Source organism: Juglans regia, chromosome 11 (genome assembly GCF_001411555.2).
Source record: "Juglans regia cultivar Chandler chromosome 11, Walnut 2.0, whole genome shotgun sequence".
Taxonomy (NCBI): domain Eukaryota; kingdom Viridiplantae; phylum Streptophyta; class Magnoliopsida; order Fagales; family Juglandaceae; genus Juglans; species Juglans regia.
In genome coordinates, this window is record NC_049911.1 from 30517077 (window position 1) to 30629685 (window position 112609).

The window sequence follows — 112609 nt, forward strand, 5'->3', positions numbered from 1 at the left end:
TATTCAGCCTCATGCATTGTGGTGGATCTTATTTGTTTTCAAACCTAGTTAGTTTCGGGTTGCCCTTCACCACCCATATAAGTGATGTGTTACAAAAATACCCTTTCCAAGTTAGTGTTGATCATAGAATAATTTAGTATTTATGGTTTATTATTTCCTTTTATAAATCAGGAGATTAGATGGTTGGGGTGGATAATATTTTAGAGTTTAAATGATTAATAGGAGAAAGTACGTGAAAATCAAAGTATTTGGAGTCATGACGTTTTTGGGCTATGATTATAGGCTAATGAAGTTTAGGTTAAGTATTTTGGGTTTAATTAGAAAATTGTGCTTAATTAAATAGTTATGTAATATTGGAAATTTACGCAAATTATCTGATTATTTTATTGAAAATTGAATTTCTTTCTAAAACGATTGTAGAAAAATTCAGAAAAATTAAAAGTCGAGATAAGCGGATTTCTTATACTAGACTTTGTATAAAAGAAATGAACTGAGATTGATTTTGAAAAATATGCATGTTTTGTTTGAAAAGAAATTTGAAACAACCTCAGTTATTTATCCTACATTACTCGTAAAATTTGTATAAAAGATAAAAGTATTTTTGTCATGACTGGTGTAGACATAAGTAAATTTTTGACATTCTGTTTATGAATTGTGCAAAAAGAGCGAATATGAAATCTGAAAATTTGTGTATGTGATGTGAAGATGTTTTGAATCTATTTTTGAAATATGTGAAATGATCTAAGTCTGTTCAGTACTTTGTTTTGATATGATGTGGCATATGAAAACCTTTAGCATGACTTTCTCATTTTGTATATGTATCTAATTTTGTTACGTTTTTTATCTATTTCATTTAGGCATTGTCACGGGTATAATAGTGGTATACGACCTTGCCATAAGTGATAATAGTGGTATACAACCCAGCCACAGGTGATAATAATGGTATACAGTTCTGCCACTGGTATAATAGTGGTATACGGCCATGCCACGGATATGATAGTGGTATACGACCCCGCTACGAGTATAATGGCTGTTTATAACCCTATCACGAGGGTTAAATATGGTCTCTGTTCCAAAGTGATGCTTTGATATGTTATGGAGATGATGTCTCAAATTATGCTATGTCGAATGATTGTTTAATAAGAATGTTTCTACAGGTTTCGCTCTAATATTTTAATAGCATGTTTTGATTTTACATTATGAAAGTAAATGTTATGATTCTACAATCTGAAAGTAAATATTTTGTTCTGTATTTTGATCTCTGTAAATGCTTATGTTTATATACTAGTATATGTTCTATAGTTACTGAGTTGTTGACAACTCATCCCTTATCTCTACAATATTTTTTAGATAATTTGAATATTTCAACTAAAGATCAAAATTATGAAACATGAGTAAAATTTAAGTATAGTAGATTAAGCATATAAGGTTTTTACGAGTATAATGGCTGTTTATAACCCTATCACGAGGGTTAAATATGGTCTCTGTTCCAAAGTGATGCTTTGATATGTTATGGAGATGATGTCTCAAATTATGCTATGTCGAAGGATTGTTTAATAAGAATGTTTCTACAGGTTTTGCTCTAATATTTTGATAACATGTTTTGATTTTATATTATGAAAGCAAATGTTCTGATTCTACAATCTGAAAGTAAATATTTTGTTCTGTATTTTGATCTCTGTAAATGCTCATATTTATATACTAGTATATATTCTATAGTTACTGAATTGTTGACAACTCATCCCTTATCTCTACAATATTTTTCAGATAATTTGAATATTTCAACTAAAGATCAAGATTATGGAACATGAGTGTGAAATTTAAGTATAGTAGATTAAGCGTATAAGGTTTTTATGAATATTGGCAAATTTTATTAAATAATTTTGTTGTGTTATGATGACTTGATATTTTAGGAGGTTGATTGTATTGAGGTAATTGATTTGAAACAATAATTTTTATATGACATTGTGAATTTAAAACCTATAAATATATTGTTAAAATGTGAGTTAAAATGACATAGAGTAACTCTCCAACCCATCCAGGACCAGGCCGTTACAACTAGCCAGCTGCTTCAGTAGTTAAATGACGCAAGTCACAAAAAAATGGTTATATCTGATTCCGTTAAATAGAGCAAGGTACAAGAGTTATATTACATGCAATACCTTCTAAACTGTTATTTACCACTCATTAACTAGATGTATTATAACCAGATGTTTAATCTGTTCTTTCCCTCGTTGATTTTCTAAAAGATATGCCTGAGTTTACATCGTGGAATGGGTTAGATCCTAATCTCTCTGAGTCGCTCTTCCTACAGCTACTACTACTACTACTAGTCACTAACTTTCTACAATTTCTAGTCGTATCCGAATGCAAAAACTGAACATTTCCCTCGGCTGGAGACCCATGGGTGGCAGACTGCTCCGAATAAGAAGGGGGTGAATGACTCCATGGAGAGGGAGAGGGAGAGGGAGAGGAAGAAGTAGATGAAGTATCAGAATCCGAAGGACTGTTCCATCTCTGTCCTGAATCACCAAATATGAAGTCAGATAATTCGTCGGTGCTGGTAGAATCGCGGGTGCTATCAGTGCTGCAGGAACCTTCATCGGAGTTGCTGCTGATAAGGGAAGAATTATCACTTGATGAGTCCTCTTCTAGTATTCTTTGCAGCCGGAGGAACCTCGAGTAAAAAGATCCAAAGCTGGTGGAACTGTCTGGAGGAATCGAACCGGGAAAAATCTGGGCAGCCCTTGGTTTGGATATAGTGTTTTTCCCATTGATCCAGGAAGGGATGGCCTTATGTCTGGGGTCAGAAGATGTCATTCTATTCCTTATTAACCGTGGAGCCCTTGGTGAGCACCTGTGAGGCAGTTGAACTAGTCAAGCAACAATTCAATGGCTACAGATATCTTATATTTTAAACTTAATAAAAAATAAAAATTCAGCTCCTTAGATCTCTATTACCTGGCATATAGAAGCATGTATGCCCCTTTTGTCAAGACCCTTTCAAGTTCCACAGGCGTTACCTACAAGCCCACATGATGGTTACAAGTACTGGAATTGGTGTAAAATATAATTCAATGTTTCTATAGCGCATAATATTAATAAAACAAGCAATTGCGAGTATAAAAAGTATTAGATAACCCCAATTCAAAGAAACCAATCCTTAAAGGCCGTAAAATGTTTGAAACTTGTTTAAGAAATGCAGTTTAATAGAATTTGAGTGGCTTACAGTGCTATCGTCAATCTTGAACCACTTGTTTTGGACATTCTTAACATAGCACACATAATGACCAGAAAAGGATGCATTCATAATGTCCAGATGGACCACCACTCCATAAAGCCTATATATCGGTGATTTATCACTTGTCCCACTAATAAACGGTGCCAAGTCCAGGATCTCAGGATATCGAATTGGCTTATTGAGCTTCCCAAATTTACCTGACTGTAAAAGCATCATTGGTAAATAAAACAAAACCGTAAAGCAAAATGTCATCCTTAATGAGAGTACCATAAAAATTACCTGAAAGCGCTTCAGCGCAATTGTAAGGATATTCGGAGCCTCCATTATTGTTAGTTTCTTCTTTGCCCTCTCATAAGATTTGCATCTGAGCAAATAAGATAATAAATAAGTAGAAAAAGGTGGCCATCATTTATAAAGCCAAGATTTTCAACACAATTATTTATCTATTTTTTATATAAGTGAACGAAAACTTTATCGATGAATAGGCCCAGCCAATGTACACGGGATGTATACAAACTAAATACAGGCCAAAGAATAGATCAACGAGAGACTATCCAAAGGCAGGTAACAAATGATACTAAAAAACAAAAACAAACTACAAAAAGAGAAGATACTACTTCAACATAAGCCAAAATGAGAGGATCCAATATTTTACAATTTTAAAAACAACAATTAAATTTCATAGGTCAGCTAACATGCACCCTACCCAACTACCTTCTCCAAAAAAAAAAAACAAAAATTGGTTAATCGTGTTAACAAATAAATTAAATAACTAATAATATAGAACTTCTTTTTGTCTACTACAGGGCTTCCCAAACGCATCAAAGTAAAAGCTGATCCTTGGAATGCACATAATCATCCAGGAACTATCAACTTTACGTCAAGCAGATACACCAATTCCACGTAATTGTTTTACACGTGGTCGAACAGATCTCTTTTGTACAAACAGCTATAGTTTCAGTGCAGATTTTCTGTCAAATTCAATCATTGCCATAAAGAGACACAAAAGTGAATATACAAAAAAGCTAATTTGTTCTGACTATACGCATTGAACATCCTTGTACCAGACCACAAGAGAAAATTATAATAAAAAGATTTCTCTCATATTTTATAGCAGAGATGGCAGAAAAGGAAAAATGAAAAAATTGAAGTCATGTATCCAATGTCCACCAAGTTGTAAAAATTTAGGTCAACAAAAAAATCAATTAACAACTTCATTTTAGCAACAAAATTACCAGATGATGGTATACCATAGAGCTTATTGCAAGAGACTCAAAAAACTAAGTAATGCAAACCAACCTGCTACATTGGTACTTGTTTTCACCATCCAAAACCTCAGTACCCGTGAATTGATGAAGGGCCTCTTCCAGGGTTTCTATATCTCCTTCTATCTCGACGGTGAGATCCATCATCCTTTCCTGCCGCTCGGACTTGCCTTGGCACTTCGTGCATTTAATCTGCAGGCAACAGTATCAAATTTATATGCATCACTTACATTTCAGAGGAAAAATCTTATCTCAGCATGCCGGAAGAACCGGAACTGGAAAATTATAAATTTTCCAATTGCAAGACATGTAAACATGCATGGGTTGGACATATAGGATTTTACTTTAAAATATCAATGTAAAGACCATGCAATACCTTGGATCGGAGGTAACCTCCAAATGCAAGGCCTATAAGAGTGGTTTCTTCTTCCTGAGAGCCTGATGCATCTAGCCCAGCTTCCTTGAGGCAAACAGATTGCATTGTATCAATGGCATACCTGTTTTTTAAAAGTTGTAGTTAACTAATCATTACTCTTTAAAACTTGATCCATTGACACTTGGGTAAAGCAAAAACTCATTTATTTAATTCAAATAATTTGAAAGCACACCTCAGGAATTCATGGGCGTCTTCTTCTCTCCCATGACCAAGCTGACTTCCAATATTTTGTAGTTGTGAAAGTATCCCAATAGGAGAGAGTGGAGAATTCCCCTCCTTTGCCTTTAATATTAAACTTTCAAACTCACAGGTGAAACACCCTTCTTTCTTCACACCTGATATATAAAAGAATTAATAAATAGCAAATAAACTTAGATCCTATACAAGAGTCACCTTGGATAATTACACAAGTAGTCAAATGAGTCCATGATGGAGACTGATAATAAACATACATGCTTTTGAATGAAGCCCCTGAAGAAAATAAGCAGTTAGAGGAGGGGTAAATGCCAAGCACTGGAGCACAGCATTAGCATAACAGCTGCAAGGGGGAAAAGGGATTAAGCTAAATGAGAAAATTCCTTCTAAGAAAGACAATACAAACAAAAAGATAAGACAGATGGCAATCTTTCAGAATCTGCAAATTTTAGTTGATACTCAGCCATGGAAATGGAGAAATAAAATATCTCTATTCCTGCAATAGTAAGATCTCATTACACCACATGGAAACGAACCACTACCAAATGTAAGCCATCTAGCAAGTTGCAACTCACAAGCCAACATACCAAATTTATAAAACGCCAAGACACGGGTGTATGCCCAACTACTGATCCTAGAGAACATAGGGATGCCTGTGCATGGACAATCACAAGCAAATCTAGCAAAAGGTAGGGTATCTGTTTGTCCATATGTGAATATTTATGCACAGAGCTATAGCAAATTAGCAAATAATATGAAAGTTACCTCATACTCACATTCACTAACAAAATGAAATTAACATGTTTTCATTACATTCCCCAAGGAAAGAACTCAGTTTTTGTCAACTTTCAAAACATCCATGTTTAAAACCACAGAATAATTTTTCATCTTCCCAAGAGAAAATTCATCAGACATTAGTGACATGAACTTTCATGAATTTAATAGCATACTTTTTAATTGATTTTAATGGCATGAACTTTCACGAGTTTCTTGTATATTGATCAATAAAAAATGTTTTACCAATAAATAAAATTAGTGGACCCCATAAATTTTACAAAAAACCCAAAAATAGCAAAACCATTTCGTGCTAAAACCACTCTCACCAAACTTTTACACTTAAGTGTGCCCCGCTGCTTTCACAAATGCAAACAGAGAGTAATTATTAGGTACTCCCGGAGTATGGAAGCGTGGTACTCCCATCCAATCATAGGTTGCCATGTCAATTGAAATTGATGCATACATAAACAATTTTTATTAGATGGCATGTTGTGATAGGATGGGAATACCAATGCTGGGAGTACCTAATAATTTTCCAAACAGAAAACATCTCAGAAATCTTTCTCAAAATTCACAATTTCTGATGCAAACATGCCCTTTATGTCTTGGGGGAGCATTTCTGCAATACAATGAAGTGTAGAATGTGCAATTGCAATGTCACCTATCGTGCATGTCATATTGGCAGAAGCTCTCCAAATTATGAAGTGCAACAATTATAGAACATTCATATATTACAAAAATTATGTCATCAGTATATAAAATAAAAATTATCTGGATTCACCATATTTCAAATGTCATTTACATCAACATGATTTTATATACAAATACATAGAAATATATAAACATATATATATATATATATTTTTTATAAGTTAAAATATTTTATATATATATATATATATATCAACAGTTCTTCTACGTACAACCGCGGTGGGGAACCGCGGTGTAATTGGCTAATGCCACGTAGAGGCTATATTAAAAAAAAAATGAAGAAGAAGAAAACGGACGAAAAGAAATAGACGAAAGGAGAGAAACCAACGGATGCCCAAACTTTGTTAGGAGAAAAAGCAGAGCAGAGGGGTTGTCTTCTACAACTCAAATCTGTGGTCGTCTTCGTGGGCAGGAGAAAAAGCAGAGATTGCTTGTTCATCTTCAATCTTAGATCTGCCAGAAGCTTTCGAATGATGGGTCGGTTGTGGATTTGGGTAAAGTTTGGTTTGATTTTGAATGATGGACTGGTTTGATTGTCTTCGTGTGCAAGAGAAAAAATAGAGAAAGTGGTCGTCGGCATGGGTAGGAGAAAAGAAGCAGAGAGAGGCCTACAGAAACTGAAGCAGAGAGAGGTCTGTGGGACTCGTCGTGGGTAGGAGAAATTTGAACATCTGCAGATTTGCTATCCAGGATGCATCCCATCTAGAGCTGTGAAATAAATGCCTATTTTTTTTTTTTTTGGGTTGGTGATATCTTTGGTATTTTTATAGAGGAAGTCGTTGATCGGGTTCGATTAATCATTTCCAACAATTTTCTGCAAATCCAAGGTATCCAATCATTCACGTCTGGTCTGAAAGAAAAACTCTGCGATTTTGGGACTGGAAGGGGACTGATCGGGACAATGCATGGCTTTAGTTGGTGACTCTTTTGAAGAACATTTTTTTTTTGATAAGTAATAAGTTATTTCATTAATAAAAGTAGGCATAGCCCAAGTACACTAGAAGTATACATGTGATTACACCTATTTAAGCACTAGGAACAGTTACAAGGAAATCATGGAAGCTGCGACCATTCCAATCAATAGCAATGGCCCACAAAAACAAAGTCTTCCAGAAAAAATTCCTAAACTCTTCCAAGGAACGTTCATGGTCCTCAAAGAGTCTCTCGTTTCTTTCATTCCAAATACACCAGAAAATACATATAGGAACCATCTTCCACACGGCTGCAATCTGTAGTGTCCCTGTGATCCCTCTCCAGCTTGCTAACAAATCAACCACCCTACCCGGCATCACCCATGCTATACCCATTCTACTAAGAAAATAAGTCCAAATATCTTGGGCAAACTCACAATGTAGTAGTAAATGGTCCACCGATTCACCACTATTTCTGCACAAACAACACCAGTTCGTAATAATAAGGCCGCGTCTTCTAAGATTCTCAATGGTCAAGATCTTCCCTAGAGCTGCCGTCCAGACAAAAAATGCAGCCTTTGTGGGTGCTTTAGTCCTCCATATATTCTTCCAAGGAAAATTGTGCCTTTGATGCATAGTAATAGAGTCATAAAAAGAGCATACTGAGAATTTCCCTTTTCTAGAATGTCGCCATTCCATCATATCTTCCATTGTGACAGCAACAGGGATGTTGTACAGCAAATTCAGAAATTCCATCAGCACCGTCACTTCCCAGTCATGTGCATCTCGAGTAAGGCTGATGTTCCACTCCTGTGAACCTTGATTAATAACCCGCAAATCTGCCACCATAGCTTCCTTTTCCCGTGCAATTCTAAAAATCATAGGATAAGCATCCTTCAAGGCCGTGTCTCTCAACCACACATCTTGCCAGAAATTAATCCTACTACCATCTCCCAAACGTAGCCGAGTATTACTAACAAAGGAGCACCAACCTTTTCGTATATACTTCCATAGCCCCACACCATACGTCCCCCTCCCTTCTTTAGAGCACCAACCCCCCCTTTCCCTACCATACTTCATATCAACCACCCCTTTCCATAAAGTTCCCCTCTCATGGTTGTAACGCCACAACCATTTACCTAATAGTGCCTTATTGAACGCCCTCACATTTCGAACCCCCAATCCACCATCTCTCAAAGGAGAGCATACCTGATCCCATCCTACTAAGTGAAACTTAAACTCCTCTCCTAGCCCACTCCACAAAAAATCACGTTGGATCTTCTCTATTCTAGAAGCAATACTAGCGGGTAGGGGAAATAAAGATAAGTAATATGTGGGGAGATTGGATAAGGTACTCTTGATGAGTGTGATTTTCCCCCCTTTAGAAAGATATAGCCTCTTCCACCCGGCCAACCTACGCTCAAATTTTTCCAGCACCACCTCCCAAATACTTTTAGCTTTGAAAGAAGCCCCCAATGGGAGTCCAAGGTACTTCAACGGCAATAAGGAAACCCCACAACCCAAAATATTCGCCAACCCTCTAATATTGCTAACATTGCCAACGGCAACCATCTCCGTCTTGGCCAAATTAATCTTCAAACCAGATACCGCTTCAAAACAAAGTAAAATGGCCTTCAAAGATTTGATATGTCCTGCATTTGCCTCACAAAATAACAAAGTGTCATCTGCAAACAAAAGGTGAGAAATAATGGTTGAGCCATGAATATCTCCCACCGAGAACCCTGAAAAGAATCCCCCTTCTACTGCCGCTATTACCATGCGACTTAGAGCCTCCATTACTAAGACAAATAAAAGGGGTGATAGTGGGTCACCTTGTCTTAGACCCCGTGAGCTATTAAAAAAGCCCACTGGATCACCATTAACCAAAACCGAGAAACGAGCCGTTGACACACAATACTTCATCCACTTCCTCCATTTTTCCCCGAACCCGCATCTACTCAGCATATATATCAGAAAATCCCAATTAACATGATCATAGGCCTTCTCCATATCAAGTTTGCATAAAATACCTGGAGTTCCCGACTTGATCCTACTATCCAAACATTCATTAGCTATAAGAACCGAGTCCAAAATTTGCCTCCCTCTCACAAAGGCATTTTGGGACTTGGAGATAATCTTCTCCATGACCATGCTCATCCTATTGGCCAGCACTTTGGCTAGTATCTTATACACGCTGCCCACGAGACTAATCGGTCTGAAATCTTGTACCTCTCTTGCACCTGCCTTTTTAGGGACTAATGCAATGAATGTGGCATTTAAGCTTTTCTCAAATCTACTAAAAGTGAAGAATTCCTGGAAAACCAGCATTACATCCTCACGCACCACCTCCCAACATTTCTGAAAAAAAGCCATAGTGAAACCATCTGGGCCTGGAGCTTTGTCTTTATTCATCTTCTTAATTACTTGATGTACCTCTTCCTCTTCGAATGGTCTCTCCACCCAAGCCATACTATTTTGATCGATGACCTCAAAGGCTAGTCCGTCTACTGAAGGCCTCCACGAATGAGGTTCTGACAACAAATGTTCAAAATGCCCAACCACATGCTCCTTTATCTCCGCCTGATCTGAGGAAGCATTTCCATCTATGTTCAAAGACTCAATAGAGTTAAACCTCCTATGAGCATTGGCAATACGGTGAAAGAACTTTGTGCTTTTATCCCCCTCACGAAGCCACAAAGCCCTTGACTTTTGTCTCCAAGAAATCTCCTCCATTAAAGTCAATCTTTCTAAATCAGCTACCACTTGAACTTTTCTGTTATTTTCATCCCTTACTTCTTCCAAACCTTGTAGCTCCTGGAATAAACTCTTCTTTTGCAAGCTTACATTACCAACTACCTGTTCATTCCAAGACTTTAGATCCTTCTTCAATGCTTTCAACTTTCCAGCCAATACATAACTCGGATTACCTTCAATAAGATATGAATTCCACCATTGCTTGACTAATTCCACAAAACCCTCCATCTTTAACCACATATTCTCAAACTTGAATGTCCTTCTACCCCCTTGCACCCCACCGCAGTCTAACAATATAGGAAAATGATCAGAGCATAACCTTGGAAGTCTAGTCTGACTTACTTCTGGAAAATGTATCTCCCATGAAGGAGAAATGAGAAATCTGTCCAGTCTTGACCAAGTTTGATTGCTAGACCAAGTGTAATCTCCTCCCCTTAACGGTAGGTCCATCAAACCTACCTCAAAAATGAAATTCGAAAAATCCACCATAGCTTGATTTTGTCGTCCCTCCCCTGATCTTTCGCTGGAGAATCTTGTAACATTGAAATCCCCACCAATACACCATGGGACCTCCCACCAAGTGCATAGGCTAGCAAGTTCATCCCAAAGCAACCTCCTTTCATTGCCCAAGTTAGGACCATAAACCCCAACAAATGCCCATAAAAAGTCATCTTCAGAATTTTTAAAGTAGCACCCCACCGAGTATTCTCCCACAAACTCATCAATATTCTCCACCACCCTCTTATCCCACATGATCAAAATACCCCCCGAGGCCCCTTCCGAGGGTAGATATAGCCAGCCTACATATTGACAACTCCATATGCTCCGAATAATTCTTTTAGTGATGAGCTTTAACTTTGTTTCCTGTAGGCAAATAATGTCCACTTTCCATTGCCTTAATAAAGCTCTTATTCGAAGACGTTTATTTATCTCATTCAGCCCCCTAACATTCCAACACAAAATTCTGGGCTTCATTTATCAACTGTTCCAGCCCTCCCCTTGTTTCTTCCACGGCTTGCGCTCCCCTCCTTTCCATCATAATTAATGGACCACGTCAACCTCTTCAACTCCCTATCTCTCTTTAATCCTACTCCATGTTGTCCTGCCTCAATGGCTATAATTAGTGCCTTAAACTGATCTTCGTAGCCCTTACACGAGATTCCCATACAAATTTGAAGTTCCTCTACCTTTTTCAATATCCAATCCTCAGAAACAGTAGGATGAACCATGCGTATTGGAGTAGGATCTTCTGCGAACTCCACCCCCTCTGTTGAGTTTGGAACCAGCTCCTTCAATAGGCCTTCCCCTTCTATCACTGATGTGTTCCCACACTCCACAGCTACGATCGAATCTGATTTATCTCCCTCTAAGTACATATCCATATGGACCTGGCCTGATAGTGACAGATTCGGAGGCCCATGATTCACCATGGAAATCTGTTGTAACCCAGTTCCCGTAAACAGTTCCAGTCCTTCCCCTTCATCGATTTCTCCCATTTCCATCACTGTCGATCCTTCCTTAGAGTCCCCATAAGTCGTCATCCTCCTCTGTGCCAAACATTGCCCCGAATCTATACTTGGCTTGCGGATTTCGGGTCCCTCCTGAGAACCCGGTACAATGGGAACTGCGGGAATGTTCGAAGCACCCTTAAGCTGCTGCGACGTCACTGCCGATGGCTTCTCAGAGTCGTCGGAGGCCGCCGCTCTTGTCTGTGTCGGCCGCTTCCCAAATTTCGGACTCAGCATGGATGTTTCGGATCCCTCCAGAGACCCCGATATCACTGAAACTGGGGGTTGTGGCGTTGCTTCCAACGGCAATGCTTCCGTCGCCGTCACCACAGCCTTCGACGCCTGAGGTTTTGCCGGAGTAAGTGCCGCTAGCTCCCCCGCTGTGCGATGCGCGGGTTGCGGTTTCTTTCTCCAGAAAGAACCCGCCTGGAGGAAGGGCTCGGGCCCTGACCCGACACTGTCCTGGGCCTTTGCTTTCTTCCCTTTCTCCAGCCCACTCTCCAAGCCCAGCCCAGCCTCCTCTTTACCCAAAACACACCGTATCAGTCCCTTAACTTTAGCACCCATCACCTCCAGCGTATCCTGCATATCCCGTAATTCCCTCAGAATAGTTACCTCACCTTGCCCATACCACCTGCCTCTTCCATCTTGTCTCTGATCTTCAGCCATAACAGAAGTATCGCCTACCCTCATTAGACCTGCCATGTCTGACTTTTGCATGTCTCTAGTTGCCTGCAAAGCCTCCTTATATGACTTAGATGATGTACAGGCTACTACCGATGAAGATGGATGGTATCTCCCCTTCCCCCCACCGCTTCCCACCTCCCTCAATGCCACCGCAAGATTTCTCCAACCCCTCCCATCTCTGTCTCCAGGTATGATGATAAAACTACGGCTTCCACCACCACTATAGACCACCAGAGACAAATAACTGCCACGGGAGTTTGAACCTTGTTGCGCAACATACGCTCTGCTTCCTTCTCTATGAGCAGAGTAATATCCCTTCCCATTGTGCTTTTGACAATCCTCCAATGTTCTTGAAGCCCAATGTACTGTATCTACACCCAACCTCAAGTTTTGTACTCCTTTCCATCCCTTCTCAGTGATAATCACTCCACTCCCATCTGCCCGAACCTCAAACACCTTAGACTCAATTACTAGACTTCTCACAAAAGTCATTTTCCTACAAGGAACACTCTAGAAAAACTACAACTGCACTTAACTAGCAAAAACATCCATCGATACCATTCTGAACTTAACACCCAACTGTACTACATGCTAATCACCACAAGGAACTACCAACATTGACGACCCAGCACCAGAAGCATAAACACACAGAGAGCAAAAAGTGTACGGAGAGAAAATTTTCTGTAAAAGATTAAAATTTCAACATGCTTCCAAAACCTCAACTCCAACAAATGACTAATTCTTTTGAAGAACATGTAACAAGGCTGTCCTAAAATTCTTGAAAAGCCACAGAAGAAGGAAAGAGATCCCCAGAATTCAATCTTCGTGGGCTTCTAGCAGGACTTGAAAAAACACTAATGGGAGCGTGCCTGGCAGGAACTTTCAGCCTGAAGTTGCAATTAAAACCTTCATCATTTAATTCTTGAAGCAATACATTATTTGTGGCAACATTATTTGTGTTTTTCCTGAAGTTACTAAAACAGATGAACAAGATGATATAAACACATGCGTATATATGAAAATGCAAACGGCGTCGTTGACATTTTGCCAGGTGGGATCCGGTTTCCCCGCGGTTCCTCTGGCCAGTTACCTATAGAGTTTTTCATATATCAATAGGAGTAACCAAGTACACTGGACGTATACAAGAAAACACCTAGCCCAAAAATATATATATTTTATAAGTAATATATAAACATATATTGATACAAGAAAATAGAGCATACAAATAAATGACAGCCATACTGAATTGTTGACCAAAACAAGATACAAGTGCATAAATTTAAATCAATCAGCAATGTGCTGCTGCTATATCCTGCATCCTGCTATGAAGGAAGCTAAAGCAAACAGATACAATATTGTACGAAGAAATTAACTACCGTGTGTACATTGGCCAGCCTGTTAAAATCCGCCTGAGGAAGGGTAACAAGCAAATTTTTCACCATTACAGTGGGAAGGCAGATTCTTTAAAAATCCATTCATATATGGGTGACTCACCCAGGGTGAGGGGCCTGTCTCCATTCTCAGCTCATCGTCTAAATCACTGGGTAATCCTCACTTATATTTCAATGAAATTTAATCTAATGGGTATATGAAATTTCTTGATTTAATCTGATCTCCGTGCAAGTGTCTTATGGATTGCTAGGGTTTTCTTGAATTACTACTTTTTAAATATTGTTTAGAAACTGATTTTGTGGTGGCCCGAGGCTTGGAGTAAATTTGTGTCATATTTACTCATCCTTAGGGCAGGTGCAGATGAAATCCCCTCCTTGAGCGGGCAGGTGGGGGTTGACAATGCCCACCAGCTAGGTGAGGGGGTGGGTGGGGTGGTAGCATAAACTCCTCATAACTGAGCACAAATTCGTTTCAAGTAATGCTTCCCATAAACAACAACCATTTAAATTACCTGTTCCCACAATTTATAAGACCACAGGGACGCAACTCCAACTTGTTCCAATTATAGAGCTTGACAAACAGTTCGTATGGAAAGATTCCCTGTAAAACAAGCACATAATCAACAAGAAAACTACGTTGCATCCAAAAGTTAAATTAAGGCAACAAAATCATATCAGCAAACCTTGTCGGTGTATCTTCCAGAAACCCCACCCCCATTGCCCACTGGGACATCTTTCGACAATTTAGATACTCTGAACTGATCAACAACCTTCCGTACAGATGTTTTTAAGCCACTCCTAGCATTTGGAGAAGAACTCCTAACCTCAGAGGATACAGCAGCACTAGTGTGAACACCATCAACCTTTCCAGGTTTAATCACAGGAACTGAAGACCCTTGAGCACTAGATGATAAACATCCCACTTCTCTGGACTTCAAGAGATGGGAAGTACTGGCAGGGTCATCAGCACCGTGCTTCAAACTTTCAGATCTCAAAGATGGCAAGTTACTGACATTCAAAGCATCTGTACTTCTTGAATTCCCAATAATGCTTGAAGAAAGATGAACATGTGAAGAGGAAGATGGCATAGATTTAACTTCAAAGCTAGTTTCATTATCTGTACGACCAGATCCTCCATGGTTCAATGATGCAGAGTGTTTGACCACCTTTGGAGCATCAGCACTAATATTTTCTGATGAAGCTGCTCCATGAACAAACTTAGTGATCTGTGAAGCACATGGAAGAGCATCATCTGCTAGAATGCCTTTTACCCCAGCACCTTGTTCATGTAAAGGAGTAGTTTCAGACAAGTTGAATGAAAAACGTAAGACAGATCCAGAATGAGATAATTTGGCATCACCGAACCCATGGGAATTTGACAGAGCAGATTTGTCAGATGCATCAATTGTGGACCCAATGGGGTCGAGAGTCGTCCCCCAGAAACCAGAAGACACTTTACCATGCTCAACATTTGAATCCTCACACAAGCGAATACTTCCCAAACCTAAAGAACTGGCTGATGTGCACTCATTTTCTCTATCACTACAATCGGATTTAGTCTGATTTAAGTTACTTACTTTGGTAAGATGATCAACAGAATAAACTAAACTAGCAAACTTAGGAGACAATGGCTGGCTTTGATTCATGTTCTTAGTAATAAAAGAGGTATCAGGCCTGTCAACGGGATTATCAACAGAGAGATGTACATCTGATCCCCCAGACTCATTTGAATCTGTGCTCTCACCCACAGAAACATCATCAGATTCACCATTGGTAGTTGAAGCAGAAAATCCAGAAAATGACACACTAGAAGTTTCAGAATCAGAATTAGTTCCTTTACTATCTTGTAGAAACTCAGCTTTTGTATCATCAACCTTCTCATGTGGAGATTCAGGAGAGCCGCCAGGCTTAGAAAAAACAGGTTCCCCAGTAAATGTTTCTATTGGGTTTGGGCGACACCTGCCTTCAGTCTCAAAACTGTCACAATTGATTTCATGGCCGTCTTGATCTGTCAGCTTGCTTCCCACTTCATTTATCTGTTGAGTGATATTGGGAGGATGACATTCCTCCTTGTGACCTTGTCGCCAGTGGATTATCTGGCATTTTCCAGAGCTACAAAATCCAAATGTCTCTGTCACTAACTTGAATAAACATGACTTGAATAAACAGAAATGGAAAGCAATTTTTTTTTTTTTGATTAGTTTATTCTTTCAAGGGACAGTTAGAAAAGGAAGTGTCATGGCAGAGATGAGATCTAGATTAGGCGGAGACGAGATCGAAAAGGAAGCTTCACGGAAGAGAGAAAACGAATATGCTGTCGAAATGAAAAAAAAAAAAAAATCATTTCTCTTGATCAAGGCTTTCCCTTGATCTTGTCTCTTGAAAGGGCTTTGTTGAAACAAAGCTGCTGTCAAGGGTGTCCTTGAAGACAGAAATGGTGAGACTCAGATGATTGGTAGAAGAAGAAGAAGAAAGAAGAGGAAGAGACTGAGGTTTGAGTAGAACGAAATCAAAGCTTTCTCAGCCTCCACTTGAACAAAATGTGGCTGCCAACACACTGCCTAGTAGCAGCGTGGGGGGATTGTGTTAATAAATGTTCCTTTTTTCCACTAGCATAGCACATAGTTTCACAAAATGGAAGCAAAGTTCAATTTCATATTGATTGATATAGCTCAATGTACCGAACCCTTCCAATAAAAAATAACACATTCAATATCCTGTCAAAGATTGGAAACCGGTAGCCCTAATATTCAACATGGATTGAAATGAGTACAATGTGATTCGTGGAGCTCATAAAAAAACACCTGCCTAGTCTTCCTAACATATGCTATTCATAGTTCCCAAATCCGTGTTCGTGCCAAATACGTAATTTCATAAGATGACAAACAAGTCCTCTAAAGTTTGAGTGTACGGTAACATAATAATGTGAGAATATCCCCAAAATTGAGGAATTATACAAATCTGAAACCAAATTATCATGCACACGAATAAAAATGATCACAAATAAATAAAATCCTACCAATATCGGACGGCCTTGCACCGGGCACACCGGGTAGTGGTAGGGGAATAACACACGGCGCACTGATAATAACTCGTTGACATCGGAACGGCACAGTCGGCACCGAAACCATAGCCAGCGGTCGCCTCAAGCTCGGCTCTTGCTGCCTCATCGGCGGCCAGCACCAATAGCCGCTTGATCTCCTCCTTTCTGGCCAAGGCGTGCAGCCATTTTCTCCTAATTATGAACCCGATCACCGGGGCGACCAGGCAAGCAACAAGCACCAGGCCCGGAAACCCTAAAAAATACCCGGAATCACGCATTTACCCTGCACTCAACACGCATCCAGAAACAGAAAAACCCCGAAACCCTCAAATCTCCACGGCGCATAAAGATTCGCCGGTCGCGCTGGTTATGGCACCGTTGGTTACGCATGCAGAATCTGAACCGATCGGAAGCGACTGACGGTGACAATTTCTGAAATTCAACAAATAAAAAGAAAGAGAGAGTGAGAGAGAAATAGAGTGTTGCTGGGTAAATACTTGGACTATGACAGGGAATTTCAGAGAAGGAAGTGAGCCGAGAGTGATAAGAATTGAAAGGACCCGTGGATTCGGAAATCGGAAATTAGGAAAAAATAGATCGAGATTTTAGGAAAACAAACAAACTAATAAGAAAGTAAACAGTGTTTAATGTTAAAAGTCCTTTAAAATATCATTGTTCTGTTCGTACGATGGCGAAATAGGACATGTTCTGGTCGGGGGAAAGGAATTTTATTTTGTTTTGACGCTATGGGAAAGCGTGAATTCCTCCTCCATCAAATTATTCGGTCCAATATAAGCCTCGCCCAACTCCAAGCCGGTCCGGACCGGAATAAGCATCGTGATTGGGGGACATGGAGATGGGATCGGACGGCAGAAGTTTGGTTGCAAGTGCTTGATTAGGTGGGAGAGGGACACGTGTGATAAGGATAGCTCACTTTCCATGTTCCAGAAAATTGGCAAGTGAGGTGTTCCTCGTAAGATAACTTCTTGGGAATTTAAAAGTTTAACCTCTCCACAAGTAATAACCTTTTTTGATGAGCTCATCGAATAAATAAATAAATAAAATGTCTTCCAATGTAAGATCTAGTTGGTGCTCGGCTGAAGCCAATATTCAAGTGTTGCTAATCATAATCCTTAAAAAAAAAAAAAAGGCATTAAACTATAGAGTATTTGCAAAACTTTAACTAATTTGGTTCTTTACTATGTTGGTGCGTTATCGTGACTTAGGAGTAAAATTTTATTTATAAATATGGGTAGGATTGGACCAAGCATTAGCCAATGAAACCATAGGTTTAAGTTTTCTCCTTCAATATTATGTCATGTTAAAGATAGAAATAATACAGTTTTAAAATATGCAAGTTATATACTCATTTAAGAATAAATAAATAAATAAATATGAAATCTGTGTAAAAAAATAAATTCTAAAATAAGTACTCAAAATTTGCATACTTTAAAATTCTATATAGTATTATTCTAATTAAAATTGAACCTATTGAATAAAAAACATATTCGTGCAAAAAAATAATTTTTTTACTAATTATTCTCAATTTGAGAGAGATTTAAGTAAAATAAAGATATACATATGTAATGAGTCTTATTCAGTATTTAATGCTGTCTAAAAATTCACATGACCAATAATAACATGCGAGCAATGATGAATATTGTGAAATCTATTAAACGTGTTATGATACAGTTAACTCTGAGTTATTCCACAAAACTATAGTCAAGCCAAACCCATTTTTCGTTGGCATTAGGTCTGCTTCGATACTGTTACGGCTGCTGCATTTCTGGGCAGCTTGAGAGAAGTTGAACCACTCGGGCAGGTTTCAACTGACTCTAAACTATTTTTGAAGAATTATTTTGCATAGCATGATAAAGATAAAATTAAAAAACAAAATCACTTGGTCTCACGCGTTTTTAGAAAGCTTTACGAGTTTTATCTTGACCATTATGATATGTGTTGTGTATAAGCATTGTCTATTTTTAAAAAATATATATAAAAAATATATAAAGTTTATATTAAAATTTTAATTTTTAAATAATAATCCCTAAGTTTTTTATAAAAAAAAATGTACAACACTTACCTAATTTATTACCTAGCATCATACAGTATTCTTGCAAATTCAAACTTAAGAAATCGATAATTCCATCCTTGTACAATTAGGCTTCATTTGATTCTTAAATACATCTCAACTGATCATTATAATTTTTTTAAATTTTAATATAAAATATAATAAAAAGTTAAAATTTTGTAAATCTTAAAATAATAATAATATTAAAAAATAATATTTAACAATAGTTTATCATCTCAATTCAATTTAATTCAACATCCAAACGTAATTTTAGAAAAAAAGTATCACTACAACCACAGCTAGTAACGAGTTACCGCTAGTTATTTTAGTGTATTTTTTTATATGTATTTTTTTAATACTTTTAAGAGTTCCTCTTTGGAATGGTCTGGCTAGTTTTGGGCGTTTAACAACCCTCAATCAAAGGGCAACACATCAGCAAGTTTACACTAAACAACATAAAACCAAAGCACCCGATAATTCCATATTTCACTATCTTTGTTCATCATCCATTGCCCATTCATCAAATCAACTGAAAGAAGTTGAATTTTCACATAAAGCAACTCAAATCACATAACCAAACATGCATCAAATAATCACAAAACCAATTTAAATCACCATTTGTTTTGAACAAAAAATCATTTGTTTTCAACCTCATTGGAGCCATTCAAGAACAATAGAACATCACCACTTATCTCTCTCTCTCTCTCTCTCTCTCTCTCTCTCACACACACACACAACTCGAATCGTTTCTGTCTGGGCTTTTTTGAATACGACGCTATTTCCCATTGCTCGACACTATCGTTATGATTTTTCAGTCTGGGATTTGCCACTCTACTTCCCATCACTACTTCCCACACTACTTACCATTGTTTTCTCTCTTGGATTTTTCAGTCGACGTCGATGCTACAAAAGAGGGGGAGGGTTCGAGGAGCAAATTTCGCCAGGAAGGGGGGCTGGTGGGATGGGTTTGCCTCATGGGGGGTTTCATGGGTGAGGGGTTTCGAGAAAGGGTAGGAGGGCACGACGCTGGCGCAAGGTGATGGAGGGAGGGCCCGATGTCGGTGCGAGGTAGTTGCGAGAGGGGGGGAGGCGGAGAAGCATTTCGTCTGAATAGGAGAAGAATATTTCTGTTGTGATGAATTTTATTAGTCTGTGATCCGATTACAATATTGATAAAATGAGATTCATACATGGTATTTTTTCATTGAATGATTGTTATTTGAAGAAGAACAGATTGACTAGATCAAAGTTTTTCTCTATTTTTAAATATATATTTAAAAAAAAAAATCATAACATTATTAAAAAACAAATAAAAAAAATTGACACCGGTGGAAGTTGGGAGCGGTGGAAGCGTGGAACTAGCATTATTCTAACTAATAATAGATTGGAAACAGGTCACATCAATACCTTTTGTGGACGGCTGCAAATTCTTACCCTGCCGCTTGCCGGCATCCTCTTAAAATATAGAATGAGAAGATAAAATGCCTTTTATTTATTTATTTATTGATTATAAAAATGCATAATAAATAAATAGGATAATCATATTTCCATTTCTTTCTATGGGGCAGATCTAATTAAACAAAAATAAAGTCTTTCATGATTGCGTGATTGCCGTTGAACAATCCCCAAAAAACAAAATTATCGTTGAACTAGTAGGGTCATCTGTTTTCTTAACTTGTTTTAAAAAGAACAATTTAACAACAAAATCCTTGAAATTCCACGTAGACCATGTGTACCCAAGAAATGTCTTACTTTTTAAAAGGTTTGTATATATACCCAAACTATATATTTGAGGTTTGTATATATTATTAATCTACATAAATTTTTACATTTTAGCAATATATACATATATGATATGAACTATTTATTATTTAAGAAAAAGACTTTTCATGAAATTTTTTTAAAGAAATACATATTAGAAAATTTATTTTAAATGACTACGAGAAGTATTATTTTTTTCTTTAAATTTATTATTTTCAATTAATTTAATTAATATATTTTAAATTATTATTTATTTGATTAACTTATATTTAAAACATATCAAAGCTCGAAACTGCCATTAAAACTGATAATATTTAAGGTAATAAATAATATTATAATTTTTTAGATTTATTTTATAATAAACAAATTTAAAATTTAAACTCTCACAAAAAGCATATTAATTTATAATCTTATTTATGCAGAGCATAATAAGAAATAAGAGCATTGGTAGTGGTTTATGCATCTTCATATGCAAAATCATCATTTTTAAAGAATAATTTTACATATAAAAAAAAATTCCCACATTAATTTATGCATTTTGAACCAAATAATAATTAAATATTATTTTTTTTAATTTTTTATTTGTTTCTTAAATTTATTTTTTTATATATATTTTATAATTAACGTCCACTTTGTATTATCAACTTAATATAAATTTTATGTATCAAAATTATTTTAATATAAATTCTATAAAATTGATTTTAATGGATAGGAAAAAAAAATAGTAAAATAATGTTTGAAAAATGAATAGTATTATTATTTATAACTATGTAAAAATTTAAAAATGTATAAGTTAATATAGATAAATTTAAATATATATTCTTTAAATTTAAAGATAAAGATAAAAGAAAAAAAAAAAAATCACTGCCAATATCCTGAGAGAGGAAAGGAACACCACTGGGCCATTGGAATTTGGGCCGCGCGCTTACATAAGATGCGTGTGCAGTAATGCCACCCCTACTGAACTCTGCTGACAAAGGGCGTGCATTGGGACGCCTGAAGGGTCGTCGACATCATCGTCAACTCTTCTGAAAAAAATACGGACTCTCGTACGCCCAGAGACGGACGAAAAAGACAAGTGACTGTGTGAGCCACCCGATAGATCGTACTATATATCCTAGCCTAGCTTAGCTCACCTAAAAGTCAAATCATGTCCGGCGGGAATTTGAGATGCGTGATCGTGGCCGTCGATGGCAGCCAGGAGAGCATGAACGCCTTGAGATGGGCGCTCGACAACATCAAGCTGCGATCCCCTACGGTAGAGTCCGCCGATGACGGTGCTTTCGTTGTCCTTCACGTCCAATCCCCTCCGTCAATCGCCGCCGGCCTCAGTCCCGGCTCCATCCCCTTTGGCGGGCCCAGTTACGTACTCATTAAGCTCTCACTTCCCAGTGTTTACCGAAAATAGGGAAAAAAAAAAACACTTCTATTGCTTACTGAAGGAATTGGAAAATGGAATGATTAGGTGATTTGGAGGTGCCTGCGTTCACTGCGGCTATCGAGGCGCACCAGAGACGGATCACCGAAGCGATACTGGATCACGCTTCCCGGATCTCCTCTGAATACAATGTTAGCCTTTATCACGTGTCCTTCTCTTTCCTCTCCTGCCGGAAGGCGGAAACACACACACCCTTTAATACATCGGTGTTGATATTTTGTAGTTAGCTTGATTACGAATATGAATGATCGTGTCGGTATATCTCATTACCACTGAGTATCATTTTTTTTCTGTTTGCAAAATATTTTGTATGATGCGATGAATCCATCTCAATTTCGGATTTTGGTGGCCGAGAATATCTTTTGGGTTATAATTGTCCAACATAACATTTGATTTGCAGGTAAGACAAGAGGTTGCAATATGGTAGTATACTGAAATTATGTCGTCATGGAATATGCTCTGCTCAATTGAATTAGATGATTTCTGTTTCACTGGCAGGTGAATGTCGAAACGAAAGTAGTCGTCGGCGATTCAAAAGAGAAGATTTGTGAAGTTGTAGATACTTTGCATGCTGATTTGCTTGTGATGGGCTCCCGTGCTTTTGGCCCTCTTAAAAGGTATAATTTAGTTATGAAAAAATCTATTCATGATCTTGACACTATATATAATTTTTTTTTTTTCTCTCATATGTTATGTTGTTTGGATTATGAGTAAAATAATTGAATTAATTTACGTAAAATAAAATAAATAAATGAGTGGAAAAGTAACTTAGACAGACTTTTTAACACATACGCAATGCACGCATACATATATATATATATATATCAAATTTATGTTAATCTGGAGTTGCATTTAATACTACAATTTGATCCTCCAACCAAAAATTTATGGTCCTTCCCAAAGAAGACATCTTTCCCTTTCCCTATTTTCCTCTACCATCTTTCTTTCCCCGCTTCCCTTAAATGAAACAGTGTAAAATCTTTATTTTCTCCCCCGAAATCAGAGTATAAAAAATCCTTATTTACCCCCTTCCAACCAAACTGGGTGTAAAACTTTCTGCAATGTATGCTCATGCGTCTGACCTTTGAAAGCCTTTTCTCCAGCAATCATACCTACCACCACAATTCTCCAATCATACCACACTTCTGTTTACCCTTGTTCATAATCTGATTGGAGCATTGGACTACATTAGAATCTTATAGATTTATACTAATCCACACTTAAGCGCCACACTTGTAAAATACTAGGGTGCTCGCATGCTTTGTTCTGAGAATGGGTATGTGGATGCACATATATGAGGCGCGTCTAGCATGATGTCAGAGCATAGACATATGAGAAACATTTCTATGTAATCTGTTTAGTTCTGCACTTCACACAATGAATCTTGTTCAAAACATAAATATGGCCCATGGTAGTTTTTTTTTCCTTTGGTAAGTAGCTACATGGCAGTCTCTAAAGTAGCCACATGGTTGTGGTCTTGTAGAGTTTTTATTTCTCTAATGTTGCTCAAATATCTCCGTGGATATGAACAATGACTGTACCGCTCATGTCTCTTTGGTAGTACTCCAACTCCGAGTGCTAGATTTGCTAGGAACAAGATCTTGAAGCTTCCACTTGCCTCTTGCCTCTTGCTTCACAATTCATCTTGTCCTTTAATATTATATCTAATTCAGAAGATTTTTTATAAGTTATGTATTTCAAAAGATTAGAATAAATACCAGATGCTGTCTTTAGATACTTTGTTCGTGTCATATTGTGGGTTTGAGGGGTTTGAGGGGATTTTTGATAAGCCACTCATGAGTACACTAAACATAGTAACTCTCAATCTATGTCTACAGGATGTTTTTGGGAAGTGTCAGCAACTATTGCACAAACCATGCACAATGCCCAGTCATCATAGTCAAGGGAAAGGACAATGCCTGATTAGGTAAGTTTTGGTATAAATCTCAATACCACAATAAGAATATTCCAGTGGCATCTTGTATTGTCACTTCCTTGCCTACTTCTGTTGTTCTTATCTTTAATTTTGGTATTTATTTTTTCAAAATGATTTGTGTCAATCTTTATAAAGTTGTGTTTGCCCTGATATGAGCACATGGTGGTTATGTCCTTGAACTCTTTTAAGTCCAAAAGTTGGTTGTTGCTTTAAGGTCCAACAAAAATGTCTGAATTTTCAGTTCTGGCAACAGATTGTAATCATCTAGATTGCCTAATGGTGTTTCTACTTACCTGGATACATTTTAGAGCATTAGTTTGAATGATTTATTGTTTACTATCTCAACAATCAACATGAATTAATTCTTTTACACGCAGCATGGTGCCTTCCCTTGCTAAGATTAGTTTCAATTGTTAAGTTACACTAAAGAGATAAGATCTCTCTGAGATCAATGTATTTCAGATGAAGGGGATTTGGAAAATGCATGTTCTCATGTTAAATAGATTTTGGCTGTTAGACGATGGTTATAGGTTTATGTAGTTTAGAGCTTGGAATTTCAGATATCAAAGGCATCGAGTTTGTGAAATCTGTTATGCATTGAACTCATTAGATATAAATGGATCTCTGCTGCAGCTTCTTTCATCCACCTGTCCTCGTTTTGTGCTGATGGTAATAGAGCTCCAAGATATGTTGTACTTAGAGAAAACATTTGAGATCTGTGACCAAGTTCTGTTTTGTGACGAGTTGCAATCATCTATGCCGTGTTATCACTCTTCTCATCCTGTGCAAGCTGTTTTGAGAAATTTAGTTATGTTTTGTGTTCTTGTTGTAAACTGATGTCATGCCAATAAGATGGACAAGGTGTTTTCATGGATATAGTACCTCAGAAATCTAATGTGTCGTGACAAAATATTCTAATGTATGATATAGAAAGCATTGGCGTTTGGTTTGGTCAAAGCATGCTGCTGCTGTCAGCTACAGTACTGGAGGTGGTGGTAAGGGTAACTCAAAGCAAGTTGCCTGTCCTTTTGTTGTTGGGAGCATGACGAATTTGTTTTACCTTGAAAGATTTGGCAAAAATTTGGCCTCCAACCACTTACCATCCCGACCAATCGCGAAAGAACTCTCCTAGTCTCCTGTAAAAAACAAATTAATTTGTTAACGTCTTAAGTTATGATTGGGCCCCTATGTGTTGGGTTTTTGGCCCAATATACACACAACACTTTACCGACTTGACCTCATGTGTCCCAAGTTGTGCCAAACATTTTGGGCTTTATGTCCTTTATCTTTTGTATGAAGGGATTTTTCGACTTAGTTCATTATACTTGGGGGGGTTCGTTGTATTCAATTTCGTATATTTTCATCCATAGCAATATTTTATGAAATTTTCAAAGGAAAAAGAAACAACTTTAGTTTGACTCAAGTTTGAGTAATACATATATATATATATATATATATATATATATTAAAAAACATATAATATTAATGGTTATCCGGTCCTGATGAACAATTTTAAAAGTTTGAGCGAGAATAAATATTAATGATTAGAGAAAATGCTATAGACATAAGAGGATTATTCAAAATTAAACTCATAAAATGACACGACTTTATGTAATTTATTAGATCTATTTTATAATAAAAAAATAAATTTATAATTTAACTTATATACGTTACTTTATAATTTAATTTTATATAATTTTTTTTATGCCTAAAACATTTATCGGTTAGTTATTGAGTGGGTGGATTAGATTGATTTGACAATATTGTGCCTCGGCAGATTAGCGATAGTTTGTATCCAAAAATCAAATGCAATTGAACAGTGAAATTAACTCGTGAGCGGTGGGGCATTCTCTCTTAAATCATTGAGCTGAGAGTGAGAGCGGATTCGTTTCAACTTCTGTCCATATGTATCATTTTGTTTTAACTTGCAAGTTCTGTCTTTTCACTTACGTGGAGAAGCATTTACCTTGGATTTATATGACTTGAATGCCTTTTTCCCGAAAGTTCGACCAACTATCCCGCGTCGAGTTATTCTATCTCGATATGAACACAATGTACGTTAATTAAACGGTAAGAATTGATTTATAATATTTAATATTTATTTTGTAAATTAAATTATAGCATGTAAGGATTTTAGTATTATAGGTGTGCTCTACGCGACGCGGGCTCATGAATATAATTTTTCTCCCTAATTTTCTTCCATTATCTCCTTATTTTACTGCATTGGTACGACATTACTGATTATGATCAGCTATTCGATCAGTTGTTATATTTTCAAATAAAAGTTTCAATGATCAATAGAAAACAACACGTGATCAAATAGAATAGAAATGGGATGATGAATTGTACTTCCTTGTAACATGCAAGCAAAAACTATGGGCTTTTTTAATTAAAAGGATAAAACGGGAATATTTTGTACAATCTCTAGATTGAACCCTAAGCTACCATCTTGATTTCTGGAGTTGTAGATTTTTTAATGCAGAAGGGTTCAAACCTCTGATCAATTCCTTCCAGGAAACGTGGTAACACTGTCATCATTCTGCCAGTTGGCATATATCTCTCTATATATATAAAGAGCCTATAAAACGGAATTTTCTTGTTTTAACAAAAATTTCTTGTTTTAACGGAATATGCTGGTTTTCATTAACTTTTCATCCGTTTGTAATAATTACAGAACACAGGGATACAATTGTATTTTTATTTACATTCTATTTATGGCTACTTTTATGATTTCTGTTGGTTTCTATTCCACTATTAATATATTTAAATATACTAATAAAGCATATTTATTATAATAATAATCATGGATTCAATTTTCAATTTAAAAATACGTTATAATAGGAAAACAGATTTATGTAGATTTATCTTTTTGTATTCATTATAATAGGAAAGCATTATAATAATTTACAAATAGCCTATCTTTCAATAACTTTTAAGATATATATTAGTAATAAAATAATAAGATATATGTACTTTATTTTTATTTTAATAAAATATATTAGTGCTTTGAACTGCGCATACGTGCCTCAGGCACGTAACATCTTACTAGTGTATATATATATATATTAAAAAACAGAATATCATCTTAGAAACGTGCGGTGCAGATGGACCGCATTATTACTGATATCGTGCTATTAGCTGGTGAAGCATATAACGTTCAAATTAAGGATTGCAGTACTGCTGGAAGAGCAATCGGTGATAAACAGTAAGACAGATTGGTGATGCTGAACTCCAGGTGGGACGAAGGACCATGTGGGGATGACAATTAGTCTTTGTGAGCCCGTGACCGACCGTGTCTTGTGCATGCATGGTACCCACGTACATACGGACAAATATCTACTTCATTCTCACAGTCTTACAGATATAATTTTGTTCTTAAAAGAATGCAGTCACGAGCGGCTTCCCCTCCACCTCACGTTTTCAGAGTACCCTTCTATTATTCATTTGTTTCGCTAGTCTTCAATCGGTAGTAATATTATACACTGCATTTTTATTATATTTTGATCATATTAAATAGTATATGATACATTCATCACTATTAAATGATAAAAAAATATTTAATAAATTATTATTTAATAATGATAAATATGTCACATATTATTTTATAGAATGAAAATAAGATGGTAATATGGTGTATAGAATTTTCCTTTATGTTATTATCATTTACCCATCAGTCTGTAATGTAGTACTAAATAAATTGCATACTATTTATTATCTTCTATTTATGAGTTAATTATTTGATGCGAAATAAAAAAGATCGTGAATGATAAATATTATTTTTTTTATCTTTTTAAGATTTCTTTTTCGTATTTTTCAAAATATGAAAAATCTATTTATAGATCTATTTATTGTCATGTCAAATACATTGAGTATCTACCACAAAAAGTTATATAAAAAGATGAGAAATGCTATATCACACTCTACTGTACATTACACTCTCTACACACCTCACATAGTTTTTTTTTTTTTTTCAACCCAGCACGTTAGGTGTGCTGGGGCTTCTTCACACAGTAGAGTGTGAAGAAGATTTTTTCTAAAAAGATATCTATAGATATTTTTGAAGGTTTGATGACAATAATATAGCCCTAGCTCTATTATTAATTTGTAAGATTCTATAAAGTACTAAAGCCCTAGCTCTACCGAAAATCTAAATGAACTCTTATATTATCAGTAATATATATATATATATATGTATGTAATGAAAACTATCATTTTCTTTCGGAGATCAGGGCCGTGATTCAACATGTGATCAAACACTAATTAAATTACTTATAGCTAGCTAGGTTGTTGCATGCTTAGCAGAAAAGTTAATTTGATCACTTTGGGGAGCGGCATTTTCGTGGGAGCAAATATCTAGTTTTCATGTTTTGGAGCAGTCGTATTTTCAATTAAGGAATCGTGAATACTTCCTTTGGAGTATTCATGAACTAACTTGATCACCAGCGCTGGCCAGCCTCTCATGATCTGCATGGTCGCAATAGAGGCAATATATATATTGGCTGATCTCTCTTTTTGCCATCATCTTTGGGGGTCCTATATATATATATATATATATTGATCTTTTCATCTCAATTGGACCACCAACTTTATTCCCGGAAAATGTTGGGTGATTAGACCTCATAATGTTCCATAATTCTCCTACCCCGCCCACATCCTATTTATTTAACATCTTATACTAATTATTACATTTACATGGGTATTTAGGTAATTATCGGCCCTTAACTTCACATTATATATATAAAGTACTGCCCCCTCTCCGATCCCCATGCACACACTACGATAGTTCTTACCATCATGGACTTGAGAATTGCCACATTGTTTATCTGTTCTCTTCTTATCTCCACCAACAGAGCCTTTGATCCCTGTGCCTCCCAATCGGACGGCTCAGACATCTCTGTCTTTCCCACCTATGGCAAATGCTCTCCGTTCGAACCACCCAAGACCGACTCGTGGGTCAACACGGTCATGAAAATGGCCTCTAAGGACCCGGAAAGGGTCAAATACTTGGCGAGCCTTGGTGCGCAAAAGAAGGTCGTCTCTGCCCCGATAGCATCGGGTCAGCAACTTTTTAACCTCGCCAACTATGTCGTCCGAGTCCAACTCGGTACGCCGGGTCAACTCATGTTCATGGTCCTGGACACCAGCAACGACGCTGCGTGGGTCCCGTGCTCTGGTTGCACCGGGTGCTCCAACACAGCTTTTTCGACCAATACTTCGTCTACTTACGGGTCGTTGGATTGCTCCGTGCCTCAGTGCTCTCAGGTCAGAGGACTCTCGTGCCAGGAGACGGGATCCGTTCCGTGCCTCTTTAACCAATCCTACGGAGGAGATTCATCTTTCACGGCCACCCTAGTTCAGGATTCTCTCGGATTAGGCGCTGATGTAGTTCCGAACTACCATTTTGGGTGTATCAGCTCCGTCTCCGGAGGGTCAATACCACCGCAAGGGCTGTTGGGACTGGGTCGTGGACCCTTGTCCTTACTGTCACAGTCCGGGTCACTCTACTCTGGCGTGTTCTCATACTGTCTACCCAGTTTCAAATCCTATTACTTCTCTGGGTCACTCAAACTCGGTCCCGCTAGCCAACCCAAGAACATCCGAACCACCCCACTTCTCCGGAACCCGCACCGTTCATCCTTGTACTATTTGAACCTCACCGGAATCAGCATTGGTCGTGTTCTCGTCCCCATCGCTCCCGAGCATCTAGCATTCGATCCTATCACCGGCGCCGGAACCATCATAGACTCGGGCACGGTCGTGACCCGATTTGTCGAACCCATTTACACGGCTATTCGGGACGAGTTCAGGAAACAAGTGAAAGGTCCATTCTCGACGCTTGGTGTGTTCGATACGTGCTTCGCTGCCACCACCGAAGCTGTGGCGCCCCGAGTGACGTTTCATTTCACGGGCTTGGACTTGGTGCTGCCAATGGAGAACAGCTTGATCCATAGCAGTTCTGGGACTCTGGCATGCTTGTCTATGGCGGCGGCGCCGAATAATGTGAACTCGGTGTTGAATGTTATAGCCAATCTGCAGCAGCAAAACCTTAGGATTATGTTTGATGTTGCGAATTCTCGCTTGGGAATTGCACGTGAACTATGTAATTAGACTAGCTTTTTTTTTTTTTTTTTCTGGCTGCATCTCTAGTTAACATGCGTGATTAAATTATGCCTTAGGCCCTTCATAATGCCATGCAAAAACAGGTGGAGAAAGGAATAGCGTACGATCGATGATAAGGTTGCCCTGATCATGTTTTGGACATTATTGTATGGTTGTAATATATAATATGTATTTTATGGTTTTGGGAAGTTTAGGACAAATTCGACCAACTCAAACTGCATGCCCGTGTGTGTCATCATATCGTGCATGTCATGTGTGTGTGTGGGCCCAACATGACACGGCACAGCTAGGGGCCGAGGGATCCATCCGCCAAGGAATTATAATTCGCAAGTACAAGAACTCATGATGATTTGCAAGCGATGGCTCAACTGCTTAAATTGATTTCTACTAGATATAGGGATATTTAATTTAAATTCAATAAAAATATAATAGAATTAATAGTACAGAGTTAATCTATTGATTGTGTACCAAGTATAAGGGAATTTGTAATTAAGTTCCATTTGCAGTAGTAATATCTAATTAAATAGTGAACAAATTAAGGAAACTAAAATGGAATAAGGGACTCAAGTTCTTTAATTGGACCAGATGGCATGAGACCTGGTTTTCAAATAGAAGAACAAGGAAGTTCGAGACTGATCTCCAAATGGGAGAACAAGGTTCGAACCCCTTATAAAAAAAAAAAATGAAATAAAGAATTGTCGATCATAGCGCTGAGCAATAGCAATTAACATAAAAACCCTCCAATCTTCACCGGAAACAAATTAAATAATCGTCTTGAGTGTTTATCATCACCATCTTGCATAAATATTCTACAAGCCAAACGACTGAGTAAATTCAAGCCCCACAAAGAATAATAATTTATTAATTTAGATCGTAGCTATATATATATATATATATATGGTTGGCATAAATCCAAGTAGCAAGCTGGCTAGCCAGGAACATATATTTGGAACTTTCTCACTTGTAAATAGGGAAGCGATCGAGGACATGATTAGCAATCAAATTGCATTGGCGCGATCGATAACCAAACAACAGATCATCAACCAGTACCGTGCACGTACACTCTAACTCAAACGGACTAAATACAAACACACAACGCAAAAAATATAAACCCGCACAAACAAATAATTCCCAGAAATATGACAAATATATGTAAGAACTGCATGATCTTTGCTTGCTAGGTTGATGATGATCACCTCTCTCTCTCTGAAATTAATCTTCGTTCTGCATGCAGCATGCATGTCAACCCCACCACTGGTGCACCGCAACACCTTCATCCCTCAGCCGTCCGTACAGTGCCAAGCATTCCCAGTATGCCCTTCGGCTCCTATATTTGTTTTCATTCTTCCCACTAGTGTGACCTTGCGGCTTGCATTCCAAGAAAAGCTCGTCCACCAACCTTATTGCCTTGCTCTTCACCATCTCTTCCACTACTTCCGCCTCTGACTTCATCACCACGTACTCCTCGTCTCTTACATTCTTCTTCAACCACTCCGACATTCCGATTTGCGGGACCTCCTTGCCTTCCGTCACTGTCTCGATCTTGTACATCTCGAAGTCCTTATTCCTCGTCGGATAATGCTTCGCGAACCAATTCGTTCCGCTTCCGCCTTCCTTCTCCGGCAATCCAACGTCTATGAACACACGCCGTGGGTAGCTCTCAAGGTTGTCGCCCATTAGATCAGGAAGGTACCTGGTTCGTTTCAAATAGCGGCTTGATTTCCCTGAAGCTGCCCGCGGCGGCTCAAGGAGAACGTCTTCGAGGTTCTTGAGCGCAGCCTTCTTTGCTTCCGATGTATCCCCACATAGCTTCCTTTTTGTGGCCAAATTGAGCTCAGCAAGATCGGTTTTCTTCATGGCCATGACGGTCGACTCGAAACGACGGCTGATATAGACGATTTTATAGTTCGACGGCCCGTTGAATGCAACCGATGGATTTTCGCTGAGCTTAATGGCGACAATGCCGCCTACCTTGAGGGTCCGGTCGATGAAATCTGCTGCAGCTGGGAAGTTAGATGTCCACGCGAAGTCAAAAGTTTCGCTCTGAATCGAGCTCTGTCGCTCCAAATCCGTGATGGAGATGAGGTCCATTTCATGGTCCCTTAGAACCTGCAGCTGCCTGTATTTAGCTTCCTCGCCATTGCTTAAGAAAACAGCTTTCTCTCCCACTTTCAGGAAGCCTTCATTAGTCAAATCACGGAAGATCAACGGCAAACGTTCGAGATTTGTCAGATCGGCTCCAACTTGAGCCTCAGGAGTGACTTGTGAAGAGGCCGAGAATCCGCTAACAATCGACCCTATCCATGGGAAAGAAATAATGAGCAACGCCAAAACCAAGGAGCGCACGAGAAGTTTCAAAACCTTGGAACCGGAGAGCCTGCAGATGACTATATATCGAGCATCATGGTACGATCCAAGCCCACCTTCGGGAAAGTGTTCGTATTTCTTGCAGAAACCTCGAGCTATGACGTCGATGCCCATATTCGCAAACTCTTTATTGGATGGAGAAGTACGTAGATGAATACTAGAGTACTATGGTGGCCGGTGGTGTTCTTGTTTTCGTGAGAATGGTGAGCCGGAAATGGTGCATAGAAGCGGGGACGGGAAAAACAAAAACAAAAAAAACAAGATGGTAGCTACGTACTAGCAGAAAGCTATATAGGAGAGGGAGGTTGAGCAGAGCCAAAGAACCTAGCGGGTGCAAAACCTGGCGGCGGTGTGATTTCCACCCACGAGGGCCACACGTGTACTTTGCACTCTAGACCACAACAACATCAATTGCCTCATCCGCTGCACCTCCATTTCTTGATGATCCCCAACGTTGTGCGTTTTAACGACACATTTGAGATTTAGCTTTAGAAATTCACACCACCATCGATCATATATAACATGCAGAAACAAGGAAACAAGCTGGTAGACAGGAGAGAGAGGTTTTGAATTTTGGTTAATTTCCAGTGTTAGGGTTGCATGCGGAAGGGAGACAAAAATGGTGGATCGATGGTGGTGCTGGGGATGAGACGTGGAAGAGGAAAATATTATATATATATATGGGACAGGAAGATCGAGAGCAGGGTATTATACAGGTGCATGCTAAATTCGTTTAGGGGAAACGTAAAGTATGTATGGTTGGTTCCACGATAAATCAGTTTGGCCATTGGTGGATGTTTGTTATAAATTTACTCTGTAATCTATAATTGACTTCATGCATGCATGGAGTGGAATTCTCCTACGAAATCGCCGAGCGTTTGTTAGAACGTACGCGAGGTTGGGTTGGCATTGCTTGACTCAAGAGATAAGTGGCCGGGTGGGTGTCTTCCAATATACAGGGATTAGAGGGTTTTCGATCCCCACCTCCCCTTAATTTTGGATATATATATATATAAACACACACATATACTCTGGCACTTGAATTGGTTAGGGATCTATTAATAATTGTAAAAAAAAGGGTATCCTCAGTCTAGCTAGCTAGCTTGCATGCATGCCTGCCTGCCTCTTGATCACCGGTACATGCATGGTTTCTCAATAAGTAAGAATATTAAATTGTTGGTATAATATTTTGATCGAGGGCATGCACATTCATTCTATCCGTACGTGTCTTATTCTTTTCTCTAAAGGTTAATTTGAAGAGAAATGATACTTGCAGTCGTGAGCGTGCAGTCGCCGTACAGTCGCTTTGAAAAAAGTGAATAAATAAGGGACCTACCTGAAAAGAAATTAATTTTTTAATAGTAGACCCCACTCTTTTTCAAAACGACTGCACGATGTTTGCGCATTCCACGACTGTATGTAGCATTACTCTAATTTGAAATATTTATATATATTGGATTATGTGATCTATTTGAAAATTTTAAAAACCTGCCACCAACCATAGAATTGGCAACCTCAGGGTGGAATTATATATATATATATATATATATATATATATATATTTATACAATCATCTTGGCAGGGTGGATTTGGCAACCCCCAGGCCCCACACAAGGTGGCTGCAAGCAGGGTACGTACGTACGTACTAGTTCCACGTGTAATTATACCCCTCTCTCTTTTTTTTTAAAGATTTGATTGTGGATGTGAATTTTATCCTTGATTAATTAAAACATGACGTGGCAATTCTTTAAGATCTCGTTTGATTACATAATTTAAATAAAATGAAAATAAATAAAATATTTTATTAAAAGTTAAATAAAATATTATATAATATAATTTTTAATATGAATTTTATTTTGAGATTATTTGAAAAAATTAAATTATTTATTATATTTTATGTAATAATTTAAAAAAATTATAATAATAATATAAGATAAAATAATTTAATTTTGTATAAACAAACCAGCAAAAACTTAATTATGGGATCATTAATTAGCAATTTGGGAGCAGAGTGCCAGAGAGACATGCACAAAGTTTGGGGAGTATGTACACTTGTGTGTGTATATATATATACATTAGGTCAGGAGCATGTGCTTGTTGGGTTAAATAGGTTTTTTACAAAAATAATATGGTTTGTTAAAAATAACTTGATTAATGAATAGTTTAATGCATAGAAACAAAAAAGCGAACTTTAGCAAATATCTTTGGATAATAATAGGTCGGTAAGTATAATAATTACATATTTGGATACATTAAAAAACAAAAAGAGCAAAGGTACACTACACAAACAAAACACAAGGCCCAACCTAAAAAAAAGTCCAGCCTATTTGCAGGGAGGGTAGCCTTAGGGTTTCATCTCTAACTTAATTGTTGCCACCCTTCTTCAATTTTCTTTTTCATTTTTTTTTTCATTTTTCTATCTTCTTTCTTCTATTTTATTTTTCCTCTGTCGCCCGAAACTCTTCCTCTTTAGCCCGATCTTCTTCCGCCGCTCATCCTCCATGAGAGCTTCTGCAGCCTCCACCTAGGCTTAAAAAATAGCTTCCTCCACCGTCCCTCTCACCCAATCTCGGCTTCACCCACCCATGGCACGAACATAGGCCATATGAGCACCCATCAGACAAAAATAACCACCCATCGCACGAGCATGAACACACGGCATCCTCACACCTTCACAAGGTACATACGCACCTTCGCATGACATTGCACCGCACACGGCACAAATCGCACCATCGCATGGCACAAGACCTTCACACTGCACCACTGGACCAGCGCACAACAACGCACGACACCATTGCACGAGCACCATCTTGGTACCATCTCATGCGGGTTTCTTGGTCCTTACGGCTCAAAAGCTCAGCCCAACACCAGCGGCACCATGCGAGGATGCATATAAATGAAAGAGACAGATGGTGTTGAGAGAGAAAACATATCTAAAATGAAAAGAAACAGATATCGAAAGAAAGAGCTGAGACTGGGAAAACCGGAACGTATTATGCTTTTATTAGATTTAATAAAACACAAAAGGAAAACAAAACCAAAAAAATGCAAAACTGGGAGGGGGTGAGGGGGTGGGAGCGTTGGCTTCTCCCCCTCAACCCTCTCAAGCTAATTTCGAAAGCGATAAGTTGTTAGAGAGAAGTAGGAGCTTCTCTCTCTAGAAAAGTATACAAGTAATAGAGTTAATTGTAATATAAATGGGAAAACAAGAAAACTAACGGAAAAACAACAAAAATTACTATAGCAGTTGGATAGCCACCTATTATAATAGAATATATATATATACACACACATACATACATACTTAGTACTGGTGACACCCCCACGCACCTCCTAGTTTAAATTCGCCATAATATATATTAATATGAAAAATAATATTTATAATTATAGAATGGGTATATCTCACATGTTTTTTTTTTTAATTAAAAAAAATAAATTTAAAATACAGCTACACAAATTATTTTTTTAATTAATAACAAACTCACTTAGAGCCGGTTTGAATTGAGAGTTGAGTTGAGATAATCTCAACTCATCTCGCTACTATTTACTACTATTCACAAATTTTAACTCACAAATTTTACTAATATTCACAAACCATCTCATCTCTCAATCCAAATGGGACGTTAAACTTTTTTTCAAGAGAGTGGCAAGAGGTCTCTAACATTTAGGGTTGTAAATGAATCAGTCTGTTCGATAGCCCGCTCAGTACTCACTCGGTTAAACTCGAATCAAACTCGACTCGTAAAAAAAAATTCGTTTGTGAAAGAAGATACCCGCTCGATTTGTAAATGACATACCCAACAAAACTTGACTCAACTCAACTAAGGCTTGTTAAAGCCCGCTTGTTTATGCTCGGGTCGACTCATTAGCACCACTCAATTAAAAATTATTCATATATTGATAAATATATATATACATCTATGTATATATACACATATATATATTTATATATATTAGCTAATAATATAAGCATACCACTTTTACAATTAAATATATAAAATGTAATCTAATTACTTATGTCTATATAGTGAATATACTTCATAGGTATATTTTATAATTTGTATAATAATTAGTTGATAAAATTTAATAATTTCATATACTAGTATGTGAGAACCATATATGAAATAGATTTATGCGATCATATTAAGTGTATGTATTAATAATATATGTAAACATATAATATATTATTATTTAAATTCAACGACTTAGATATTAATTATTTATAAAATTTTATAATTCAATAAAAATTTTACTTATTAATTGTATAAATTTAATATAATATTTTTTATTGTTTTATTTCATTTATTAATTATTAATTCTTATTAAAAAATAAAAAAATAAACAAGTCGGCCACAAACGCAGCCTAAATGGGTTCATGAATATGAGTACTTGAATTTAAGGAGAAGACTTCGGAATTCCCAAATGAACAACAAGTGTCATGTCAGTCATTTCTTTCGCCTTCGTTTAAGGTGTCACGCTTGCAAATTAAGTAGGAAATTAATTAGTATGAAATTCTCAAGTTTGGGAAATTAGGCTTGTTAGGATTGAAAAATTATTTCAATTCATTTCATCTTATTTTATCTTATTATTATAATTTTTTTAAATTATTACATAAAATATAATAAAAATTTTAATTTTTTTAAATTCCATAACAAAAATAATATTTTATTCAAATTTTATTTTATCTCAAATCACTATTCAAATTTTACATCTCCCATAATTTATGATTATAAGTCCTAATTTTGCTCAGACTAATTCAAATTATATGGTCAACAAAAAGAAAAAGATGTAAAATGAATTTCTTATTCTTATTCTTCTTCTTCTCTATCTTTTTTTTTGGGAGAAGTGCTACAACAATAAAAAATATTCTACAAAAAAATAAATTCATAAATTAATGTGACTTCTTATGATACGTTAAATCTATTTTATACTAAAAATATTTTAGAATATAATGTACCGCATCAAGTTACGTCAGTTTATGAGTTTACTTTTTTGTGATCTTTTTGTAGTTAAAATATTTATCTTTCTGTCTCCCTTTTGGACAACTAGAACTTGAGTGACGAAGGCCTTTCCTTTCCATTTGACAATAACCATATAGAGAAATAATTTGTACAAGTTATAAATAGATAAATCTCGTGCAGAACTTTATAAAAAAAAATAAAAAAATGTTATTTTTTAGTGGGATTTACTTTTTTACAAAAGATTTGCACGAGACTTATTTTTTTGAGACTTGTACCTAGTTAATAGTATAAGTACATCTCATACACCAAGGCACACTTAGTGTATCTTATAATTTTTTTAATATTATTTTTATTCTGAAGTTTGAAAAAATTATTTTGATTTTTGTATTTTATTTTAAAATTTGTAAGAATTATAATAATTAGATAAACAAGTTAAAAATTAAAAATTAAAAATTAAAAAATATTATATATTTAAATGATTTTTTAGAAGAAAATTATAAAAATTTTGACTAAGCTTTAAGAATTTTTCATCGTATCTTATTACCCAAAACACTTACTTGTATCTCTGGTGGTGATTGATTTCCTTCGGATATCCCTTGCAGATGGAGTCCCATACAGATAAGCCTTAATTTGGAGGGTCGTGATTTTTAAATAGTCGTAATTCTTGGAAGAGTTGGTTGGGACATAAAGCTTCTAAGAGGTAATTAAAATGGTTGAATATTTTTATTGTACACCAAATGGTGGGGGTGACTCTCATTAATTCCCACCATTCACGTCCACGAGAACATTAGTGATTGAGGCTGCCATGCAATATGCTCTCCTCTCCTCTCCTCTCCTCTCCTCTTATTTTATTTTTCCTTCTCTAACTTTGAAACAATGATCGATTTACCCATTAACGAAGAATATATCCCTCTTTTCCTCTCCCTTCAATTCTATGAACATTATTAGAATATCGTACAATTCAAGTGGCAAAAGAATGAATGGGTCTTTAGGAATTAGGACCAGTCATTTGCTTTTCCGACCATTCAAATTAGTCATCAGCCTATTCAGCTTACTGACTTTGAACTCATTTATGACTCCTAAGAGCATTGGTAATGGTCTAGTCATTGTTAAGTCTAAAATTTGACTAGAATTTTAATTTTTAGCTATAATATCAATTTTTGACTAGGTGAGTCCACATTGGACTAGTCATTATAAAGTTAAAATAATAATATTATATTATTATTATTTTTTTTTTGCAAATACAATTTATATATTTTTTAGATCTTCATGGTTTGTAGAAATAATGTGTCTACTCTATCAATCAATAGAAATAATGTGCTTGCCATGCATGTTTTTACCATTCAAAGAGAGAGGGAAGTGATTAAATAATTAAATATTGATTTCCATTGTGAATAGTAGCTAGTCATATTTGGAGAGGAGTTAAGATTTACTATTCATCAAGTCTTAAGCTTTGGACCATTGGCTAGTCCAATGTAGAGACTTTTTCTCATATCTAGCTAAAGTTTGAACTTGCATTGACATTTGGCTAGTCCATTACCAATGCTCTAATGGTATTAGTACTACTTTTCAGACTCCATCGTGAATATCACTTCAACGTCTCCTTCTTTTTTGCTTTACGTTGACCATTGGCTATTCTTTTGTTTTCTTGTATGCCCTTTCAATTCTTTTATTTTTATTTATCAAACCACCCATTTTCGGTTTTCCACCTCCCCTCGAGTCAATCGATAATTGAGGTATTATTTGAATTCGAAATTTATTTCTATTCATTTTATTTTATTATTATATTTTTTTAAAATTTTTATATAAAATATAATAAAAATTTAACCTTTTTAAATATTAAAATAAGGGTGCGGCTACTCTGCCGCCCCATCTTGACCGCTGGGCTTACCGTCCAGCGTAAAGTAGTTTTTTTTTTTTTCATATTTTTTTAATATATTTAAATACATTTAAAAAATAAAAAAATATATCAATACATTTAAAATCACTTTCTTAATCACTAAATAAAAAAAAAATAAAAAAAAAATAAAAAAAAACAAGTGGTCAAATAGAGATGTCTAATAAAGTGGGCATAGTAGTGTTTTCTTTAAAATAATATTCATAATATTTTATTCAACTTAATTTTAAATCCAAACACATCATTGTGATTCGTAAGTTTTATTTAATAAAGGCTTAAAAGAAAAGAGTAATTATATCTATACAATATATTTTATAATATATTTTAAAATAAAAATAATTTTATAAAATGATGTTATTTTTATAAATTATTTTTTATTTTAAAATAGAAAAATAAAAAATATCAATCTACATCCTCAACACACCGTGTTGAATTGAATTTTTTTTTTTTTTTTTTTAAATATACTGCGACTTCCAGCTTATGCCCGGCATTTCACTTTAAAATATAGTTATATAATTTGTTATTGAAAAGTTCGTATGCTTATATTTTTCGTAAGAAAAACGCGTCAAAGTCAAGCTCCAACCTGAGAGAGCTGGTGGCGCTGGCTGGCTCCACGGCAAACCAAATCAAACCACGACTACCGAACACTCTTTCGTCTTGGACTTGGGACCCACGCGCTATACTTCGCTTCCAAGACCTAGCCTGTGCCGCGCTCCACCTTTCTCTCTCTTTTACCCTTGACGCTACATATATATAGAGTTGCTCTTACTCTCGACCCCCAAACTCAGAAGAGTCAGAACATTCATCGTCGATTCACTCTGCATAGCACATGTCTCAGGGACCTCGCGTACCTAACTCCCTCCATTACCCATCTCCCTGTTTTCAGTGAGAAGGACGCCAACTCCAACTACTCTTAGTCCAGTAACCCTTCGCCCCGCCCAGCCCAGAAAAGAGACTACCGAAATTGTTTGCCAACCTTCGTACCATTACCGAAGAGATGGGTCTCAAGGGTTTCGTCGAAGGCGGTATTGCTTCCATTGTCGCTGGCTGTTCCACTCACCCTCTGGATCTGATCAAAGTCCGCATGCAACTACAGGGTGAGAAACTTCACGCTCCCAACCCACAGCCCGTCCAAAGTCTCCGCCCCGCATTGGCTTTCCACCACCCCTCTGCCACTGTGCCCACCACCACCCTCCATGTCCCACCACAGCTGACGCCGCCTCTTCGCCCGGGAGGACCCATCTCCGTCGGTGTACGAATTTTCCAGACCGAAGGCGTGGCTGCCTTGTTTTCCGGGGTCTCCGCCACCGTGCTCCGCCAAACACTCTATTCCACCACCCGCATGGGCCTCTACGACGTTCTCAAACACAAGTGGACCGACCCGGACTCGGATCAATTCCCATTGCTGCGCAAAATATCAGCCGGTTTGATTGCCGGTGCTGTCGGCGCAGCCGTCGGGAACCCAGCTGACGTTGCCATGGTCCGAATGCAAGCTGACGGGCGGCTCCCGGCGGCTCAACGGCGCAACTATGCGAGCGTGGTCGATGCGATCACGCGCATGTCGAAGCAGGAAGGCGTGGCAAGCCTATGGCGCGGCTCGGCTCTTACCGTGAACCGTGCCATGATCGTGACGGCTTCGCAGCTGGCATCGTACGACCAGTTCAAGGAGATGATCTTGGAGAAGCAAGTGATGAACGACGGGTTAGGGACCCACGTGACGGCGAGTTTCGCAGCAGGTTTTGTAGCGGCGGTGGCGTCGAACCCGGTGGACGTGATCAAAACTCGGGTAATGAATATGAAGGTGGAGCCAGGGGCGGCCCCTCCTTACAGTGGGGCCGTGGACTGTGCTATTAAAACGATTAAGGTTGAGGGCCCCATGGCTCTGTACAAGGGGTTTATACCAACTGTATGTAGGCAGGGACCGTTCACTGTGGTGCTGTTTGTGACACTTGAGCAAGTCAGGAAGATACTCAAAGAGTTCTAAGAATTGAAAGATTTGTGGACCAAAATACCGGCTTACAAATTTTTTTTCAGTCAGTATTATTCTAATATTTTCGTAGTAGAGGAGTTGAGATGATCATGAAAATGAGTATTTATATCCACCCAAAAATTAATCAATGCACACCATGTTCGCATAAGAAAATCAGATTTTACCTTCACGCAAGTCCCAATTTGTATTTCTCCATGTGAATGTTAGGTTTGACTTAACTCTCCCGAAAAACGAAAAAAAAAAAAAGGAAAAGGAAAAAGAAAAAGAAAAAGCGTCATATATTATTAGACAGCTAAATACGCATCCAAAAAAAAGTAGTCTAATTATAAATCTCGGACCCCCAAACCTCACCCAAAAAAATGAGGGCTTGAACCTAGGATTTTCTCCTTCAGGTTTAACTTAAGATCACCACGCAACTCCAGTAAGAATGGATGTTGAATTAAAAAGAAAACACCCGGCTGCCTTTGACCAAGCAAAGTTCAGGCATCATAATTACAAATGCTTCAGCTCTCATCAAGGAGATGGATGATCTGTACATCACAAGGCTTGGGTGAAGATCAGACTCGAGCTTGAAATTGGCACCAAACTCAACCTTGTGCCAATTCTATCAGATGAGTTTCATCATCTCTCAAAGCTATTTGAACCATATTGTCGTCGAAAAAAGGAACATCAAATGCACAAAACAATCACCAAGTGGTCATAAGAGACCATGCATCATCTAGATTCTAGATATTGTCATTGGGACGGGAAAAAAAGATTGGTGCTCTAAAGCCTTGACCTTTTTTTCATACTATGAGACAGTTGACCTTCTAATTTTACCGTCCAGGCTGAGGGGATACTGACCTTCTAATCTATTGCTATCTCTGCCTTGGTTGACCGCCCTGATTTTTTTAAATCTTTCTGGATTTGCAAATGATTGGCATCAGTTCCCACCTTTGTGGGATTTCACGGGTAATGTGCAATAAGCAAATGCTTCTTCACCTACGTCTAGATCTGGGACAGATTGAACTTCAAATCCTTGACCCTTGTCCAGGTTTTGTGCAACTTGACCTGATCTGCGGCCTTTCTCCATCTTTTGGAGTTCATTTGTTACCTGGCTACGCCGTTCCTTCATGAAGTTCAGCCTACTTGTCAACTTTGACAGCGCAGAAGTTGTTGAATTTGCTTCCTGTTGTGCATACAAGTAAAAAAGCCGTTATCATCAGTTCATCGAGTCCCATCTCACTAGAGCAGAATATGAAACTGCCAAAGCAGGTTGGCAGTTGAAGAGAATCAGCAATTACACTCATGAGTCTGAATAGAAATTTAAATTCATATTCCACATATGCCAAAGCCAAAAAAGCTAACACCATCTTGTCGTCATCAAAACAGCAGCAGCAGACCAAAAACAACATAAATAACGACAGTCTTGTTATTACTATCATTAAGAACTAGCAGAAAAAATACTCATTTCGTTGGGATATCATGACTTCCAATCGTTATCAGCGGAGGAGATTTGGGATACAAGCAGTTTAGCCTTGTTCAAAAATGGGGAATGCAGCATAGATTTATGAAATGAAGCATCAGAATCATGGAACAACCCAAGATGAATGATCTGTAGTGACTAACTTCTATTGACTTCGTGGCTTGTGGGAGAGATTATATCACTACCAAAACTTCAGACCGATTACGGAACAGATGCAAAACTCAGAAAATGATTAAGTTCAAGTTCAGATTTCGTGGAAAGAGCTTCTTCCTTCTTAGAGAGGTGTTTGCTTATGCTCAAAATGATGAGTAGTGTTGAGCCGCTACGCTCCATTCTTCCCCACAAGAAAAATCTGGTCTGGTTATGAGAGATTACATGAGTCATGATGGACAAATAATGACGGATATTGACCCCATGAGAAGTTATTTCATGATGATTGTAATAGGTAGACACATAAAAGACGTAAAATTCATGGTCATCCTACCAAAAGGTAGAAGAGGACTTTCAGGAGGTGTAGCCCAGCCCTGTGCTCACTACACTTCGACAGCAGGGATGACACTTCCCAGTTGTTCTACTTCTGACATTCTGACACTCAATGAGAGAGAAGAACGCTCTGTTGACTTATTTCTCAACTGGAACCACCCACCACTGTGTCCTACTGTTTTGGGCAGGAAATTTAGCTACATATGTACCTGCCACTGATTATCTGATGATCCTGGATCCTTGATTCAAGAGCCTCTGATCACAATGCACTTTCTACTCTATTTCCTTCCTACTATCTATTTTCAAACAGAAAAAAAGATTTAGAAAAGCCAATGGTTCTCTCATCCGATTAGGCAAGAGAGAATGATTGGTGGTGGTACCCTGATTCAAGAAGAATGGTTGACTCAAACGAGCTCATCAAACCACACGTCCAATGACTATGTATTTAATATGGCATGAACACCCCCCCACCGCCCTCCCTAAAAAAAAAATCAAAATAGAACGAGCTTGTATACACTACTTTGTTGCAGATAGTTTAGGTTCTTTCAAATATAAAACACTAGAATATTGAGTTTAAGACATTTGATTAGCAGAATAGCAACTTGACCTGACCTTTACAAAGGAAGGATTAAGGTTTTCCAAAATAGACTATCCTCTGGCATATCAAAGATTCCTTTTATTTTTTCTCTAGTATTCTTCTCTCTAATGAGTAATGAGGGCATCTGAAATCTCAAGATTCAAAGAATCAAACCAGGCACTTATTAGATTTTCTCGTGTGATACAGAATACAGTAATTTTTTTTGCCACTCTTTTTTATTTTTTTTTCTTTTGTATACAACCCATGACATGGACTATGCCTTGCCTTATTAATTAAGTTGTTGATTACTTGTAGAAAGAAGAATTTGGGAAAAACAATTACATAAAGCCGGAGTTGATAAATGATCTGAATCCCATGAAGAACAAATGGGTAAGCTCTAATTAGGTATTTCTTACAAAGGTATCCCAAATGCTAAATGAATTTACCTTACTTCTTACTCATCAAACAAAACTTACCTTACTTCTTGACCTTTCAACAAGTGAAGCGGCCACGGCTTCGGTATCCTTCTGTTTATCTTTCCTGTACCCAAATTTCAGACAAATGAAAACAAAGAGGATCAAACTAATACAAACATATTACCAAAAGCTGAGTACAAAGAACCCGCCTTGTGAGTGAGAAATAAAAGGGCCATGTTAAGTTCAGACCCCCCCGAGTATCTTATACCTATTGGTAATTTAAGGAAAGAAAACTAATTATTGCACGTTCAGACTCTTTTAACTCCTTGTTATGCCCTTTCTAATTCATGGACAATAACCAAGAATAACCTCGAATTATTTGCAGTCCTAGGGTGTGCAAGCCCCGCTCACTCCCTTTGAAAAAAGTGGCTAAATCTGGGACCCACATGAAAAAATAATTTTTTTAATGGTGGTCCCCAGTTTTTTTCAAAGGGAGTGCGTGGGTTTTGCACACTCTAGAACTATATCTAGCATTACTCAATGGCTCAATGGCATATACCCTTCACATGAGGGAAATAATTCCACAGATTACAAATAAAGCAAAAGTGAATTTTCCAGATTAAAATCAAATAAATGCTATAAAAACAAAAGGAAATAACATTTCATAATGAGTCAGCATATACATTCTAATTTGTTTCAGCACAGAAATACATCATAATGTTCCATGTGGTTGTGTTGCAGGCTGGTCATGTCGTTCCTCTTTTTGAATTTAGAGGTCGGGGATCTAATCCACAATGGGTATACATCTATGGGACTAAGATTGACCACGAACCTCAACCAACCCAAACAAATGTTTCTGGCTCCACCACGTGGGTATAACATACAAGTGTAGTATGTATGTTATACCAAGATTTGCATTGTTTAAATGTAACACCAAAACTTTAGAAACGTTCTTTAACAATTATCAGACAGAAAGCAATGCAACAAGATATTCAACCACCACGGAAAAGAAAATCTTACATTTTTTCTTGACGATTTGGAGTTTGTTGGGGTTGATTGTATGAAGCATGCATAGAACAATAGTTCTGTTTGCATTCATGATTAAGCTGTGATTCTAGCTTATCAACATGCTGCTTCAAATTGATGACATCAGCCTCCACCCTAGCTATTTCCTCAAGCTCTGCCTTCGTCTTTGGCACAGTTGCAAGTTAAAAATTGATCTTAAATAATTATGGCATACCACCAGTTAAATGTAAGGTAGACTAACCTTTTCATCAGTAGTGGCTAAAACAGGTAAATGCACACTTCCTGCTTCAAGAGTTGTCCGTAAGTCTCTTTCCTTTTGCAACTGCTCCTGTAGTCTTGCAACCTAAAGGTACAATAATAACATTGTCACAATAAGGCCTTCTGGGTCAAGCTTGGTATCTACCAAAGACATCACTGACTGCAACTAGTTTGTTAATGATATTCAATTAAAAGCAATGCATTGGAGGGGGCAAAAGAAAGCATTCAGAACACTTAGATTGAGTGCAATGCAGTACAAATGTTCTTTTAGGAAAAAAGAACATAAAAGGAAAAGAAAAGAAACTGGAGTATTGGAAACTACATCTTGCTCAAGAGCTAGGCGACGCTCATGCAAGGCCTTCTTTCGCCTTTCCAGACTGGCTTGCAGAACTGCATTTCCTTTAGTCTGCATAGCAAAAAAATAATTCACATGAAAATTCCCCAAGCAATTTCATACAAGGGATACCTTAGAAGAAAAATATTTTGAGTCTCTACCTCTTCTGCAATTCTGTTTAGCAATTCTATTTTAGTGGCTTCAAGTCTCTGGATTTTAACTCTACATATGCAGCAAATGAAAAGAAAATTAGATGCATTGAACAATTGGAGCCAATTAAAAGCCATTACAGTGAAGAGGTGTCATTGGAAGCAGGAAAATACAGATTTTTCTTTTCCAAATAATACCTACACAATGGAACTGAAAAAGGAATATCACAATTAATAGAACAAGAGAAGATGAACACAAAACTGGGAAGTGTTAGGACCTAATTTCCAACACTCTAACAACCACTTTTCACTTCACAGTAGGGGTAATACATTGAAAGCCAAAAGCATTCATTTAGGACTAAAACCCTTTATTTGTATCTAATTCCTGAAAAATAAAGGGGACTATCAAGGTTTAAAATAATTTTTGTTTCCTTTCTTTCAATGTATATTTAAAATTAGATCTACAACATTCCAACCATGAATAACTTATGGCTTTCCTCTACCTACTTACTAAAAGAAAGAAAGAAAAGAAAGAAAAAAGTGAACTTTTCCGACCAAAACATCGCCTCTTGAACTAGATATCTATTAATAAGTCATTTATAGGCAATTCAATCTATTGCTTTGTTGTAAAAAACTAAATTGACCTATTTTGGCTTGGCTTAAGTACTTGCATATTCGGTAGAGTGGGATTTAACTAGAACTCTACTAATAAATCGTATATAGGTAACCCGTCATCACTTTTTTGTGAAAGACTAAATTTACCTATTTTGGCTTGGCTCAAGTACCTCCATACAGAGTGGAATTTGACGATGGGATTGACTCGGGGATTAGAAAAGTTCATTTTAGAAATTCATTAACTATGGTCCTACTTGAACTAGAGAGACCTAAATTCACTTTGGTCTCATAAAATATTTCAGTTTTGTTTAAGGGTAGTTAAGAACAGAAAAGAAAAGTATAGGCCTAAGATCAGTGACCTGATAGCATGTTTATCCTGAGGTTAAGAGAGGTCTGCTCTCTAATTATAAGGCACTTCAAGAACACACTTTTTGTCCTTTCCCCTCACATCAAGGAGGGTCTAACAAGTGGGGTTAACCATTCATATGAGACGTGGGAGCACTACTTCAAGGATAACTAGTAATTGCCTCTCTCTCTCTCTCTCTCTCTCTCTCTCTCTCTCACATATACACACACGCATATTGACCTAGGATCAGTGATATGATGGCATGTTAATCCTGAGGTTAAGAGAGGTCCTCTCTCCCCTTCAACCGTATCATTAAGAAGCTCAAATATCGAAACTATTATCTCTTCTCTCCGGTAACCATTAGGCACTCCAAGAACACATTTTGCCCCTCACGTCAAAGTGGGTCAAACAAGAGGAGTTGAGCACTCATATGAGACATGGGAGCACTACTTCAAGGATAACTAGTAATTCTCTCTCTCTCTCTCTCTCTCTCTCTCTCTCTCTCTCACACACACACACACACACACACTTGCCAAAGACTGTATTTAACCTGTCTATAATGGTGTCTCAAACACACAACACATTAATCTCTTGTACTAAAAACGATTGAACTTCACCTGCAATAGAAGTATCAAGCAAATGGTACAAGGCATCAATGACACTACACACGATAAAAGAACAATTATAGAAATATATGTTTACATAAATACGTTAGAAAAAATTGCTTCATCACTTACTCATCTTCTACAGTATAATCAATGGATTCCATGGAAAGGTTCTTCCTTGCCTGCATGCAAGTAAAAAATAAACCAAAACACTTTCGTTACAATAACTGCCACAGGTTTGAAACATAGAATGATGAGCAACTAAAAATTAATGAATGTCTAGATTTGAAGCCTCTCTTGGTAAAGCCGGACTACATATTATTTTAAGAAATAAAGCTGTAGAAATATGACTAAGAAAATAATGCTAAAAGCTAAAAGGCACATCATAAATTCAGAAAAAAAATCTACTCACAGCATTACGTCCCCACAAGGTACGACTCCTACGACAATGTGCAGGTCCATTGGATATGGTTGTAGATGTTATAATGCAAGAGGTTGGAGTAGGACGAGCACACGTGGGATTCAAAAATGTTTCTTTAGAAACATCTCGAAGTATTTCAGCAGACTCAGTAGCCTGCTTTGCTGAACTACTATTGCTTTGATTGGGATGATTCCCACTAATTTGGAGAACAGCATGTTGATGCAGTGAAGCTTCAAATAAATTTGATGACAACTTCTGACTGGTTCCAGAAGCATCACCTACTCCTGGGGACTTAGAACCCAAATCTGAATCAGAATCCTGCACCTTTCAACTAGTTAGTATAAGTTTAAACCATCAGAATCCAGCATCTTTCAAGTCATTTAAGTAACTACGGATAGCCTCTCTCTATAGAAAACAAAAACATCAATCAAAATAAAGTTTAGGCCAGAACAGAACCAGATGAACCATATAACGTGACAGCAATAGATACATAATAGAGATTGGTAACTGGTAAGCAACAAATTTATGCAAGGTGAAGAAACAGCAACCAGCATCACACTTAATAGGTGGTCTTACAATGTAAGCATCAGACTTGCATGAGTAAGCAAGACGTGTGAGTTTGGGTGGTTTATGCACTTTTACTACCCTTGAAAAAAGAGGGAAAGAAAAAAGTAGAAGAAGAGAGCAAACCAAAACACGACAGACTGGCAATTAGGTCTTGTTATGTAACTAGCACAAACGTTCTTAAATAATAAAAAGATGACAATAAGTTCCTCAAAAGCTCATAACTTTGTACTGAGGGCAAACAGAATCCTTAATGCAAATGGGTGTCTAAAAGAAAAGGCAAAAAAAAGTGCTTAGTAAGAGAGTTCTGTATGGGGGTTTTATAAATTTCACTTAATCTGGTGGCTACCAGCTTCAAACCCTCCAGGTTCTAGTCCAAAAGAATAGAGAGAAATAAAAAGGAGGGGCATGGGCTACTTGAGTAAAAAAATAAGTAATGAAGAATGTATCTGAAATAAGTTGAACCTATAGAGCAATGTTGACAATATTAGAAAGAATAAAAAGAAAAGTAACATATGCATCAATTAATGAACAAAAGAAGTAGATAGGTAACGTGCAGCAAATAGCAATGAAAACCATACATTTGAGTAGCGAACAATGGCCATAATGAGATTCAGTGAAACCAGCTTCCTGTAAGCATATTTATTTTGTGCAATATTTCCCACATACACAGCCACACCAATAATTCTCAATATTAGAACATAATTGATCTGAATAATACCAGAAATTATGACACACAATTGTCTTAATTTGGAATCCAATCCAAAGGTCTGGATATAATTTCAGGGGAGAACATAAAGACATAAAAACTGGTACTAGGCTCTAAATCATGTTCCAAAGGAACCATAAATAGGAGACATTTAATGAAACTTGTAGCAGAAGACACAGGCTCCAAGGTGGCTTAAATGCAGGAACACAGGAGCATCATTCTTTATTCCAACATAGAAATCCAGATCATCAGATATTCATTCTCAGGTCCAGGCACTAAGAACACAGGAATAAATTATAGCTTTAATACCATCACAGCATAATGCATATAAATAAAAGTAGATGCTATTGTAAGATAGTATAGAGACGAACCTTAGCATCACAAAAATCAATGTTTCTAGAGTTACCACTCTCGCCACATGATTCACTTGAGGCATTTTCAAGATCATCATCTGCATCAGACTCCTGTGTTGCATCACCTTCATAAGACTCATCAGCATCAGTTGCCTCCTCACTCTCACTTCCACTCTCTTCTGAGTCACTGTACATTTCAGGGGACATGGAACCTTCCTGCAAACACACTACAAACGTGGGGCTCAAGAGAACAAAGAAAAAATCAAAATCAATTTACAATGAAATTGCTATAAAATTTGAGACAGCTAATATGGCCTTCCACTGCCCATTCTATAGCACAAAAACCCCCAGTTAATGTGTCATCTTTTAAGTAACTTTTCATTCAAGTGGTTGACAATTGTAAGATGAAAAATATTATTACTCTTATGCAAACAGGTAGTTCATAAATTGCTACATGATTTAAGACAGTCAATATGGCTTTCCAATACCATTCTATGGCATTGCAAATAGTTAATGTGTCATATTTTAAGTAACTTTTCAATAAAGTGATTGACTAGAAACAACAAAATACAAGATGAAAAATAGTATTACTCTTTTGCAAACAGATAGTTGAGATCTCTTTCACTCGTACTCAATTACTACTTACAGACATATATTGAAATAAAAAAAAGGTGCTTTCAAACTGGCACCATTGGCTATGCCCCAAACCAGCTGGGTTGGGACTCTCACAGTGACAAACAGACAGCATGTCTAAGAACAAATTAGAAATTCCGACTAAAATGCCATGGGCAGTCTTCTGATGTAACAACAGGGGAGGAGATAGGGAGACTAGGTAGGCCATAGACCCTCAAGAAAACTGAAAAAAGAATATACATTTTTTGTCACTATACAGTGTCAACTCCCTCCCACGTACGAAAAGAATCCCAGCTCTTTACTGAGAAATAAAAAAAATAAAATTGTGCAACCCTCCAATTTATTTTTTTTATGACAGATTAAAAATAAAGAAGAAATAAAACATTGATAATTAGTTCCTAGGTCAAACAAATAGTTATCATTATTAGTTTCAGGTAAGATTTTTTTGGGGGGACCCACTCCTTTCTTTTTGAGAGTAATTTTCGCAAAATATAAAATAAGAATAAAGAAATGAGCAAGAGAGGAGACCTGTAAGGAAGATTTAAGCTAAATGAACCTTTAAACAAAACTTTGAGCTTGTTTTATTTTGACAATAAATAATTTTATTAATGAGCAAAAGGCACTACCCAAGGGACTGATCTCCTCTCTCAAACGCTCTCATCGATGGCCAACTTGCTGTTCAAGTTCTCAAATTGTTTCTTTGGCAGTCCCTTGGTAAATATATCAGCTACTTGTTCAGTAGTCGGAATATAAGCCAAAGAGATCAGTCCACTATCTATCTTCTCCTTTATGAAATGTTTGTCAACTTCAACGTGTTTTGTTCTATTATGAAGTATGGGATTGTGAGCAATGGCTATGGCAGCTTTATTATCATAATATAATCTCATAGGTAGTGAATTTTCAACCCTCAATTCTTCAAGTAATCTTTTAATCCATAACACTTCACAGATCCCATGGGCAACAACCCTAAATTCAGCTTACACACTACTCCTAGCCACCACATTATGATTATTATCACAATATAATCTCATAATTGTTGATAATGCAAGCTCAAATAATATTGCAATTTCATATTTGAGACAGTTTTTAACAGGGAATGTGTTGGGGGCAAATATATGCACATGAGATATTGTGCTTATATTTTGAACCTTATTGTGAATGAAGGTTCGAAGGAGTGTAATGACAACATCAGAATGGTTAGGAATGAGGTTGGATATGTGCGATCCTCCCCTGCAGATTAAACAAGTTTAAGAGATGCATAGAGAAATGAAAATTTGATTGTAAGAAAATGTTGTCTCTTGATGTACAAACTCGATGAAACTCAACTTACATGATGGAGGCGGCTAAGAAATTTGAGAAGGCTTTCAGGCAGATGGAGAGTGAGGATTACAATTTTCTCTCTTACTTTAGTGATGGACACATGGGGCCTCTTAAAGTTGAGAAGTGGGAGAAGGTGCGGGTGTTTATAAATTTTTATAAAATGTTTATGATGCGACTACGAGATTTTCTGAGTCTTTATATGTCAAGGTCAATACCAGTTTTCTGGAGATTTGTGAACTCCAAAAAGAGCTAATTAAGCTGAGTGAAAGTGATAATAGTTGCTTAATGAGCATGACCATAAGCATGAGAATGAAATAAATATGATAAGTATTGAAGGTCCTTAAATAGGATAAACTTGTTAATGTTGATCGCAGTTTTGCTTGATCCACGTAGTAAGTTAGGGCTTCTTACTTTCCACCTGAAGAAAATTCATGATGAGACTCATGTTGAAGAGTTGGTGTTGAGTGTGAGATAGTTATAAGCAGACTTGTATGCGGAGTATAATGCTATGTTCAGTGAAGAACATGAGCCCCCTCCAACATCTACAATCACAAATGATGGTGAAGACAATCATGAGACAAGATGGTTCTATGAGTGGTAAAAAGCATATTTTCCCATTGGATCTATAGTTTCCAAAACAAAGGTGGATCGGTATTTATCTTTGTGAGGCACTCAACCCATCTTTTGACTTGTTGATCTATAGTTTCCGAGTTAGCGTTTAGTACGGAAGGTCGTGTACTTGATCATTTTCAGAGTTCGTTGGCTCCAAAAACAGTTGAGGTACTTATTTGTGCTCAAAATTGGTTGAGACATCCGTCAACACCAATTGATATCCGAGAGGCCATGGATAATGTGAATAGCTTTGTGGTAGATCTAGTAATGTTTTGATCATTCAATATTCATTTCTTTTTATAAATTAATTTTAGAATCTTTTCATCATCCAAATTCACTAATATTTAATATTTTAATCTTATTAATTTTTCTATAAAGAGTTGGGAGCACAATCAAGCGTCACAATTCAAAGATCAAGAATTGTTGCAATTTATTTATCTTATGTATTTTAGTTGCATTGTTGTCTTGGACAATTTTTTTTTATTTGTAATGTGTATTAAACATCTAGTGGAGTTGTTTTTATTTTTTTTTAAGTTATCTAGTACTATATACTTAGTTCTTACACCATCACAACATTACTATTTTACTATTGCTAATTAATTTTTTTTAACCTAACATTACAAATGACATAAAATTAAAATGAAACTTGAATATTAAAATGTGTTTTAAAAACTTAGCAAATTAAGATTTGAAATCAACCCCAAAAAAGGCCCAAAAGAGGGGAGCCCAAACCGACCAAAACCATTGGACCGGCTGGAAGCGGTCCAGCCGGTTTTCCTCTTCTCCATCAGTCGGTTTTGGCTCTGCAAAACCACCGGTCAGTTGGTTGGTTTCGGTTTTGGGCCGGCTCGGTTTTCACCCCTACTTTTCGCTCCAAACCTCCTTAGATAATCTGCACTCTAAAGAAACTGATGACTCAGTTAATCAAATAAACTACAGTATTAACTGCATCTGTCTAGAATGTCAATGGTAACCCAACATGCAACTTCATGCTCCTAGCTCGAGATTGATGGTCATGTTCATATGCTCAGTGATACCATTCTATTGTGGGGTCCCGGGAATAGTCTTCTCCACTCTGATACCATAAACTGCACAATACTCATTGAACCCTCTTGTTTGTGGAAGGAAAGAGTAAGATTCCACTATATCGAAAATAAGGTTACAGGCCCCTCTTTATATAGATGATAATGCTCATCTATTTTAGGGATATTTACAGCTAATCTAGAAAGGAAATCAGAACTACCTAAAACTGAAAGCTATAAAACAGGAAACTTATATCTACAGATTTGGTAACAGACTACCAAATCTCCTAAAATCATGGGATAAGAAAAACTGATCTGTTAGCTGTAGATCTCCTAGATATTAGCCCCTAATATTGCTAACAGATCCTTAAACATAAATCTCTCTATAATTCTACACTCCCCCTCAAGCTGGGCGGTAAATATTAATTAACCCCAGCTTGGAACTCAGATCATCAAACACCTTTCTCGATAGAGCCTTGGTAAGGATGTCTGCTGTCTGAAGACATGTAGGCACGTACAACATCTTGATTATTCCTTCCTCTATCTTCTCCTTTATAAAATGTCGATCAATTTCCACATGTTTTGTTCTATCATGATGAACTGGATTTTTGGCAATGCTGATTGCTGATTGATTATCACAGAACATTTTCATAGGTTCTTCATCTTAAATTTTTAATTCCTTTAGCACCCTTTTAACCAAATTCCCTCACAAATACCATGTGCCATTGCCCGGAATTCAGCTTCTGCACTGCTTCTTGACACCACTGACTGCTTCTTACTTCTCCAAGTGACCAAATTTCCCCACACAAAAGTGCAATATCCTGAAGTTGATCTTCGGTCTTGTACTGATCCTGCCCAATCTGCATCGCTGAACACTTCAATATCTCTTCTTTGGTTCTTCTCAAAAAATAATCCTCTACCTGGTGTTAGTTTCAGGTATCTCAGGATTCTATACACAGCTTCCATGTGTTCTTCATTTGGATTGTTCATGAACTGACTTACCATGCTAACAGCAAATCCAATGTCTGGTCGTGTGTGAGATAGGTATATTAGTTTACCTACTAATCTTTGGTATCTTCCTTTGTCCACGGGTGCACAATTTTCCTTAGCTCCTAGTTTGATAGTTGGATCCATAGGAGTATCTACCGGCTTACACCCGAGCATTCCAGTCTCTTTTAAGAGATCTAGGACATATTTTCTCTGTGAGACAGAGATTCCCTTTCTTGACCTTGCAATCTCCATACCTAGGAAATATTTAAGATTCCCAAGGTCCTTGATTTCAAATTCTGCAGCTAGTAAACTTTTGATGGTGCAGATTTCCTCTTCATAGTCTCCTGTTAGGATTATGTCATCCACATACACTATGAAGACAGCAAGTTTTCCTGCAGAAGAGTGTTTAACAAATAGTGTATGGTCCGTCTGACATTGAGTAGCCATGCTTCTTCACTACCTTTGTGAATCTTTCAAACCAAGCTCTTGGAGATTGCTTGAGCCCATATAGAGATCTCCTAAGTTTACAAACCTTGTTGCATGTAGTTTGTGTCTCAAATCCGGGGGGAATTTCCATGTACACTTCTTCAGTTAGGTCCCCATTTAGAAAGGCATTCTTGACATCTAGTTGGTGGAGAGGCCAGTCAAGGTTTGCAGCCAAAGATAATAAAACCCGAACTGTGTTTAACTTGGCTACAGGAGCAAATGTCTCCTCATAATCGATTCCATATGATTGGGTGAATCCCTTTGCAACCAGCCGTGCCTTGAACCGATTAACACTCCCATCTTCATTATATTTTACTGTGAAGATCCATTTGCAGCCTACTGGGCGTTTCCCGGTTGGTAAGTCAGAGATTTCCCAAGTTCCATTTTTCTCTAGTGCATGAATTTCTTCATACACTGCTGATTTCCATTCTGGTGAGCCGAGAGCTTCTTGTATATTATTAGGAACTTGGATGTTGTCGAGGTTGGCAACAAAAGCTTTGAACTTCGGTGACAATCCTTCATATGACACAAATGTGTATATCGGATGTTTTGTGCATGATCTTACCCCTTTTCTCACAGCAATAGGAAGGCCACTGTCATCATTAGTTTCAGGATTAGTGTTACCTGGTGGATCTTCACTTGGTCTAGGACTTGAGTCAGACTCTTGGGTTTGCTCAAGAGATGCTTGTTGTTCCATCTCCTTTTGGTTCTTTCTCCTCCTTGAGTAGGTAATCAATTCATCACTCTTTGTTGATTGAATAGTGTCCAGATTTTGAGGTGTGTCCAGATTTTGAGGTGTGTCCAGATTTTGAGGTGGATTGTTGGCTTGATCTTGAGTAGGAGGTTCTAGGAAGTAAGAAGACTCAAGGGAGAGATTTTGAGGAGGAAGTGATTCATGATTTAGTGATGGGCAAGTTTGGTCAGAATTATGAGAGACATGAGGTGATTCTTCAATATCCCAAAGCTGATATTCTAGGATAAAATTAGTCTCCCCCTGAATATCAGATTTGGGGAAATAAGGTTGTTGCTCAAAAAAGGTGACATCCATGGAGTGATAGAATTGTTTAGTGACCGGTGAGTAGCATTTATATCCTTTTTGAGTTGGAGAGTACCCAAGGAAAATACATTTATGAGCTCTAGGATCAAGTTTGTCTCGGTGTTGTTGATGGACATGGACAAAAGCTGAACACCCGAAAACTTTGAATGGGATGGTGGAGATGAGACGAGTAGTGGGAAAGGACTGAAGGAGAATTTGACAGGGAGTCTGGAAGTTAAGAATCCGAGATGGCATCCTATTTATGAGGTATGCAGCAGTAAGGATGGCTTCACCCCAGAAATATTTTGGTACATGGGTAGAGAACATAAGTGACCGAGCCACATCAAGAAGATGCCGGTTTTTTCTTTCGGCAATACCATTTTGCTGAGGAGTGTTAACACAGGAACTTTGGTGAACAATACCATGACTCATGAGATAATCATTAAGGCTGGAATTGAAATACTCTTTGGCATTGTCAGTTTTCAGAATTTGAATTTTTGCTTGGAATTGTGTTTGGATCATGGTATTGAAGGTTTTGAAGATCTGGTTTGCCTCAGATTTTTCTTTCATGAGGAATACCCATGTGAGTCTAGTGTGATCATCAATAAATGAAATGAACCAGCGAGAACCAGTAACATTTTTTATCCTAGAAGGGCCCCATATATCACTATGAATCATGGAAAAAGGTTGATATGCTTTGTAGGATCTGTTAGGATAAGAATTGCAAATATGTTTAGAGAATTGACAGATCTAACATTGAAATTCATTTGGATTTTTACTATGGAATAATGAAGGAAACAACTTCTCAAGATACAAGAAATTTGGATGACCTAACCTATAGTGCCATAACATAATTGCACTATCATTATTAGACTGACTCACAGACAAAGAAACAGGATTACTGGACACTGAACAATCTGATTGATGAATTGCTCCTTGAGGAGGATCATTAACCTCTAGAAGATAGAGCCCCGAACACATCTTAGCACTGCCAATCGTCTTCCCCGAGTCCAAGACCTGAAATACACACAGATTTGAGCCAAATTTAGTAACACAGTTGAGATCCCGAGTGAGTTTACTAATGGACAGTAAATTGCAATTTAATTTTGGTACAAGTAGAACGGAATCAAGAGTGATGTTCTCTGAAATTTGAACCGAGCCTGTACCAACCACCTTTGAGAGTGAACCATCAGCTATTCGCACAGTTAAATTTTTATAGCATGGGGTGTAAGTTGAAAACAGCTTCTCATCTCCAGTCATATGATCAGAAGCTCCTGAGTCTATAATCCATGGACTGAGCCTCTCCTTGTTAGCATTTAGAGCACTTAAAAAATTACCTTTTTGTGCCAGGGATCCGGTACCAACTACAGTGGGAGCTGGTGCAGGCAAGGATTGGCTGAACATTTTCTGCAAGATCTCTATCTGTTCCTTGCTGAAGGGAGTTGGTTCGGGTGGAGGTTGTTCATCCATGGAAGCAAGGTTGCCTCGTCCTTCTTTGTCATTGGCAAACCGGGAAGGCCTCCAATCTGCTGGTTTGCCATGAATCTTCCAGCAGTTGTCCTTGGTGTGACCAGGACGTCGACAATGATCACACCATGGTCGCCCTTTCTTTGGTCTGTGATCGTTGTTGTTGTTGGATGGATTCCCTCTCACCACAAGTGCTGAACTCTCAGGATTTGTCACAGAATCTTGAGATCCCATCATGATCTTCTTTCGACTTTCCTCTCTCCGAACTTCTGAAAAAGCTTCTCGGATATTTGGTAGTGGTTTGGATCCTAAAATTCTTCCTCGTACTTCATCAAGGTTCTTATTTAATCCAATCAAAAATTTGTATATTCTTTTCCGTTCAATTATTTGTCTATACCTGATTCCATCATTCGGACAGCTCCAATTGTGCTCCTCGAATAAGTCTAGCTGCTGCCAATACCGATTGAGAGTGTTGAAGTATTGAGTCATTGTTAATTCTCCTTGGCGGAAGTCATGAAGAACACTTTCCACCTCGAATAATTCTGATGTATTCTCATTGTTAGAATATATTTCCTTGGCAGCATCCCAAATCTCCTTTGCTGTTCCATAGAGAAGAAAGTTTTCTCCAATGTCATTTGTCATGGAATTAATGAGCCATGACATGACCATATTATTCTCGGCATTCCAGACTTTGAACTTTTCATCCGTCTTGTTTGGTTTGGCAGCATCTCCGGTGAGATAATCATCTTTGCCCTTTCCGCATATGAACATCATTACGGAATGAGACCATTGGAGATAGTTGTTCCCATTCAGTTTGTGTCCTGTAATGGGCATGAGGTTACTATCATTGTTGGAAGCCATGGCTTCTTGATTGGAGGTGATTTGGGAAACGATAGCTCTTGAATCACATTTCCCGTATTTGGTCATATGAGGGAATTAGGGTTCAGAGATTGCTCTGATACCATCTTGTTTGTGGAAGGAAAGAGTAAGATTCCACTATATCGAAAATAAGGTTACAGGCCCCTCTTTATATAGATGATAATGCTCATCTATTTTAGGGATATTTACAGCTAATCTAGAAAGGAAATCAGAACTACCTAAAACTGAAAGCTATAAAACAGGAAACTTATATCTACAGATTTGGTAACAGACTACCAAATCTCCTAAAATCATGGGATAAGAAAAACTGATCTGTTAGCTGTAGATCTCCTAGATATTAGCCCCTAATATTGCTAACAGATCCTTAAACATAAATCTCTCTATAATTCTACATCAATGTACTCTTTCCACCATTATCAAACCTTAAGCATTTCAGTTTCAAATCCACTTGTCTCACCCATGGTTTTGCCTTTCTTGAATGTTTCAAATACATCATATTTTTTTTTTCAGGAAATTGACCCATACCTTTCTACTATAGTCATCGATAAAAGGTGGTACCAAGAACTTCCAAGAGATGAAATTGGGGAAGGTCCCCACAATTCCATGTGTACAAATTCCAGCTTTCTTGACCTCAGTGCTTCGCCCCCCTTCAAGAAACTGACTTTTTTCTGCTTACCCAAAATGCAACTCTCACACGTATCCAAATCAACTGACTTCAGTTCTGATAGTTTTCCTTTTGACAGAAGTACCTCCATCCTTTTCAGACTCACATGACCAAGCTTGTGGTGCCATAACACCACATTATTCTCAGATTCAGTAATAGCAATCATATTGCTTGATCTTGATGTCATATGCAAAGTACCAGTTTTCTGACCACGAGCCAAGACCATTGCTCCTTTTGTAACCTTCCATATATTACATGAAAAAACTATCAAATGACCACCATCATCAAGTTGTCCCACAGAGATCATGTTTTTCTTTAGTTCGGGAAAACGCCTAACTTTCTACATAGTTCACACATTCCTATTTGGGAGTATGATGCACACATCTCTCACTCCCACGACATCCAATGCTTCTCCATTAGTCAAATACAGCTTACCAAAGTCACCAGCAACGTGAAGTGGTGTGAAATGAAGCTCTGGAATCCAACACCCAATCATTAACTAGAATGTGAACAGAAGCAAACCATCTTCTATTTCCTCAATCACTACGTTTGCAACGTCATTCTCACTCTTCTTCAAATTTTCCAATTTTTTTTGAAGTGATCCATCTTGCCACAATCCAACAGATACATTGTTGCCCAAACCTTGACTTGCTCCTGTCCCTATTTCTCGATTTTGACCTACCCTTATTTGAATTCCTATCATGTCCTCTGCCTCAAGTGTAGATATTAAGGGAAGAACCCGAACCCAAAGTCTCACCAAAATCCGCAAGAATCAAATATCGGTTATCATCATATTTCAGTTTTGTTTGTCCAATAGAATTACTCGCAATCATTCTCATGGTCTCCTAACTATTCAGCAATGAGGCTAACATAATCAATGCTCAAATCACAATTAATTTGTGATTGTGTTAAACCCGTTCAAGTGCTGAGCAACAGATGTACATTCTGCCATTTTTAGATTGAACAGCTTCTTCAATAGATGCACCTTATTATTAGCCGACGGCTTCTCATACATATCAGAAAGGGCCACCATAAGATCTACAGTAGTATTTTCCTTGATAACATTGTGTGCAACTAACCTTGATAAAGTCAACCGAATGACCCCCAGAACCTACCGATCTTATATATTTTAATCCTGCTTTTTCCCCAAGAGAGGAAGATGAAGTCCCTTCCAATAGAAATAATCTCCAATCTGTATCCTCCAATATCCGAAATTTATGCCATCAAACTTTTCAATTCCAAATATCTTCACTTCTTTTCCAGCCATCGTTCTTACTCAAACTTGAACATGACTCTTGATACCAGTTGTTGGGAACGATAAGAAAAAAGTAAAGAAAAATGAAATCAATCACATACGAATACAAGATTTATGTGGTTTGGCAATGTGCCTACGTTCATGGAATTATAGAGGATTTTATTCTCTTGAAAGTCAAATACGTAGTGTGACAATACAAGAAGTGGCCGTACAAAAGTATAATATATATGTGGCGAAACCCTAATTAGGGTTATTGGCGAGTAAAATCAAATAAGGGTCGGGTCATACCGGTTCAAGAGCTAAAACCGGGCCAAGCCGAAGCGAACATAGACAAAAGCCTCATTGAAAATCCACCAAAAAAATGCAACGAATTCTTGTCGGATTGGGTTGGGTCATCAAATCGGGCTGCCACAAAATAGAACCAGGCTCCACACAAAAAGCCCAACATATTGTGTGTGTGTGTGTGTGTGTGTGTGTATTTAATGATCATTTTCATGAACTTCCTTTTATTGCTCATTTTCGTTTGTTTTGACGTTTTCATTGATAGCAAATGCTAATCTGCTGTACTTCTACTTCATATGACAACTTTCTTATTCATGAATTGATATGGGTGGGAACAAATTATAATGTATCATAGGAGTGTATTGTTCTGCCTGTCTGGCTCAACCCAAGAAAAAATCATGGCTCCGCCCCTATATGCTAGCACAAAATCAAACTTTGTGGGGTTAAGAGTAAGGACAAGAAAATAAAAGAAAAGGGAAAAAGGAAAAGAGAATAAAAAATGCATCTTCATGGGTGGAATACCCAAACTAGTATGAAAGAGAATAAAGATAAAAACAAAAGAAGAAAAATAAAAGATTTCTATGGAAGTTGTGTTTGGTAATTATTCTAAAATTATCTCTTGGCTCTGATCTATTTTGAAGAGTTCATATGAAGTTTATTAGTCTCAAATAATATTTGAATGACTATAAACAAGAAAAAGAACATCATAGGAATTCATAGATCATTAGGACAATTCATAGGTAAAAAACCTGATTATGGATAAAAAACCATATATCATATATTAGCACACATTCATGTGTGGGTGTATGAAGCGAGTGAGAACATTAGTATAGGAAACCATGTCTAAAGCAACTGTGAGTGAAGAAGATATTAGAACTTACCCTGAATATGTTATAATACTCCTCTAATAATGTAATAACTATCGCTTGAGCATGGTTAGCTGCAGCAGCTGCTTGCAGAAGTTGTGCAGAACCATCACCACCAACATTAAAATCATGTTCTATTTCGCAGTCACCAGCTAATAGTGGACGCAGAAGCAAGGGTGCCATGCATGCAGCGACGGCTGAGGAGCTCATTCGATTCTCAGCTTTGTGAGAAGCTACAGTTTGCATCATCACAAGTACTCTGAATGGGGGCAAAATAAACAAACTAAAATATAGAGAAATGCAACTAAATGCCAAAATATTGCATGGTAAAACTAGTGAGAGCATAGTTGTCAGATGGGGAAAAGAGGGGGAAAACAAAACAAAAAAGGAAAATATAGTTATATTGATATCTATTACTGTCAGCGCACGTGTCTGCATAGTTGTGCATGTGTGTGTGTATTAATTTCCAAAAGTACAGTGAACATTGATAGTGAAAATAAATCATTAAAGTAAAGAAGAAAACAAGCATTTCAAGTTTGAAACAAGAAATAAATATAATGACAATTATATTATGAATATAAAAAATGAGATCTAAATAATCAAACATAAACAGATATACATTAAAAAATTAGGAAAAATATAGAAATAACAATAAAAGTAATGTATCAACTACCTCTGCAATAAATGACGATTAGGCTCCGGGAACGTCTCAAATATTGCAGCACGTATAGCATTGACTCTAACACCACGATCAGTTCCTATTCATAATAAAGTAGTCCAATGATGAAATATATGAAAAACGAGGTGTAACAAAAAAATGGCGTATAAATTTTTTCCTTGGTAATATATCTAACGAAGCTGAAACTCAGCTATGGTGAGAAATTCATGTGTCGGATTTCTAGGAGATAAATTAGGAAGTTCTATTTTAAATAAAATCTGAAATAACTATTTCAGATTTTAGATATTTCCGTTTTTCTGTTTTCTAGCCTAGAAATTTGCTGATTTGATTTCCTGACTTGGTGGCCTTCCTCTTCTGTTTATATTGTAATCGTTTCTCTTGGAAATTAATAAGAATGATTATTCTTCTTCTCAAAAACTACATGGTATCAGAGCTTCGTGCTCTTTTTCTATTTCCTTCTTTCTTTTGATGATGTCGTATAAGTCGGCGATGACCGGCGCCCAAAGAACTTCCACCGTCTCTTCTGGTACTTCTGAAACCATTCCACCCAATCCCACTATTTCTCCCACATCTGTATCTGCTGATTCCTATTCCCAGAATTCAGCCCTTTATCTCACAGCTACTAAACTCAATGGGCACAACTATCTCGAGTGGGCTCAGTCCGTAAAATTGGCAATCGATGGCAGAGGCAAATTTGGGCACTTAATTGGCAAAATATCAAAACCTGCTGCTGGTGATCCTAATCTGAAAAAATGGCAGTCAGAAAATTCTCTTGTTATTGCTTGGTTCATCAATTCCATGGAACCTGCCATTGGAAAACCTCACCTATTTCTTCCCATTGCTCAAGATGTTTGGGAGGCAGTTCGAGTTCGAGATCTTTATTCGGACCTAGAGAATTCTTCTCAAATTTTTGAGTTGAAAACTTGACTATGGAAATCCAAACATGATTGCGATGTTACTACTTATTATAACTAATTGGTAACGTTATGGCAGGAGGAACTTGATCAGTGTTATGAAGATGTTTGGGAAAATTCGAACTACTATGCTCGTCACAAAAAGAGAGAGGAAAATGACAGGGTTTACATGTTTTTAGCCGGCCTTAATCAAAGTTTGGAGGAGGTCCGAGGCCGCATTCTCGACAGGCAACCATTGCCCTCTATTCAAGAAGTTTTTTCTGAAGTTAGACGTGAGGAGTCCAGGAGAAAGATCATGCTACGCAATACCGAAACTGGGTTAAACCTGGAACCTGAAAATTCTGCTCTAGTGTCAAGAAGTATTGATTCTAACAATGACGGGCGTAATAAACCATGGTGCGAGCATTGCAAAAAACCGTGGCATAGGAAGGAGATGTGTTGGAAGCTTCATGATAAACCTGCAAATTGGAAGCCAAAATCCAATCGTGATGGTCGCGGCTACCAAGCTACTGTTGAAGAGACTCAAGAGCCTTCTACCAACTCGGATGCAGTACCTTTTACCAAGGAGCAATTAGAGCACCTGTACAAATTATTTCAATCTCCAAAATTGTCCTTAACTCCGTCTTGTTCTTTGGTACAGAAGGGTAACCCTCTTGCTCATGCATTTTTAGGAGTTATTCCTAACTCTGTTCATTTTTAGTTGCTCCATTTTGTTCTCATCCTATAGTCTGTGCAAGCAATAAAAGGGTCAAAATTGCACATGGTTCACTCTCGGTAATTGCCAGGATAGGAACTATCAAACTCACTTCGTTGTTAACACTCCATGATGTGCTCCACGTTCCCAATTTGTCATGCAATTTGTTGTCCATCAGTAAACTTACCTCTGATCATCAGTGTCAAGCTAATTTCTATTCTTCTTATTGTGAATTTCAAGACTTGACCGCGGGGAGGATGATTGGCAGTGCTAAGGAAAAAGATGGACTCTATTATTTTGAAGGTGGACCTAACTCGAGTAGACAATATCAAAGTACTTGCTTAAATTCTGTTTCTATTTCCAAGGATAATGACATTTTGTTATGGCATTATAGGTTAGGCCATCCTAGTTTTCAGTATTTAAAGTACTTGTTTCCCAATTTATTTCAAAATAAAAGTCCAACTTCTTTTCAATGTGAAGTTTGTCAATTTGCTAAACATCATCGTGCATTTTTTTCCACCCAACCCTACAAACCAACTACTCCATTTACTGTGATTCATAGTGACATCTGGGGCCCATGTAGAACATCTATGCATTCTGGGAAAAAATGGTTTGTGACCTTTATTGATGATCACACGAGATTAAGTTGGGTTTATTTGATGACGGAAAAATCTAAAGTGGAAACAATTTTCAAAAATTTTTACACCATGGTACAAACACAATTTCAAAAAAATATTCAAATATTGCGGAGTGATAATGGTCGAGAATATTTCAAAAGCATTTTGGGCTAATTTTTTCTTGAAAAATGAATTGTTCATCAAAGCTCTTGTGTCAACACTCCACAACAAAATGGTTTAGTTGAAAGAAAAAACAAACACTTATTAGAAGTAGCTCGAGCATTGCTTTTTACCAGTCAGGTACCTAAATATCTTTGGGGTGAAGCCGTTCTTACTGCTACATGTCTCATAAATAGAACGCCTAATAAGGTTTTAAGCTTTGCAACACCTTTTGATATTTTCCATAAGTGTTATCCAACAAATCGGCTTTCTTCCTCTTTACCACTAAAGATATTTGGATGTACCACTTTTGTTCATATTCATAGTCATAATCGAGGAAAACTCGAACCCCGGGCCAGAAAATGTGTGTTTGTTGGTTATGCTCCCACTCGAAAGGGGTATAAATGTTTTGAACCTATTTAAAAAAAGAGAAATTCTATTTGCAGTCTTGAAGTGGGGACTGCATGTGCAGACACATTATTAAATGAGAGAAAATATTATTTTACGAGGGATAATTTTGTAATTTTAAAAAATTTTAAAATTAAAATAGCCTAGGCCTGCACATGTAGTCCCCAAGTGGGGACTGTACCTAGCATTGCTCTTAAAAAAAAATGTTTGTTACCATGGATGTTACATTTTTTGAATTACATCCATATTTTACGCCTCATCTTTAGGGGGGGAACCAAAACAAAGATTCGGCTAGTTTTCATGATTTTTTCCAAACTGAAGACTTGCAAAATGATCCTTCTCCAACTTTGATTATTCAACCTAAAAACCCAAGCTTAATTATACCAGGGGAAAGAGAGCCGAGTTGTTTAGATACTAAAAAGGTAGGTCTCCCTACAGTGCCATGTCATGATGTTCACAAAGGAGAAACAGAAAAGGAAAACACAGCATTGGTACCATTTGATATTGTCTACTTGCGACAGAAGACAATTCGAAAGAAAGGGTCTTCCAATCCTTCACACTGCCCAGAATCCGTAAACCCTCCAGGTATGTTCAGCCTATTTCATCTTCTAGTTCCGAACCCGAGTCTGGGTCTAATTCTAAGTTCAATGATTCTGAACTTCCTATTGCTGTCCGGAAGGGTGTGAGATCTTGCACCCAACATCCATTATCCAATTATGTGTCATAGGAAAATCTCTCACATGTTTTTCGTGCTTTTACCTCACAATTGTCTTGTATGAAGATTCCTAACACTGTGCCGGATGCTCTGAAAGTTCCTGAGTGGAAGAAGGGCTGTCTTCGAGGAGATGAAAGCTCTTGAAAAAAAATGGCACGTGGGAGTTAGTTGATCTACCAAGAGGAAAAACAACTGTAGGGAGCAAATGGGTGTTTACAGTCAAGTATAAATCTGATGGCTCTCTGGAACGGTATAAAGCTCAATTGGTAGCCAAGGGATTTACTCAGACCTATGGCATTGATCACTTAGAGACAGTCGCCCTAGTCGCAAAGCTAAACACTGTAAGAGTTTTGGATGTAAAAAATGCATTTCTCAATGGAGATTTGAAGGAAGAAGTGTACATGGATGCACCTCCAGGATTTGGTGAAAAGTTTGGCACAAAGGTGTGTAAACTAAAGAAGTGCTTATATGGGTTAAAACAGTCACCAAGGGCCTGGTTTGAGAAATTCACTCAGTTTGTTAAAAGTAAGGGGTATACTCAAGGGCAAGGTGATCATACGATGTTTACAAGACATTCACAGGATGGGAAAATAGCAATACTAATTGTGTATGTAGACAATATAATTCTCACCGGAGATGATGTACTTGAGATGAACCGATTGAAGACTTCCCCCTCATCAACATTTGAGATCAAGAACTTAGGTTCTCTGAGGTATTTCCTTGGAATGGAGGTTGCCAGGTCGAAGGGATTGTTGTCTCCCAACGGAAGTATGTCCTTGACCTCCTTAAGGAAACTAGAATGAGCGGTTGTAGGCCAGCAGACACTCCAATTGATCCAAATCAGAAACTTGGAGATGACAAGGAAGGTGATACAGTGAATACAACTCGATACCAAAAGTTGGTGGGAAAGTTAATTTACTTATCACATACACGGCCCGATATCGCTTTTGTTGTGAGTTTGGTAAGTCAGTTTATACAGTCACCCTACGAGAAATATCTTGAAGCAGTTTATCGGATTCTCATATATTTGAAAAGTACACCAGGCAAGGGTTTACTCTTCAGAAAACCACACAGCAGAACATAGAGGCATACACTGATGTAGATTGGGCAGGCTCAGTTATTGACAAGAGATCCACGTCGTGGTACTGTACTTATGTCTGGGGAAATATGGTCACATGGCGAAGCAAGAAACAAAATGTGGTTGCAAGGAACAGTGCCGAGGCAGAATATAGGCTATGGCTAACGGAGTTTGTGAGATGCTATGGCTGAAGAGAATTCTTGAAGAGCTGCAGATGCCGGTGAACATGCCAATGAAGTTGTATTGTGACAACAAATTTGCCATGAGTATTGCTCAAAATCCAATACAACATGATCGCACTAAGCATGTAGAGATTGACAGACACTTCATAAAGGAGAAGATTGATAGTGACGTTGTTTGCATGCCTTTTGTTCCTACTAAACAAATAGCCGATATCTTCACCAAACGACTTTTCAGATCTAGTTTTGAGCTCTTTGTAAACAAGTTGGGCATGATAGATATCTACGCTCCAACTTGAGGGGGGGTGTCGGATTTCTAGGAGATAAATTAGGAAGTTCATTCAAGGCAAAGATTATAGACAAGCCCACCAGTAGATATCAGTTTTCTGATAGCCCACTGTCATGTGACGTTTTTGCTTTTGATTAGAATGATTCTCCCTTCAATAACATGAAAGCACCACAATCCAACTATAGTCTAATTGTAAAGGAGTATAGATTGTTTGATTGATGTATCTCAACAGAACTAAATACATCCCAAAATGATGATTGGTAAGATGTAGAAAATGGAAAAAGAGCAACTTGTATAATCAAGAACTTAATAACAACAATAACGTCAATACTTTACTAAATTGGCCCTAAAATGTTAAAACATTGTTTCGACAAGCAATGAAAATCAAAGCTGCTCATGAAATCCACTTTATCTCTCTAATATGGAGAGTAGATAATGACAGGAAAAGATAGGTTCTATCTTTTTTAGAGGTCTCACTGCATATAATGCATTTAAATTCTAACTAAATTAAATATGATCAGATAAGTCCTACAAATGAAATACTTGAACAATCCTAGTAATAACTTTTAGTTTATAATAAAATTTCCTAAATGGTGTTAAACTTGCCAAATGTCCTTCCTGCAGTGTGAAACCTTATGGAGAAACATATATCCTTCTATATACTCAGAAGTTCTTATCATGGAGAAGGGGAGAGCCAGGTATTAATCAACAAGCTTATATAAGTATGTGAAACAGAATTTCACATCCATGTCTTCTTCAATCGTGCAGAAGAGAATAAACAAATAAATCGATAAAGTATGATAAAAATAATTTACAGGCTACATGAAAGATAAGGTGAAAAGTGAAGCATATACCTATTGTTAGATCAAATGCCTAATGTGCATATGGCTGAGGAAGTTTATAAAAATTAGTTGTTTCTTCATGCATCCTTTATGTAAATTAACCTATTTAATCTCCACTCATCAGAGAGTTCAGTTATGGTCCAGATTCGTTCTCTGGCTTTCTTCAGCATCACACCAATAGTTTTAATTCCTATTCTACTGCAAACCAATTTAGTGAGAGAGAGAGAGAGAGGTGATAAACCACAAGAAAAATGATAATTATTTTCATGGGAGACTAGTTTAAATTAATAAATCCCAATGCTTCTAATTTTGTATCCTCTCTCTCCAACTTGGGGGGGGGGGGTTTGATAAACCACAGGAAAAAAAAAAAAAGGTAATTAGTTTCATGGGAGACTAGTGTAAGTTAATCAATTGATTCAATTCCAATGTTTTTTAGGTAAGGATAAAGATTTCTATGGTAATACCCTCTCTCTCCAGCTAATAGAATTCCATATATAAATATGTGATTCTTAATCATTCTGTAACATCTTGTTACACATTCAGTCAGATGTTTAAACAAGAGACACTAGTATCAATACATCCCCTCCCCACCCTCTCTTTCTAAGTTTTTTTAAGTGAAGATAGAAAATTCTCAAGGCTCACGCTTCATCTAATAGTACCAATTACTATCTTCTGGTAGAAAGACCTCCATTGTCTACCAAACAAGGAAAAAAATCCCACAATTTTAGAGTAATTAGCTAATATATAAGTAGATCTCTGCACACCTTTCTCATCAATAAATAATCGTTTTATTATGGCAGAAGAAAATAAAAATTGCTTGTAAAAGCGTGTATGAGAAATCATGAGAGCAAGATCCAAATAAGTTAAAGACAATTCATCTAATGGTATACATTGCTATCTTATGGTAGAAAGAACTATATTTTCCCCCAAAAGAAAAAGATAACTCCATGAAATTTCTGAGTAATTGTCTAAAGTGGTTTAAATTAGCAGATCTTGCACATAAAGTTTCTCTTCCCATGGTCTGTAACACCCCGCTCCCCACAGTTAAGAAAGATGTTATTTTTTTTAGAAAATCACCGGAGCCAGAGTGCTACTACTGAACCTGACTTAAAAATATATTTGTTTTTTTTTTATTCTTAAGGAAACGCTAAGTATAAAGATTCCTTATAATAAATAGAGTCGTTTTGTATTAACATACAGAAATCATAAATCAGAGTGCACGGAAGCATTTATTAAAATTTCTAAAAGTCTGTGTCATAAAAATCATAACTTAAAATCTTTGCACATGATCTAGGCCACTGTCACGCCTCTCGAGACTAAGTCTCGCCCTGCAGCTCTACCTTCATAAATATTCTGACCTAGGATGATTTAAAAACATAAAACAACTAAAATGAGTCGATGACTCAGTAAGAAACCCATCATAACGTAAACATACTTAACATAAAGTTTTTCATAAAATATTTCATACCGGGAACTTAAAATCATGATTGTTCATACGTACGCTATGACATGAATGACTTATTTTGGCTTATCTGACTTATCTTACTTATCATATTGGCCTACATACTTAACTGTGTGTGCAAGGCTATGCACCGGCCCCACATCCGGCAGTCGCAAGGGGAGCCGCTAATAATATTCTAGCATACTATGGTGGACCACGCTTAGTTCCGTGGCTTGCACATCCACCCATAAATCACATTGGTACCATACATCTAAATAGTCATCTGATTAATTGTTCTAAACTTATCTTACACTTGATCTTATGAAATCTTACAAATCTTATGTAACGTGTGATGCATGATACATACATAACTATAATATGCGGAATGAAACGTGATGAATGACGTGTTTGCAAATATCATAACATGCGTGGTACATAAACATTGGCTTCCAAAGAACTGACTTTAATAATAATATATATATAACTAGCTAGTATACTAATCCTAATTTATAATCAAGTTACCTACCTCATAGCGTTAATCTCATATTTCCGACATAAAATCGATCACGCGAAGTAGAAGGAGAGAGAAAACGTGAGGGATGTTGTGAGAGGAATGAAACAGTCGACTATTGGCGTGGTGAACATGGGATGCGCACGATGCTGGACTGGGTATCTTGGGTTCGACCGTTGCACTTATGGAAGTTTATGGTTTTTTTCAAATAACACATGGAAGTGAGATATTTATAGAGAGATTTGGGAGAGAGTGCTGACAAGTTGAGTTAGACTCAGTTAATACATGTAGTGACACTAATCTGCTAAACACTCAGTCGTGATCATCTAAGAAGAGAATTTGAATTTAAAAACATGATCTAACAGTTCATTCAATGCAGGATTTGGCAGTGGCTGAGACTGCATAGGGGACTTCAATCAGTGATGATTTTAAATTGAAATAAATTTCTAATGACCGGTTTTTAAATTCTAAAAAGAGTCTAACTCGTTCAATAATAAATGAGATTTAACTTAATTATTGAGTCTAATTAAAACTCTTAATCAACCTTAATAATTTATCACTCGTGGGCTTATCCAATATGGCCCATTAAATATAATTAAGGCCCAATAAAAAATTATCAATATTCCGACCTTAAAATTATAGGGCTGGGTCGTTACATGGTCAAACTCTTCCTTTAAACCAATACTTAATACTATTTACCCCTAAAGTGATAAGAAAGTGAGTACCTCCAGCCTGTTCTCCAAAATGCTCAATAGAATTTGCGGTGTCACAAAGGTAGCCATCCCCAACACTTCCCACACTCAATGCTTATAATTTAATGATGCACTAAAAACATTTTCAAATCATCTTTTGTCTTAGCACTGTATGTTTTATGAAGTATACATAGGCTAGCAAGCAAAGAAGAAACAAGGATGCTGCAAAAAACAGTTGATTAACAGACTTACGACATGCTTTTAACAGTGCATTGCAGCAAGATGCAGGAATCGGAGAAGATGGCAACTCCCGGAGGACATACTGGATATTGCAGGGAAGACAATAAAATAAAAAAGAGCTTAGTTTAGTTGTATACTGTAACCTACATGACAATTCATTTTCCTGTGACTATAAGAGATACCTTGACACAATCAGCAACAACATGTGGATCCTCCTCTGGAGAAAACTCCATTTTTCCTAAATAAAGCAAAAACCATTCAGAGATGAAGTAATATTCAACCAAAAAACAAAATGAATCTCAAGTGTGAAACTACCATGCAACTATGATTTCTTCAATTCTAATACACTGCAGGCAAGATTTTATTAGATTTTCTCTTTTCATTCATTTTCTCCTCGTCATGACTATTTCAGATTTTTTTATAACTAACTTTATATCCACTGAAATTGTAATGTCTTGGATTGGTTAAGTCCCACATTGGGTGGGTGAATTACGATAAAGGTGCATAAGTCCCAAGTCCAACATGGTTCTTTACAAGGTGAAATTGAGATTATAGTGATTCCAAGGAATTCTAACTGTAACTTTAACTAGTTCTTTGGAATATAGTGCAGACTACCGCTTTTCTTAGTTCATTTCAAATGGCACCAACATAAATAAAATTTGGCTCCACATGTTTCAACATAAATGGAGAATCATTTTCTTTCAGTTGTGTTGAGCCATTTACATTGAAACATAAATGTATTTGTTACACTTATCTTGTCTACATTGCAGCAAAACCAGTACACCTTCGCCCCCCCTGCCCAAACAAAATCATGCATTATGCAGAGCAATACCAAAACAGATTTGCACTCCTGCCATTATCATGAGCAACTTATTTTAGAAGTGCAAAGACAAACTACTATTTAAGAAAGGGACACAAGCACCAAATCGCAAGACCATGAATGTCCACAAAAAGTATCGACGTTAATCCAAAAGTCTAAGTTTAAGAGACTACAGAAATTGAAGAGATCTGGTAGGGACAGAGAGGAAGGAAGGAGTGAAACAGTAGTGATGTTGATGCAAAGGAGGTCGTGTTATATCGAATCTGTAAAACTGGTGGTTTTCTGTGACAACCACTAACTCAGCAGGGCTCAAATCGAAGATGGAAGGCTTGTGTTTCAGAATCCAAATCAACCCGGTCAGAGCTTTCTGGTTTGACCACTTTTTGGAAAGAATCACCAACAGCGTGGCCATGGATCTCAGGAAAATGGCTGGTGTAGGACCCCAAAAAAAAAATGAAATTTGAACCAGAAGCTTGAAAAAGGGAGAAATAAGACAAGAAAAAAGGAAGAAGGGACTGAGTCCACAGTCTAAAGAAGAAGATGGAGCATGGGGAAAAGAGAAAAGTCAAAGAGTGAAAACAAGGAGAAAGGAGAAGAAGAAAAGAGGCCAGTAGGAAAGAGACGAAGCTAGGGAAAAAGTGAGAGGAATGCCATAATTCAATTATGACTTTGTAGCAAGGAGAAAGAAGAAAAGAAAAGAGGCCAGTAGGAAAGAGAGACGAAGCTAGGGGAAAAGTGAGAGGAAGAAGAAAGGGGAAGAAGAGAGAAAAGAGCCCTTAAATAGACCAAGGAATGCCAGAATTCAATTATGACTTTGTAGCAAGGAGAAAGAAGAAGATAAAAGAGGCCAGTAGGAAAGAGAGACGAAGCTAGGGGAAAAGTGAGAGGAGAAGAAAGGGGAAGAAGAGAGAAAAGAGGGGGGAGAGGAAGAGGAAATCAATCTCAAAAACATATTCCAATCCAAAATATATATCTCCATTGGATTACAAAGAGCCCTTAAATAGACTAAGGAATGCCATAATTCAATTATGACTTTGTTTCAAATGAAATTCTAAACAAATAAAATTCCTAATCATTGCTCTCTGACTGGGTAATCCTAATTGGACTCTAAAATTTAAAATGACAAACTTTTCTAAAATAAAAGATAAAGCCAAGCATTCAACTAAATAAACTAAAACTCTATTTTTTATTCATTTATCCCACATCTGGATGGAAGATGGGGAAGGTGATGCGTTTTGGTGATTATGGGAGATGAAAGAGAGAAAAAAGGGTGCAGTCTTCGTTAACTTTGCAGTGCAAGTCATTTCCTTCCGCTTTGAGTGAATTTTCACTGACCAACATTTTTCAGTCACACCAAACATAGAAAACTGTAGCAAATACTTTCAGACAATTATGTATGTTGAAACAAATGGATCCTTAGTTACTGTCCAATTCACATCCCTTGGGGTAGCCAATGGCCAATCGCCTGCCTGGAATATGCACTATGCATCCCAAAAGGGTAACAGGTACTCATGATCTAAAGTTGAAAAATACCTTTCATGCAAGACATAATGACCAAAAATCAAATCTACACAGCTGGATTTAGTTATGAACATAAGACGAAAGTTAGTCAAGCACTCATACATACAAACAGGCCCAGGCCCACCTTGCTCATATTCCCAAACTCGACGTTCAACGTCATCAACATATGCGGCTTGTCGCAAGATCCCTTCTACTTTGACCCCTGTTAATGCTTTGATTAAATTCACATAAACAAGTAACAAACAAACATGTATGCCTGTTGAAGAGTCCTACAAACTTACAACAGCTAGTTAACAACAGACCCAAAAGTGAGAGCTTTAACTTAAGAAACTAGTAGGAGTAAATGTGGCAGATGAAAATATAGTATGCTGCAATGCTTGTTAAATCTTGCAAGCCATTGTTGGTTAAATGAAGAAAAAATAGCTTCACTCTTCTAAAGCCAAATCATATATGCATGGTTTCTGCACGAGACTTCCAGGAGTAAGACGAAATTATTTAGAAGCTAAGTGAAAGTATACTTATATAGTGAAACAAGATGCAGTCCTGACAAGTCTTTTGGTGACCAATACAGTCCTTACATAGATTATAACCTGCCCAAAGATATATTCGGTACTTATACAACATTCGAGAATATTCATACATTGCAAAAAGTTGTATACAATTATCAACATTTTTTATAATGATATGAAAATGAAATATTCATTAGAAAGTAATTTACTTGAATTCATGCAAAGTACCACCGAAATGATATCCCAAAAAATAAAGAAAAATTCCAGACCCACCATACTCTTCTATAAACCTAAGGGATTTTTCCAAAAAAGATGGAGCTCCATCAACGTCTTCCAAAGCAAGCAAAATGGGCCTTCCAACAACTGAAGATTTGACAGATTGTCTATCCTTCACTACAAAGAAATAAAGCAAATATCAATTATCTTGACAAATTTATTAGCGAATAAAAGAAAGTAAGATATCCAAGTTGCAAGTTCAAAACAGTAAGCCCTGCCAATTAACGAACAATGTCTTAGATACCAGACATGAATGTCTTCAAGAACTTTCATGCTCAATAAATCAACCAATGGAAAACATTACTGAAACAAAGTAAACAAAATCAAATAGAGAACTATTAAAATGAGGAAAATAGCCTAAGAAAATAACATAATTTAGAAATAATTAAGTATTTCGGTAGTAATAACTACAACCAGAATTTCAAGGATAGTAAACAGATTTTCCCATATTTATCTCTTCCTATCCTGTTGTCAAATTAATCTCAAAAATCTCAGCCTAACCATTGGAGACCACATAGACATACGAAACTTGACAACACTACCTTCTCAGAGAGAAAGCACTCCATAAGTACAAAAACATAAGCATAAAGTTAAGCATACATTGGCCAAAAGAATTAACAACTGAATCAGTCTGGTCATTCCTGAATATACCGTTTTGCCCCATCACATGAGCAGCACTTGGTGCTTGAGCCAAAGCATTCTCAAGCGCAGCCTTCCACTCATATAAATCGTCCAATGTTTCAGCCTGATGAAAAATCCATGTCAGGCATACCTCAGGAGCAGATAGCATATCTCAAGTAACATGCCTGAGTTACTCAAATGATCATTTGATCCACAATGCACCAAGCTATCTCTGAGATGCTCAACAATGCACAATGCACCAAACTGAAAAATCATTGAAGTAAGGGAAGCCTTTTGGCAAGAAGATATATATAAAAGAGAACCCTGCAGGGGAAGAACCTTAAGCGTGAAAGTTCTTCCATCACGACCATCAGGAAACAGCACAGTCAGGAGTTTTTTATCTGCTTTGGCCTCCACACTAAATCAATGAAATGAAGTGTGGCAAAGGTTATTAATGTTTTCCATTTCTGCAATGGTAGCAATCATGAGAAGGGAGCAGAAAACTGAATAGAATAAGACTATAAATTATTTAAGAAAGAAAACAACCTGCCTGAATTGTTGAGGTCAATACCACCAAGAGTCAAATTCACTTCACTCCCCTTTTGAGGGACGGCATTCTGAGAAGTAGAAAAATAGAAATTGAAGCCCATTAAGACCTTAATGAAGTACAATTGTTACATTGACCATTTTATTCAGCTACTGCTTTATACTCCTGACTTCATATAAAATGTAGGCTTAAAGTTAAGGAATTCAGTTTTCCTGCGATGATTCCCCTCTAAATCAAACACCAGGGAGATATGAAACACCAAGTCATAGTATCGAACATATATATTTATCGTTATTATATTTAAAGTTGATTTATTTCAGCAGTTATTTTGCATTTTTCATCCTACAACAGAAAGGGTATTTGAAATCATTGCTATGAAGTGCATGGAAAAAGTCTCATGCTCGAAAACCCCTTCATGGCTATAGATCATATTTTTCTGTTATATGGTGTACCATACCAAAATAAGTTTCTTTTTTTACTCCTTAACTATAGTGAAAAGATAATTGCTGTGCCCACAAAGAAGGGAAAGAAGATTGCTAGTACAGTTTATAACTAACAGGTGTCCAATTAGGTAGATCATCTAAAAGAAGACAGTCGGACCACAGCAACATGGAATGATACCAAGAGGGAGAGAGAAAAGGGTAGGGAAAGGTGACAATATAAAATGGTGCTCATCTGTCTCAGGCACCAACTTGTTGCTTTCGAGTAGAATCTAACTCCATTCCTTCCAACACAATAAAAATGTCCCATTCATTCAATGAACACAAAGTAATTAAGTTAACTAATCAGGAGAAAGGATTTTGGTTTGCGTGTAGATTATTAGTCTGCTAAATTTGTGGTTTCTCGAGTTCAGCAGCCTATACAACTATGGGCTAAAACTATCGCAGACCAAAACCACCAATTTATCTCAGTCAATTCATTCTAAAACTCATCACTTTAAATTTCTTAAGCCATCACTTACAGTTGTATTCATTCATAAACAATTAAAACCGGCTTCCCTTCTTATGTCAATATAGACTAGCTGATTAAGGTTCTGTACAACAGGACATCCATAGGAGCCAGCCAATAAATAGTCTCATCATAAGCAACAAGAACAGAAACATATTCCTCACCATGCAAGGACAAAATATAAACTCCTTGGCTTGTGACTCAAAGTTCTGGAAGTAGACATGTTTACTCCCCATTAAAGTTTCAATAGAAAGATTTGAGACACTACAAGCTTGTACAGGGAGAGGAGATCAAATTTGCAACTAGATACTTCTGGTTTAAAGTGCAAACGGTGAAAATAAATGATCATCGTGGTATGTAAGTACTAGCTTCAAGGATGTTAGACTTTAGAAAAGGAAACCATATAGTGCCTGGTCATTTTAATTATTTCCTTTATAATCATTCATACCCACCAAAGGTGTAACCTAATAGTCAGAAGGCAAGCTTGAGATGAGCTACGGACTCAGACATCCTGGATTAGGTTCCACACTAAAAGTTCCCTCAGATTGTCTGATATATGGCTTTTGCAAGTGGCGTTGTGTATCAGGGGTTTGCTCCCCAGGATGAGCTAAAAGGCCTTGTCTTGGTGAGTTCCATGTCATCAATAAAATGATTTCATTTTCTTAAGATAAGTACTGACACAGATTTCACAAGATTGCATAGTACAGCTAACCAACAACTACTTACCGGATCACTTCTGAAGAAAACAAGGGAGTTGCATGTTAAAATAAACCACCTTTTCTTCCAAGACGTCCATCCAATTCCTTCATAAAATAAACTATATAATTATATCTTCACATAAGTACAAAATCCTTACAACAATACTGCTTTTGAGTTAGAACACTGAAGTTATATGTACATGAAATAATGAAACAAGTGTCACATAACATAATTGAACTGCCATGATAGGTGTTTATCATTTGAAAAAAAAAAACAGGGACTAATGAGTTCAGGCAAAATCCGTATCATCACTTGACTAAGATGAGCAAGAGCATTGAACATTCTGTGAAATTATGGGGAAAACAATACAAAGAAAACAATTGTGTGCAGTAAAAGTAAATCAGCATGGAAATAACATAAACAGAGAGTTGCACTTTGCAGGAAACTTATATAGTTACATATACTAGTATCTGAGTAGCATATGTGTGCAACAGACAAATTGTAACTACCTTGCCACAAAAAGAAGTTCTTAGTAAATATCCACCCTTGAAAAAAGAATAAAAAAATGGAAGAGAATGAAGCAAGGAAAGGCAACATACAGCTGCTGGTTCTTAAAAACCACAATCAGCAATCATGAGTCGTAAAACCTTAGAAAAATCCGTTATACGAACACCTAATGTGTTCATGATCCCTGTCTTGCCAGTTGTTAATTGAGTACAATCATGTGTAAACCAATAAAGTAAAACACACCTTTGGATGACAGTAAAAGTGGCCCGCTCTTGAAAACCTGCAAGACAGTTTACTTCAGAACACATAAGTTTCAGCCTTCAGGGCTTCTGACAAACTATTCATCGTAAAAAAAAATGCTATTAACCAGGGAAATAAACAGAAGAAACTCTGAAGTAAAATTTTTTAATGCCAACCTACCCTGTTAAACTAAAAATCCAAAAAACAAAATGTTCATCCTCTTGTGTCTCTGTTAACCATGACCAGCAAGAATGTCTCGAATGCTACAGTTAGATGCACTAGAAAGCTAAGCCTGAAGCTTCTTGCATGTATAAAGAGTTATCTCGAATGGATTTTGATACAAAATCTTCACCCCATAGGAACGTTGGGACATATAATACAACCGGCGACAAGCAAATCACTATCTGGGACCAAAACGTAAGAGGCCCATAGTCATAGATTATGATGGTGGTAAATTATGATGATATTTACATTTTATCAATGTGCTCGTAGTGGGCAAGAAAAAAAGCAAGAATACATATAAAAATGCGAACATATTGAAAAGCAATATTCAATGGCAAAATCTAGTGGTTAGAAAGAAAAAAATAAGTTCTGATCACTACCGTATTGCCACCGTGAGAACTCAGATGATCAGGCGGGCCAGGGGGTGGAGGAGGAATGCCGCCATCTCCCTATGATACAAAATACAAAGACATTTTTAGGGCGAAATTCCTTATCACATTCATGCATAATCACAGAATTCATTCAAATTCTATATGCGCGTATTCACGACTTAATATCCCTCGCCTATGCAGAATCGTAACGTCTATGCGTGAAATTCAATGCATTCGTCTCAAAAATGGAAAAGAAGTTTGATATCTACGAGTGGCATTGTAAAGAAATCGAAGCATAGGTACCTGAGACGATTCCGCGTTTCGCGTAGTCATCCTCTGATCCCAAATCACAGAATCATCTCCCAGAACATCAGCATTCTAGATCAAAACACCCCCCTGCAGACCCCATATCGATCGAACTCATAACGCAATTCAACAATCAAGCAAAGCATCCATTCAATAACGCGTTTATATTCAACAACAAAACCTTCGTGAGTAATGAAAGAAACGCAGCAACCGAAATCAAAAAATTCTCGTAAAAAGAGAATTTGCAAATCTTTTTTTCTACTCGGAAACGTGCCTTGCATTTGCAAATCTACCTTCAAATAATACCATAAAATAAACAAATAGACTATGTTGACTTGAGAAGTTCTAACGAAACAGAGCGTGTTTGGCTGTGAGGAGAAAAGGAAGGAAAGGAAGCGAAAAAGTGAAACCGACTTTCCTCTCTCTCTCTCTCTTCGTTGAGACAGAATTGTTCTCAAATGGAAACCCGGGGTGATCCAGAAAACTCCATTGAGAGCGGGCCCTCTTTATCTGCGTCAGTTGTACACGTCACCCCGTATCCGCAGTCTTACGCTCCTAAACGAACGTGTGCGTTGGGAGGGAAAAACCGTGGAGGTGCATTCTTGGTAATCTAAGCAGACATTTCAACACGTGGCTCCCATCTACAGTGATGGATCCATCGGCCAGTGAGGACTGTATATGATTGTACCGTTGCCACAAGGAGAGAAAGTTCCATGAGTCTACGTCACAGATGGTTTTATTGTCCGGTAAGGCGGTAACAGTTGACGTAAATAATGCTTTTCTTTCTTGGTTTCTCTCACTTGAGCAGTGATTGAAAGTGCAATAGCTCCCAAACGGTCAAATTAGTCGCCTACCAAACTTTTAACTACTAGGATGGGGCCTACTTTTGACGCGGGACCAGCTCATTCAAATGAGATCAAGTTCCCAAATTGGCCGGGATCGGAGGATTTCAACTTGCAGAATATATTTGTATAAAAAAATCTATTCATCATTTTTTTTTTATCATTTTTTTATGATATAATATTAAATAATAAATTTATAAATAAAATATAATAAATAATTACTAGTTATTTAATATCACATTATGAGATAATAAAAATTAAGATAATGAGTAGCATTACTCTATTTGTAATAGTGGAGAGTGTGCAAGCATAACGATATAATTTTATAAAATAAAATGTTACTTTGACATCTCATTTTGACAATTCTTATATATATATATATATATATATATATTTAATAGTTAATGAAGCAATTATTAGTGCATTTATATTTTTTATATATTTTTTAAAAATGATAACAAAATGTAAATAAAAAAATTGAAAAAAATAAAAGATGAATTTGTGCTAGGCGACACGCCCAGCGGTCAATGTTGAGTTGCAGCCTAACATTATTCTTTTAAGAAAAGTGAGTAAATACATGATTCACATAAAAAAAAAAATTAATTTTTTAACAATGTATTCCATTCTTTTTCAAAATAATTGTACGACACATGCACACTTCACAATTATATTTAGTACTACTCTAATTATAATGTAATTCATATCTTATATATATAAATATATATATATATATATATATTAAATGAACAATGCTAGGGTGGCTACTAAATGTGCACACTAGTACAAATGAGTTTCTTTATTTTTCTTTTTTTTAAGTATTTTTTAAACATCATTAACCATTAAGAAAAATAAATAAAAAATATATAAATTCACTAATAATCAATTCCTTAACCATTAAAAAAAATTAATATATATATGAGTGGGCATATTCGGTGGGCATATTTGATAGTCATACTATCATTTTCCTTTTTAAATCTTTGCATACCAACTAATGTATAGAAAACTTACACATTATTAAAACCAATGTTATTCTTTTTTTTTAATCGTATTGAATCTTAGGTAGTGTTTGAATGTTGAAGTGAGTTGAGTTGAGATGATAAAATATTGTTAGAATATTATTTTTTAATATTATTATTATTTTGAGATTTGAAAAAGTTGAATTATTTATTATATTTTGTATTGGGATTTGAAAAAGTTGTAATGATGAGTTGAGATGAATTTGAAAACCAAACGAAGCCTTAATATGTTGTTCTATATGAGATAAAGGTGAATCCCTTCTTTTGTATACAGTCGAGTTGGCTTGGCTGGTACACCAAGGCCGATATTGCTTATTAATTGACTTTTAAATTTTATATGATTTTGTATATCACCCATTTAGATTGACAAAACATTGTAGAACAAATAACAATAATAAAAAAAAACACAGAAAAAGTCCATAATAAATATCACTTGTGACCAATTACAATATAAGAGATATGACATGCGAGCATGGCCAAAATAATGAGTAGTAATAAAAGGTTGCTCTAGGCAACCTTAGAGGGCAAAATAATTGATGACATTGATTGTGGTAGCCATGCCACCCACCAATATTGAAGGCCTTTGAGGGGGGGTTGCCGAGCCATGATAATTTGTGTACCTTTTTCCATTTTATATATTTTACCGAATCCAAGTCCCAAACATCAATGCCCTGGATGGTTGTAACTAACAGGCACTTGAAAATCCAGCATCCATGTCATTTTAAAAGTGACCCTAATTTGTGAGGATATTTTTGTTATCATTCCCATAATGTTTTGCTTCTCTTTTCCGGGGAGTGGATTACGTTACTGATTAATGGTCCACACTGGAATTCAAATGCCGCTCTTGTATTTTGTATTAAGTTGGTTGTAGTTTTTTGTTTTAGAGTTAGTTTATATATAGTCTTCAAATGAAAATTACTTATACAAGTCTATACAATTATGTTTTAAAAAATTTTAAAATTACAATAACGAGTCTATGACCCGCACAATGTGCTGATGGTTGTGTACGGGGGAGAGAGACCGGGTTTTAGAGTGGAGAAATCCGAAACGGTTTATAATACAGTTTATTTGACAAAACAATATAAATGTTGAGATAGTAGATTTGGATAGAGACTTGAATCGGTTTATATATTTATATATAAGAAAATAAATAAAACTTAAAAGTTATAATAGTTCATAATGAAATATTAAAACTTAAAAGTTACAATGATTCATAATGAGACATTATTTTAAAATAGTTTACTGCTTCATAAACATAAATAAATGAAACTTAAAAGTTACAACAGTTCATAATAAAACATTAAAACTTAGAAATTACAATTGTTCATAATGAAATATTGTTTTTAAAAGGTCTATTGCTTCACAAATATAACACTTCAAATCTAATTGATAGAATGCCTATTTTTATAAGTAGAATGTCACGTCGAAATTATATGATTCCGTTTTTATTTATAGTAATAGATATTATTTTTAAAATGATATTTTTTTCTTTTTATTCGCATTCATCAATGAGACTGCACATATAATCTCTCACTCAAGATTGTAAATAAATTTTTTTTTTTTTAACATACGGGTACCCGTACTTATTTCAAATGAAAATTGATATTTTAGATAATATAAATACATTTTCGAAGTAAGTAAGCACTAGCTTTAAAAAGTAATTAAAAATTATATCTTTTACTTAAATCTTATATCTGTCCACTTTTCCAAAACAGAGTGTAACAAAAAAAATGTACAGTTTTTTCTGTGTTTTTTTTTATAGAGAGAGAGAGAGTAGAGTAGAGTTGCGTGTGGTCCATCCAACGTGTTGGGTGGTTTGAATGTTTAGGTCCAAAGTAGGTTATGGACCGTCAATCCAGCCTACACAGCTCAAGCTGGCTAGTTGTAGCCTTGTAGGTCCTAATATTCTAGGGTGACTAGGACTTTTATTGAACTATATATAGGCTTCATTTGGACCATCAACTTATCTTAACTCATCTCAACTCATTATTACAATTTTTTTAAATTTTAACACAAAATATAATAAACAATTCAACTTTTTCAAATCTCAAAATAATAATAATATTAAAAAATAATATTCTAACAATATTTTATCATCTCAACTCAACTCAATTTAACTCACTTTAACATCCAAACTCAATCATAGTTTTAGTATAGTTAGTACAATTTTTTTTTAAAGAAAGTAAGATGTATTATTAAAAATTAATTTTTTTTATATAAATTTTAAATTTATATATATATATTTTTAAAGAAATGTACGAACTTGCACATATATTTTTCGAGCTTCCCCAACAGCCTTTGCTTCTAGATATTTATTACCTTTTATAACACGAACTTTCAAGACATCTGGACTTTGCTTGGGGATAATTATGCTGACAGCTCACCTTTAACGTAATATTCCATTCCATTTATCAAGTTTAACCAAAGTTTAAAGCAAAATTGTTAAGGCTATTTTGTTATAGATACAAATTAAGAGAAACTCAAGCATAGTGATCCACTTGGTGAATTGGGTCTATGTGAATATTCAAGCCCAAAGTAGGGCGTGGACTATAAGTCTATACCCAAAAGCTCATTTTGGTTATGGGTCAGGGTCACTATCACTTAGCCTCGTTTGTTTTGAGAAAATATTTCATCTCATCTCATCTCATTTAATCATTACAACTTTCTCAATTTTTAATATAAAATAAAATAAATAATTTAACTTTTTTAAATTTTAAAATAAAAATAATATTAAAAAATATACTCTAATAATATTTTTTTTAACTTTTTAATTTTAATCTCATCTCATCTCATTGCATATCTGAAAACAAATGAGCTCTTAGGATACAACTTAGGTGAAAACGCTCATTTTGTTTCATTGTGGAGTCCAAAATATCATCTATATTTTTCGAATGACAATGATATCCTTTCAACTGGTTAACAATAAGTTTACAACTAAGTTAATAAAATTATTTTATAAAATTATAAAATATATTTTACATCACTTTTTTTATTATTTTTTTAATTTTTTTGTTACCTAAATTGAAAACTGGTTGTCAACCAGTAGGAAGGCTATTATTATTTTGTTTGAAATTGACATCTGAGACCTTGATAAGATTGTATTCAGCGTTGTTTTCGAAACTAAAGATAGGAAAACATTATTTTTTTAATATATATATATATATATATATATATAGGAAAACAGTTTTATTCATTATTAATGGTGTATAAAATTCTAGGACGTGTAACTAAGGTCTTTTAGATCAAATAGTATAAGATCTGATCTTCAAATGGAAGAACCAGATTCAAATCCCACACTTTCTGCATAAAAAAAATTTTAAAACATGTAAATTTTGTATAATTTTAAGCTTTTATATTTTAGTTCTAGAAATATTGTTTTTCTTTATTTATTGATTTTTTTTATAATTATATTAAATCATATATTTTATTTTATTTGTTAAATTGTTATAGAATTTTTATAAGGGGTTGATCTGAGACTTATGTATGATCTTTTTACGAAAGTCCGAGAGATTCAGAAAAACAAAAACACAGAAAATTGGAAATTCCGATTCCAGTTACGGCTACCTAGAAGCAAGACATTAAAAAACGCACGTCTCTGAAAAAGAAGACAAAACGCAAAACAAATAAAATACGCTTGTTGCAGGCCAGGCAGGCCAATAATACTCCGAACCCGAACCTCAATCTTAACGTTAAGACGATCTGCAGGGTTCCCCAAGTCATGGACAGAATGAAATTCCAAGTTTATCAAGGCAACCGAATTTAAGATTTTGGGGTCAAGATCTGGCGGATCTCTGTCCTTGAATTGCGTTTTATTATAGGGCAGATGGAGGTCGAGGTGTCGCAATCCAAACCTTCGGCTAGTGGAAAATTCCGGAGAGGGGATTCGGCGGAGCATGATCGGGTCCGTGTGAAGAGGAAGACCTTGCAGACCGTGCTCGAGCAGTGCCAGAGAGCTCTCGAATTGCTCAACACTACTAGCGGTGTCGACGACGACGATATTGATTGCGTCGGCGGTGCAAATGTCGATGAGGAGCAACGCGGCGGAAGCTCGGGGTCCCTGCCAGGTGATCGAGAGGCCGATGAGGTAAGAAGCTTTCTTTTGGCGAATCGATGGTTTCCTTAGGGTTTGAGTTGTTATACGGATATTTAGTTGTTGCTGATAGCTCTGCTTTTGTTTGATTTTCATGGAAAAAAAAGAGTTAAAAAATGAAAAACGTGAGTGAAGCTTGAGGGAAATAAACTTTGAATCCCATGTGTTTCTTGGATTTTAGAACTTTAGAATTGTTTTCCGAGCCGGGCCGTAGTTGCAAGAGGCTGAGATTGCTGGGATTCTTCCGTATATAATCTTCCGTAGCTGAAAATGGAGCATTAATTGTGGTCCATTTTTCTTTCTAAAAGTGTTTTAAAACAGTGATTAAACCTTTGATTCTCAAGCGAGTTTATTCAAGAATCAACATGGCATTATTTTCTATAGTTTCATGTTGGATGCCTCCATTGAAAAGCATTGTGTATATTTTCTAGAACTGGAAAATATATTAAAAGAATAAATTTTTAGACAAGTTTTCTTTATGAGCTTCTTCGCGCATATGGGTTGAATGTGCGGTAGTTATGAATATGATCCTGTTGGTTGCCGCTCGGATTGCTTTACAAGGAATGCTTGGTCCGAATTAATTTATTTTTCCATCAGAAAGCTGAAGCGTTCTTGTTGATATAGAAAAAAGGGAGGCTTGAAATTTGGAGGCGGAGCCCATTGCCATCCTTATCACTATTTTCATTGTGGATGATTTATACAATTTTATTAGTTGGTAGAGTAACTATATGCTTCCATATTTTAACTCCAATCCTTTATATGGTGATGCAGTTGTGTGATCTTCTCAAGTCTAAAGTTGAATGCCCTGACTTCCTTGAAAAGCTAGAGTCTGCACAGGCATCAGTTCCACAAAATGTTTCTGGTATGCATGCAAAGATCGCCCCAATTTTTTTGATTTGTTGCCAAATTCACCGAATAGCTTCTTCGTCGTCCTGAAGTTCAGGATTAATAAGAGCTGTAATTTTCTATCTTTATGGCTTGGGTGCTAAAACATTCATGTACTGTAGCAGAAGATGGCAGTTCTTGGGATATGGTCAATGAAAATGATCTATGGGAAAGTGAAGGTATTGATTCAGAACAAGAAGATTACGTTCTTGTCAGGCAAGAAGATATAGTAGAGGGTATTGCAGGCTTCATGGCCGCATATATATTGTCCCTAAAACAGACTAAGGTATGCTACATTTCCACTCTCATAGTTTTGTTTTATATTTTTTCAGATCCAGCTTTCCCTAGTTAGATAGTTATTCTGATCGTTAAACTAGTATGCCACGCTTGTATAACCATCTTTGATTCCAGCTGAACCTATCAAAAATCTTTTGATTCTAGTTGAATGGTGCTTTTTGCACATTAATTGTTGAACCTTGATTAAAGCTTTTATCTCATTTTTTCCATTCTTAACTGTCACAACTTGAATAAAATGGCCCATGCATGTCAACCATGGGTTATAAAAGGAAATCACAAAGAAAAAAGATTATGTTAATACTGTATTTGAAGATAAAGTGTTAAAATAAATTGATGTTTTTCTTTGCAGGATTTGACCCCTAACCAACTCCAGGATGGTAAGCTTGAATGGCTCCGTTCTTGATCTGTGCCTTTATTTATCTTCCTAATATTCAATGAAATATCAAAGAAAAATAAGGTTCTTTAGTTATTCTCCATTCTTTTCGCTCCAAATGCTTTGTATACATTAGTTGTGACAGTTCTTATTGTTGGAGATGTGGGAATGGAGTTCTGACATCCTCCAAATCCTCTATTAGCTCTTAGCAAGACATTCTCAGTGAAAAAGAAAAAGGGAAAGCTTCGGAAGGCATGGGATGGAAGCAAAGTAATTTATAATGTGGCATCTTGGGGTGCTACTGCTATAGGGTAAGTTAAGTTAAATCCTACCTAATTCTTGTTTATATGCGTATCCTTCCTTCTTTATGTGATTTGTCTTTGGTTATGGTGTGGCAACTAGCATGAAGCCCATTTTTTTGTCTGAAGGTTTCCTAACCAAGTTTGGAGAATCTAGACTCCTGCATCTTGGTTTGATTTACCATGACGTGCTATCATATACTTGCCTTTTATTTGTTAAATTACCGATGTTCATCTTTTCTTTTTAATTTTGTTTTTCCCCCCAACAGGATATACCAAAACCCTGTAATTCTAAGGGTTGCCACTAAAGCCTTCTGGACTTCCTGTCATGTAATATCAAAGATTTTATGATTTGCTTGTGCGTCATAGAGAAAGGTTCTGATGTGGCTGCTGTGTGGTGGGTGTGGTGGTCTGGTGTTCCACAAACTGTGCCAACATTAATGTGACATATTTCGTGACCACTGATTGATTTGTAATCTTGTAAATATCTTCTTTCCTTTCATTCCCAGATTGCAATTCAAATTATTTGGAAAAATCTCATTGTAATGGTTTTAGACGTTTTAGTCTTGTACATTTCCACTTTCTTAACTGTCCGCAGATTAATCCATCTTAACTAACTAGGGCACTATGATTGTAAGTTAGTCCGCAATGGTTACACTTCAGAAGCGTCTGGTTGCTGACTTTGTATCTCCTTCACACATTTCGTTCCATCGATTCCCTTCGTTGATGGGAGGAGCTTTTTGTTGACAGCTTTTATGTGGAAGTTTTGTTATCGAGTGTTGCCCTTCATTAGTACGATGGTAATATGATAGAACTTTGCAGGTAATGCGAACTGATTCTTTTTATATGCGGAACGTGAGGTCATTTTGGATTAGGTTATTCTCAAGTTCTTATTCGAATCTGAAGTTGAGAGAGAGAGAGAGAGACGCATGAAGTGTGTTTTACGGCATCTCTTTGAGCATTTCAATGCCCTTCGAAAAATTTAAGGTTTCGTTTATTTTTATAACTCTTTTAATTTATCTTATTTTATTTAATTATTATAAAATTTTCAAATTCTCATATAATATAATAAATAATTTAATTTTTTTAAATTTTAAAATAAAAATAATATTAAAAAAATATATTTTTTAATAATATTTTATTAAATTTTTAATTTTAATCTCAACTTATATTGTTAAAACAAACGATGTCTAAAGATAAAACTGAACTTTTTCAAGTAGTTTTGCAAGGAACGAGTTTTTTATTTTTATCCTCATCGAAGGAGCAACTCATCTCTGTGTCTAGTTATTGCCTTTTATTTTCCTAGTATCTTTTTTTGAAGATTATTCAAGCAAGAGAGTATTCAATGGACAAATTACGAATTAGAACTGAATTAGAACTCATGGACAATTTATGTAGTTTTTCTGGCTTCTCCCAGTCTAAGTTCTCACTCTCAACGTAGACAAGTTACGAATTAGAACTGAATAAGATTGTCGGTGGCGATTGATAACGTACAAGTCACGGTAGCTAATGCGTACTCATCAGAAAACTTTCAAGACAGGGAGGGACTCTATTATTTGGAGTAAGTAGAATGTCCGATGTTTAGTACTTATCTGGCGATATGGCATATTCTAGCTTCAACCTAAAAGCAATATCATTTCACTGCCACCTAATTTCCTCTTCTAACCTCCTCGTCTCTAGTGCAGTTGATGCATTAAAGCAATAGCATATGCTAAAGATATGGAAAATGATAGCATCCATCGAAAATGCATCCCAATAAAAGTCACCGAAGTTTTTAAATGAGATTGTGAATTTTTTTCTTTTTCTTTTTTAAAATGTCTAAAGTGAATTAAAAAATGCTTAAAAACACGCAAAAAAACACAAAATGCACTCGTCGGTAAGACTCTCGGGGTCACCTCTCGGTGGCCCTAGCAGTACCCTAAAAGATATAACCCTAAAGATATATATATTTTCTTGCACAAGTTAATAGTTCTAACAAAAAAGGAAACCCACATTCGCCCAAGGGTAAGACAAGAGGAGGTGACTAGCTAACAATGCTCAAGGAAAAGGGCATCGTTCAGGCCTAGTCTAGTTGACAAGCCAAAAAATTTAGTAGCTCGTGTAAAACTAAAACATGCTAAATCAAAATTGAAGGCAAAGCCACTATTACTATATATGGAGATTCTATTTCAAGGAAAAAAAAGGTGAGCATTTAATATGTAAACACGAATAGGCAAAAAGGGAACCCTCTAAAAAGAGAGCAGGGTAACAGTTCTGGAGCAGCTGAGTTGCTTGCTCCCTCTACAAAATTAGCAAACTCAGCCGTTTTGGGACTATACGTAACCAGAATGACTCATCCCTCCATCATGTTTCAGCAGGCCAATGGGATCATATCTCAACATCTTGCATCTCCTCGATTATTTGAGCCCCCTGTTCTTTGTGAAGACATGCCTTACCATTATTTACATGCATGATGATGGGATTAATAGTAATACGTGTTGTCCTTGGGATTGGGAGCATCCTTGCAAAGAATTGAACGGACTTCCATGATAGATCTAGGCGGGTCCAGGTCTTTCTCTTGAACTGTATTTCCAAGCAGCTGCTGCATCTGTGAGGCAAAGGTATCGTCCAGAATCTGCAGGTTATTGAAATTTCAGATGTCATAAGGGAAAATACAGGAAGAACGCAAATGACACAAGAACAAGAAAACCTCTGCTAACTGTCATGACCTGAAGCTTTTTGTGCTCCAATGTAGACTATGGGAAACCTTGTATATGTAAATTTGGAAATAATATTCTTCGTGACAACAAAAGCTAACATGGCCAGGGGAAAAAATACAAGGGGAACATAAAACATGCACGATTCATTAGTTAAAAGGACCCCGTGCAGAATTTGTTATGCTGAACTATCGAGTACGAATGATTCCAAACACTTTTAATTATTGATCTACACCTAGGACACTGAAAAGTTTTGTCATATACATCATTAGAACCACCTGATCCAGCTTATTTTCAGTCACACGTAAACTCCCCACATTTACCAAACAGTCAAAACTATCGTGGATTAAACAGCTTAAATAATATAACCTGATAAAGTTTTTTGGAAGGAAACCACATTATTATTGGTCACGGACCTATAGTGCCCATTAAAGGAAACTGCATTCTTATTATTTTTTCTTAAACCTAAAAGAAACAGTATGACTCAAGGTTTTGATTACACCCAATAGCCGGTAAAGCCATAGTGCTATTCATCCAAAGGGAGAAACAAAAAGTTGCAATGCTATTACTTACAGTAACTGCAATCCGTGAACCTTTGTACCATGACCTATTCTCTTTCCTGTTCTCCAAGAAACTTAGAACATCCTGTGACACAGGAAATTCAACATAATATGTAGAGAAGATTAGAATCAAATCCAAACCTCGAATGTAGTATGTTACAAAGATACAGGTGCAATGAATTTGCCTGCCCCAGCCGGTCCCAGTAACCTCGACAGAGTGCAATGAAAACATGAGTCTCAAAGATGGTATGAAGGTGATTTATTGTATCTGTCAACTGCTCTTTCAGAGGCTGCATTCTACTCCGCACATCAGATTCCACCACAGTCTCCTTTGAATCTTGAAGAATCTTTTTCAGTTTTGTAGCATTCTGTAACTTTGTCTGGTGCAACAAAAAAGAAAGGAAGCATATCAAACACACGGGACAAAATACTTGCCTAATTTAAATTTTCAAACAAGAAAATTTACTTTGAATTAAAGTGGGAAAATCCTTGGCTGCTGCATATATATTGTCTAAGCATGTCATCAAAGATATTTCATTTATCATAAAAAGGACACATCTATCTTTCGTACCAGAATTGTATTATCTGTTTCAGAATATATATATATATATATATTATCTTAATTCATACACTACTATCAAACTATGTAAAACTTAAACAAATGATATGTGATTTCAGGATGACACCCACATTCTCTGCAAGTTTCTCCACAACTGCTTGCAAATAATTTCTGAACTTGGCTCTCAGCATCACTGTTACTTCACTGAGATGCTCTCCAGGAACTGAGTTTTCACCATTAGGGATGCAAGAACCCCATGACCTGAACTGAGCTTCTATCTTGGGACGCAAGATATCAATCATCCTCTTCATGGAATTCAGTAAAATCCCCAGCTGCGAAGCAACACAAGATTGAAACCAAAAGAATATATACCTAGTCAAAGGAACCTTACAAGTTTGAGAAGTTACAACTGACCTCATCAGGAACCATATAGGGGCAAACAGAACGTTTGGCAAGTTTCTGGACATACTTGAGGCCAAATTTCTTGGGTGCCAAATGCTCCTTCACTGGTGACAAGACATCTGCATATTGCTTGTCTAAAGCTTCCACTATTGCCTTTTCAATGTCCGCGATAGCCTATTGTGGAAAATAGTCCAAAAAAAGAAATCAAACATGTTCAGTATCTGATTTTTGTAATTTCAATCCAGCCTTTCAAGTTCCAATTCTACATAAAAGCAACTGCTCAAAACGAGAAGAGTCTATATAAGCCATTAAAAGGGGGAGATAGGTGGGATTTTCTGATATATATGCTGAGGAGGTGCGGTTTTGGAGATAGGTGGTGTGGCTGGGTGAAACATTGTGTATCATCTGCTCGGTTTTCTGTTTTATTTAATGGACAACCTTGTGGATTTTTTCCGAGTTCGAGGGGCTTGAGACAAGGAGATCCGTTATCTCCCTTTCTCTTTGTTTTAGTGATAGAGGGCCTGAATCATATGGTGGAAGTGGCAGTAAGGAGAGGTTTTATTGCTGGTTTTTCAGTGGGTAACACTAACTCCAGTGCATTTTCCATTTCCCATTTATTGTATGCAGATGACACTTTAATTTGTTGTGATGCTGACAATGAACAACTTCAAGCTTTAAGGGCTGTTCTTTTGTGTTTTGAAGCTGTCTTGGGACTTAAGGTGAACTTGGGAAAGTCGGAATTGGTCCCGGTAGGGGAGGTGGACAATATCAACCATCTAGTAGGGTTGTTGGGGTGCAAAGTGGCCTCCCTTCCTATGAAATACCTCGGACTTCCTTTGGGAGCCTCTTTCAAAGCAAAAATTATCTGGGATGGTGTTGTAGAGAAGGTAGAAAAAAGACTGGCAGGTTGGAAGCGGCTCTACTTATCAAAAGGGGGGGAGACTAACTCTCATCAAAAGCACTCTCTTCAATATTCCTACATAATTTCTATCCTTATTCCCTTTACCAGTGGGAGTGGCCAATCGGATTGATAAATTGTTTAGAACTTTCTAGTGGGGTGGCATGGGGGAAGAACATAAATTCCATCTACTGAGTTGGCAAAAGGTGTGCTGTCCGAAGAAGTTGGGAGGCTTGGGGGTGCGCAATTTGATCTTTTTTAATAAAGCCCTCTTAGGGAAGTGGCTGTGGAGATTCCAATTGGAAGAGAACTCGCTGTGGAGATTGGTTATTGAACGGAAGTATGGTTGTGTGATTTGGGGGGGGGGTTGGTATTCCAAGGAGGGTAGGTGCACCTATGGTGTGAGCCTCTGGAAATTTATTAGAAAGGGGTGGAAGGTGTTTGTAAAACACTAATTTTGAGGTGGGAGAGGGGACAAGAATCAGTTTTTGGTTTGACCTATGGTGTGGTAAGAGAGCTTTATTTTCTGTTTTTCCAGGTGTTTTCAGATTGGCAGAAAATCAGCAGGCCGCTGTTTCAGATGTAATGTGCCAAGCCAATGGTCATGTACATTGGAATACGATCTTATCCAGAAATGCGCAGGACTGGGAAGTGGACGAAATAGCAGGTTTATACAGCCTTCTTTATTCCAAGAAGATAGGAGGAAATGGGAGGGATAGAATGCTATGGAAACATTCATGGAGCAAAAAGTTTTCTGTTAAATCCTTCTACAAAGTGCTGGCAGCTCATCAGCCCATTCGGTTTCCTTGGAAAAGTATTTGGAGAGTCCCTGCACCCCCTAAAGTTGCATTTTTTACTTGGACTGCTGCTTTGGGAAAGATTCTGACGGCTGACAATCTAAGGAAACGCGGGATGATCGTGATGGAGTGGTGTTACGTGTAAAAGCAACGGCGAATCGATTGAGCACCTTTTTCTGCATTGTGAGGTGGCAAGGGAGTTATGGGCGGGCATTTTCAGCCGAGCTGGGTTGTCTTGGGTCATGCCTAAGAGCGTGGTGAAACTTTTAGCATGTTGGAATAGGCATCATCATTGTTCCCAACTGGCAGCGAAATGGAGGATGGTTCCTTTGTGCCTATTGTGGTGTATATGGATGGAACGTAAAGAGAGGTGCTTCAACAACAAGGAGAGAAATGTGGGGGAATTATAGAACTTTTTTGTATTTTCTTTAGTTCAATGGTTGGCTACTATTGTATTAAAGGGAGGGAATGTTCATGAGTTCTTGCTTTCTTTTCAGCTTTCTAGAATGTAATTAGGAGTCTCTTTTGTATACTTTCTGTGTACATGGGCATTGCCTAGTTTCATTCAATCAATAAAGTTTCTTACTTATAAAAAAAAAAAAAAATCTTGTTTTTGGCACCAACCTCTCTAGTCACTTCAAATTAAGCCTAGGAATACTACTAATAACTCGATCAGATCATGATAATTTTAAAGAAAACACCACAAAAGGTTAAATAAAGAAAAAGATGGTGATGCTAGAAACCAAATAAGAAAATAAAGATTGAGAGATGAGAAACCCATCTGGACGTACAATTTCCAAGCCAAAAATATATTCTGGCCATCGGCAAATGATGATCTCATAGTCGCTTAATGTTTCTTTCAGTCGGTCATACATGTCATCAACAAAAGGAGTAGTAGAATGTTGTGTTCGAACTCCCGACCATTTTACCTGCAAGTACATCAACTCTCAGAACACCTTTATACAACACAAATTATAAAGTACAACTATGCAATAACTTCAGATTCAAGAATTTTCCCAAAGAATCAACTCTCAAAATAGTCTATCAACGTGCTGATATTAACCCCCACACCGCGCCAAACAAAAAAATTTCATCTGAGCAAACATTATTCTGCTGCAAAAGCACCAAAAAGATTTGGCAAACATAAGGGAAGAACGACTTATAGTAATACCAGTAACATGTGTACCTTATCTAATTTGCATGACTCGAGCAAAGAGAGACGCTTATCTTGTATCCATACCATAATATACAAGTGGAACAATTCTTTCGCATCCACTCCACCTTTGATAGGGCTGAGAAAGAACATAAAATAGGGTTGGAAGTCTGGGACAACAACATGTAATAACTCCTATGAAAGTATGCATTTTTTTTCCCAGCTCTTCCTGAGCCATTAATCTAAAGCAGAAGAGAGAACATTACCTAATGTTCCAGCTGGCAAGGTCCCTTTGAAAATCTGCCGTAGCAATAACAAGTTCGGCCACAGGTGGTGAAGGGCCCGTTGGGGGGCAAGCAATGAGGAAAGCACGCAATCTGTTGCAAAGCTCTGTGCTGTAGATGGATGAAGACAGATTTGGAAGGTCTACAAAACTGCACAAGAAATTCAAAATATTAGAAACTTACTCGTTTGAGTGTGTTCCCAAATCATAATAATCAACATATCCTACTCAATTCAAAAACTCTATAAAAATAAAATTACAAGGAACATAATAAGTTAATTATATATATAAAGCAATAAAGCATTGCATTATGTTTATTTTAAGATTAGAAGGTAAAAATTCAGGACGAAGTATCAAGTTGTTTGCTTCCTTCCATGGAATGTTTCATGTTGCTGAGAATTTCTATATGTTCCACTTAAATTTCTGCACACCATAATGCTTGTTACAATATCGTTGTACAACCACACAACTTCTCTCATAGTGAAAAAGATAACTCATCTGACTTTCTGTGAGATTAGATTTATATGAATTCACAAATCAATTGTTTTAATAATTCACAGTACTGAGCATTCATATGACAGCCTGAGGAACATACCTGGGAAGTATATGTTGATTATGGATCTCAATATCAGTAAAAATTTCATTCCTAATATTCATGCACAGTGATATCATCTTCTGGTATGCAGTAGACATAGTAACAGTGTCCATCAAACTGCCTTCACTACTGTTGGAAACATATTCATCTGTCTCCGTCAAGTGCCTTCTTGATCTCTTCTTTGCTGCAACCTGGGAGACACTAATGCTGATTAAACAGATAATTGTACAACTCAAGTAAGCATCATAAAGAAAATTTGCTGTCAGTATCTCAGACCTGAAAATAATGGCATAAAGCAGTCTGTGCCTCGGGAGACAAGATGTCATGAAGAATCGTATATAATTTAACAGCTGGTTCCAGGGCAGGTGCTGCAAGCCCAGTTGCAGACTTGAAAATCTCCATGATACCCGAGGGCAAGGACTCATCAAGTGACTTGTAGTTCTCAAAAACTAAAGCAAGTATCTGTTCAATTTGGTCCTTAGTTTCTCCTAGAATTCGATTCTGATAAAGCAATCACAATTGATTCAAATTTATGTTAGAAGAGGCTTCAGGATCCATCAAAGTACTATAGACGGAAAAAAAAGACAATATAATACAAAAGCAACCATAAAAAATACGTCGTAACCAAAGTAAAACAATAACAAGAAGAACATTAGATCAGTATGAAATAAATTATATGCTTCAAACTGGAAAGTTAGATTTGTACCTCTTGATGACTCAATGTGTTTTTGCTATGGCCTTTCATTACAACTGGCATTAACAAGTCATAAACCAAGGTGAGGCAGTCAGCTGTTGGCGTGGCGACGTCCATGACATAAGAGAGGTATCTATTGACATCACAGATTGAAACATCAACCTAGAGTAAAAAGCCTAATATGAAAAACTGGTTTTGATGACTTATTATATTAGATGGTCTAATGATTTCAACATCAAGAAGCAATTAACTTTAACACCTAATTACCTCAACTTGGTGTACACATCAGACACTCCATAGTATGAGGCAAACTCTGTTAAGAGCCACTTCCATGGACCATGCAACAATAGGTTTCTTTGTTGAAAATGCTGAACCTTCATAGCAACCTCTAAAACCAGATCATAAGCAACCGTTTCTGCAACAGAGCCACACTGGGACCAAAGGAGTAGCACATATATCATCCAGATATTCACAATCAATGACATAATACGGAGAATAATCTTTAAATATGAATTAAAAAAATTGTCTAGACAATGACGTGACAGAAAAATTGAAAAATAGTACAGCTACTTTCTACACTAGTCAAAGGATTATAACAATACTCTTATTAAGGCATATTCCACCGTTCCAGAAGCCAAGTTAAATCCCACTGTTACTGACCATCAATTGTAAACTATTCACTCCTCCATAATATCCAAATCATAGCAAGGAAATGCCAACATTTTTTTTAACTTTTAACAGAACTTGCAATGGTCATCTATATTGGCAATCTTGTGCCATGATTAGAAATTATATCAAAATGATTTAAGATTTGGGGGTGCTTCAATACAATAAATATCTGGTGACTATTCAGATACGACACCACAGCTTACGAGCAACTCTTAATATTGGGAAAACATCTGAAGACTAGTCCAGTGAAGGTCACTAACCTTTGGATGACTATTATCATCTGAACTAGTTGAGTAGTTTATATACAGCTGTATCTTGCCAACAAGTTCATGTTCAGGCTCACGGTAAATAGACCACCAGCGTAGCCTGTCAGCCTGCAGTCAAATTTAATTTTAGTGTTCTACCTGAACATAATTTAAGCTTGAAGCTAATGTCAGGGCCAAAAAATATTACTGGGTCATCAGCAATAGTAGCCAATTGAACGAGGACACGACCAAATTGCTTCCCCTTGGAATCCTGTACTTCAAGTAGCAGATCATCTCCCATACTATCTGGAAAGCTGTAGAGTCATCGGCATCATTCTCAAGCAATCTTAGAAGTACATTGAACAAAAGCAGGAGCCAGGAAGAGAACATACAATAAATGTGTATCACCAGATCCAGGTTGCATTCGGATTGCATCCTCTTCAGGTAAACTTTTCAGCCTTATTAGACAAGAGTATGTTTCTGATGGCATTTGGAGGTGAAGAGGAAAAACCTTTAGTAATTGAGAACAAAAAAGAAAAAAGAATGGACTGGGGAGCATATTGTGTAGTACTATGAGTATAAGGTCAGAACATCACAACGAAAGTAAATATGTCATTCACAGCTCCAATCACGGGCAATTGATGGAGAGTAAAATTGTCGTTTTTTATGTTGAGTCCAAGGGGAATTAAAGTATGCAATTTATTTTGTATGCTCCACATCCTTATATTGTGTTTCCTTTTCTTTATATTTTATGATTAAGAATCTTATATTGTGTTTTCATAACATTGATACGTTTTCCTTTGAAATACAACTCATTAGAAAAGAACAGTATAAATCAGCAGCTAATTCAACTTGGATGACAAATTAGTAAAGAATAGAGTTTACTTTTGCATACCTTGCACCGCTTCATATGTTGATGGGCTGTTGCGTAAAGTTGTTACACCATTTTTTAGGAGTCTGGACACCTGTTTAATATACTGTGTGCCAGCTTGCACATATGCCAAGCTCTGACGTGAAAAAGAACCATTTGCAGGAAGTCGAGGCACAACACGAATCTTTCTTAAAGCTTGCCATCCAGAACAGAGTTTTGACTGAAAATTGGAGAAGTGATATTGAATGGACTCCAATCTAATTGCTGGTGGCCTAAAAGATGATATACTACATCTAGTAGGTGGGTCCAAGGCCATCTTCACTTTACGCACTGCACAATCAGCAAGATTTTAGAAGAGCCTGCATACTAACCACTTGAACAATGAGAATGCGAGAGCTTACGTTAAAAAACCTACCTTGCACCCTCATCTTGCCAATAATTTTCTTCGGCTTTGGAGCAACCCCCTCGCTGACAAGCTCTGAAGCGTGCTTCACCAATAGTTCATCTTCTGATTGCAATAGCACTTTGCGTAATCTACAATTATATTATTTTGAGAAGTAGAAGCTTAAAAGTCGAAACAAATACCAAGAAATGTTGTATGTTATGCAGTATTCACTCAGAGGATGTTGCCACAATCTGCATAACATACAGAACCTTTCAATTGATAGTAATTGTACTAAACATGCTGTTAGGTGTAGCATATAAATATAAGCTTTATTGGAATCCCATAATTGGAATCCCATAAACTTTTGAGGTTCCGATTTTAACTTCTTATAGATCGTAATCTGAAAGCCATTCTAATATCCCAGTTATAGAATTCACAGATTCTATAGACTATTCCTAGGTTAATTTACTTTTAGAGTGACTTTAAAGTTCAATTGCAGTGAGACAAATAGCAGAAGTGCATGTCCGGATTATATAAAGATCATTACTCTGGAAACCTTTTTACAGAGTAAGGGCATGTATGGATTCTAATCCCACAGAGGGTCAGAGATTTAATAAGGAAGTTAATAGGGAAAATAGTCGGGAGCAACACAGGGTTGAGATGAAAATACTAACTCGAGAATGGAGCAATTAATGGTGAGGAAAGCATGGTTGCATGGAGCAAACTTGAAAATCAAAACCAGATATGAGAGGGCAATACAATTAAGCATCACCCAATTACTTTGATTCAGCAATTTCAAATAGGTATTTTCTGGGAAAGTACGGTGTACTGACTTGTAAAATAAAAAATACTCTAATTGGACTTTGGATTTATGAGGAGAAAATGGCCAAGGTGAGGGTATTAAGATTCCTAATTAAAGTTATACTACTAATCTGCCAATAAGAAATTGTATTTTTTTGTAAGTACCAATAATAAGTGCAACTATCTTGACGCAGTCACAAGCAAGAAGAGCCAAGGTGCTGAGAACAGTGATGAACATATAGGATATGGCTTATTACAGATACTGGGCATGTAATTTGTTCTCCTCTACCATCTATGCCAACTGGTTTCTCCATTTCAGCTCAACAAAGCTATACATCTGGTGGCTGATTGTCACATGCAAGGTGCAAGGTTGAACCCGCTTGTCTCACAAGATTTTTAGGGCTAAAAAATAGTCTTCATTTATATATGAAATATTTCCTCCAGCATGGAATTCTAGACACTGACATGAAACCAGAATAGCAACCCCTTTAAGTTGTAATCTTCCCTACGCCTTATTTCCATTTCCAGAATATCATAAAGAAAAAAAAAAAAAAGCATGAGTTGGTGGCATTATAAGTCGACAATAGAAGATAGTGAGCCCACCCAAAAGCCTCGCGTAGTAGAGCACATTCACTTTCCAAGAACATTGGAGCTTCCATGCACTCCATTGCCCAGGCATGAAGACAAAGTCGCACACATGCATCATATGTAATCACAGCATGCCATGGCCCTAGAGCACTGAATTTGATTTACAAATCAAATAAGAACAGTTAATGAACACAATTATAAAGGCTCTGGGTTTATAATCAACACCATCAATAATTGCGGTGTTGGTAAGAGATACCTTGCATGAAATGTTGGGAGGCGAGCTGGATATGAACCCGAAGATGCACCGGCTTCAGAATTGGTTGTAGTTCTATCAACAGATAACATAACAAAACTAGTTATATGTTTAAAGTTTATCACAAAAACTCAAGTGTTCATGTGTTAAAGCTTGCAAAGAAAGTATAATGTGCATATGGCTAATGTATATTCCAGAAACACATTTGCATATGGCTTCTAACAACAACAAAAAACCATTAGAGGATCACACGAACCTCACAAAATGTTCAGGATTCCTATTTCCAGTGTCATTCTCCACCTTAACACAAGGTGTGGTTTCTGATGTATTCCAATTATTTTTGGTTGATACTGGACTTCTCACAGCACCTTGCTTAATTTCTTGTGCGGAACCACAAAAAGGAGGTGCACTGGGAATGTCACCATCATCATCATCAGAGAACTTCTCATCCTGCAGGTTTCTCGAATGCAAATTCTGCAAGATAGACAAATTTTGCAAAGAGAGTAAATAAGATTCAATTGATGGCAAGAATGCAAATGCTGAAAATGCAAAGAACGCAAAGTTTTTTTGAAAGGAAAAAGTTGAAAAAGAAAAGCAAAGAACACAAAATTAACAGATAGTTTGCATCTATCATACGCTAACATAAAACCTTGAAAATTCCAGACATTCCAGCACAGATACATGCTAAAATACAACCTTGACGATATACAAGAGACATTGATAGTCAAATAAGGCAAAAAATTAACATAATAGAGGGTAAATTGACATGTGATCCACCTAAGCACTGTTCAAAGAGTCAAAAGCAGGGCTACTAGCCGATAACTTTTTGGTCCCCCCACCCCCACCCCACTAACCAATGAACTACACTTTAGGCCTACAGCTGTAGAGCTAGAGCCCCTCCACAAAGCCTCCATGATTGAACTTATCATTTTCGTGGGGGGGTGGGGGGGGTGGGGAATCCTCCACTATATGGCCCCGGCCCGCAGGATACATGTGCAAATTATTGCTTGCCTGAGCATGGGTGCATAATTTTTTTTTTGATAGGTAATCATAGAAATTTTATTAATAGAAAAAGGCAAAACCAAGGTACACAGGTAGTATACATGAGAAACACCTAGTTAAAGTTTACAATCGAAAGAAGCAAGTCATGAATATTTAGTCCATTACAAACAATGGTTCCTGCCCATAAAAGCAATGACATAAAGAAGAAAAGTTTAAGTTCCTCCGTTGTTCTCTCACAGTCTTCAAAGCTTCTTGCATTTCTTTCCCGCCAGATACACCAACACATACAAATAGGAACTATACGCCAAATGACCGCCACCTGTGAGTTACCTTGAATGCCTCTCCAACTTGCAAGGAAATCCACCAATCTAAGAGGCATGACCCAATACAAACTGACTCTTGTGAAAAAATCATCCCACATGACCCTAGCCACCTCACAATGTAGAAGCAAATGATCTACTGATTCCCCTTGCTTCTTACACATACAACACCAATCAGTCACAATTACCCAGCGCTTCCTCAGGTTATCTGTAGTTAGGATCTTGTCCTCAGTGTAGCATGGGTGCATAATTTAGGAATCAAGAGTTTTTCTTTCTAGCTTAACAAAATTTAATGGACCAGGTTGACCTGACAAGTTGTAATAACAGCATTCATCAGGTCACAATGACATATACTGTACACAAAATCGCTCTACTCCCTCCTCACACACACCCCAAAAAGGACTCATAAGGTCATCCAACCCAGAGTTGTAGTAGTACAATCAAAACAATGCCCAAAGTTGGAAATGTTTCTCATAGCAAATCAGAAGGCTTCATCAAATCATTAGTCTTAGTTATCTTCATTGGTTAAACAGTAGTCAATGTTGAAATATGGCAATGACCTCCAGCTAGAATGTCACCATTTCTCCCACCAAATTTGTTAGTTGCTATCCCAAAAAAAAAAACTGAGTTGCAATTTTCATAACATCTAAAACCCCTCAAATCAAAACAGAAAGGGAGAAAAAAGGTACAAGAAAAGTGGAACAGAATAAATCTATAACATTAAGGACTAATTCCTTGAAGAGTTTGATGAGGGTTAAATCTTTAGAGATTTAATGAGGGAGTTTGAAGACCAGGATAGAGCCAAAAAACTAGCATTATAATTTCCTTAAAAGCTTTCTAACACATTAAACCTAGTTCTTCTTTCAAGGACTTTGAAAAGCACGCAGATCATTCAGTAAGTTGAATATGCCTGAAATTATTTTCCAGAAAATAATATGCCTCAAATTATTGAAATTGCTGCAAGCTTATAGCTGTTTCTACATTGATAATTGACACTGAATAAGACAAACATGAACGGGGGGGGGGGAAGTAAAGACCATGTATAATACGTTTCAATTAACTTTTATTGAAATGCAAGCAGATCATTCGGTAAGTTGAATATGCCTGAAATTATTTTCCAGAAAATAATATGCCTCAAATTATTGAAATTGCTGCAAGCTTATAGCTGTTTCTACATTGATAATTGACACTGAATAAGACAAACATGAACGGGGTGGGGGGAGTAAAGACCATGTATAATACGTTTCAATTAACTTTTGACAGATTAGTTCTCAAGATGTGAACTTTTGAAGCACAATACCCTGTGAGATTGCTCAATATTCCTAATACAACATTTGGGAAAAAATCTCCACACTTTAAGCAATATATCTTTGCCGAGAATCTAAGTAGCATAACCAACTTAAGGAGCAAGCAACTGATAGAAACTGATAAGGAAAACGATTTAAGATCACCACAATATGTCTAGATTTGGAATTATATTCTCTAAAACTAAAGTGTAAACGCAACATCCACACAATCATTTATAATCCAACAAAAATTATAGTGAAACGTACACTTGAATTATTACAAACCTTTTTGGCGGCACTTGCCATATTCACCCGTGATGGCACACTTGAAGTATATCCCTCCGAAACGTAGGCTCTAGTGTGAGGCACTGCACCATTGATGCTTCCCACTTGCGTAGTAGAAAACTCCGAGCTAGCAGCAGAATCTGATGACTCATCCTCTGTATACCCATACTTCCCAACCGGGTGCCTCCCATTTCCCCTCACCAACCTCTCCGCCACGTGCCCTTGTCTGCCTGCCACCGTTTCCATAGACGAACCGACATCAGAGTACATATAATCACTAGCATAATGTGGTGGCCTCTGCGCTGGGTTCCCGTATCTATGAGCAGTAGTACCACTGGGAATCCTTTCATCTTGTGGTGACGAATCCAAGGAATATCTACCCACATAAACCTCCTCTGAATCAGTACTCATGTCATTGTCAGAGTGAGACCCACTTTCGTCTACATCACCCGGTATCGTTCTAGATACCGGGATGGCATTTGAGGGCAAATGCCCACTTCTGAACTTTGCCGGTGGAGGCAATCCAAATCCCCTGCCGCCGCCACTGCGAATGTTGGTAATGGGATCTATCCGAGGTCTCAAATTCGAATTGGAGAATGGGACTTCCTTCTGGTTAGAATCAGAACCCAGAAATTTATAAGTTCTCCCTTTTAAAAAACAAATGATTTTGGGAAAAAATGCAAGCAACTTAACACAGACCCAGATCCTACACGCAATGAGCAAGCAAAATTCACAACAACGACTCGAAAAGAGAGTGAGAGTATCAAAAGCAAGAGGAAAGGAGTTAGTTAAGCCGACCTCCTTAACCCATCGAAGCGCATTTTTATCAAGACCTTCTGTGAACATGATTGCCAAGGACTCAGTCTTCTTCACCTGCGCCCAAAACCAAATGTCGGCTACATTTTATATTCAAGAAAATTTAAGAAACAAGCAAACAACTTAAGATGCCAATAATATAGATACTATAGTCCTCAACAAGAAGAGGAATTCACTTACGAATCGAGCTTTTTTCTCGGTTTCACTGCTGAAGGAGTTCAACAAACAGTAATGCCAAAAGAAAGAAAAAGATTTAACAAGAGAGACGATGGAGATCGAGTTAGGATATTTAACAAGAGGGTGCGAGATTTGAGAAATCGCAAAGGATTTTGCTTAGCCCCGAAGCTTTTACTCAGCTGTGAGAGGAAAGTAGGAAACCCACAGAACTGCAAATGTAGGTGGTTTTTCTTACTGTCACGGAACTTTCTTGTATTATTTATTTTTTATTTTTTTCCTTTCTTTGTTGTAGTACGTTTTTGGGAGATTCCTCGTTACTAAATAAATAAAAATCCTACGAGGATGTCGGTGAAAACGCCGTCGCATCATCGAAGACACAGACGTCGTTCTTCAAGACAGTAAGAACAAATGTACAACTAATTAGATAGTCAAGATTAATATGTAAATTTTATAAATAAATAAAAAATAAAGATTAATATGTAAAGGAAAAGGGAACTTCCGAAATAGACGGGAAAATAAAGCGGCACGTAGGTGAGTGAGAGAGTGAGGCACGCAAAAAGTAACGGGTAGTTGACGTGGCAAAGAGGAGCTCCTGTTCTGTCCTTATTATTTAACTAATATTCATTAATATCAATTTTGAAAACGTTAAATTATATAAATCGAACGTTGTAGTGGGAACGCTTTCTCTTTTTTTTTTTTCTCTCTTTTAATTCCCGCTTACACGACACTTGCAAAATAAATAAAAATAAATTAGACCCAACAGGCCAACACCAACAGTCATGGAGTGGTGGGGTTCTCGGCTCTCATTTGGTACATACTTTTCACTTTCTTTAGCAGTGCCAGCGTGTGCCGTGTTTCTCGGTCGTCGCTTCTATGTATGTGAAATACCCAAATTGTCCATCATGAACGCGATTTGGATGAAGGAAGCTTCTACTTCTTCATGACGACGGTCGGCGGAGAATCACATGGGCAAGAAGAAAAGGACAATAATTTGCAGTCAAGAAAAGAAAATAAAATTATTATCCATGTCACCAAATGCGGTCAGACTTCGTTACCAACCTTAATTGATAGTGTCAAACCAAATGAAGAAAGGCAAAGCAGAGAAATACACGAACGTGACAGCTAGGTATTGAAGTGCCTGTCCCCTTCGAATAATGTTCCATAATTCGGTCTTCTTCAGTATGTTCTGTCAAAAGGGTCCAGCATTTTTTGTTCATCCAAATTTTCTTTCCGTTGTAGTGTAATTAAAGCATGTGTTGCGGGGCACATGAAAATGATCAACAGCACAGCTTGAACTTCTAGACAATGGGTGCAGGAAAGTTGGTGTTGGCACTTGGCAATACTACAACTTCAAAAACCAATAAAAACCCAACATTCTAGGTTAGGATGTTGTCATCTTCGGTAAATTATCCCATCATTTGTTTACATCTCAAATGACGACGACTGTTTTTTTCCGAATTATTTCGATGAAAAATCCATTACCGTCAATAACGCGCAATACAACAGGAAAAAAACCAACTTATTTTTGTGTAATTCGATTCTGAACCCAACACGACTGAAATAGGCGATAACAATCTCTGTCCTTCCGTAACTTAAGCATACAACTCATCAACATTACACTCCCCAAGGAAAACTTTGATGCTACGCGGTGAACCACAGCTGCCTTCAGCAATAAGTGCTCTATCATTGGCAGCCATATGAGCAATAATCTTGTAGATCATTTCGATCTGACAAAGATAGACAAAGAAAAATAGTTAGCAAAGCCTTTAGTAGTTGGTGAGATTGTTTCTAAAGAGGGAGTGCAATCAGCGTGGTGCATTTACATCTCCAGGAGCGTGGCAACGGTCAGCAACTTCATCCAGGGTCAACGGCTCTACAGGCTCTTTACAACTGGAAACACAGAAAAACATTGATGGTACTTTCAGTGACAAATAACCAACAGTCAGTTATGCATGAGTTAGTTGCAAAGAGAGTTACCGACCACTCCAATGGTCAGAATGCTAGTCACATGGGAAATGAAGTCCCTTGGTTTCGTCCAGGTTTTAGTTAGAATCAATCTATCATTTTACAGGCCACACCAGACTCTTGGGTTTTGATTGCAAACTTGTAAATCCTTATTAATCTTTTCATAAATTTCCAACATACAGCAACTCTGGCCTAAAAAAACCATCCTTATTTTTTTATTTATATTTGGATATTTGCCTAATACTTTGCCGCAAGATTTCTCATTTGAAGAATGAACTCCATTATTTTGCCCATCCCATAAATAGGATTTATATAAGACTTCCCGTTTCAAAACTGATATCAAAAGAGATGATAATAGAAGTAACAATAAAGACCTAGATAGCATGAAGATTTAATGTTGTACCTGGCCTCATTGAGTACTGCCAAAACACGCTTCTGAAGGGCTAATACTTCTCCCGCTGCCTTTTTCCCGGCTTCCACACCTGAGATAATAATTAAAAGCAAGCAGACAATACATGTTAGTGCCAAAAGGCATGAAACACCCATGACGACATTCCAATTCTCACTTCCAGACCAAAAGCTTCTATAACAGGCAAAAGGAGATATATATTTACCAGGTTGATGGTATGCATTAATGTGGACAAGTGAGGCATATATCCCAACTGCTCGCTCATAAAGTGCTATAAGTGCACCCACAGATCTAGGTGTCACTTCTTGTACAGTGACTGTAACAGACTCACGGTCATTAGCATACAAAGCTGACCTAGTCCCCTGTATCAAATTTAATCAGAACTCTCGCATTAATAGGAAGATAAAAGTAACAGGGCTTCATCAGCTAAACCAACAAAAGTGAAATTTTATCTCCAGACTTGGTGCCATATAGGAGTGTTAAAAAACTGGCTGTATAATAAATCTAACCTGTAGCATGCCAAAGAGGTAGTCGCCACATGTGACACCTGGTTCAAGCTCCCAATCATGACCAGGGGGTCTATCACGAAGCACCTCAATGAACGTTGCAAAGAAATTGTGCACACCTTCTCTCAGCTGTTGAATGTAACTGAAGAAAAGAACAGTGCATCAGGAATAAGCATAGTTTACATCCTGGGACATATCATATAACCTTAACACGCAAAACCAAAAACTTACGCATGCTGGTCTGTGCTCCCTTTATTCCCATAGACAGTAAGCCCTTGATTCACCTGTGACATAAAAAACTCATTTTTTTTTCCAATCACACTACCATTTAACATCTTGACAAGACTGAAACATCTTTGATGATGAGTACTTCCAAGTATTTAACTCAGAAAAGACCAAATTGTAATGTAAAGTGGTCCTCTGCATTCCTATTGGGCTAAATTTTATGCAAGTTGAGTCATCAAGTCTATACATACACGATAAAATGGCTCCAGGAAAACGAGTAGACATACATTATGAAAGGGAGACTTGCTAGATGGAATCAGATCCACTCATACATGCCTCACTGTTGTGATCCTAGGGTTGGTTTAATCAAATGAGTAATGCTAGGTACAAGCCCCAAACAAGCTCAATGCAAACCTTTTGTAAAACTGTGGGTCCCACTAAAAAAGAAAAAGTTCTTTCACACTTTCATGGTAGGTCCACTTTTTTACAAATGGCCTATGCGGGGATTGTCTATTGGCGCTTGTACAAATCATTTCTCTAACAAAATTAATATCCAACAGTCCTAGGATTTTTTGATCAATGGTTAGATCTTTAACAATTGGTATCAGAGCAGGGACCACGTCACGAGTTTAAGACACAGAGGGGGTGACCTAATGGCTGGATTAAAATGTCTTGGTACTATGTATGGGCATAGTATTAAGTCATTGAATACTGGTAGATGAGTGAAGCCGCCAAAAGGGAAAAGGCTACCACTGGGTCAGTGTCGATAGAGTGGGCTGCCGTGGACGTCGGATTCGGAAGCGTGGTGGAATGTTATGATCCTAAGGGTTAAAAGTTTAACTAAATTAGTATCCAACAGTCCTAGGATTTTTAGACCAAATGTTGGGTCTTTAACACTAACCAAGAAGGAACGACAATATTTCAATTTAACCAAGTAGTACGGCCAATGAACTTCAATTGATCTTCAGCTTTTTACACCTCAGTAAAGTTACAGAAACAAAAGCCAGTTACTCAAATTTGTAGCACATACCCTATTACCATCCAAGTCAAACTCCTTCCCAAGAGATTCCATGACCAGCTGCTGCAAATATCGACTGAATAACAATAGGCTGTCCTTGTAAGGAAGAACAACCATATCCTGAGGACCAAAAATAAAATAAAATAAAGAGAGAAGCAAAACTAATATAAGAGAAGCTGAAATTAACATAATTCTTTTTTTGATCAGTTGAAATTTAACACAATTCAAGTATTAAAATACTCTTAATAAAGTATATTAAATACCTTTGATCCTATCCCATCAGAAGCCCAATACCAGCATAAAGCTAGCAATGCTGCAGGATTATTCCTGACCTAAAGCAAAGAAATCAACCAAAAGGGTTATAATTTTTCCTCCTTCCTTTTGGGGGGAGGGGGCCAGGTGAAGGAACAATATCACAATTTTTTTTCTGAAAAAACAAGGACTATATCATGCCAGCATTTCACCATTGTGCAATTTTGTCTCAAGGGAAGCGAGAGATCAACATATTGACTGTAATGGAGATTCAGACGTATAAAAAGAACGCTAAATATAATTCCAGTAAACAAGAACAAGAGCAGATTTATTAACTATTGAGACTAATTGAATACAGATCTTTGAATAGGAGAATGTTATTGGTTGAATATTTAATGCTTTCTTATCAATAACAATGAAGAAATTTAATTCGACAGCAGGCCATGTCAGTTGATGACTTATGTTGCACAGACTTAATCATGGAGAAAACAGCCTCACCACTCTTGCAAAAGGCACCTCTTCCCCTTTCCAGGGCAAAGCCTAATGTTCAACCTATGGAAGGATGGGATTGGGCACCAAAACAAGTAAACCATCCCACTTTTTCTTGTGCGGCTATATTCGCGCTTGAAAATAAATATGAAGCCTTAAAGAGAAAAAATGAAGATGATACTTGAAAAGCATTAATCACACTTCCAGAAACTCCCTTACAGCCCCTTAGGTCAAACAACAGGGTAGCCAGTGGGAATCCAGGACTCAAATACCAAGTAAAATGTTCACTTAAATAATGACCTGTCAAATAATGAACTAGAAAGTTCTTTATCCTCACTCAACAACAGCAGTACCAAAACATGATCATGAGTAACAAAATACTAGGCCAAATTCTTACCACCGTGATTCTATTCGCTTCATCCATTAATGATGCTCCAGAAAGCATTTCTCTTATGTCAATTCCCTGAATTGTGGACAGCATATAAATAACCATAAAACATAAACAATCATAAAATCAAATTCTGAATTCAATAGCCTGTAACCTGAAGTGCTGCTGGAAGCAGACCAACTGCGGACATTTCAGATGTTCTACCACCCACCCAGTCAAACATAGGGAATCTAGCTAACCAGCCCTCAATTCTTGCAGTGTTGTCTAACAATGAATTTTCTTGTGTTACAGCAACACCCTGAAAAAGAACATTTTTTTTTATTGGAAGTAAACAGGTGAAACTTCTTCATGCATGACCATACTGGTCAGTTTAAAACAAGATAAATTAGAATGTGAACCAAGATAATATGTAAGTGCAAGTATTTCCACTAAGATACATATAATTTAATATACTTGTCTGGCTAGTGTTAAAGCCTTGCAAGTTCCCATTTTCCAACTCTGGAACTGTATTGTTGCCAGAAAGTTATATTATATTTTTACTACAAAATAGGGGTGTATGATAAAAGCAGAAAGAAAAACCTGAGATCAAAAACCTGTTTTGCAAATTCCAGGCCAGCTTCACGAAAAGCCTTCTGTACTTCCAGTAAACCATTTCTAGTTTCAGGAGTGCCTCCACTCTAACAACAATTGGGTAGACATTATATTAGCAACAAACCCGAAATCGTAATCAAGAAAAGTAATAATTAAGAATGTAAAAAACATATTAAGCAAGCATAATTTCCATGTCTACCTTTGAAATCACTATTACAAGTGTTGATGCCAGCTCAGAGCCAAGCTGTGCAATCTGATGATCAATTCCTGCTGGATCCGTATTGTCAATGAACCTTATCTGCCAATAAGACAAGAAAACATTATCGACATATTCAAAAAGGATTGAAGGAGGATTTCAATTTAAAATCAGAGAAGGGAAAGGTTAAATCATTCACAAATGGACTATTTTCCCATAATTTCAGGTCTATATATTTTTTTTATATAAGTAAGAGTAATTTTATTGATACGAATGAAATAGGCATAGCCTGTGTACATAGAAAGTATACAAAAGAACACCAAAATACATTCTAAGATCAAGAGAATAAGGACAAGAAGTCATGCACATTGTTTCTATTTAGCACAATGGCTGAATTTTCAGGTCTATATATTACAAGCCATTGGGTAGCTAGGCTTTACCATATCATACAAGAATAGGCAACTGGCGGCATTCCTTCATTTGGAATATTATACATCGACCAGACAAGACCCCCAAACAGAATATATTACACCATTCAAGACAAAATTATCAGATACTTCTTGTTAAAGAAAAAAAAAAGGAAGAAAAAAAGGAAAAATACTTCTCAACCCAATACTTTTTATTTATTGGCACCGTATGTCCAAGAACAAAGTCCTGACTAATCCCGGGAGTGCATGGCCCTCGGCAAGGAGTTTCCCGCAAGTGGACCTTGGGTAGTTCAAGGGGAAGTTCACCCAATCCAATGGCCCCTAGAAATTGTTTGCACCCAAGAGGATTCGAACCTTGGACCTGGAGGGAGCATACCAACAAGCCCAGGGCCTTTACCACTTGACCCGACCCCTAGGGACTCTCAACCCAATATTTAACTTCTTGAATTTCTCTCTTTTCAATTTGAATAGTTTTCTTTTAAAAAAATGTTCAATCCATACAATGGGAAAATGGGAAAGGGTTGGGGAAGAAAATCATGATTAAAAAAAGATGGCAAACAAAAAGCACATTCAACATGTATATTTTGTATCCTGCATGTGGCTAGGAAATAATGGAAGATGTTAGATGATAGCAAACACGAGTGGGAAAATGTAACAACTGAAGGAAGACCCAAGGGACCCTTGAGCCCATACTCCAAAAGGACATGTCAATGTTATAATTGGAGTTCCTTGAAATCATTATAAATGGCAAAAACTTGTTCCTCCTAAGCAATGTGGGATCTCATTCACCACCCTTTCCTACTAAACTTGGGGTATTACAGTCTCCTCCCCCCATTCTACCATAAGTCGCACTGCTCAAGTCTCATACTTCTGATTGAGATTAGTTTTGATATCATTTGTAACAACCTAAGGAATGCTCAAGTCACATATGAGTCCAAACTCTAAAAGGACTAATCAATGTTACAATTGACGCTCTTTGAAATCATTATAAAAGGGTAAGAACTTCTCCCTTCCAAACAATGTGGAACCCCCATTTACCACCCTCTCATACTAAATTTAAGGTATTACAGAAAATGTATGGGCAGAAACTCAATTGCATTATCAAAGTAAAATTCGACATAATTATACATTACACTTCCAATCTGGTATTAAAGAAGAAGCAAAACAATCACCAATAAAGATCCAAGTAAAATGCCCTTATGTACCTTCAGAGGAGGATTATCAGGAGCTAATGCCTCTGCAACAAACTGTGGTCCAAGAGCTGAACCTCCAATCCCAACAGAGAGAATTTGAGTAAAGCGACCTTCTGCTGAAGATGGGGGGGGCTTAATCTGGAATTTCGATTTCAACAGGACAACACATCAAACAAACTGAAATAGTTGACTACCAGTACCAAAATAATTCGGAAAGGATGATACATTCCAGGGATTAAAGGGTTCGTGTGCATTTAAAAACTCGTACATGCAATAGATATCTCGAGACTACAAGCAATATAATAGAAAGGGAAGCCTGCGCTCAACATATCCTGTAAAACATTCGGCTTAATTAACTCTTAGCTCATGCCTTCTTTCACAACCAAATGAAATACTATTTTTTCTTATATGCATGATTCGGGGGCATGAAAGCTCAAGCTAGTATCTCACGTCTATCTTCCCTCAGCAACCAAATACCCCGCCAATTCATCAGATCAGTGAATGAATCTGGGACTGGTTAAGTAACAATAAACCAATTGAAAATTGTTATAATTAACCGTGCAATGCTTTCTAACAATAGCTGCTTTTCCTATCAGCACAACGCCAGGCTTGCTTCAAGAACTGATCAATACGCTAAGCAACGCCAAAAAATAAAAGGAAAAATAGAAGGGCGGGATAGAGACAAACTGACCTTACCGCTGATGACGTCGTCTGCAAACTTGCAAACAGCGTCAAGCGTCTTGTCAATCTGCGACCTCAAGAAGGAGTTGGGAGCGAGCTGGGAATTCCTCAGCCAATAGTGGCCAACCATTCGCCCCTCGTCCGGGTTGGCAATCGCGCCCTTCTCCAACTCCTCCATAGCCTGGAACGCGGCCTGGAAGCGGGGCTCCATCTCCGCCACAAACTCGCCGGTGAAACCGACCCGACTCACGTCCAGGAACAAGCCCAGATCCTTATGCTGGTAAAACCAGTCCACGTATCTGTCCCACAGCGCCCGAGGATCTTTCTCCAGCCCCTTCTTCTTCTTTGCCTCCTTCAGAACCCCATCATCGGTCTTCGACAACTCGGCCGAGATCTCCCGAGCAACGGAATGAGTTGATCCGAGACTGAAGCTCCGATCGAAGAGTCTGGAACGGGTGGGGAATGTGAACGAGTCTCGACGGAGAGAATTCGTGGGTTTGAGGAGGGGTTTTTGGGACTTGAGAGTAGGGGAAGAGGAGAAAATGCCTGAGATAGAAGCCATACTTGGATCGGAATGAGAGATGATCACGATGCTGAGAGGTTTATGTTACAAATCCTTCATGTCTGCGTTTGTTCGGTTGTTTTTTTTCTTTTCCTCGACTCTTTATGAACAAAAATGGTTCCTACGTGCTGGTTTGGTGTGTTGTGAAGGTTGTCTTCTGGTTCTGGCCCTTCTGGGTGACATGGTTCACACATTGATTGGTAGGTTTTTTTCCGTACGTTGACGGGAATGCCCTCTACACATTTCCATTTTACAGCAGTATCCCGAATAATTCCTTTCCACTCTTGGCTTCCTCGTCACCGACGGCGACGGGCACAGATGATAGAACGCCAGGGCAATCGAAAAGGCTCGTTACACGAGGCTTCACCAATAGTATAACACCACGTGTAGCACTTGTCCCTGATAATTTTATTAAAAACTAATATTTAAATCAATAAATTTTATGATCTGATGCTTTATCACGTGATTGCAATCATGTAATCCATATATTAAAAAAATAAATTTTGTTACGTCACGAAGGATGAATGAGTTTATTTTAATTATTATCTCAATTATTTTTTTATATTATTTAATATTAATATTTTATATTTTTTAATATTAAATATTAAAACAAATAGTTATCATATAATAAAAGAATAAGATCCATTATAAATTAATAAAAATAACATTAAAGCCACAAGCTCTTATTATCAATCTAAAAAGATATACATTACTATTACAATCTAGTATACAAAACTCTAATATACAAATTCCTAAATAAATCAATTGAAATCAAATTACATTTCCAAATGAATGGCAATTAGAAAATATTATCTCATTACCTAAGATAACAAATAATTCTAAATATGATCTTGAATATATAGATCAAAAAACAGACAGAATAGTTCAAATAGCTTTTCAACCTTTTAGAATATCATTTTCACATTATTCTTCTCCAGCATCCTCTAGTTATCAGACACTCAGATCTGCATTTACATCAATCTCTCGAAATAAATCTCAAAATTTTGATACTAGATCCCAGAATCTTGACACACCGATTCGGACAATTATTCCTGTAAATATTATTGATACACCAGTATATACTGTTAGTCATCTTAATAAAGTATCAACCTCTCATAATCCTAAAAAAGAACCTGAACCTTCTTCCCCAACGTACTCATAAGAAGTTGAATATGATGCCCAAATATATACTCTGAATAAAGAATACTTTAAAATCAACAAGGAATGTCTT

General features: G+C 37.0%; 9 protein-coding genes across 15 annotated transcripts; 4 read left to right on the top strand and 5 right to left on the bottom strand.

Annotated features, from left to right (window-relative positions):
• Positions 1 to 2092: 2092 nt before the first annotated feature.
• On the bottom strand, positions 2093 to 17652 carry LOC109013727 (ubiquitin carboxyl-terminal hydrolase 17-like). Its single transcript, XM_035682839.1, has 11 exons — positions 16896 to 17652; positions 14560 to 15988; positions 14389 to 14477; positions 5395 to 5480; positions 5115 to 5277; positions 4883 to 5003; positions 4541 to 4698; positions 3521 to 3605; positions 3230 to 3442; positions 2962 to 3023; positions 2093 to 2857 (listed from the first exon to the last, which is right to left on the bottom strand). The coding sequence occupies exons 1-11, from the start codon at positions 17195 to 17197 to the stop codon at positions 2215 to 2217; spliced, it is 3351 nt and encodes a 1116-aa protein (XP_035538732.1). The 5' UTR covers positions 17198 to 17652; the 3' UTR covers positions 2093 to 2214.
• A 4054-nt stretch (positions 17653 to 21706) lies between these two features.
• On the top strand, positions 21707 to 25441 carry LOC109006392 (universal stress protein PHOS34). 2 transcript variants are annotated; one of them, XM_018985662.2, is made up of 5 exons: positions 21707 to 22112; positions 22217 to 22320; positions 22688 to 22806; positions 24028 to 24116; positions 25056 to 25441. In XM_018985662.2, exons 1-4 carry the CDS (start codon positions 21902 to 21904, stop codon positions 24110 to 24112), a joined length of 519 nt encoding a protein of 172 aa, XP_018841207.1. In that variant the 5' UTR covers positions 21707 to 21901; the 3' UTR covers positions 24113 to 24116; positions 25056 to 25441. The 2 variants fall into 2 exon arrangements, with proteins under 2 accessions (XP_018841207.1, XP_018841206.1); XM_018985661.2 differs by lacking the exon at positions 25056 to 25441 and adding an exon at positions 24759 to 25006.
• Positions 25442 to 28691: 3250 nt separating this feature from the next.
• On the top strand, positions 28692 to 30445 carry LOC109006388 (aspartyl protease AED3). Its single transcript, XM_018985656.2, has one exon. It carries the CDS (start codon positions 28920 to 28922, stop codon positions 30231 to 30233), a length of 1314 nt encoding a protein of 437 aa, XP_018841201.1. The 5' UTR covers positions 28692 to 28919; the 3' UTR covers positions 30234 to 30445.
• Positions 30446 to 31487: 1042 nt separating this feature from the next.
• On the bottom strand, positions 31488 to 32726 carry LOC109006390. Its single transcript, XM_018985657.2, has one exon. The coding sequence runs from the start codon at positions 32724 to 32726 to the stop codon at positions 31488 to 31490; it is 1239 nt and encodes a 412-aa protein (XP_018841202.2).
• A 7292-nt stretch (positions 32727 to 40018) lies between these two features.
• Positions 40019 to 41613, top strand: LOC109006391 (mitochondrial uncoupling protein 4-like). The gene has a single exon (XM_018985658.2). The coding sequence runs from the start codon at positions 40468 to 40470 to the stop codon at positions 41452 to 41454; it is 987 nt and encodes a 328-aa protein (XP_018841203.2). The 5' UTR covers positions 40019 to 40467; the 3' UTR covers positions 41455 to 41613.
• A 107-nt stretch (positions 41614 to 41720) lies between these two features.
• LOC108983770 (rho GTPase-activating protein REN1-like) lies at positions 41721 to 78841 on the bottom strand. 4 transcript variants are annotated; one of them, XM_035695745.1, is made up of 24 exons: positions 78520 to 78841; positions 78336 to 78428; positions 78042 to 78110; positions 77443 to 77479; positions 76720 to 76796; positions 75045 to 75115; positions 74838 to 74916; positions 74529 to 74622; positions 73875 to 73994; positions 73217 to 73294; positions 71584 to 71601; positions 70934 to 70989; positions 70764 to 70833; positions 61967 to 62051; positions 61309 to 61552; positions 49800 to 49997; positions 48147 to 48473; positions 47867 to 47916; positions 46181 to 46241; positions 46008 to 46091; positions 45669 to 45770; positions 45422 to 45591; positions 44462 to 44525; positions 41721 to 42628 (listed from the first exon to the last, which is right to left on the bottom strand). In XM_035695745.1, exons 2-24 carry the CDS (start codon positions 78363 to 78365, stop codon positions 42383 to 42385), a joined length of 2430 nt encoding a protein of 809 aa, XP_035551638.1. In that variant the 5' UTR covers positions 78366 to 78428; positions 78520 to 78841; the 3' UTR covers positions 41721 to 42382. The 4 variants fall into 4 exon arrangements, with proteins under 4 accessions (XP_035551638.1, XP_035551637.1, XP_035551636.1 ...); XM_035695744.1 differs by having other exon boundaries at positions 78632 to 78840; XM_035695743.1 differs by having other exon boundaries at positions 78336 to 78841.
• A 4838-nt stretch (positions 78842 to 83679) lies between these two features.
• On the top strand, positions 83680 to 86696 carry LOC108985060. 3 transcript variants are annotated; one of them, XM_018957211.2, is made up of 6 exons: positions 83680 to 84280; positions 85058 to 85148; positions 85297 to 85457; positions 85818 to 85845; positions 86044 to 86152; positions 86410 to 86696. In XM_018957211.2, exons 1-6 carry the CDS (start codon positions 84020 to 84022, stop codon positions 86489 to 86491), a joined length of 732 nt encoding a protein of 243 aa, XP_018812756.1. In that variant the 5' UTR covers positions 83680 to 84019; the 3' UTR covers positions 86492 to 86696. The 3 variants fall into 3 exon arrangements, 2 of the variants coding, with proteins under 2 accessions (XP_018812756.1, XP_018812755.1); XR_004797640.1 differs by having other exon boundaries at positions 83767 to 84280; positions 86002 to 86152; XM_018957210.2 differs by having other exon boundaries at positions 83768 to 84280; positions 85294 to 85457.
• A 1561-nt stretch (positions 86697 to 88257) lies between these two features.
• Positions 88258 to 102703, bottom strand: LOC108985059. Its single transcript, XM_018957209.2, has 23 exons — positions 102479 to 102703; positions 102281 to 102355; positions 101483 to 102091; positions 98846 to 99063; positions 98593 to 98664; positions 98352 to 98486; positions 96978 to 97096; positions 96587 to 96892; positions 96084 to 96171; positions 95900 to 96005; positions 95707 to 95820; positions 95045 to 95208; positions 94790 to 94910; positions 94360 to 94584; positions 94084 to 94274; positions 93472 to 93639; positions 93239 to 93344; positions 92844 to 92981; positions 90370 to 90531; positions 90087 to 90287; positions 89582 to 89776; positions 89410 to 89481; positions 88258 to 88754 (listed from the first exon to the last, which is right to left on the bottom strand). The coding sequence occupies exons 2-23, from the start codon at positions 102326 to 102328 to the stop codon at positions 88602 to 88604; spliced, it is 3711 nt and encodes a 1236-aa protein (XP_018812754.1). The 5' UTR covers positions 102329 to 102355; positions 102479 to 102703; the 3' UTR covers positions 88258 to 88601.
• A 771-nt stretch (positions 102704 to 103474) lies between these two features.
• LOC108985058 (glucose-6-phosphate isomerase 1, chloroplastic) lies at positions 103475 to 111540 on the bottom strand. The gene is made up of 14 exons (XM_018957208.2): positions 110827 to 111540; positions 110148 to 110273; positions 108518 to 108616; positions 108321 to 108404; positions 107882 to 108025; positions 107737 to 107802; positions 106862 to 106930; positions 106611 to 106718; positions 105587 to 105639; positions 105359 to 105497; positions 105055 to 105211; positions 104844 to 104922; positions 104299 to 104365; positions 103475 to 104202 (listed from the first exon to the last, which is right to left on the bottom strand). The coding sequence occupies exons 1-14, from the start codon at positions 111376 to 111378 to the stop codon at positions 104068 to 104070; spliced, it is 1878 nt and encodes a 625-aa protein (XP_018812753.1). The 5' UTR covers positions 111379 to 111540; the 3' UTR covers positions 103475 to 104067.
• Between the last annotated feature and the right edge of the window lie 1069 nt (positions 111541 to 112609).

Coding starts and splice junctions, on each gene's coding strand:
- LOC109006392 (XM_018985662.2), top strand. CDS start 21,902: ATGTCCGGCGGGAATTTGAGATGCGTGATCGTGGCCGTCGATGGCAGC. Junction 22,321..22,687: donor GGATCTCCTCTGAATACAAT/GTTAGCCTTTAT, acceptor TTTCACTGGCAG/GTGAATGTCGAAACGAAAGT. Junction 22,807..24,027: donor GCTTTTGGCCCTCTTAAAAG/GTATAATTTAGT, acceptor CTATGTCTACAG/GATGTTTTTGGGAAGTGTCA.
- LOC108985060 (XM_018957210.2), top strand. CDS start 84,020: ATGGAGGTCGAGGTGTCGCAATCCAAACCTTCGGCTAGTGGAAAATTC. Junction 84,281..85,057: donor GTGATCGAGAGGCCGATGAG/GTAAGAAGCTTT, acceptor ATGGTGATGCAG/TTGTGTGATCTTCTCAAGTC. Junction 85,458..85,817: donor TGTCCCTAAAACAGACTAAG/GTATGCTACATT, acceptor TTTTCTTTGCAG/GATTTGACCCCTAACCAACT.
- LOC109006388 (XM_018985656.2), top strand. CDS start 28,920: ATGGACTTGAGAATTGCCACATTGTTTATCTGTTCTCTTCTTATCTCC.
- LOC109006390 (XM_018985657.2), bottom strand. CDS start 32,726: ATGGGCATCGACGTCATAGCTCGAGGTTTCTGCAAGAAATACGAACAC.
- LOC108985059 (XM_018957209.2), bottom strand. CDS start 102,328: ATGTTCACAGAAGGTCTTGATAAAAATGCGCTTCGATGGGTTAAGGAG. Junction 96,172..96,586: donor AACATATGAAGCGGTGCAAG/GTATGCAAAAGT, acceptor AAATGCCATCAG/AAACATACTCTTGTCTAATA. Junction 93,640..94,083: donor AATCAACATATACTTCCCAG/GTATGTTCCTCA, acceptor TTTCTTGTGCAG/TTTTGTAGACCTTCCAAATC.
- LOC109013727 (XM_035682839.1), bottom strand. CDS start 17,197: ATGCGTGATTCCGGGTATTTTTTAGGGTTTCCGGGCCTGGTGCTTGTT. Junction 5,278..5,394: donor GGGGCTTCATTCAAAAGCAT/GTATGTTTATTA, acceptor TTTATATATCAG/GTGTGAAGAAAGAAGGGTGT. Junction 2,858..2,961: donor TACATGCTTCTATATGCCAG/GTAATAGAGATC, acceptor ACTGCCTCACAG/GTGCTCACCAAGGGCTCCAC.
- LOC108985058 (XM_018957208.2), bottom strand. CDS start 111,378: ATGGCTTCTATCTCAGGCATTTTCTCCTCTTCCCCTACTCTCAAGTCC. Junction 110,274..110,826: donor ACGACGTCATCAGCGGTAAG/GTCAGTTTGTCT, acceptor TCGAAATTCCAG/ATTAAGCCCCCCCCATCTTC. Junction 108,405..108,517: donor TTGTAATAGTGATTTCAAAG/GTAGACATGGAA, acceptor AATTGTTGTTAG/AGTGGAGGCACTCCTGAAAC.
- LOC108983770 (XM_035695745.1), bottom strand. CDS start 78,365: ATGACTACGCGAAACGCGGAATCGTCTCAG. Junction 61,553..61,966: donor AATCGTCATTTATTGCAGAG/GTAGTTGATACA, acceptor GCCCCCATTCAG/AGTACTTGTGATGATGCAAA. Junction 45,592..45,668: donor TAGCCACTACTGATGAAAAG/GTTAGTCTACCT, acceptor ACTGTGCCAAAG/ACGAAGGCAGAGCTTGAGGA.
- LOC109006391 (XM_018985658.2), top strand. CDS start 40,468: ATGGGTCTCAAGGGTTTCGTCGAAGGCGGTATTGCTTCCATTGTCGCT.